A 144,179-nucleotide genomic window follows, 5' to 3' on the forward strand; every position below is an offset into this window, starting at 1 on the left:
AGGCCATCTGACTGCCTCAGTCTTCTTTTTTCTCATGTTTGTGCAGCCAGTGAAGAGTGCAGATCCAAAGGAAACACAAAATAAGGTTGGCATGAAACCCCTGAAAACAGAGTCTTTCTCAGTAGTGTAGAACACGAGTATAAAGTTGGCGTCAGATTCAGATTCGGATCTGAGGCCATCTGATACTCAATATAACATTCATAAGATAATGCTACCTGCATCTGAATCTGAATCTGCCAACTTATACTCGTTCGATCGATTAATTACTCAAATTGGTCATTAATATTCATCGGATTATTACCAAAACCTAATCAGTTCTGGCCATTACCCTATGGAACATATCTATGAAATTTCGTTTGAATTGATGCAGCCGTTTTTTCGGAAATCGTGATACAGACACACACAGACACACAGACTTCATCGGTATATTATAACCTTCCTTACAGAAGGTAAAAACTGTGCAAAATATAAATTATAATGGTTGACATAGTCAAAAAATAGTGCCAATTGCGTTGTCGTACAACTGTACAATTTTAAAACATAGCAATGTAATGTCGCGTGTTTCACATACTTTGACTTTTATTTATCTGATGTTTTATTATTTGCTAACAAGAAGCATTACGATACCGTCTTGACGCGTTGACAGCATCCCGAGGACGGCATATTTTAGCCCAATCATACTCGCGTCACCTTTTGAACGGCGCATTTAACAACAAAGTAAACATATTTCATCTCAAATAAATATACTATCTATTAGAATACCAATGGGAAACTTCAAGACGGTATATCAGGACATGCAGTGCCACAATATATTTGTTGGTCCCATAATACACTAATTGATTCGATTTGCTCCGAGCATATGGAAGCACGCTCCGAGTCATTGCATCATGTAAATGGAACTGTCACCAACCTAATTTTGTTGTCTAGCAAAATACCAATAGTGAATGTGAGCATTTTGAATCACCTTTAAGTCGTCCACACACACACACACACACACACACACACACACACACGGTAGATAGACAGACGGCCATACATCATGCCTCCAGCACTACTGAACCTTATCAGTTCAGTTGTGCTACAAACTGTATTCAATTCAATTTTTTTTACCCAAATCACACACCGGTGGTACGTTCATTTTGATTTGAACATTTCCCAAGTAAGGTATTAATACACCCACCCAATCTGATTAAAATCTGATGTACATGTAGATGTCGGCTAATTGTCAATTGCTATTTTACCTTCGATATTTTGCCTGAATTGACCTTTTTGGAACATGTTTACATTTTTTAGCCTGAATGCTACGTAGAGGAGGCAATCAGGCAAAATAACGAAGGTAAAATAGCAATGAACGATTAGCCGACATCTACATGGGATTTTAATCAGATTGTACACCCACCAAATATCATGACAGTGGTTTTTGACTTTAAGTTGTTTACACACACACACACACAGAGACAGACAGACTGACAGATAGATAGACACCAAAAATATGGTAGGTCAGGCCCATTGAATAGCTTTTTCATTTTATCCAGCCTACTGAGCCATTCTCAATCTACAATTTACAAACTCCAAAGAAAGTTCCCACCAAATTTCAGGGCAATCTGTGCAACAGTTTTGGAGTTTAAAATTTTTGACCCAAAACGCATGTCTGATGCGTTCAATTTCATTTGAACAATTTTCCATCTATAAATAAGTCCTTTATATTCCCACCAACTTGAAGGCAATCGGTTTTTGACTTTAAGTCGTTTACATACACACACATTTTACAAGTCTATAGCACTACTTAACCTCAGTTCAGTTGTGCTAAAAAAAAAAGAGAACCAGGTTGACTGTCATGCATATTCATTATCCATGTACACTGTGTTTTTCTTGACTTCAAAGGAATGTAGGAACAGTATAGCAGATGATGTACATTACATCCTGCAACATTTAATATATCAAGCATCAGACCATACATTTATAAACTTACATTACTAAGCCCCCCCCCCCCCCCCAAAAAAAAGAAAGAAGAATTGCACATCACTTAATAAATACCCCCACATCGGTCTTTTTTTCATATTTGTTCAGTCCATGCAGTCTACAGATCTGTGGGGAAACATGAAAATAACCTTCCCTACTTCAGTGAAGATAACTGCGCGCAGAGCCAATCATGAACAAGCAAATGACATCTGCCCCACATACACACTTGCTCTAAAGTACTCAATAAAAAGAACAGTAACTGCCATGAAGTGTAGATTGAGTGACAGACTCGTTGAGAATTAACAACAAAAACGGCACGTTGTCACACCATTTTAGACAAACTGATCTGACCAGAAAGAATTCTTCTTTTTCCCCTGGCCTAAGCATATGATCAAAATAAATCTGTGTACATTTTGATTAGATTTAAATGATCTTTTACATGTTGTTATTTTTTCAACAAAAGTAGAAATTTTGGTGATATGAGGGGTATGGTTATGTTGAATGGAATCTATAGCAGCTGTAGATATCAACTATAATCAGCACACAATTTTCTAGATACATTGTTATGCTATGTCATTTAAAAAATTGAACCTTGAATCAATCGTTATTCTTAGACTGCAGACACATGAGTGATCCCAGTTGTAATACCTGAGAGACACCTTTGTGTGACATTGGGATAATTTGTACTCCATAATTTGCTGATTCTGAGATTAGCAATGTTTCATTTCATGTTTGATATATTGGTGGCTTAGAGATCCCTAAACAACTTGAGTATAGTATGAAGGTTAAATTCCATCGCATTATTTTTTACTCATTAAAGCCCCCCCCCCCCCCCCCCCAGTCATTGAAGATATAGCTAAGCCTAGCATAAGGCCCAAGAGTTGTTGTTTGGAATTGTAATAAATTATAATTAAGTTACTGTTAATAGTGGGTGCACAGTGAAGAATTCAATACACTTTAACCTCAAATTGAAGTACAACTGTTACACAATATCACAATTTGTAAATGACATCATATATTTACCTTGTGCAAAGTCAGTAGTCATCCTGATGCCTTCTGAATTCTTACTTTTCTCACCATTAGATGTTGTAATGTTGTCATCTTTTGGAAGATCATAATCATTCGTGGACATGCTCAACGTTGGTCCTTTTGATTGCTGTTTGCAGAATGAAATAATAATAATAATAATAATAAGTGCACGTGGTGATATGTATTCCTAAAAAGTAGTGCCAATGACACTGTAGCACAACTGGTACAGTACAATGTTGATGTAAAATTTCAGACTGAGAGGGTTTGATTGGTAGGATAACATTCTGTCTTGGCTAGTTGACTCATACCCATTGCTGGTGTTATCTTTGTAGAAAAAAGAGACTCTTGATAATGCTATGCATTTTTGCATTTATATACAAATGGCAAGTACCCTTCATTATTGTTATCTTAGCAAAGGCCACTTTTTTTTTGCTTTTGCTTTTGCTGCACAGCTTTTAAGGGGAAAATACTGTCACACTAGTGTTACACTTAGTGCAGTTATATTTAATTTTCATAACGGTACTTACATTTTAAAACTAAATTACATCACAAGGCCATGTCTGATAATTTTGATTGAGAATTAAACCACCATAAAATCCGACTTGTCGATCTTAGCATAAACTTGACCTCATCACAGGTGATGAACGAAAATTATGTGATTACATAATTTGCATAGGCATCGGATACCATGATGGAGAATAAAGTGCAATGAAATGTACGTTGCTGTACTTGTAAAATTCAATTCAAAATTGTAGAAAGACATATGGATTGTCTTAATTGTGTGATTAATATATAATCTCATGAAATCAATATTATTAGTTACATCATAAATTGCTCCTCACATAATTTATCCACAGAGTACAAATACTCACCTGCAGCTCATATTTGTATTAGTTCGCAGAATCATACATGTACTTGGGGCACAATACTAACATTGATTTCTTGAGATTTACAAATATACGATGTATATCTACAGCTATACCATTTGCTCCTGTGTGTCGATCTCTAATAATTACCTTTTTAGTCCCAACAGCACCAGGATTTATCTGCAGACATTGTGGGTTTTGTGTGAATACCAGATCACTGTCCAAATCTTCACTATCACTGACATCATCATTCTGCTTGTCATCCATCCAACGATGGTCTAGTTCTTCCTTTGCTGCCATGATATCCACAGGTCCACCATAGGTCAGAAGATGGTTCAAGTAGGAGTGCATATTTTCTGCACGGCCCAACTTTTGCTCCAGTAAATCAATGTGTGCATCAATTTGTTTACGTTTGGGGGAATAGATAACGCCAACATCTTCTAATAACCTGGCTTCATGTTTCTTCACCTCTTCATACATTTGTTGAATTGTTGCTTTTATATCTTGCTCTGCATATGATTTGTTTTTCTCAAGATTCTCAACAACAATACTGGCAGCAGCCTTTGCCTGTTTTAAATCAGCTAGCTTGTGTGCAACTTTTTCTGAATATTCTTTCATCGCTGGTGTATATTTCTTCACTGCTTGTTCAATGGATATCAAATCATGATGTGTCTGTTTGTGTTCAACAATGGCACATTTTATACATGTTGGAACTTGACAAGTGTCACAGTAGAATTCCAACTGTGCAGTAGGATGAATACTGCAGAACCGAGGTTGAAGTAGACTGAACTGTTGTGAAACTTTATCATTATACTCGCTGACTGTCATTAGTTTGTGGTCTTTGAGTAATCTCATTTTTCTATGTAATTGGCTACAATCTTCACATGTGAACTCTCCACACTCCCTGCACCAGTATCTTGCTTCATTGTCACAAACTATACATTTACATGTTTCAGTATCTGAACCAGTTACCCCATGCACCAACTCCAGTAAATAGTTGATGAAGTGATTATTGCTTATACTAGGTACACCTTCAGGGGTCAGAGGGCAAGGCTGTTTGCATGTAGGACATACAAGATTTCCCTTCTTTGTTTTCACCCATTCTGTTAGGCACGGATCACAAAATGAGTGAAAACATGGTAGAATTTTTGGTGATTTGAAACGGTCCATACATATAGAACATAGAAGTATATTTTCATCAATTACAGTTAATAGTTTCTCCTTAGCATCGAGGCCAGTACCAGAACCAGTGTTGAAAGCTGCCATATTTTTTGACTTGGTGCTTCCTGTTGAAAATTGGACAAAACAATGTTGTATAAATCATTTCAAACTGAAGGCCTGGGGTGAATTGAAGAGAAAAGTGTGTAACACAGGATAATAAATAATTTGACATACATTGTTTTAACTTGCATCTCTCTGGCGCATGTTAGGCCTACATTCAATTATTACATTTTCTACAGTTAGGGCAACATCAAATTCAAACTACTTATATTGCAAATGTACAGGCACTTCTTTCCCAAGATAAGTATCAGATATATTTCTATCCGAATACAAGAAACTTATTGTTTTACTTTGCAAAACCGTAAGAAATAAAACGTAAAACGAAAAAAAATTTCAGTCACACAATACAATGTATAATATACATATATAAGAAACAACAAAAACATATTGTAATTAAAAACAAAGCTACAATTATTGCAGCTAGGTGTTTGTTAGCCTTCACTGTCTGATCGTTGAGATCATTCCCTTATTGAATTGGGAGCAAGTAGTGAACTGTCACATTGTGTCAATAAACATTCGGTAAGCCAAATTGTTCAAGATTTCTGTAAATTTGTGCTTGTCAGGTTATTTCTCCATTGTTTTTCAGAAGTGTCTATCACATTTAAAGTTTAAGTGTTAAATATGAGGTGAAAGTATAAATAAACAATATAAAGTAGTAACCTTTGCATTCAATACACACAGAATCTGTACACACACATATAATCCTTACTGAAAATCATTAATTATTCAAATGACTCATTAAAACTAAAAACTAAATTCACAAACTTTACTCGGGACATGTGCCCCATGTTATGTTTGAAGTATGTGCCAAATTATATTGAATTTGACACATATATTCTTAAGATATAGCCTAATTAATGAAAATAATTAATTATGCAAATGAATCACTAACGCTACAAGCTACATTATCAAACTTTATATGGCACATGGACTGACTTTGTTACCATCAATGAATGTACTAAATTATATTGAATTTGAAATCTGCATTCTTAAGATATAGTCTAATTACTGAAAATCATTAATAATGCAAATGACTCATTCAAACCTTAAGCATTACATCAATAAGCCTCATGAGATATGTGCACCCAGGTATCGTGAATGCAAGTACCAAATTATATAGAACTTGAAGATTGCACTCTTAAGCCGTAATTGGTGTTATGGATCCAAACCAAATTTATTATGTAACCTGGAGCCACACCTTGCACTGCCTTAAAAATGAGTAAAATTATCTTAAACTCTACCCTACATGATCTACTTCTTTGACTTCATCATTACGTGACCAATTGTGACATAGTCAAAGTTTACTCTAGCTAGTTGTTGTCTGGTACCAAAGAGAATGACCTCTGTTTTGTTCTAATTTAATTTCAGGTTGTGATTCAACATCCAGTTTTGAATGTCTGCAATAAACTTCTCAAAAGACTTGTCAGCGTCAGTCTGATCATCTGTTCGAGGTCTAAACACCTTCAATAGCTGTGTGTCATCAGCATAGCCGTCAGAAATGATCATGTGATTATCTATTACACTAAAAAGTGAACTAGAATAAGCTGTGAAAAGCACTGGCCCAAGTCAGGATCCTTGCAGAATGCTACACTTGAGACCAGTACTTTCAGACATATTACCTGCAATAGGAACTGTCTGTGATCGATCAGTTAAATATGACTTAAAGCCATTTGAGTGCTGTAATTTATATGCCAATAAATGTGACATAAGCCATTTGTGTTTTGTCTACCAAAGTCATTCTCCATTTTCCTAAGTAAAGTGTCATGATCAACTGTGTCAAAAGCAGCACTGTGACTGACCTCATGTAAAACAAACAATATATAACTTGTTGATGACCCATACATTGAAGAATGTTAGACATTATCATAATCCTACAAAGTGCAGTTTCAGTACTATGAAATTGTCTATAAGCTGACTGATTAGCTGGTAAGGGGCATTATTGAAAACCATTCATTATGCAAATTGCTCATTGATATTCATGGAAGGTTTACCAATACCTAATCAGTTCTAGCCATTACCCTAAAAATATGTGCACCGAATTTCATTTTAATTGAGCCAGCTGTTTTTGAGATTGAACGATGACCGACACACACACAAACAAGACTTTCCATCCCTAATGTATAATCTTCTTTACAGAAGGTAGAAAGCACCAATGGTGTTGTAGTACAACTGTATTTGGCTGTTGCTATGATTGTGGTCCTGTTACTAGGCATATCTGGATACATTTTTTGAAGCTTTATTTACTTACCCATCCCTGTTATCTTTATAATATGCATTATCATTCACTGTTGCTCAGGGCATGGTCATGGTTGCTAGGGCCAATTGTGTCAATATGTTTTCAACAATAACTGCAGAATAACACCTCCAGAATGTCCCTACCAAGTTTCAACTCCATTCACCATGCAGTTTCAAGATTATAAGTTTTTGACCAAAATTGACATTTCTGACCTAATTTGCATATCACTGATGGATCATCACGTTGTGAAAACAGATTCGTTCACACATGCCCAGATGCATCCCCCATTAAATTTCAGCACAATCTGCTCAGCAGTTTTAGAATTAGAGTTTTTTGACCAAAAAGACACATTTTAGACCTAATTTGCATATCACTCATGCGATCATGTCATGAACAATTCTTAATCTAAACACCACTGACAACATTTCCCTCAAATTTCAACCAAACCTGCTCAGTAGTTTTGGAATTAAAGATTTTTTACCAAAAAGACACATTTTCATACCCAATTTGCATATCACCAATGGGCTCATCGTGTCATGAACAATTCATAATCTAAATACCCCTAAGAATGTTCCAGACTGATCTGCCCAGTAGATTTGTAGTTTAAGTTTTATGACCAAAAATCACATTTTTTTTTACCCAAATCCCATTTTCATTCGAACAATTTCCCAACTTGACACCCAAGGTAATATACACACCAAATATCATGGCAATCGGTCCAGCAGTTGTTTACACAAACACTGCACACACACACACACACACATCCAGACAGACAGACAGACAGATCTCCACTTTGTCATGCCTATAGCACTACTGAATCTAAGAAGTTCAGTTGTGCTATACAATATACTAGTAAATTCGTTTTGCAACTGGGGAAAAACCTGCCAGATAAAGAGTGACAGTGCATCAAAGTGCTTCATTAACGAAAGTCAATTGCAACACAATTGTGTCACAAGAAAAAGTTCACTCCATACCAATAATATAACATGAACAATACCCCAGGACAATACAGGGTCATGTTATTCGACGATTACTATTTGATGAACACTGCAAAAAAGTAACACCCATCATTGCTGCTTAGACAATTTCCTTAGCTAGGGTCTTTTTAAATAAGAGCGAACTGACATTGTTCAGTGATTTTGTAACATTTCCGCGTACGGCGCCGGCTGTGTTGTTACATACGGTAACTTTGCGATCGCTGATAGTAGTAAGTAGTGATCTGAAAACCGATACCATAAAATTAGCATTGAATCAAAGCTTTAGTATCACCTGATCTTTCGTACGAATTATTGAGCATGATAATATGACAGTTTCGTAGAAAACAGCGAGGATCGCGGGACAAGTCAATATCTGTCCGAAAACTGCGACAGTGAGTGTACCCATAGACACTGTCTATGGCACAGTCGCTTGTAAACTGTTATTCGATCCTTTCCTAAATGGTTTTATTGTTGTCTATGACGGTCCTAATACAGAACAATGACGTTATTATAGGGATTGGCAATATTCTTATAAAATCGGTGGAAATGACATCGCTACCGATTTTATAAGAATATCGCCAATCCCTATAATAACGTCATTGTTCTGTATTAGGACCGTCATAGACAACAATAAAACCATTTAGGAAAGGAATAACAGTTTACAAGCGACTGTGTTGTGTGTGTGACTGTGGAAATGACATCGCTACCGATTTTATAAGAATATCGCCAATCCCTATAATAACGTCATTGTTCTGTATTAGGACCGTCATAGACAAGAATAAAACCATTTAGGAAAGGAATAACAGTTTACAAGCGACTCTGGTCTATGGTGTACCATACCATTCTCCAAAAATTAAAACATCATACATAATTGGGAATAGAACTATCAAACAACCGCTCATGGGCCCAACACATTCATCAAACCGTAAACAAAGCAAAGGGTGTACTTGGCGGGCCTACTCTCAGACCATATATGAATCTTTGGAACTGTTCCAGAAACACAAAGGAAATAGAAATTATTAGAATACCAAAACACTTGTTAGACCCCGACTCGAAACCTGTATTGTAGTCCGGGATCCATAACGCATGTACCATTGCAGTCGCTGTCCTCACCGGCCTTCCATAGTAATGACTATATAAAATACAGAAATGAACTTTAAATCACTAAATTCAACCTACGTCAAGTGTCTCTCTAACGTTAGCTCGAGCCGCAAAACGGACGACGTACATGTAAGTCAGGCAATGCAAGCCAACAGATTAGCTCAACATTGCACATGCGCACAACCTTGTTATCGTAGCATGTCTAGTTATCGTATGTATCTGGTGCTATTAATCTCGGCCCAGGCACGGCGACTTCAGATCAGTCAAAGAGAAGGTGAAATGTCATCGTCTTTCGGCTTTATTCAGCAACCATCTGTTTTAAAATTTAATTTTATGTATATGATGTATATGTATAACTTTGCAAAGTCATACATGTACTTGAACTTTGATGAAACTATTTCAAAACAAGACAGATAAGACTTAGTATTATAGTATATCTCTGGTATAATTCACATCCAAGGGCATTTGTGTATAAGTTATTTCTTCGATCAGAGTCAATTCTTGGTAGGCCTTTCGTGTATAGATTTTTAACATCCGTAAGGAAGGTTATATATTAGGGATGAAAAGCTTTAAAACGTATGTGAAAAGCTTAAAAACGCGCGCGCGCGAGCGAGCGTGCGTCCGTGTCTGTCTGTCTGTCTGTCTGTCTGTCTGTCTGTCTGTTTGTTTGCCTGCCTGTCTGTCTGTCTGTCTCACCGTTTTCTAAAAAGCAGTTGGCTTATTTCAAACGAAATTTGGTACATATTCTTTAGGGTAATGGCTAGAACTGATTAGGTATTATTAAACATGAATGTTAATGAGTGACTTACATAATTAATGTTTTTTGGTAATTAGGCCATATCTTAAGAATGCATGCACTTTTCAAATTCAATTTATTTTGTATTTTGGTATATATATATTTGTGATACTGAAACACATCTGTCCTGAAAATATTTTTGATGTAGCTTTTAGTTTTGAATTATTTTGATGTAGCTTCTAGTTTTGATAAGTTATTTGCATATATATGTTTTTGGTTATTAGATCATCACTATGCAAACTTATGAAAACTCTTGGTAGTATGTGACCTATGCTCATTTGAATATTGACCCAACGATCTTATTGCACTTTGGCTATTCAATACCATGATATATCAGACCACATCTGTGGGCAATCTTGCTCGAGAATTTGCCAAGATATATTCATACCATCTCTTCACTATTTTATTCTCAATCAAAATAAAAAATTCTTTCAATTTTGATACTGGGACGGTTGTTAAAGTCATGCAATAATCCCCTGCCGAAGAGCTTCATTCTAGTGTACGAATTCATGATTGTGGCCATATAATCATCGTGTGAAGATTACACGGAAGTGGAAGTTTCCATATGGCGTACAACCCCGCAAATCAAATTTCTATTTGACAAAATCATCAGAAAGGCAGGCGGGGTATTTGGTAACAACAGAATAACATTCAACATATACCAGAGACACATTATGGACAGACTGGGGACAATATATATTAGCTGATGACACCTATCTTCTAAGTTCTAAGGCCAGAACTTGACAGTCAATGAATTGATAGAACTAGAAGTGGCAGACACAGACTTCCACGCACCAGATTGCAACATGCTATAAGCAATCATTCATCCTAGCAGCAATTAAATTACAGACAGACAGACGTCTATTTTGTATTGTAATTATATATCGTATTGCTTGTCCAACCCTGTTGTTACTTCTATCATATACACCATGATTTCGCTGTTGTTATGGGCATGGTCTTGTTGCTAGGCATATTTTTTATTCACCTTTCGGATTTTTATCCACTTGTCTAACCATCGATAGCCCTATTGTTATCTGTGATATCAACCATCATTCAGCTGTTGCTATGGGCATGGCCGTGTTGCTAGCATATTTGCATACATTTATCGAATGTTTATTCACTTGTCAATTAATTCCTGTTGTTATCTTTGAAATATGTCATCTTTGCTCTTTATATGTGATTTTTTGAACCAAATTAAACTTCAGGAGAAGTCGCTTATTTACCAAGTGCACAGCTGCAAAAACTCATGCAGCTTTGCCACAATAAAATACATGTCATAGCTAGATATTATATATGCATTGTAATTGTTTCAATTCTGGTATTTTAAGACCATATTCAAGTAAGACATTTAACATTATGTCTATGGTTTGATATTTTATGCCTCTATAATATGGCCTCCTAGATGGTCATATTATTGAAAAAATGTTTTCCATCTTTGGAGTTGTCTCCTCCTAACCAGTAACTCTCATGGAGATGTCTTTCTTCCAAATTAGGAGGGAAGTACGTGGCTGGCTAAGTAACTCCATGTTTAGATTAGAGCACATTATGAAACATCATCCTAGTATGCATGCGAAATCCACATCCTTTATATCTCATTTGGACTGTTATTGTCGTTGGTTATCACTGTTATTTTAATGTACTATTGTAACATATAATTTCATCTCTCCAGTGGTATAGGTGGCAGAGGGGTGGATACAATATGGAGTTTCATTTGGCGAGCCTTAATTTTTTTAGAGGAGCTACAAACTTTGTTTAACCATGAGTTGTATTTCCAAACTGTAGAATTGATGGCAAGAAATCGATTGTCATACGGACAAACTGCAAAGGGATAAAATCAAAACTGAATAAAGTACTCATTGTCACAAACCACGGCCTCTTTTACGGCACTGTCGAAACGTGCTATAAGATTTCGAAGTGTAGTGGAAGAAGTAGCAGCTCTGGTTTGCGAGAATGAAAGTATTATGTCAACCCAACTTGAAATGTTTTACCATCCTTATATATGTTTCATTTTTACACCCTTTTTAAATACATTAAAAAATAGACCCATCTACCCAATGTGATGGGCTAGGTTACCCATTGAACAGCTTTTAAAAAAAAAATTTCTTGCCTTTAGTGAACTTTGCTACCTACTATGTATAATAGAAACTGGAAGTAGACTGATGAGATGTGGTGATTCGTATTGTCCGCAATACAAAGTACATAATGCACATTAATCTCTTCATATTGAAGACTAGAGCAATTTAGAAATGGCGAAAATCACAATCCAAACATAAGTACCCTCTCTTCATACTTGCGATAGCAAGGTACAGCTAAGTGCAGTTATCAAATTTCAGTTGAGCAGAGATCGCCAATATATTGAAAAATCATTTTGTTTGCTATGGGCTGAAAAACAACTTTTTTTTGTTGCCAACAGGATCACAAGAAAAAAAATTGTTGATTTTTACCAGCGCACTTTCACTTGCAACAATGACTGTAAGGAATGTGCTAAAGCTCTTGATATATAGAATCAGGAACACACTATTAAGTTACATCAGGCGAACTGCGTGCTGGATACTGTGACAACCGGATTATAGCCGTTGCGGGTGGACACACTCCAGACATTCATAACGAAATAAGGGTGGGTATGTGTCTGAATTGGAAGAGCCCTACTGCAAGTGTTAACCAATCACGTATGACATCCGGAGAGCAGTGCGAAAATGATAATTTCAAATGGCATCATTCAAAACAATAGGGTGTCCATATTTGGACAATACGCGCACATAGCTTAAACTGGTTTAAATCGAGTGTGGGCAAAAGTTGGTATGTAGAATTTAGCTTAATTACTGAAAATCATTTATTATACAAATGAGTCTTTAAAACTAAAAGCTTCATTATCAAACTTAATTATGGCACAAGGACTTTGCTATCATCAAACTTAATTATGGCACATGGACTTTGCTATCATCAAACTTTATATGGCACATGGACTTTGCTATCCTCAAACTTAATTATGGCACATGGACTTTGCTATCATCAAACTTAATTATGGCACATGGACTTTGCTATCATCAAACTTAATATGGCACATGGACTTTGCTATCATCAAACTCAATTATGGCACATGGACTTTGCTATCATCAAACTTGATATGGCACATGGACTTTGCTATCATCAAACTTAATTATGGCACATGGACTTTGCTATCATCAAACTTTATATGGCACATGGACTTTGCTATCATCAAACTTAATTATGGCACATGGACTTTGCTATCATCAAACTTTATATGGCACATGGACTTTGCTATCATCAAACTTAATTATGGCACATGGACTTTGCTATCATCAAACTTTATATGGCACATGGACTTTCTTTCATTAAACTTTATATGGCACATGGACTTTGCCATCATCAAACTTAATTATGGCACATGGACTTTGCCATCATCAAACTTAATTATGGCACATGGACTTTGCTATCATCAAACTTAATTGTGGCACATGGACTTTGCTATCATCAAACTTAATTATGGCACATGGACTTTGCTATCATCAAACTTAATTATGGGATATGGACTTTGCTATCATCAAACTTAATTATGGCACATGGACTTTGCTATCATCAAACTTAATTATGGGACATGGACTTTGCTATCATCAAACTTAATTATGGGACATGGACTTTGCTATCATCAAACTTAATATGGCACATGGACTTTGCTATCATCAAACTTAATATGGCACATGGACTTTGCTATCATCATTGTACATATCAATTATGTAATGACTCATCAAAACTAAAAGTTACACCACCAAGCTTTTCAAGACATGTACCCTTTGTTTTGTTTGAAGTATGTACCAAATTATATTCAATTTGAAGCTTGCATTTGTAAGATATAGTTTAGTTACTGAAAATCATGAAGTATGCATATAAGTCTTTAAAACTACAAGCTATACTATCAAACTTTATATGACACATGCACTTTGTTATCATCAATGTACCAAATTATATATGCATTTTTACCTCCCGTAAGGGTACGGGAGGTATTAAAAGGGGAATGTCTGTTTGTCTGTCTGTCTGTCTGTCTGTGTCATCATTTTCTAAAAATCGGTTGGCTCAATTGTAATGAAATTTGGAATAGATAATCTTTAGGGTAATGGCTAGACCTGATTAGGTTTTGAGCCAGATCTGTTTATGTTTAATTAGAGAAATTTGCATATTAATGAAATCAACTAATTATGCAATATTTTAAGACTGCATACTTCAATTTCAATATAATTTAGTATATTCGTTAAACATAATAACATACATTTGTCCTATAAAAGTCGTTGATGTACCTTACAGCGTTAATGAATAATTTGCATAATTAATTATTTTTGGTAATTAGGCTATATCTTAAGAATGCATACTTCAAATTCAACATAATTTAGAACATACGTTAACCATAAGGAAACACATATGTCCTATCAAGTTTGTTGATGTACCTTACAGTGTTGATGAATAATTTGCATAATTAATGATTTTCGGTAATTAAGCTATATCTTAAGACTGCATACTTCAATTTCAATACAATTTAGTACATATGTTAACCATAACAAAGCGGATATGTCCTATAACATTTTTGATATAGCTTAGTGTTGATGAAAAATTTGCATAATTAATGATTTTAGGTAATTAGGCTATATCTTACGACTGTATACTTCAATTTCAATACAATTCAGTACATACATTAACCATAACAAATTGTGTATGTCCTATAATGTTAGTTGATGTACCTTACAGTGTTATTGAATAATTTGCAAAATTAATGATTTTCGGTAATTAGGCTATATCTTAAGACTGCATACTTCAATTTCAATACAGTTTAGTACATACGTTAACCATTACAAAGTGGATATGTCCTATAAAACTTTTGATATAGCTTACACTTTTAATGAAAAAGTTGCATAATTAATGATTTTAGGTAACTAGGTTGTATCTTAAAAATTCTAGCTTCAAATTTCGTATAATATGATACATATATCAACCATAATAATACGCATGAAGTTTGTTGCTACAACTTTTACCATTAATGAGTATTTTGAATAATAATGAACGATATTCAGTAATTAAGCAGTATCATACACTCTTACATACATTAACCTAAGAAAGCACGCTTGTCCTGTTACCATTGTTTTTTTAATTTAATGAGGTATTTGCATAATTAGTGATTCCCTTACGGGAGGCATTCAGTTTAAATCTGGTTAAAATACTAGTATAGCCTAATTACTGAAAGCCATCAATTATGCAAATTGCCAAGCATAGAATATTTAACAAACCTAATCACTACTAGCCATTACCATAAAGAGCATTTGCACCAAATTTCGTTTGAATTGAGCAAGCCATTTTTTTTAGCAAACTATGACACAGACAAACTTTTCATCCAATAACATTCCTTTACAGAAGGTAACAAAACATGCAGGATTTTTTCAATCATTTATTTAATAATTTGCAAAACACATTACCTCAATCACTGTCATATCAGGCAGCATCACTAGATTGTGCTTGGATCAAGATTGAAATATGGGATTGATAAAGATCAAGTTATTTTACTTTGTGAAAATAAGATAATTATATTTTAACACATTTTTTTACTCAATTACATAGCACTACTTAGGTAGACCCACTCTTGGTGATTAATGAAGGTCTATATAAACATCTTCGTACTTGAAAAATCATGCAGAACTACATATACTTTTGAAATCGAAAGTATATTGCATATTTGGAAATAGTATGTGATCACTGTGGTGTTCCCTTATGGTAGTCACATGCATATCAAATCAACTGCAGTTACAGCATACAGTAATGACTAAGTACCTGTATATAGAGTTCATAACATTGGACCTTGTAATTGGTTAATTATTATAATATTCATTAATGTTACTTCTAAGAAAGAAAATTCTGTAGTTCCAGTTACCCTCAATTTAAGAATAGGTGGGGTAGGTAGATTTTTTATTTTATTTTATTTTATTGTATTTTTTTTCTTTGTTAGTGTCTAGTTCACGTTTTCCATTGTTTTCCAAATGGTTCTCTGTGTTGTTCATTTAATCCTATCAGATGTAAAGGCATTACAGATTGGAAGAACAGTTTTTGAGTGTCTTTTTAAGTTGATGGCAGTTTCTGCATCCACGTTTTCTCGTGAGACTTCACAAAGGTTAGGGTCAGCAGTGAGAAGCTAGGTGGGGTCGAGTAACTGGAACCAAACAATTATTTTGTTATGCCTTATCGAGCTTTGAAGTGTGTCAATCTTTATTAACTAATGAAGATATTGAAGCAACATACCATGAGCTAGGGAATTTCACACAGATTTGCTAATTAGTGAAAACAGCTATAATTGATAATCACAAACCAGGTTGAACAGTTCTACAGACATGTATATCTAAGTGCTGAAGTAAAGGTAGTCAAACTGCATATATAAACATGGTAATGATTAATCTGACTTAAACCTAAGGGGCCTCGTCACTTCACATGATGTGTAGCAACAGAACTCTTAGATCTTCAACCACTCTTGATGATGGCAAGATTTGAAAATATATATTAATCAAATCTGCACTTTTTTTTTTGAAAATGGGTAGAATATGGCAATTTTGAATGTTTTGACTTGCATTTAAAGTACCACTGACTAAATAAAGTAGATGAACATTGTCATGACATTTATAATGACCACAATATAAATTCCATATTATTTGCTCAAACTCCTATAACTTGGCTTGTGTGGAATAATACACACAGAGCCTTGTGTCTAAATATGATATACTATGGAAATCGTACATTTCAAAGTGGATCTAAATATCTACTTAATATTCAAAGTAAAGGTATCTTTTTTCAAAAGTAATCTTGTAATAAGCACTATATAAATTCATCTGTCTACATGTACTTGAAATAAAACAAACAATACATATGCAACAGCTGTTCCCTCACACACAAATATAAACACAAAAAAGATGGTTCTGAGTAAAAGGAAATTGTGCAATATATAATTACATATGATATGAAACTCTAATTACCATTGATCCAAATAAAACATTTCAAATATTATGTAAATATTAAATGCAAATAATCCAGGTATGCCATATTGTATGGGGTTTTGTTTTTTGTTTTTACTGTTTTTAAATTATTTTTTTTTTACTTTTATTTTTTTTTAAAGTTACACTTCATAATTTCTTCATTTATGTACTAAGACTTTCCTTCAACTCAGTTGTAATAACTATAGTACAGTTCTAGCATATCTTTCACCTTGACTTCATCAGTTATACAACATACAAACTAGTCTGACTAGTGAAAAAAATTGTACATATCAATAAAAACTGAGACATGATAAAAAAAAAGAAACTTAACATTTGAAACTGTTATCAAACACGATGATGAATTTTCCACTGTTATAATTGTCATTTTTTGATGAGAATATATTGATATGAAATACAGGACCTATTGTATATTTGTTTCATCTACATAATGAAACAACAAAGTCCACCACCTTAATAAAATGTCTTGTTTAATTTTTAAAAAACTTATTTTATTGATTTGACAAATTAACATAATTGTTATTATGTATAAGTACTGTTATATGATGTAAACAGTACAGCTTAAATTATGTACAATCCCTTATATCTCAACTTGCTGAAAACAAGTCTTTGAATAAATCTTTGTTGTAGATTAACTTGTACAGATATAACCCAACAGTCTCAATTCTTATATTTAGAGGGTTGGATTTATTTTACACCTTTAGCAGCCAACTCTTCTTTAACCCTTCTGAGGTAGTCTGGATCTGGATAACCAAACCTAGGTGGGCAAACAGAAGAATTGCAAAGATGAACCCCTCTCTTACTTTAAAAATTGTATGCAAATCATTGTTTGATCACACACAGGCCATGGTCATCAACATCACATCCTATTACTATTTATATTGCATGTAAATACGATTAGTTCTAACACTTCCTTCTTCATTATGTATAACTGTCAACGCGTAATGATTGCTAGCGAAGATGCAGGTTTATTTCTCAACGTTAAGAAAACAAAGATCATGGCAAGCATTAATGATGATGAGCCAGTACTGATAACAGTGGGAGGACAAGTGATTGACGTTGTACAAGATTTCAACTTCTTGGGCAGCTATATCACAAAGGTGGTAGTGCGAAGGAGGCGAAACGAAGGTTGACAATTGCCAGACAAGCAGGCATAGATCTGTTGAAAATCTGGAAATCGTACCGCCAAACAAACTAAGATATGACTCATGAATGCACTCGTCTTCAGTATTGCACTGTATGGGAGAATACAGACTTTGACGCAGGATGCGAAAATGAAAATTACAAGTTTCCTGCTTTGGTGCTTGAGGCATATGCTAAAGATCAAATGGCAACTAACATCTAGCATCAGTGTGTTGGAGACAGTCCATAAACCGAAAAGCTTAGTTAACATCATACTGAAGAAGAAACTTGAGTATTTTGGGCATATTGCAAAAAAAGATGGGGTAAATCTAGAGAAGCAGTACATGGAAGGACATGTTGCTGGTCGTGCTGGCAGAGGAAGGCCGAAGGCTAGGTGGATGAAATGAAGAAGTCTGCATGAGCTGACGGTGACTTGCTTTTAGTGATACTTGGAGGGAATTCATTTCTCGGACCACCAAGGGGTGGCTGACATCCTAATGGTCTACAGAAGAAAAAGTGTACAATGGACATCATTCACACACACTACAGACTACACTATCGGCATAATATCGTAGTTATATTTTTTCTTTAACAACATTAGAGAGGAATCTACACAACTTGAAATCTCTTCAAAATCTCCTCACACCTAAACCACCTAAAGAGCAATCTCAAAGTTAAGTTTCAGCTTGTATGTTGTCATATTAGTAATATCCACCTTGTTACATAATTATACTTCAAAGACATAATTAAGTTTTTAACGACTGTGACAATAATGAGAATTATCGCTACTTTCTGACAAAGCCTATTAGTGTTATTTCAATACATGTACTTACTTTGTAGGACCACCAAATTCACTTGTTTTATGATGAATATCATTCCAGGTTATCATGTCTGATAAACCTGTCGTACTTGATGTACCAATAGTGAAAGTAAGTCGACGGTTAAAAGCAATCTTCAGTAGTCGTAGCACTTCTTGACCTTCAGCATTGTTAGGTAGATATGCAATTCTTGTTGTCCCAGTATATTTCTGTCCTGGATTTGAGTGCTCTTTCTGATCATTGGAAAAAAAAATAAAACTGATTAACAATTACCAACGTTTAAAAAAAAATACTACCAATGAAAATACTGGGAATGTGTACAACTGAAATCCAACATCTGAACAGCACATGGAGTGAGAGAAACACACTACAAACATGCAAACATCCCTATACAGGATACTGGAACATCTTGAATTTTGGCAAAGTGTTTACGTTACATTATACAGCCATACCTCTTGAACTTGCACTGTAAACGACAGACTGTTTTGATGGAACATCACTTTCTTGGAAACTTGACAATCACTGATGTGATCACCTTCATTTGAAAAATTTACCAAGTAAAGTCCCTACCAAATACTAAGACAATCGGTCTGCCATTTTTGTTACTTTAAGTGGTTCACATAGTACACACACACACACACAAAACACACAAAAAAACACACAAAAAACCCCACATATTTCACCATACCTGTATAGCACTACAAGTACGAAACCTCAGTTCACTTGTGCTAAAAACTATATCCATAATCAACATAATTGTTTGAAGATCTGTGTGAAATCATGCTATATTTCATCTGGACTTTTGTGATAGCATTTACAAACCAGGTTTGGACTGAGCTCTTGGGCTGGTTTTTTGGGCTGGTCTGGGATCTTGAAAATTGAAATAGCATCATGATCAACAAAAGGCCTTTCCCAATAAAAAAGTGAACACTTCCTAATTTGACCCCAGTTTATGCCTTGGTGTTTTGAAGAATTAGTAGACAGTAACACCCTTACTAAGTTACTTTTTATCAATTTAATTCTATTTCATTTTTCAAGAGCCCAGCCCAGTCAAATTGCCAGCCCAATAGCTTAGTCTAATAACCCAGCCCAGCAGACCAGTCAAGCTGGGTTTTTAGTATATGCCTTTTCGTGACCTACCTAACCAAAACCAGAGAACTTCACAACATTTTAAGTCATTAACTGTTTGTTGTAAAACATACTTAAGACAAATTATTTAATTACTCGGCCAACATCAGACGTCTTAATATATCATGTTGATATTAAAGAAATTTGTTGTCAGCTCATCATGCTATTGACATGTCTGTTACACTGCGTATGGAAGTACTATGATCAATACACATTATAACTTTTGTTCTTCCATTTTGGAGGGTTGTGAAGAAATTGCCTTTTTGGAAATTTGATGCAAAATCTACCCTTGCAGAGGTGAATATTAGCTTACCCCTTGTTTTCCTGAAGGGAAGTCATACGTTATTTGTATATTACCACATCCAGGATAACCTGGGAGAGAACTGTATTGGTTGACATAAGATTTCATTTTTCCCTCTGGCATGTTGCCCTTGATTATTCCAAAAGGCACCTTACATATTGGGCAACTAGCACCAGAGAGCTTCTCTGCCTGGTCAATACATTCCTTGCAGAAAGAATGTTTACATGGCAATGTTTTGGGATTCTTCTTTTTATCCATACAAATAGCACACTCATTGTCTTTAGAATCATTATCCTGATTCAGAGAATGTGATGTGATCTTTCCAGGCTGTTTTGGTGTAGCACCTGGATCTCTACCATGAGAGGAACGAGAAATGCCTGTCCTGTCTATTCCTTCTGAAGCAACAGTTGAGAACAGCTTGACCTTATCCTGTATGTGACCCTTTCCTGCATTGCCTGACATCATAGATGGATCTTGGGAACCACTATGTGATGCAACACCACTTACATTCAGAGCACCATCTACTGAGCTTTCCTTCCAATGAAATCTTGATCTATTTCCTGTCATGTCACCTTTTTTGTATGGTACCCCAAGCTCTTTCAGGTATGCCTCAAACACTCTGATGTATGTCTCTACAGTCACACTATCGACATCAACAAAATGTATTTCCTTCATTGTCTCTTTCCTATGTTTGTCATCAAATAGATAACCAAAGATGGCTTCCTTCATCACTTCTGCACAGACTTGTTTTGGTACACCATAAAGACCTGTAGACAGAATCAAATTACGACTGTCATTAATAATAGATTACCATTTTATACTGAACATGATTAGCATCTAGAGATGTGGTCTAGACATCAAATAACTGTGTTAAGAATAATATACTATTAAAGTCTGGTATTTGACAGTTAATTGATGTTGTCTGTCGCAATCATTTAGGCTGACCATATCTGTATACAGTCAGTCACCTGCAGAAGACAATGTCGCCCACACTGAATGTTTATATCTTCCGTGGCTGTAAAGAAATGAAGGGAGTTTCCAAAATAACAGGGTGACAGAAATTTAAGGCATACATGTGTATTTATCATGTCACTCTTAGCTCTGCCAAAGTGCAGTAATGCAGACACAGTGTAGCAGATCGTGTACTTGTATTGTGAAAAGAAAAGTTTAATGTCAACTAGATCATACTAAGTTATTATTGTACAAGGGAGTTTCCAAAATAACAGAACTTTCAGGTTTTTACACAAAATCATTGCCTCAGGGTAACAGAAATTTGAGGCATACATGTGTATTTATAATGTCACTCTTAGCTCTGACAAAGTACAGTAGTGCAGACACAATCCAGTAGATCATGTACTTATATTCTGCCAACAAAACATGTCAAGTAGACCATACTAAAGCTTACCAATATACAACGTAAACAAAACTACATTCAGTCTCTGCACTTCAGTGAATGATTCATGTAAGTTTATTAAACTGTCATTGATATCGTATCATACAGATTTGAATGATAAATTGTACAAATATACAGATTCAGAGGCAAATCAATGACTGAATCTCTTTATTTTCTCCCTCTTAAGGTTGTCGCACAGGCTGGGCTACTACAACTTGATATATTTTGTTTCACAATCTTTAACTTTTTCGCATTGTTAAATTTGTCACAAATTTTAAATATTGGTGTAATTGCAAAATCACTTGCTAACTCTTATGTGTATAATGTTGTCAACTGGTCACAACTTTGGGGTGTACTTTCCCCAGGGGTGTGGCCTAGTGATTATTAAATATAAAACACACTAGGAATACAAAATATGGTGTAATAATTACCTGTACCAATAGCTGGAATAGCAATGGATTTCAGAGCCAAACCTTTAGCAACAACCATGAGATTATAGAAGCAGTCATACAATGCTTTCTTCACCTGTCTTTCATTCCAATCACTCCATCTAGGACCAACAACATGCAGTACCCAAACACAAGGTAGACTTCCTGCCTTAGTGTACACCACTTCTGACAACTTCAGTGATCTTTTCATGGCCTTGAGTATATCATTACTTTCTCGTTGTATGCTGTATCCTCCTGCTCTCACGATAGCCCCAGCTATGCCTCCACCATGATCTAGTTTGTCATTTGCAGCATTTGAAATGGCATCCACTCTTTCTTTTGTTATATCTCCTCTACAAACAACCACTTTCTTGCCTTGAATTTCAAACTCCAAAAACCTGGCAGCATTCTCACTATGTTGGTCGTCTGAAACACTCTTACTTCTTTGAAGACCTTGTGATTGGCTTTGCTTTTTGCCACCATGACGGCTTGTTTGTAAAGTCACACCAAGGCATTTACAAAATACTTCCACAGCAGCCCTAACATCATCTGATTCCCCCATTACTCTAAACTGTTTGGGTTCTACTTCCTTAATGAAGATCTTATTGTATTGTTTATGAACTTCACTCCTAGCCTGACTAATGTCATGTGATAAAATAGCCTTTGAACTGAAATCTACATCTTTCGACTGCAATTTTGAGTGTAAACCTTGTACAAATGTAACAAAGCTCTCATACACAGTATCCAAATCTTGTTGCTCACAGCTACCTAAACCCATGGCTGGTGAAATTAGAATATCACTGCAACCTTTCCTTTCAAACTTTATCTTATGTTTATTCTCATCTCTTGCAAGTCTCTCACTATGGACATGGAAAATATAGGCAAGCATATCTTCCCCAACAGTTGCTTGTCTAGTGACATCTTTGGTAGTTTCATGGAAAGATTTGGAATCCGGGTCTATTTGGCCTCTGCCTACACTAGCTAGTTGTGGAACAGTTGTTGTACTGCTTACATGGATTGCTGGAGGGGCAACTGCTGAAGATGAAGACAAATCCACTTGGCTAACTGCAGCACCTGAGAGATGATATGTCATTGACCTTCCACTTGCTTCAGGACTTCTTTGGGGTCTAATGACTACAGTAGAGTAGACTACTTGAACAGCCCTATCTAACAGGATTTCATCCTGACTTACTAGTGTATATTTCCTTGATGACACTGTGTAAACAATGTTCTCCTCATATATGACAAGTAGTTTTTCTACATTATTCTTGTCTTCACGACAAAACTTTGACACATTACTGAAATCAACAGACCTTACTTTCACCAAAGGTTTTACTACTTCAACCAACAATTCAAATTTTTCTTTTGCTTTCCTTACTGCCTCTGCTGATGATCCAATACAAAGAACTGCTCCCTCGTCATCTGCTACTAACTCAATGCCTATGTTATATCTATTTCTAATCTCATCAATCTCAACTTTATACATTCTATGAACAAACAACAGAGTATGATAATCTTCATTGATTGACAGTTTTTCAATGATATCAAGTTTGCCATTTTCACCTGGATCTTCCAAAGCTAACTCTTCTTTCTCTGCATCAGGTACTACTGCAAGATCATCACCATCATGTTTCAAGGTACTTTTATCTGGCTCTGCTATTACTGGTTTCATCTTCAGTTGTGGAGGGTCAGTTCCAATCTCATGCCAAAACTCTACTGCAGCCTTTCTCAAAATGTGATCATCCTCACCAAGTAACGAGTACATTCCTTTCTCAGTTTTATAATAGGTTAACTTCTTTGCTCCAGCATACTGCGCTATAATGTCTTGGGCTTTCACCAGTTTTTCTTTACCATACCTAAGCCATTTGCTTTCATCAATGGTAAATGTGATGTACTTTAAATGACTCTTCTTATCTTTGATAAAGTTTTGAAACTTTTCATGTGCCTCTCTAGCCACTTCCTCTGGATGTCCTGGCTCTGGTGTTAAGTACACTTTCCTTTGGTCTGGTTCTGCTCCCCATTCAGGCTTTACTTTACAATCTTTACTGAGTTTGCTGATTTCAACTGAATGTATAATGAATAAATGATTCAGAATACAGTGGTTCTCTTCGATGAAAATGTTTTCTGTAGAACTTGTAGGTTCGCTCTGCTGTTTGGTTGCTCCATCTCTTTCATGTTGTGCGATTATATTACTTTCTGGTGGTTGTGTATCTGCATCTTTCTCATGGGTATTGTCGAAAGCTTTGAGTTTTTCAGGATGTGATTCATGTTTGGTGGTTTTTCTTGGTTTTGGAATAGGTGCTTCTTTATTCTGTCCTATTCCTGTGACTTTCGGTGAGAAAGCTCTTTCTTTAACACTTGCAGCCCCAGATGCTGTATGTTTATCATTCTCTTGTTTGTTGTTTCCTTTGTCATACATGCTATCTTTATTTCTAATTTTTGTCTGACTTGAAACGTCAGTGTTTTTTGTAGCAGGTTTACTCTCTGTGCTTCTAGATTTGTATCCCCTAGACTTCACATTCTTATTCCCAAACTTGTTCTGCCTCTCATCATCAAAGTCTTCATCTTGTGAGACTGGCTTCTCTTCTTTATCCTTGCCTACACCATCTCTTACTTTATCTACAGGACCTGAACTATCACCTAAAAATTCAATATCTGAACTGATGGCTGCTGTGGAATGCTTTGCATCAGCCTGGCCTGACTGCAGTGACACTAACATTTCATTCATATTTATGATTTGCTGGAGATTTCCTTTGACTCTGATTTTGTTACTCTCTACTACCTTGTATTGTTGTGCATGGTCATCTAATATAGGCTTCACCTTATCCAGTGTAAGCTGTAATTCATCTAACTGCAATATTCCCACTACATCTAGCAGCATCTGTAAATTTTAGGGAACATATGAAATTAGTACACCACATGTCTACATTGTTTTTTAAATGCAAATCAAGTGGTTTATACAAATTAGCAAATATTGCTAGTTGTTCCTAATATTTCCGATTATACTTCTGTACAGTTTACATTCTGATTGTTGACTCACAGACCTGTAGCTATTTCATGACTTTAGCCATTCTTGTCATTTCTAAATCTAATTGTTTAGCTGTAATCTGGGGTAGAGGATGGTAAATAAAGGATTTTATGGAGTAAATGTTCTCCAAACCTAGGAGTCTGTAATGTGGGAGTGATATGACAAATTAGATATGACATAAATCTGACATTTAATTGCAAGTTATCCAATGCTTGGATGCAGAATACTGATGGTTACCAGATATCATAAAATGTCTTCTACTCATTGTCAACCAGGCATGCTGTTATGAAGGAAATAATCTTCTCAAACAAAAAATAGTAGCACTATTTGTCTTACATATAAAGCATTGTATTAAAACACAAATGTTCAACCTCTTTAACTTTGTAATTTGCTATTGACATACAGTATTAAGGTATGTTTTCTCAAAGTATAATAGGGTTGTCAAGTGGAGTAAATACATTACAAACCACAAATATTACAAATTCTTCAAGATCACTTACATATTTGTTGGTGGTCATATCTTCACCCTTATCAACTACTTCTACTAAGTTGTCAATAACTTTCATCAACTGAAATAGGTGTCCTTTGATAAGCACCACAGTATCTTTAAGTTCATATGTTGTTCCAGCATCCTTCAAAACTTTCTCCAGATCTGTTTTATCCAATTTTAACTCATCAAGGGGTAATGTGGATGTAAAGCTGTCAAATACATCCTGAAAAACAGAATTAACATGATTTTCATGTTGTATTCATGACTAAATTCTTTTTACATATTACATAATTATCTAAGTAAGCACATTATACAACATGTGTTATTCTGATTATTTTTGAAAACAACACTCATCTAGGGAACCTGATCTGCTTGGATGCTAACAAGCATTTCCATCAGTTCAAGAAACTAGAAGTTGAAATTAATGGCAACAAGCCTGCTACACTCAAAGACAATGTTGCTGTAATTTTGAATGTAAAATAAACTGACAGAGTAATTTCGTGACATCAGCTAGAGTAAGAATGGTTTTGCATTGTTTACAAATAAATAAAAAGTGTCAGTGGCATGGTTCTGTTTATGTGCTTTTTAAAAAAAGTGTTTATCCACAAGCTGATTCCACCCTGTTGTTATCTATGCAATGTACACTGTCAGTTTTGTAACACCTTTGAGCACAGACTGGGAAAGCACTTTGCAAAACCTACCATTACTATTATTATATTCATTATTTTTTTGCTGTTGCTAAGGGTAGAAGCTAAAGTTGCTGGGTAACTATATGTCAATTTTTGTGTAAGTTTATACACTTGCCTAAATATACGTATTGATATTTTTACAATACACATGTAGATCATCATTTCTCTGTTGCTATGAGTGTGGTCTTGTCAGTATTACATTTTTGAATGTTTATTCACTTGCCTGTCCAATCATACTGGCAATAATACTGGCATTTGGCTGCTGCTAAGGGGGTGCGGTCATTGTTGGGCCAGTTGTATCAATATTTCTTGAAGAAATCAACAGAATAACATTCTAAAAACATCCCCATGAAATTTCAGCTTTATCCACCATGTATATGTATAGTTTTTGAGCTTTAATTTTTTGACCAAAAACTATCATTCTAGACCTAATTGGCATATCTCTGATAGGATCATCATGTCAGTTTTTTGGTTTGGGTGAAAAAGTGTCATTTTTGGTTAAAAAATATATATATAATATATCTTTGTACATGTATACAGCCAGCTATCTGTAATTTATCTCACCTTGTTTAACATTTCATTAATAGCAATTTTCTCTCCATGAAGTTTGCCAGCAATCTTCTCTGCCTCCAAATGTTTATACTTAAGTGTAGAGAGTTTCCTGTTCAGAGTTTGGTTTTCATCTTGTAGAATTTTAACTTGAGCTTTAGCATCCTCAGTTTCTTGCTGTTGTTCTTTTAGCTGCAAAGAAAAATAGCAATCAATGGATGACTTGTTTACAAATATACAAATGAAAAAGATGATAGAATGCTAATCATGGGGGGGGGGGGGGGGGGGTGTCAACCTGTTTTTGAAATTGGCAGATGGGGGGGTTCATTGTGTTTTGGATTGTGATGGAAGTAAAAATCCTTTTCTACAATGGCATATAGCCTTGTCTGAAATGTGATAGATGTAAATATTTGTTCTTGTCCCTGTTTCTTACATGATATATATAATATTACTTAAATATCAGTTTGACCCAAAACCCACATCTCTGACGCAATCATTTTCATTTGAACAATTTCCCAACTAGACACCGGAAGTAACATGACGACCAAATATCAAAGCAATCCGTCCAGCAGTTTTTGACTTTAAAGGTGATTCAAAATGCTCACATTCACTATCACTAATTTGCTAGACGACATGTTTGTGAAACGCATTCTGGTTTTAAAACTTTTAAAAAGCGTCTGCAAACACCTTAAAATGACCTTTTTTCAGTCAGTTCCCTTCGGATTTACTACGAGAGTTTTCGGGTATTTCCGGTCCCACCTAGACCACAGGATTTTATGACGTCATAAGGAGTACACGTTAGCACTAAGACTATGATGAGTGTAGTCACTAGGTGAATAAAACTCAACAGCATTGTGAAAAAATACATTGCTGGTGGTTGTAATAGACATCAGTAAACAAAAACTACAGTCTACATGTCTTATTAACCAACATTTGCCGATATTTACTCACACTTTCTGACTAACTGTCAGTGTCTGTGGGTATAAAAGCTAAAATATTATCTCCCCATATTATGGCAAAATAAATCAAAACGGCTAGACTCGATATACATAAACACTTGTAATGTCGGTCGCGTGTTTCAATCTATTTATCTGATTTTGCATGGCGTCGACAGCATATTTTAGCCGACTATTAAACTCGACTATACTTGCTGATATCGCCTTTTGAACGGCGCATTTAGCAACAAAGTAAACATATTTATCTCGAATAAATATACACAAAATACTAGCTATTAGATTATTACCCATATTATCAGCAATAAAATTGTAAAGAATTGAGGGAATTTCGTGAGTTTAGTGTTGTCATTTACATGACTTTAGCAACTCGTCTGGAAGAAAACTTGTATGGCTTCCCTTGTTGCGATATCACTTAATACAACAAGCCTATTTAATATTCATTAGAAGAATTTTGTAACGAATCATGGTATTCGAAGTATACAGTTTAGGAAACCAACAAATCAAATATCGCGATGTGTTCATGATATTAAATATGATTGGACAATATTGACGTCGGCCATCAAGGTCATGACCCCAGCACATGGTTATGAAAGAAAGCCTGCAACTAGATACTTAGCCACGTCTGGTCCAATTTCTCAGGGTTTGTTTTGAAGTTAGAGACGTTATTTCTGTACGACTTGAAGAATTTTACAATATATCTAATTGATAAATATTGATTATATCAACACGCAGATAAATCAACCCGACATGAATGTGCTCTCCCAATTCCATAAGTACATACACTGCTTCAGCTTTGATCGGCGGAACTATCCTAGTATAAGCTTACTGCCGCAGCCGCGGTAATTGCACAAAACTTGACAACACTACCCACCTACCGATATATAATAACCACCTGTATACCGTGATAAAAACAAGCAATAATTCGAGTCGATGAGACCTACTTCTGTTCAGTCTGATCCGAATGCGAGTTTCTGAGGTTTTACATGGGTCTCAGACTCGGACTAGAGTATTGCGCCCTAGACAGCCCTGGCCGAAAATAATAGATGTAAACTTGTGTTCACAAGCCAAACATGTGAAAATGCAAGACCACAATGACAACTGTGAAACATTCACAGGTCACTCTCATTTTATATATGGAAAACAAAATTAGGTCGGTCACAGTTCCATTTACATGATGCAATGACTCGGAGCGTGCTTCCATATGCTCGGAGCACATTGAATCAATTAGTGTATTATGGGACCAACAAATATATTGTGGCACATGTCCCGATACGCCTTCTTGAAGTTTCCCATTGGTATTCTAATAGCTAGTATATTTATTCGAGATAAAATATGTTTACATGTACTTTGTTGTTAAATGAGCCGTTCAAAAGGTGACGCGTGTATGATTGGGCTAAAATATGCCGCCCCTGGCCCGGGGATGCCGTCAACACGTCACGGCGGTATGGTAATGCTTCTTGTCGGCAAATAATAAAAAATCAGATAAATAAAAGTCAATGAATGTGAAACATGCGACATCACAAGTGTTTATGTACATCTAGTCTAGCCGGTTTGATTTATTTTGCCATAATATGGGGAGATAATATCTTACCATTTATACCCACAGACACTGACAATTAGTAAGAATGTGTGTAAATATCGGTAAATGTTGGTAATGATAAGACATGTAGACTGTAGTTTTTGTTTACTGATGTCTATTACAACCACCAGCAATGTATTTTTCACAATGCTGTTGAGTTTTATTCACCTAGTGACTACCCTTGTCATAGCCTTAGTGCTAACCAGTACTCCTTATGACGTCATAAAATCCTGTGGTCTAGGTGGGACCGGAAATACCCAAAAACTCTCGAAGTAAATCCGAAGGGAACTGACTGAAAAAAGGTCATTTTAAGGTGTTTGCAGACGCTTTTTAAAAGTTTTTAAACCAGAATGCGTTTCACAAACATGTCGTCTAGCAAATTAGCGATAGTCAATGTGAGCATTTTGAATCATCTTTAAGTTGTTTACATACACTCACACACACACACACACACACACACATCCACAAACACAGACAGACAGACAGACAGACAGACCCTTTCCATGCCTATAGCATTACTGAACCTTATCAGTTCAGTTGTGCTAAAAAGGAGCTGTGCACAACTACATGAATCTAAGCTGTCAATCAGAAAGTCAGAATTATAATCTCGTAAGACTAACCTTGTCTACTGTTTCACTGTAAGCTTTTATCTCTTCCTCAAGTTTGTTGGTTGCCATTTTTGTCTCCCTCTTCAGAGTTTTGTTTTCATCTTGTAGAGTTTTTACTTGAGCTTTAACATCCTCAGTTTCTTTCTGTTGTTCCAATAGCTACAAAGGAAATAACAACAAATCAAGGGTAAAGTTTTATCATGGCAAATGAAAGATGGCAAAATGTACTACATGTAAAGCACATTGATGTTTGCCAAACACAGTTCTAGCATATATTGCTGTGAGAAGTCATTTTCTGGTAATAATGGTGAGCCTTTATACTAGAAAATATAGCACTAATGGCATTATGGCAAACAATTTTTATTACACCTGATCTGCTGGCTCACCAAGTCAGGATTGTAGCACTTGAACGGCTTATAGGGGAAAACCGTCATACATACTAAATGTATATTATGCCATATCATTTGGCTGTTGCTATGGGCATGGTCTTGTTGCTAGGCATATTTGCATCTACCTTTTGGATGTATATCCACTTGTCTATTTAACCAACCCTGTTTTTATCTTGGTGATATACACCATCATTTGGCTGTTACTATGTGTGTGGTCCAGTTGCTAGGTATATTTGCATACATTTTTTGAATGTTTATTCACATGTCTATTAAGTTTGTATTGTCTACAATTAAATTGTGTGTATGATTATTGATAAACTGTTTTCTTGTTGAAATTCAGGTGGTAACTTCAAACAAATCTGAAGTGACATACATACTTCATGTTCTGTTCCTGTTCTCTTTCCAATCGCAGTTGCTCCTCCAGTACTTTTAAGAAATAATTGATCAACCTCCTCCTTCTTGGGCACATACTTCTCAACTTTAACATTTTCGTTGAATATAGTGTGTTTCATTTTAACCACTGTTTTGACAACTAAAACCAAAATTACAGGATTATTGTATTACTATTGGTAAGACAGGCTGTCAAACATTGACTTTTACAATGTAACAGTAAACTTAGCAAGAACTACTTATTTATGAACTAGATCATCTTCTTTCCCTTAGTTAAACATACTTGTTGTAAATTTCAAAATTTTGTTAAAATACATTTATTTACAAATGACATATGAGCAACATGATGGATATATGACCAGTGGATGATATTATTGATAAACAAGTAAGTCACAGACCCCTATTTCACTTCTATGTGAAAATTTTGACATTATTCAAAGCCCAATCACGCTGTGAAAATATTACGCCAGATGTTAAATTTAAATATTAATACAGTACATAAAGTTAAAAGTAGGCCAATCGAAGACACATTGTTATTCCTCGCACAGACAGGGCACTGACACCAGTGAGCTCCAAAATGGCTTCAACCTCACCTGGCCATGCAGACCTTGCAAGTGTCAAAGTAATAATATGCATCACTATACCAAAGAAAAATACATCTCTGCAGCCCAGAAGACCACAGCCACTGAAATATCGACACATCACGTCCAAACAGTCTATTATTCATTGTCACCCAGGAGAGAAGGACCCCGTCAGCCCAGCCAGCCACTGTAACTACACCCGATCATCCACCTGTTTTTCCAGACCATGGAATAAGTGCCCACGTCGATGCCGCACATTTGAAATGGTATAAAACATGTTTGACAGTCCGCTGAGAGGGACTGATGAGAAAAAAATGGAGGCATTTAACAGTCTACTGAGGGGACTGATTAGAAATGAGGAGGCGTTTAACAGTCCGCTGAGGGAGCAAACAAGGAAAAACCGAGTCAAAGGGTTTAGTCTGCTGAGGGACAGACAGAGGGAGAGAAAAAATAATAATAGGAATGCACTACTACATGAGAACTCAATAAGGCATGTGTTTACATGTAATAGTGCATCGAAGGAAATTTGTGACTGAGTGCGGGTAAAGAAGCCCATTTCTGCTGAATAGTGTGCTCGTGTGTATGCATTGTGTGTAATAAAAGGCTTTAGCTTTATTATTTTGAGAAAGTTTGAGGAACTGAAATATCTGTCAGAATCATTTCATGACTAAATTTTTGTAACATAAAGAAGTGACAAAGGAATTCACGCCAACTATTTGAGTCACAAGCGAGAACAAAAAGATATTGTTGAGACAATATGTAAATATAGAAGAGCAGTCCCCTCTCAGTTTGTGATTACCTAAGAGGTACAACAGAAATGACTAATTAGTAATGCCAGGAGGAATAGGCTGTTTAAGGTCTGGTGCAAATATGTACACCTTTTGGAAGACAATGAAAAGAAGAATCAATTTGTAATTAGTGTGAGTTATCTGCACACAAGTTATTATTTTACTTATGTGTCATTTAGACAGGAGGTAGGGGCTTCCTCTATGCCCTTACCTTTATTGCTGCCTGCTTTTTGCATGGTCCTGTCTCGGGGTGCCAATTTAAAGAACTTCGGAGTCATTTTAAAGAAATGTGGTGTTTAAAAGAAGTGCAAACTTTATACAAACAAGCAATAATACTGAGAAACTTTGTGCACCCGAGTGCATCAGAGGGCACTCTTAGACAATTGAACAAAGGCATCATACAAACAAAACAAATTGTTCACACAAGCTTATGGAAACAATATTAGTGCAGTGCCAGGAGGAATGGGCTGATTAAAGTAGGGTGTAAATATGTACACCCAGAAGATAGTTACGCCCAAACTCGAGATGTAATTAGCATGAGAGCACTGCATTACAGTATTCTTTTACTTGTGTATCCTTAGACAAGCTTGGGCCTCCTCCTCTTACTATTTGTCTGTGTGATATCCACGAAATGGCTATTCTCCACTATTCTCAACAATTTCTCCCCTCTTTTCCACCACTATTATAAAATAATTCTCCTTTCTTTATATTGTATACTATTACTGAAATGGAAGATTCTTAATGTATATTTTTGATGATCAAAGACATCAGTTGCCCAGTGAATATTTACCTAACAGCAATCCTTTGTTTAGTTATGGGTAATTTGTTATCATCAAGGGCAAGCATTCAACATTATTCTGTTATTTCGAAACATGTCAGATTTCAGTTTTGAATGCTGTATGAAAAGGCAGTAAATTATTAGACATATTATTCTTCATATACATGATAATCAAATATTAACTTACCATCAGGGTTACAGAAAGTGACCTTTGCAGACAGGGTAGATGGGCTTTCACAACAAATCTCAACCTTATTCACATCACCCCCTCCATTGCAGCGTCGTTGAAAGTGGATAGTCAGCTTATCAATGAGTGTAACAAAAATTTCTTGTGTTAAGGGAATACCCGTTACAACAATGGAACCATCCTTTTCACCTGTGATATAATCCTCATCTGTTACATTGGAGGATGCTCCATCAGCATATCCATTATCCCCTTTACCGCGTTTACCTTCAGAAGATGTGTCAGACATATTGCAATTGTCGAAATTTCTGCAGAATGACTGCTAAAATGCAAAAATGACAATTGATTGAAATGAATATACATATAAATATGGTATTGTAGTAAATGAAACCATTTCCATAAATAATGAATGAATATCCAAATCAATTACTAGTTACATTTAGTGAAAAGTAAGTTGTAAGCGGATGGCACAACATCATCATCCTCTATTCCTTAAAACTGCTCTGAAGCAGAAAGCGGGCATTATCTTGCTTGACAATATAATACCACTTCATGTATCAACAATTTAAATAGTCATTACTACATTTTCTTTTGTGTGGAAACCAATTTATATATATAACGTCATCATGTAGTTTCATCATTTGAAAGAAATTTTTTTTTGCTCTTACACAATTTTACATACATTCATAACATAAAGGAAAATAGCTGAAATGTATAGAATTGAAGATATTAAAATAGCGCTAATGGCAAAGTAGCACAACTGTAAAATATATGATATTAAAAAGAAACAAATGTTTATCCACATGCTAATCTACTAGTATTTTGTTACCCATGCAATATGCACAATTATTTGACTGTTGCTACGGGCATAGTTTTGTTGCTAGGCACCTTTGCAAATATTTTTGAATGTTCATTTACTTGCAAGTCCAACAAAGTCCTTATCTTTGTAAATGATAAATGCATTTAGCTATTGTCATAGGTGTGGTGTTGTTGCTAGGCATATTTGCATATTTTTAAAAAATGTTTATTCATTTAGATATCCATTCCTGTTGTTACACTTTTGCAATATCCAACACCATTTGCCTGTGAACTTGTTGTGGGCATGGTCTTGTTGCTAGGCAGATATGTATGTTTTGTCTTGAACAACATTCTAACTAGGGACTGAAATCATAGTTTCATCCCCTATCAAATATCAAAATAATCTTGCCTTTGGTTTTTGACTTAAGTCACCCACAGATAGGCAGGCAGACAGATAGACAGACAAGACACTCTATCACATCTTGCATGAATGAATATAGTTTAGCTGTGCTAAATAACAATGTGTTCAAGCAATCTCAAACATGTTAATCTTGGTGCCATTAAGAAATATGTGAGAAATACCCTATGGTGTCATTCAGACCTAGGTGTGAATTACTTTGATGTACATGCTAAAGTTATGGTCCTACATGTATGTAAATTGTAAGTAGGACACAATCCATGTGCAATGTCGACATCGAAGCAAACTGAATCTTTACAACAACAATAACAATGTTAGAAAGCGATGTAGAACAACTGGTTTATGTTGAAAATATACAAATATAATGATATGTAACTGTTCCCCCTGTTTTGAAAGTTCTGTGAATTCAGTGTACTTAGGCAATCATTTTCCAAAGTAAGGAGTGCATGTTTTTCAAAGGCATGACTTATCAAATTGTGTCACTTGCACTTCATGCTGGTGACAGGTGCCAGTCACTAGACACTAAATTAAACTGCATGTGCCCACATTTGAAAATTTAGCAAATGATTTAAAATTCATATCTTTAATGACTAACGATAATAATATTATTAATGTTGCACAATATATAAGCATATGTTCAGTTATGAGACAGCAATACCTACTCTTATAACTCATTTAACGCATTAGTATGTTTTAATTTCATAATTGATTATTCCTATTGTTATTTTTTACTTTTTATTTCTTAATGTATACTATAAATTTCTTTTCTTTTACTTATTTCGTCTGTGCTTTGTTTGTAACCTTGAGTAATTCCTCTGGGAATTATTATGTGCTCGAATATACCCTACCTCCATCATGGGTAGCGTACTATAAATACAGAGCAATTGGATTACAATGTGTGACGAAAACAATTGTGATGAATACATGAACATGATGAAACCAAATGCGACATAACAGATAAACTACTAGAAGTTCGAATGGCGTAGTCTAGTATATCATGGATATATTATTGAGTATATGCACTAACAGCTAGGGACCGACTTGACTTCAAGTTTCACTTTGACTGTTAAACCATGATTAAGTACATGGTAAAGTGAAAGTCCGGTCGGTTAACAGCACTGTATTACTGTATTCGTTTGCCCAAGATAAGCTTAGGTAGACATTACAAGGGGACTTCTGAGCTGACAAATTATGATGAAGTCGTTTTCAAAACGTTAGTGTTGTCAATAAGTGCCGCCATGTTATCGCTCTGCAGCTTTGTAGGTCTAAACCTTACTTCTCTTTCGAAAAATACGCAGTGTAGCATTAGTAAACGCAGCGCCAAATATTTTCAGTGTGCAACGCTACACCTATTTGACGACAATATTTAGTGCACGTGCACTTACACGTCACGTATGACTTACCGACTCAGTCTGCCTTTTGAAACCTATGAATCCACCAATTGTTTGGACAAACGTTTAGATATATGATCGAACGACAATCCGTTTGTGCACGCACACCACCGTGAAGATGGTGGACCTCTTCGGTGCTTGCGAACAGTTCCGGGAATTCCCATGACGTCATGACCTTCTACCAATCAAAAAACCGAAAGGCAGTGACGTCAGGTCTGGTACCGGGGATTCCCCTTCTTATGACTTCTTTTGACCAATCAGAATGAAAGCAAGCTAGGCATCAGTTTTTGATCACCAACCCAGAATTTTGGCATTACATAGAGGAAAATCCTAACATTTTACGGCATTTAAACACAGGCGTAATTTAACACTGTACCTATATGTTATCTTAACATCTCCTGTATCTTTATTTTTTTTTGCAGCCACAATTTTTTCTATCCCCCCCCCCCCCCCATTCAGATCAGGTTCTTGCCGTGATATAAATGACATACTGTGATAATGGCATCTTCGTATCTTCTAGCTGCAATAATTGTACCGTTAGTTTTCGAATTTGACGTTTTTGTTTTTTAGCTTTTCATTGTTCCGGGGTTTCCTCTCAAAACTAGTCACAACAATTTTTGTGTCATTTTATTTATTTTTCAATTTTTTTTTTATTTGGAGGCTTTTGTTTTTCTAGCTTTTTTTGATCGTTCTAAAGTTTGCACTTAAATCACAGGACACTCAGGCTTAGTTAGTTATGTTTACGGAAAAAACAAACAAACAAACAAACAATAAATAAATAAATACTGACAAGCATCAACAAGAGAGTAATTACAAATCATTATCAACAAGAATTAATCTGTTTTCCTATAATATGCGAAATGGCCACAATTGTACATATCCCACAAGGGATGTGACTGATCCCTACGAAATGCGAGTAGTATATTTCCAAGTCGTGAAATTATTGCCAATTCGACATCTGATCAGTAAAAATCCATTTTTCTAGAACAATCATCCTTAGAACTCGCATAATGATATTTGCCAGGTGCAATTGACGTCATAGTCAACGGGAAGGCAGTAATTCCGACGATTTCTAAGCCTTCCATCTTGCATTGAAAAATCTTGTCAGATGAAATTTGGCAAATGTAATAGGTAAGCGACTGCTCCTCTGGGTTAAATTTGGTTAAAATCATGAGCAAAATATTTTGTGACCCCTTTCCAATCAAAATTTCCAAGGGTCTTCCCTTCTCACCACCAATTTTTTTGTGCCCCCATTTTCTCAATCCCCCCCCCCCCCTGACCCCTCGCAAATTCTGTTTGTTCCCTATTTAAAGGTTGTTTCATGAATTTTCCCATGATATAAATTTTACTCTACATAGCACTTATTACAGACAAGGCAGTTCACATCTAGGACAGTACAACATACATGTAGTTATACTTCTCCAGTTCACATCTAGAGTTTTGTTCAACCAATCAAGTAGAAAGCATTTGATAAATTGTACACACATTTCAAAACATTTCATTTGCCTTTTTTGCACAATTTGTACAACATAAAGATAGAGGGTAATTTGTAGGCTACTTTTCCTCTAAGAGTAACACACTTTGAGATTACAGCCAATCTTGGAAACGGCTTTTATATATTGTCTAGTAAGATAACCAAAATGCACATGTATTTTAGAAGGAGCCCTTGTGGAAGGTTTTGAGGTATCTAAAAAAAATACAATACGTGGATGATAAAGTCAGAACAGACAAGTCACATTGTTCACTTTATTAACAATATAAAGATATTCTTTGGTACCAACTTTCAATTTGGTATATCTGTGAAATTCAAAGTAAGGGGATATTTTTTTTTAGCCAAGTTGCACAAGAGTATATGATATGTATATGTTCAACAAAAATTCATTTGTACAAATATTGGTTTCGCTTCAGATTTCACCATTCAACTGCAGTCACCTCATTCTTTCATTTTTTTAAACATTCAACAAGTCACTGGTATATGACGTTTTTGAAATCATGTAATTAATGAAATGTGTTATTGAGTATTTTCGTTCGACCAAAGTTCACACTAAAATCTTTTGGAATAATGTACTATGTCCCCATCAAATATACAGCTGTTGCCTGATATTTTACTTAGCTATAAGTTATGTCACACACACACACACACACACACACACACACACACAGTGACACACTTGTAGAACCCACTTCAACACCACTGATCCAAAGATTAGTTGTTAAAACTCTGCAGTGTGAATAAATTTATATCTCAGAGAACATTAGTTGTCTGAATTATTTTACAAATTTCAGTTGCATGATAGCATTCTCTTATCTCTTACTTCACAGAATATATCTAACATATCCAAAAATAGCAAAGCAAATGAAACAAAACTCTATCTTCAATCACAATCCTGCTGTGTTCAGCAATAAAATTGCTCTTATCTAGTGAGCAAAACAACAATCTCAACTTGCCAAAAGATCGACTTTGATCAGTTCAATATGTATGTTATGGACAGCCCTTCTGGCAAACACTCCCTGTTTTAGCTGTAAATGTGTATGTTATGGACAGCCCTTCTGGCAAACACCCCCTGTTTTAGCTGTACGGTAAATAAGAGAAGCAAATATGAGCACCCACAGCATAACACAGGGAGAACAACATACTTGAATTAATGAAGTAAGCAATTCAAATTTGGTCCTACTTGCATTCTTCATTGGGTTTTTATCAGGTTGTTAAAAGAAGATGGTGAGATATATAACTGTTCATGACAAAAGGATCATGATGGGAAATACACAGTTTCAAGAAAAAATAAGAATGTGGACTGTTTCCATCCGATAGGAAGGATTTCCTCAACAGCTGCTATAAACACACTTAGTACCTTCATAACAAACCACACAATTCTATTGTTTGGATCAAGACATTTTATTAACGCATCAAAACCTTGCCATAAGTTAAAATATCAAGATTTAGTCAATCCGACATCAGTTTTCACAATCTATTGCCAAATGTTAGCTTGTTTTCTTAATATACACCACAGTATACCCATGTTATAATGTTGACATAAAAACAGTACTATACTGGATAAATAAAATTAACATATATGTATCAATTTAACATTTTGTAAATAAAGCTTACAAGCATCATTCAATCATAAGGTAAACATATAATCAAAGTATAGACAAGATATATAGTAGTTTCTTTTGGAGCCACTTTCTCTTATGAATTAAGAAGAATTGCCAATTTAAGGAATTTTCAAACTTTTTGCTGCTTGATAGTCTATCTGTAATGGTTTGTTTTGCTTTCTACATTATCGTAACAAGTTTACTATCTCTGCTGAAGTAATTGAAAGTAAATACATGACTGACTTGGTAATCAGAAAAAAAATATTTCTTAATTTCTTTGCTCATTTTCCCCCAACTTTGGTGAAAATAGTTAATTTACTGAAAGTTTTAAAGCAATAATGATGACATATTTTTACGCATTTGTAACTATAGCAACATATTTTTACACTTACAATGCTTGCCCATATTGTCTGCATGATACAATTGACTTCTGGAAAAGCAGTACTGAACTATAAATTAGTATACTATCTGGACTGGATTGGTATCATTTGCTCTAAAACATCATGGTGACAATACTAAACTTACAAGTCTTTGACAATGGCAGCCACATTTAGTTTGCTGTATAACTTAAAGAAAACATTACATGGAAGCACACATATACACACTTTTGAGTGTTCTTGTTCTCGTGCCAAATTTAGATACATTGTCAAACTGACCTGGTTGATCCTGTGTTAGTTTGAAAATTTACATGTAACAGCTAGACCTGGACACGTCCTTACATGGTATTAACATATAAAGGCCACATCATTAATTTGATGCCATGTTTCAAAGGTCTTGAGAACTGAGCACACAATGGCATTGTTTTAATTTGTTGCAAAGTGTACAGACCTTTATCAACATTGTACATGTATATCTTGAACTTTAGACAAAACAGGTAATCTAATGAATTCTTTACTACCAGATTTGTGTATAATTAGACAGAAAGACAAGACAGATCATAATTTAGTAAACACTTCACCAAGTTTGTGTATAATTTTACCAGGCAGCACAGATCCAAACAGGAAAGAATTGTCAAAGTTCGTGGAGGGCATGCACCCTTTCATATATATTTTGCTTTTTTATGCATCAAAACTAAAGAAATGAAAAACATCACTAATAATTATTAATAATTTAAAAATTATCAATCCATCTAAAGGCCTTCATCTTGATTTTGGCATTGTTTAAAAATAAAACTGAAAGGGCAGCTTTTTGTAGCCTAATAACAAAACAAGAAAAATATAATAATGAAGAATCAGCAATTTGATCTAATTTCTTTTCTAAAAGTTAAATCCAAACTTAAGTCTTAATTTTGATTAGATGATGTACCTTAATTGTCATCAATTCACTCTTTTCAGTATACTTAGGAGCATTCGTTAGATTATTTAAATTAAATAATTAGCATATTCCACAAGTCACTGTGGTTTCTGGCATTTAAAAAAAATCATGCAATCAATAGAATATACAATCTCTTTCAAATATACAACACATTCTGCAGCATTATGTAATCCAGTTTAACTTTGACTATATCACGCATGTCACATAAAAATTGTTATAATATACCACCTTACGTTGCTATGCCTACAACTCAAAAACAATGACAATTATATTTCTTAAGTTCTACAATAAATAATACACTGTTACACCAAAAATCACAATATCTACTCAATGAAGACTTGAAAACAACAAATTAACACATGTTGTGAAACAAAACGGTCAAACATAAACTCCAAACTTCAATTACTGGTAATTCTCGTATGATCAGTAAATGGGTGGGTCGGACATTTTTCTCTGGTACATGATCTCATTCCTTATAAATCTGACAACTTTCGGTGAAAACACTACATCACTTCAAAAAATTTACATCAAAATTTTCTACAAATTCTCTTCATGTCACACTTTTGTTGTGTAAAGTAAAACCGTAATGGACTTATATTTGATTGTGTTTGATTATTCTATGTCTAGATACTACCTGTGGCATCGAATCTTTTCTTCACCACCATACCAGGAGAGATCTTGAGATTTGATGCCACGGTTAGCACTAGACTAGATTGTTCTACTTTGTGGCATGCATTGACCATACAGTTAGTCAGAACATGTACACTGAACTATAATATACAGATTCACAAACAAATCTGTTATTTAAACAACATGGCCTAAAAATGAAGGTCTTGATAAAATCCTGTACCTTAACATTAACTTAATTACTGTCTTAACTTATACACACTCCTTAAATATACTGTAAATTTAAACTTATCTTTAGCCATTTTTTTAGGACCTGCTTCAAGCTAGATTCATTTCTCATTGAATGTCTTAACTAGATCTTTTTAGAAGTTGAGAATACTCAGTCCCAGCTGAGTGTGTTTAGTTTGTTCACATTTGATCCATAAAACAATTAATGCACAACAAATGCGATCTTTAAAATCTCTTAAATAAGAGATTAAAATACAGATTAAAACTAAAATTGCTTGACACCTTAAATTGACTATAGTCTAAACTGAGTACCTCTTAAGCTGATTTATGTGTGTGAATTAAATATTGTGCATGACATGTGGAATCAAAAGCAATGTGGTATTTGTGGTAGGAATAATACATTGTTCCTCATTTCCAAACATTTTTCCAGGTGGTTCACTGCACTAATATTCTAATTTTCTATTAATTTAGTCTTTGAGTCCATTTCAGATGACAAGTGCATCATGCTTTCACACAATTCTTCACAAACTTTGAACAGATTGAATGGATATCAACTCTACATGGTTCTGTAGCTTAATTGTAAGATACAACATTTGTGTCATGCTATCAGCTACCACTCACATGCTTTAGAAGCCTGATAGGGCTGAACAACATGATACATCTTACAGTCAACATGGTTCTGTTGCTTTGGGAAAATGTTTGGAAATGAAGAAAACTTTATGACACAGAGATTGGTGTTATCACTGCAATGACATTTAGCCTGTGTTAGTACAGGTCAACCTCTCTCTTGAGTTGCTGTTGTCTCCACAGCGGTAGATCGCTGAACTCTTCAAAACTCATTAGAAATGCAGATAAGAAATCTTCTCGTGACAGATGAAGCTTTAGGGTAAGACGTAATGAATAAAAAAAATGTAAATAAATGAATGAAACAATAAATATACAAATTATCAACTCAAATCTGAAACTTCTCAGATCCCACCAATTTTTAACAACATGTCCCCAGAACCTGCATACTGGTCACAGTAAATATTGCATTTCTCTATAGTGGTGTTCAAAGCAAGAACATTGAAAACAACTAAAAAAACATTAACATCTAGAATTTTTTTTCACAAACAATGAGAAAGAGGACAGAAAGAAGAAAGATGGTATAAAATAATAAGAAGAAAAGATGAAGTGATAAGAGGAAATTAAATTGACATGTAGAAAATAGGATGGAGATTATCAAGAGAACGGTGTCGACGCTGTAAATGAGAGAAGAGAGCAGAGAGTAAGACACAACAGGTGAACAAACATTAAATTGTGAGGCCAAGGAAAGTTGTTTTAGTAGTTTCAATAAGATGTGAAGTTAACGTAAGTACATGTATGCATGTGTGTGTGTGTGTGTGTGTGTGTTGATGCATGTATGTACAGTATGTATGTATGGATGGATGGATGGATGGGTGTGTGTGTGTGTGTGTGTGTGTGTGTGTGTGTGTTGATGCATGTATGTACAGTATGTATGTATGGATGGATGGATGGATGGATGGATGGGTGTGTATGTGTGTGTGTGTGTGTGTGTGTGTGTGTGTGTGTGTGTGTGTAAGCAAGAACACATTGAACACTTAGAGCTTTGACAGCATTAGTGTAGCAACAGGCACAAAAGCTGATAATTTCTAACAAACTGTTGTACAGTTTAATCTTCCATAACACTTTATACTTTTATGATACATCATATATTCTTGATCATCCCTGATCTTTCAGACAAAAGTGAATAAAATGCACAAGACATTTCACTACTTTATCCAACTGTAATTCAAACTAAACATAACTTAGTGATGGTAATTACATGAGCTCATCATGTAAATTCCCTTACAAGCACTCAATGTCCTTTTAGTGTAAAAATAACACACACACTCAATTCTTTCTGTGATGGCTTCGGCTTCTTGTGATAAGAATCTTTATTCACCATCAATTCCAGGAAATTACATTTGTTTAAAGTTATTTCTCACCTCTAAATGAGCTCTGTCTACATCCTTAGGTAGTCTATAGTTTGTTGTATACAACGACTCTATGGGATAAACCTGTAGGGTAAGGCAAATCAAATGAAGTTAAACTCATCATCAGACATTATACATCAAAGCGGTGTTCATTGTCAAGCATTCCAAATTCTAAATATCACTTCCTCGGGTTGTTATTGCTTGTGTTATCAATACATACCTGATGATAAACTCATAATGTTGTTGAATGGGACAAAATGAAATGAAAACACTACTCATGTAGTGATAATTGCCTACTATTTGCTTCCACTTTTATTAGTTCATCGTGTATACAGACAACTCTCATTTTCAATAAAAACAATGATGGAAAATGTAACATTTTGTCTTGAGACTAAATGTCATTACTTTTACATATTTTTGATTCGATGTAAACTCTGTAGGGCTATTAATGAGAACATGGACAAATGGAAGCTGTTACAAACAGGGAAAGTAAACAAATGAATTGGATTAATAACATGATGCTGGAACAGCAGAGACTTGTATTTAATACACAAGTGTGATAAGAACAGTTTTATAACAACTTAGTGAATTTCCAGTTCCCCTGACACTGCACGTACACATAAAGCAACTATGAAACTGTTCTTATCAAGTCATGGTGTGTAATACAAGTCTCTGCTGTTCCAACATCATGCTCTGCCAAGTGTAATTAATCCAATTCATTTGACTACTAGCTTTCCCTGTTTGTAACAGATTCTGTTCATCATTGGTCTGATGTCAGCAGTTGTACTTATTATATTTCACTCATGATGATTTAGTTTGTTTGTTTAGTTAGTTTAGCTTGCATTTTGTTGGTAATACATAATTTGTCCTTTAATTTATAAGGATGGTGGTAGTTTATTAATAGTTGATAAGTTTACTGTTTGTTTTACATATCTTGTACTACTCCAGTCCTGAGGACATTCCCTGTTCTTAGACTAAACTTATTCCTCACTGTAGACTTCCTTTCCCATTTGATACATACCGGTATTACTTTGTCAGTTGCTGACATATCCGGCATAGATATGCCTTTCCTAGCCATGTTTGGTATGGAATCACGTTTGCTGAAATCCGGCTGTGAATATGTCAATCCTTTATTCATCTGGTTCTTTTCTTCCTGTGAAATAGATGTTTATGACATCATCAGTCATGATCCATCTTTTCATGTTACACACACACTGATTGGTTGATTCCTGAATCAGCTAAATGCATTCTGATTGGTTGTTTCATCAAATCAATCCTGAATGGTTGGTTCATCAGCTTACTGAGCACTGATTGGTTTATTTTTCTCAGAAGTTGTTGATTGGTTGATTTGTTAATTTTGAAAAACTGTTTTCGAATTTTATTTTGAAATTAGTATATTTGAAATAAACAATAAATGTTAACCTGTAATTATCAATAATGAACACTTATTTAATTAATTTTTTTTCTACAATACAATAATTAACTGAGAAACATCGATTTCACAACTTAGTTTAAATCATGATTTGCAAGCGATAAATTAATGAATATGATCAACAATTTGATAATTTTAGAATTTGATGGAAATCATGTTAATATATTTGTTCACACTTGAAATGACATGAATTAGCATATGTTAATGTGAGAAACATTGTGATTTAGGGTTTTTACAACGGCTGATTAATACATGTGAATTGATGTGATTTTATGAAGACAAAAAACACTGATTTCAAGTCACGAAAGAACTGTGAAAAGAAAGATGATTGTCAGTAAAAGATGGTGATCAACAGAGTAAGTGCTAGCAAGTGTACGTCATTGTACGTATAAGCAACAGCAACATGTACAACACCAAGCAGTCTATCTTCTCTGATGTCATGTGGGTAGTAATAACTATCTTAATTGTTAACAGGTGGACTGTTACTGCTAACTTGACTTGAACTTCTCTGTGATATTACTTTTGATGAGTTTGCATGGTAACAGAGAGGGAGAAATGCAGTAAAGGTTGTGTGTAGGTTGGCATCTAGTTTTCTTGAAATTGTAACAAGGTTTCTATATGTATTGTAAGGTACATTTTACCTAAAGGTTAACCAATGCATAAACTTATATTTCATAGCCATTTAATAGACATTTAATAAGTTTACTTAATTTCAAGAATTTGACACAGCATTTAAATGTACTCTGATAAATGAAGCCAAAAAAAGTCTTACACAAAATGTCAATACATTTAGAAGTATTAGATGTCTTTGGAATGACTTATTTAACAGAAGTTTAAATGAATGTGAGACTAAATACATATTGTTGTTGTTAGAGTGTTAGGGAATGTTTTCTACAAATTCGTACTTTCAAAGATTTAATAAATTCTTGGTCCAAATAAAGGTAAATTTTAAACTTCTTTGATTGAAAAAAAAAGGACCAGAACAATTTTGAACATTCAAGGTGATGGAACAACTATAGAATTTGACTCTGCTAAATCAAATTTTCTCTCTTCACATGGGAAATGCTGACAGGTGAAACTAAAGGTCATTTGCATAAAACCCTGGGTTTAATTTAGAACAATTATGGTGACTACGAGCTGTGTGTAATCTTAACATTCCTTGTATAAAGTCCACCAGTTAACAATATGTACATGTAATTTGTTACCTGATAAGGCGGTACTAAACTATCAAATAATAGAACTAGGGCAATCATGTGATTCGGCCGAACAATGCATTTCATGTCTCACAGCCTAGACACCAAAGCATGCCACAAGTAAACACCCACACAAAGTACAGTTCACTAGAGCGCCATAACCTTACATTAACCTTTGCAGAAACTTGCACAATATCTAGTGTATTTTTCTCCTATAAGCATTATTCTGAATAATATTTCTGTTTTTCCCACTTTGTTTTTGGTTCACAACTGATACAAATTCTTTTCAGGAAATACCAAATTGTTAATAATGTTTTTCTGCATTTGATACCACATTGTGACTGTCATTTCTTATATTCAGATTCTGTTACCAAAATTGCACTGTTGATTTTTTTTTATAGACAAAGTGAAAATGTATGATATTGATTGATTTTGATTGATAAATGGGGAAATTGGTGTGACGGACTTTATACTAATCTGTTGCTTTGATTTATTTCAGCTTGACTTTTGAAGCCGTGGTGGTGTTGTGAAGTGTGCTAATGTCAATATGCATGCCACTTTTAAATATCTAATATGGCCGCCACACTAGCTAAGCTGCTGACTGGACTATCGCTATGGTAACAAGCCATGAAGCAACTAATCAAGTCTCCTTTCAAAACTACAAACCTTGGTTGATTGAATGTTTTCAAGTGACTATAATTTCCACACACAACAGCAATACGACAAAAGAAAAGAAAATATGCCATGTTAATGGGACAGCTTGATTCTGAATGATTAACAGACACACACTCAACAAAAATGAAAGATTATATACCATGGTGTTAAATATAATGTGGGAAATTATAGATTTCTTAGAATAAAGGAAGAAGGGTATTTTCAGTGAAAAAAAAGTAAAGGAAAGACACTTTTTGGGAATTGAGATGGGTTGTTTACGGAAAGAAAAGTTTTTGGAAGTGTTAATATCACTAAAGATTTGGTTGAAAAGAAATGAATAAAAATTCAACTGAACGCAAGCAAAGTTTATTATTACACACAGAGCATGAACAAATCTTTTTGACAGCCTTGCAGCATGATCTCAAGCAAAACACTTTTAAGAAACCTTTTAGCTGATTTTACACGGCACATACAAATGATATGTACTCTATTCACATTTTAAGCTCACAAATTCAAATCTTTTTTCAGCACTGCAGCACAAAATGTTACAGTTTGCCTTTTGGGTATGAAAACTATAATAGTATGGAATACTCATACACTCTTTATGAAGACTTACAAATGGATTGTTTGATATCTCTCATAAAATTTATGGTATTCTATGTCGCTTTTGTTGAAATAAATCAAATTTTAGGACCTTCCAAATACCATTAGCTGTACTTGAATTTCAGTTTAACACTCCATAAAGTAATTCAGATAAGTTGATATATTATTCAACAAAACTTTACATGCTTCTTTCCCAAAGACTTTAAGTGAACAGTTCTTAGTTTTTGAAGTCTTTGAGATTTATTATTAAATATTTTTGATCAGGAATCTTAGTAACTCTTAATGTTATGGAGAAATCACAGAATTCATGTCAGCTGGTTATACAGATGATAGCAGCTAACCACACTGATTTTTTTTTTTAATAGATTTTATGACAGCAGTGGTCAGGAAACATATTTTAGAGAACATTGTCATTTTCTTTTTGCTAATTTGTAGCTTATTTTCTTCCCGTCATTATAGTCATACCATATGAATTGGTTGTAAAATTTGCACTACAAATGTTCACGAAAAGAAACTCAATTCCACACTTTTAAAGTTCTCAAACCTGCATATTTCACAGAGCAAACACTGATTTTGGAATGATTTATCGCAAGGTATGATGGGATAAAGGCACTGAATTTTCAGAATTTTGTTATTTAAAGAAAACACACAACACAAGAAAAATGGATGAAAATGAATGATTGTACCTCTACATTGGAAACCTTGGCTACAGCAAGTTGGGGCTGCATTCATGAAATAAAAAGAAAAGAAATAAAACTGTGGAATACTGATGTCGAGGAGAATCCTACAGGCCACATGCAATGTTTTATGCTACAAACTAAGTGAAGCCTATCTTAATGAGATGAACTCTTTTCTACTAAGAATAGCATGGTTTCAAGTTTCAAGATGATCGGCAATGAAATTTTACACAAATGCCTCAAAATTTCCATTTTTTTCAGCTAAAGTTCAGCAAAGATACTAACTTCATTTAATATTACTGTTGCTGTTTATGGTAAAAATGGCTTGATACACTACACAATTGAGAGTTTTTAGTGAATTTAAAATATTTTACTGTGCATGCAGACTAGACTACATGGCTTATCACAAATGGAATTTATTGACAATTCTATTAATTTATATCAAAGGTTGTTGCAATGTAAACATCAAACTAATCGAATTGTGTCTGTATTTCATTTGCCAGACTGGACCTTTGAACACATTACCAAGTTGGTGTTGGTAAACGCCATCTTAAATTCTAAAAACACACTGCTCTGAAGCAAGAAAATGGTAAGAAATCCAATGTAATGTTCACACTATTTCACAAGTATGATAAATTTTTTCATAATTTATTATGTAATTGTTACAAATTACAACAATTTTTAATATTTCTGACTATGTTCATAGTATGTACGATTTATACCAGACTATTCAAAATTTCAGATAATGATTTGCTTTTCAATTGTTATCACAGAAATTTACAAATAAAGAGCTCACAGACATGGTGTTTCAAATTAACTCTAACACCCTGAGTCAGTAAGATTATACACTAAATTTTGTCATATTTATTTTCAGAGGTTATAATATTTAGATATATATCTATATGTATGAAACAATTACATTTCCACATCCAATTTGGTATTTAAGGTGTATTGGTTTCCACACAGCTGAATCAATAAACTTTCCAAAACTTTTATATAATTGTTTCATATTTCCAGTAAATACATCAGATGCTATTTATTAATAAATAAAGTAAATGCCTACTCCTTTGTTTAGCTTTTCTATAAAGTTTCACTTTTTGAATAAAATAATTACAAAGAATTATTTTGGGAGAGTATCAGAAAACAATTTTTTATAACCTTATTACAACCATGGGTAAAAATAAGGCGGGGCTAATAACAAAAATAAGAATTTCTATTAAATTAATATTTCTTAATCTTGGCCATAATATTTCATGTTTTACCTTTCGTTCTGGTCCAAGATGTGGCAGAGACCTTCCTCTAGCAATTCTTGCCTGCCTCAATTCTTTCTCTGACATGTTACTCTTCCGTTGTTCATATGAATCGGGAGACATGGCATACTTGTTGTTGTAGTCAGAATTGTATGCAGAATCTGGAATATAGAAAATTGTGAAAATTTGTAAGACTTTTGATAAATGTCTAATGTCATCAAAACTTGCCTGCCAGTGTGAGATGATGACATATTTGTTGCACTTACAAGAATCAGTGTTACCACAGGGGATTACAAGCATGTAATTGACTGATTGTACGATCTATCAATTACATGCTTGCTGTCCCCTGTGTTGTTACATAACTTGACTTACCTGGATCATCATGGTAACTTCTAGCTCTAGGTTTGGGATGAAAACTATCAAAGTTAGCATCATTGTCGTTGAAATCAAACGACTTGCTGTAGTAATTACCCATGGAACCACCCTGGAAAAAAGAGAAATGAAAAAGTGAATTATGGACGTTTTTACACAGTAATTTGAAATTTTTAAGGTCGACACAACTATTTGAGTCGGGATTCACTCTCATATGTAACCCAGAGACTTGGCTATCAGGTTTGTCAAATCAACTAGACAACCAAGTCTTTGCCGGGTTATGTATGACACATGAAACTGGGCAACAATGTGAAATTTCACTGATATCACTTGTTGTTGTCATTGTTGTTGTCGTCGCTGCCATCGCTGTCGTTGTCGTCGTCGTCGTCGTTGTCGTTGTCGTTGTCGTCGTCGTCGTCGTCGTCATCATCATCATCATCATCATCATCGCCATTGTTGTTGTTGTTTAATTTTGTTTTGTTTTGTTAAGTATGAATAATAGATATACTGTGTTGTACAATATAGAGTATCACAACTGCATTACCACTGAATAAAGTTCTGAGTACTACAAGGCAAAACTAAAACATATATATTCTTTTTTTCAGACACCAAAAGCTTTGGTCATTTCTACAAATTTCACATCATTATCACAAATTGTTTGAATCATTTCATTTTTTTCATATGTACTTTTGAATATACTGCTATTTGGTGGACTTTGGGCAAAGTAATTGACATAGAAATTATGGTGGTGTACTATCGTTACTAGATTATTATAATTCTATTTATCATTACAGCCATATTTACATCTCATATGTTAAAGCACTCCTTTAATATACTTATCATTAAACTATGGGAGGGGATACAAACACAAACCCCCCTCCCACCCCCGATATGCTTGTGGCAAAAATTAACTTCAATATCCATGTTAACCAAAGGTATAACCTACATGTTCTTGTTTCAGTATCAACATTTTGGTCACAATATATAGTCACGTTAATACATAATAAAATCCAAACACAAATTCAGCCATGACATGGTACACTGATTCAGATATATGACACTGATAATCCAGCCTTCGGTTTACTAAGATAGACAGCAAACTAAATTTATTGTTTTTCAATGTGGTAGATTACACAAGTGGGTGATAGCAGTTCCTCTGTTGAGCATTCTAATCTCCCTGTGATCAACATAGTGTAAACATTGGAAGTCCCAAAACATTACACTGCAAGTTTATGAAACTTGAACTCCCTACTGAGACTGTAATTAAACCAACATCCATTCAATAGCTTTAATGACAGTTGTATCAACATGTTGTGACAATAGATTTAGTTTGTGTCTATCTTAGAAAACAAGGCTCAATTACTAGAGTAATAGTTTGTGTCTATCTTAGAAAATTGAAGGCTCAATTACCAGAATAATACTCCTGATAACCATATGTACTTAATATATATTAAAGATCCTATGATTTTTTCCTGACATAACCCTTGGTGTACATTTTATGAAATTGGGGGTTGATACCACCAATACATACAAGCGAAACATGTCGCATTTTTGTTTTTAGAAATCATTTGTGTGCATTGCAGGCATGGTGAATTTCCAAAGTTTTCTTCCCTTTGGATCTTGAAAAAATTAAGAAATGCTTTCATAAAAAATTGGGAGATATTTGAAGGTTTAAATCAACCTCAGATTTTTCCAACAAAAATATATTGTATACAGAACATGCCGCAAAATGCCAGCATCTTTGTTCTTTTACAATGACTGGTTGCACTGAGATAGTAGAGCACAGACAGAAACAAGCTGATAATAATGTATGTACAGTGCTTTGCAGCGAGCTCACAATAGATTTACTGTTCTATAAATAGAGTCTAGTTCTATGGAATCATGAGTCAGCCTACACTGACGTACATTACTCAGAACCACATATTTAGTTTCACTTTCTCCTTTGCAACAACAGTAGTGATGGCAGTCTCCCAAATTACACCAACACAGCTATAGCCATATAATTCAGGAACAATTTTTGAAATAACATACAGCTTCACCTTCTCTGGTGTAATTGGTTCCCCACTGTCCCCTAGATGTATGATAATGTAAGTACACATCACTGTGACACCAGTGTTTACAAATATTCTGTTAATAAAAGAGACCATAGCAGCAGAGTGAATTGTGCTGGGGGTCATCAGAATTCAAAAAGGTCAAGGCTCTACTACCTTCTAGCAACAACCCACATACACATACTGACATAGTGTGGTATTTATACAAGGTCATGAACTCTGAATTTACTTTCACTTCATTTGGTCAACATTTAACCATTTACACTTTTTAATTTTCAAGATATTTCTGCCCACATATGAAATGCTTAATTTTATGTTTACAGAATCTGTTTTGCAAACATATTATCTAGAAACCTAACAGTGATGGATAATAGCTTGGCTTGGTGTGTTCTTTCTCTTTTAATTCCTAGAAATCTAACCGTGTTATTTGAATATTTAACTTCATTGCTATCTTTATACTGACATGCAATATTTGGTAGAAAGACACTAAAATTGTGACAAATAAATTATGTCCACATAAACCTAAATTCTTAGCAGTTAAATTTTTATGGATTCTTATTTTACTTGAAACATAATATGCATCTGTAATTTTCTGGTAAAATCTGCAAGACAATTTGTACTTTCACTTTGATCACTTCATATTTCATTATGTGATCATTTTATATTATGTACATATATCCTACATGTGGGTTTGGAAAATTCTGAGACCCAAACAAAATGGAGTAAACTGACATTTTGATGACAATTAGGATTTTAGAGTACAGTGGTGAGGTGATATAATTATACATAATACTGTATGTTACAATTACTGGCTATATATTCTGACAAATTGTTTTGACTCGGAAATTAAGGTTAACACTGTGTACTATGAGCTTGCAAAATGTTTATATTGATACAGGAAAAAGTGAAATTCTTTTGAAAACTATATTTGCTGTAGTATTTGGATTAATTGTAATTTCATCATTTTTTTAGGGGGGGGGGGTGACAAACAACTGAATCATACATGTTCTTGTTTTCCGTATATACACATAAGCTAAAGCACTTGTTCATCTGCATTATCTGTACTGCAATCAATACCTGATAAAATTTGATCACAAAATCTGGTAATTACTGAAGTGTGGTGATGGACATACACAGCCTATAGACTTAGGTTTCTAAGTATTCTATAAGGAAGTTGGCATTGATCCAGACAATTTCTTAGCATGGCTGAATTAAGTCAGCCTTCAAAATGGAGTTCTTTGTTGAAAACACAAACAAGCAAAATTTGGTGATTAAATTTGTTTATAAACTAATCTTGACTAAGAATTATCATGCAGTTTCCTTTTCAGGTTAAGTTAGATCAAACTTCGACACTAAAAGTAAAAGGAAAGTTGCAGAAGGCTGAGTCTAGCTAAATCTATGTCAAAGTTCAGTGAAGCCTTGAGGGTAAGTCGGATGTTTCAATCCTGTAGTAGTACTTTATGCTTACAGGTGTCTGATTCTTGTTTGTCATGGGGTCAAAGTTCAAAATCCATAAATCTATGATCAATGTTCCTCTCCTCCACCTATTGATTATATCTGTAAATTCCCATTGTTTTTTTTTTTTTAAATCAAAGTTCCTCCCTTCAATATACACTTAGCATAGTTTGAATACCATGTGTTATAGAATTGTGATACATCTGGGCTCCAAATATAGCATGTAATTTACAATGTACTCTGTAATCAGTCATCTCATATAAAGCTGCTGGCTGGCACTAACATCGCCATGGTGACCCATTTTATATCACCTTAGCCTGTCAGGTAGCGGTGGAGCATATAAGTATCATCATAATCAAACAATATTGGAAGTTACAGATTTGGAGTTTGATACCTAATGTGTGTCTAGTTTTCACGTACATGGTAATGTGTTATAACCCTACCTACTTTCATTTCATCCCTCCCATATCTTTACAATTTTCTGAAAATTGCTGGAACTGAAGTAAGATCTCCTGTTTTCACCTGTACATTGTTTCTTTTCTGTGCAAATTAATTAAAGCTACATACACCCTACCCAGTCATGTGTATTTTGGTTCCTGGAAGATTTGTGTCAAATTTCCTCTTTGTAGCAACATAAATTTTCATTTCATTGAAACCCATTGTGAAGAGTGAAAGTGATTGTACTGTCACAGTGAAACCTGCAGACAATTGACTCAAACAATTTTTCATCAAAAGTTTCAGTATGACTAATTTAAAGCAGACATGCCTCTAGTATTCAAATTCTTATGACCCTGAAAGATGATTACTAGTATATCATATTTTCCTATGTCTCCTAATTGACAATGCAGAAATACGGGCAAGCCAGTTCAGTAAAGCACGCCCTCAGGAGTCACACTTGACCTAACTCTTGTTTTTACGAAATTGACCAACGACACATAGCTACATCATTATGTCACCAAAAAAGTACAGTAACTAATTCTAAGCATCTGTGTGTGTGTATATATATATATATATATATATCATATTTTGTTGTTTTGGCATAGTGTACTTATCTTTGATCTTTTATTTTTGGCAAATTCACAGAATTTCTTCAATTGATTACTTACTGAATTATTATAATAACCATGTAAGCCTGAAACACCCCAATCATAAACCAAGTAATTTTTACCCCTAGACAAATAATATACATGTGTACAGATATCAGTAAATTTGCACTACACTTATCACATTTTGACAGTAGACTTCGTGACTACAGTGCTACACTCTGAAATAAAGCCTTTATATGATATATAGATAAATAAATAAATAAATAGATAAATTGCACTTTGTGAACTTATGGGCCTTATTAAATTGCTATAGTGATGAGTCAACCTGTGCACAAACCAACAAAAGTTGAGTCATATTACATATTTTTACATGTATAGAATGTCCCCCCCCCCCCCCCCCCAACAGTACCCTTGTGGATAGAAATAGGACTCAACTCTTTATGACAGAGAGTGGGGAACATAGGTCATAAATATACCAGGTGAGCATGAGAGAGTTACCATAAGCACCCACAAGAGGTGAAAGGTCACCACAGATAAGAATTCACCACAAGATTAGTGTCACCAGCATTTATCATTGTTTCAATGTACATATTGATTCAAACAGAATTTTGTGAAAATATTTGAGTTTGGCAGAAAAATTATGTTGGCCATTCAACAAATAGTCTTAGATAAGAATTGCAGATTACTTTATGCAAACATGAGAAAGTTTTACGGAACAAAAAAATGTGCCAACCTATGTAGAAAATGTTTTAATAATGTTTTTTCCCCTTTTGTTAAAAGAAATAATATCAGGAATTGTGAATATAATTCATTGGATGTAATTTTGATATGCTTAATTTTTTTGTTGCTCAGACAGTTGGTCGTTATTGTTGGTTTTTCTGTCAAAATTTGTACCTTTCATTTCGATTCACAGATACCTTTTTGAAATTATCTCTATGATAAACTGTCCGTGTGATTGTCTTTAAATGATGAGAATGAGTTGTTTGTAATTTCTGAAAGGTCAGCAATGCATGTGCTACACTGGCTTTCATCATTTATGACAGTTCTTAGAATTAGAATTTTTTGACTTTCTGGTGACATTAAGAGGAAAATAAACAGAATCTGGTGACATTAATAAGAAAATAAAAAGAACACCAAGAGACCAATGAAACCAAGGAGGAAAAGAGTAGAAGGGTGAAAAAAAGGAAAGTTTATTGAAAAACTAAAATGTAGTAGAAAACCAGGAAAGCAGAAATGAATGATGACAAACATTTATAAAATATGACAAGATGAACTGGCATGCACTGTACAGAAAAAACAAAGAGAAAATTCTGTTTGCATAGACCCATGATGCTTTGTGGATAGGGCAGAAGGGTTGGATGGCACCAAAAATGAATCTTAAAAATTTCAGGAAGATTTGCTGCATCAAGACATATGAAAGGTTGTGTTGCCATGGTTACCAAGCAAAGCATCATGGGATATGAATAAACAGATCACAGGTTCACTAAATTCAAACAATAGTGGGAAATATGGTTTGAAGTACATAAAATGATGACACCTATATACCAACATTCCATTCACTAAAAAAAAAAATCAACATGCTAATGAAGGAAACTAGCAAAATTTACAAAACATAACATGTTTACTCAAAACCAAGGGTAAACCAGGTAGGGTTTGTATGTTGAACATATGTACAATAACAATGGCTGCACAGGGAAATCGGTATACATAATCAGATGTGATGATCAAAAAAAGGTTGTCACAAAATAAAGTGACTGCAGCTATTGAATCTACATGAAAATATTGTTTAATATGGATACTCTAACTTCACAAAATTGAAAAAATGAAATCCCGTTTGACAATATGCAGAGTGTGTTGCTATGTCCTGGTAAACTGAAAGGCTCATCTTTGCTGTTATGTCTACAGCGGTGTAGAGTGCCCACATTGACGAATATTTCATTCTAATCTCTAGATTTCCAAGCCAAGTTGGTGATGTTCACATGACTCTTAAAGTGACATGTAGCTCCGTCACAATTGGGCATGGTACTATTGCTTTGTACTTGACATTGTCAGATACACTGATGACACAATATTGGTACTGTACATATCCATGGCAACCCTACCCATAATACCCTCGATACAACCTTATTCCCAGGAAAAGACAATCAGTAAGAAAAGAAGCTATGATGGAGAAAGCCCTCTAGAGTTGACACAGAGTATAGCTAGATGAATGAAAAGATTTTTCAATATTCTAATAATGTGTAGAATCAATGTAAATACTTCTGCTAAAAATAGTAACATCCCTTAAAAATAACACTGCATTAACATATCCAATAACATGCGGCTTACAAAATAACCCTTATATAGTTTTTCAAACCAATTTTGTGTTCGTGTCAGAACCAATGTTAAAATGAGTTTAAGTATGGTAGATTTTGAATCTACAATACAATGGTATCGGTAAACAGTAATGACTGCAGTTCAAACTTACCATTTTACTAATACTATGAAAAACTATTTATGAATAATTAACTGTATTTGTCATGTAGTATTTAAAAACTTGTAAAAACTCATGCTATCAGTAAGTCTTTTTTTATGTATATTTCATCCCCGGGGTAATATTCAGTACAAACACTGCATAGTTACTGGAAAGCTACACAACAGAAGGGTGTAAATGACCACACATTGTGTCAGATTAAACTTCTGTTCAAAACACAAAATTGAAAATTGTTACCTGAAATTTTCAATTGGACATCAATCTTTGTCAACAGATTGACCCATTATTCACAACACATGATCTTGCTGACATGTGAACCTAACAAGGGGTCATAGATGCCTGGAAGTTTGCATCAAGTTCTGTCTCTATTCATTGATGACAAAGACTACACGAGACTGAAGTGTGTTGTTGAAAATTTCAACCAACAATTTTCAAGTTTGTGTTTGTTTAATTTTAAAACTATGGTTTACTATTAAACACAGATGAATTTGTATTTGAAAATTACCACAATGTACTAGCAGTGACATATGTTAATTTCTAATATGTTTTACTGGGTTTAATTAAAGGCACTTTTCATTTCTGGTTTTTAGCTTTATTGTAAATATTATTTATAGCTATAGTAATAGTAAACAGTACTTTGATGAGAAACAAGAAATTGATGTAATGAAAACTAGCATTAAAGTTATACCATAAACTGACGTACCAATTGTAGTTCATTTTTTTGGTAAAATTAGCATATAATACTTGATGTAATTCATGTCCAGGAATTATATCATAACACCGATTTTTATATTAATTCAAAATATTTCAAATCTTTTGGAATAAGAAAAAAAACTGCAAATCATCCATTAACAATTAATATAAATCTAGGGGTCTCACTTAAGTACACATCAATTTCACCATGGTTTTCTAGAGTTCACTCCGGGGACTGCTATATTGCGTATATTTAATTTCTCTGGGAAAACCAGAAAACTAACTTTTTGACCCCTTTACGACCTGGACGTTGAACTAGATCTACATGTTGGAGTTTCAAATCAAAAACTTTGGCAAATTATTTTTATGGGCATTATGGACAACATAATCAGTTGAATATTATGGGGCAAAATTTTGAATAAATATTATTGTAAACATACTGTGCCGTTATATTTTGGAAACACAAATCACACAGTGATAATTGTTAACCTTAATTTCACACTTGTTCAGTCCATTGTTTTAGTAATACAATACCACTCATGCATGTAATAGTTTATATAGTCCTCAATTTTTTAGTTCATTCTTTTCTTCAATCTAGATAAAGTCAATATTCCAACCAAACACACAAAAATAAACATTACTATAACATTGTGTAGTTTCAGTAGACAACATTAACAAAATTTGAATTCAAAGAAAAGTTTGCAAGCATTCACAAATGTATGAAGAGTCAAACAAAATTAAGTAAAAGTTATGTTTGGGGTCTTCTATTTTAGTCATATCCATAATTTGTCTTATTTTTATTTTGCTTTTTCAAGTCCCCCTAGTTCCTCAATTTAGAGATTATGCTCAGAAACGAAAACAAAATAAACTGAGAGGTAAGAAGAGAAACGCTATCTAGTTTAACTAGAGAACAGCGCCCTCATACAACATAACATAACTAAGTATTTTTGCTTCTCTTTCATAACCTACTGTTCAATATGTGTCAATCAAAAAGTTCTCACATTTTTCGAAAAAATTTCGATTTTGCCTATCATTTTAGATAAAAGATATTATATCAGATATTATTTCAGAACACGCTTACGTCAAATCCTGACAATTTCAACAGATTTCTACAAAATGCAAATTTTAGGAACAAATGTCAACAAAGTTGTTACAATAAGACAACTGACAAAATATTCTTTTTTTGACACTTATGTCAATGTCTGACCAGCAGCATCATTGACTGATTCTGCAAATCACGTGACATTTTTCACCTAGATATTTATCAGAATATTGGACTTTAAACGTACAAATACTTTTCTAGACTTCATGGCTTCAGCCAGTCTATAATCAGTATCAATGACTGTCGTATATCTTGATGGTGTTGACCACAAATGACATCAAGACAGAGTGTGTAACACTTCACAGATTGTATCGAATCGATACCTTTGAAATGACAGGTTGAAAGAAAATGGTCTTCTCATGTATTAAACACATACTCAATTTGACTAAAAACAGGATGGCGTTTATTATAGGTGGATTTTTTTCCCAAAGGTGTCTACAATGAATATGACTGTAAAACAACATTGTCCTGTCGTCTGCAGCATCAATGTTGTGTAAACACAAAATGAAAGCCAAACTAATGAAAACTAAATTAGAAACAAACCAACGTGATCAACACTATTCAGTTTTTGATAAAATTTGATGTACAGTTTAACCAAAACTTTACATCAGTCAGACAGCATCAACATTATTATAATAGACAACATAGCGAAGTATAGTATATTTTTCATTGCGTAAGCATGAAGAGGGACTATTTAGGACCAAACAGCCACAAATTTGAAAAACATATCTAGCCATATTTCACAAGAAATTTAGTTCAAGCTATTGTAGATAACTTGCTCGAAGTCATTATCTTTGACTAAAACTTTGTTTATCTGTACTTCATTAATATGGACTAGTTACTTCAAGTCTATATTTTCTCTCTGAAGATGGTAAAGTTTTTGTTGTATAGTTTGATGTATCATCGTCATCGCTCACCATAAAACTTTCATCTCCTCGGGGTGGAGTCATGCCAGGAGGCAATGTAGCTGCTTTACGGCGGCGTACATCCGGATACCAGGGTGCTGTAAATTGTAACACTGTTAGTAGACATGAATATAGTACAACATAACAGTATCTCGCTAAACAACGTTGCAAATCCCAAACTTTTTGTTAGTTATAATGCAAAATAAGAGAATAAACTCCAAATAAATGAAAATGAAACTCAAGTTTGAATCAATATAACAGCGCAGCAAGACAGTATTTTTTGTGTACTGCTCAAACAAATATTATGAATATAAAATAAAACATTCAAAAAAAAAATCTTAAGTATAATCTAGAACATTTAGTACAGTATTAGTTTTCAGCTTTTTTTTTTAAATTTATAAAATTGTTAATTTTTATCAGTAAGGCTATCGCACTGAAAGCCACTGCATGGAGCAGTCTTGTGTTTTCCATATACTCACAATCGAAGTTAAAGACTGAAGTAAGTCTTGGCCCTTGGGGTGAAAGGTCAGATGCAGGTGCATGCAGGTCATGAAAAAAATATGTCATGCATGGGTTGACATGGTTACAATATGCAAATAAGAAAAAACACAAAGAATATTATGGAATGTTTAAGTTTTTGCATTGCAATGATATGGAAATTAACCGTTAACACAAGTTGAAACTTTTACATCCCTCCATTTATACAACATGGAAGAATTCCGTATTAAATTTCCAGGATTTAAAGGATTGCTGAGTATGGACAATATAAAGGAAACCTTGCTTCCTCACAAATGTAATGGAATGTTCTGGAAGTCTAATAAAGGGGGTTAAAGGTTATTCTTTTCTAGCTGAGAGAAAAGATGATTTAGTATGTTTGTTTGTTACTCTTCTCACCAATAAATTGACAGTGGATAATGCTAATGACTTTTTTCAAATGTTGGACTTGATTCGTGTTTGAGGGGAGGGGGGCTGAAATGGGGGATGGTATATTATGCAAATATTTGTGTTAGTCGAGATGTTAATTTTGCATTCCTTTGTAATATTAATGCTTTTTTTTACAGAAACTATAAAAATGGCAACATAATTTACAACATATGCATAACTTATCGTAAATTATCATAAATTATCATACATGAAAGCTTAAATCTAAATACGGAAAGTGTCATCTAGACTGAAAATAAATATTTGACACTTTTTTCTAGTAAGAGTTTTCGATCAAACATAAAAATACTGACAGGCTTATTAAGTGGCACATGCATTCTGTCATCTGCAAAAGCCTAGTGTTTTTGGTGACAGTAATGAGGAAACACATTTGATACAAATTACCTTTCATGAAGCAATATCTTTAAATCTCCTTCCGAAACCAGAAATGCCACAATTTAAGTTGAATTAAACTTCAGTCATTTTTCTCTCAAATGTTTTTGAAACTTTTGTACAAAACACTAAAATGTTTGTTATCCCTGTATTCCTATAATACTGTACTTAGTTAGATAACTTTTCCATATACTTACAAACTACACTATCTATTACAGATGTTCATAAAATCTACAATAAATGTATCAATTTATGGTTGCCATGGTAATTAACTTTTCCATGGATTTTGGACTACACTGTAATTGCCTTATCTACAACAGCTGTTCATAATATCTACAAGAAATGTAGCATCAATTTTATTGTTGCCATGGTAACTACTCTAAAATCACTACAGCTTCATCAAGGTCAACCCACCTGCTGACTTTGGTTCGTACAGAGGGACTAGATGATGTCAGGTGATTTGATAGTTGATGAGATGAGAGAGAGATAAAAAAAAGAGAAAAACAATGCAACATTTATGAGTTACAAATAGATCACCAGTGTATCCACACAGATATATTAACTCTATCACTAGATACATAGATCATCCCTCCAGCGTCTTCCTCTGAACTTTGCCCTTTGACCTCACGGCTGACCGTCACCATGGAAATGATGCATTATGAGACATAAAAGTTCTGTGCAATAAGACAAGCAAACAATGTGAGCTTATATAAATGTATATACCTAACAGCATAGCATATTGCAAGCACAGGATGTACACTTTCAGAGTGAAAACACCAGACAATATTCACTTTTTATACATAGAAATACAAGAAGTTGTTCCAAAGGCAAGTTATTGCTGATATCTGTTGGCTCTCCCAGTGTCTCTTGTTTTAAGTTTAAAAGTAAGAATCATTATTGCAGTACTTTTGGCAGAACTCCTTTCACAAATCATGCTAAATATCAACATTTTTCTGTTTAAAAAAAGTTCATTTAAAAAAAAAAAATTCGCTGTCAAAACATTTATTTAAAATATTGTTTGTCTTACAATGTAATTAGTTTAAATAAAATCAACATTTGATAAAAACAACTGCTGTTCAATGAAATGAGAACATTTTGGCAAAAATAGTTTAGAGTAAGGCCAAAAAAAAAATTGTTTCTGGTCATGACACATTGTCTAAAATTGTGCGACTATGCAATTTTTTTTCTTCTCAACAAACCTGTCACTCAATCTACTATTTATGACAGTTACTGTTCTTTTTATTTAGTACTTTAGAGCAAGTGTGTATGTGGGGCAGATATCATTTGCTTGTTGAAGATTGGCTTTGCAGTTGTCTTCACTGAAGTAGGGAGAATTATTTTTGTGTTTCTCCCGGATTTGTAGACTGCATGGGCTGGACAGACATAGAAAAAACAAGAGGGCATTTAAGTGATGCAAGTGCTGACCAGAAACAGTTTTTTTTTTTTTTGCCTAACGTTTAACATTTGTGAAAGGGTTGAAAATAGAGAGAACTGCTTCAAGAACTTGATAGGCTGCAGTGTCTGGAGTCCTTTATCTAATAGGTTGGCTGTTTGCGCCTTCTTCACCCAGCAAAGTAGTACAAGTAAGCTACATTATAATGCCTCATCCCAAAGGCAGCCAGCTCCCCCAAATACATGCTGCAATATTATCGGACTACCAATATTGCAAATTTCTTGTCCTTTTGAAATTGTTACTGCAGCATGTACACTAAAAACCAGTGCATGCATTGCTGCAGCTAAACTACAGTACATCTGTACCATCATTAAAATTCAAATATCCTTGCTGTAAAAAAATATACATTGAAAGTGGCCCTTCCATTTTTACTGTGTATTTGAAAAGGAGGAAAATAAGAATTTAGTGGTTGAATTCATTCATTCATTAAAACAAACTGAATGGAATTAAAGCAGTCATACCTAATTCTATGTTTCTCATGACGCAATCAATCCTATATTTTTTCCACTCTGGCAATATATATATATTTTTTTTAATGTTGCCCTCTGTGGCAGGATTACAAAAATATCACCAACATCACTGATTGTCTAATAGTGACCCCATGAGCATGTATCATTCATTGCCGAGATTTAGTAACTTTAATAAAACAAAATTGGGTCAAAGTTTCCTTGATTTTAATTGTTATTTGTAAGTTACTCACAGGCCATAAAGTCTGATTATGAAATGAAAGTATCATCATCATGTACACATGCTTCACTTTTTTCATATTTTTAACCAACCGACCAACCCATCACTTTCAAGGTTTTATGATGAGAAACAATAGAATTGAGTACAGACACCCTAATACAGCACTAGTACAGAACAGTTATAGATAACTGTACAACACGTATCATCAACAGTTTCAAACATTATCATAAACTTGATGTTCATCGAGTCATTTGAATCAACGATCATCCATACAAATGCCACAAATGATGCGACTTTCACATCAAATACAGGAACACACTCAACATTTCAAATAAATACAAATAAATTCATCAACTGAGTAACATTTGTATTTGGTTATCACTGTGTTTTGTTAAGAAAGGTTTACATATGGGACTAGTCATAAAAATTATATGGTAAAATATGGTAAAGTAGTACTGCTAATTTTGACTACTGAATTCTGAACATGACCTTTGACCTTAACTGAGCAAAAATATGAACTTGAAGACACCTACCTGCATACATTGATGTATCGTATCTAGTCTTTATATGTGGCTCATGGTCAGCTGACGGAGCACGGGAGGCATTTCGTGGATCCATATGTTCTGCTTTTTGCTTCTCCTCGACCAATTTCTCTTTGAGAATCTCCTTCCCAAGGGGCGATTTCACTTTATCTACTTCTTTCTCGACTTTCTTCTTAAAACGGTCTTCGTTGTCCCCGTCCACATCGGTCATGGACTTGGCTTTGATTCTACCAATGCTGATGGGTGCTGGCGGGGCAGGCCAGTCCTCTCTCTCTATTTTTGGTACTTGGTTTGGTGGTGGTTTGGTACCACCAGGAAATCGCGACATCTTGACCAGCTCGTTAGACATTTCTTTGTCTATGTGGCCTGTGGGCCTTTTTTTGAAGATCTCATAGTAAGACACTAGAAACACAAACAAACAAACAAAGTAAAACAGTGATACTTGACAATATTACAAACATAGACAAGACTGGAAATGATGTTGGTTTTACAGCTCCATTACTACAGAGTGTATACTTGCAAGCAAACTGGATACAAATTTGTATATTTTGATAATTTTTTTAAATATTTGATAACATTTTGAGCTGTACTGCAAGTTATTGTATTATGACTGTCATAATTTCTTGTCATAATTTTGTTCACAGTTCCCACCTTGCAATCATGTTCAATATATCACAAGAGGGTGCCCCGGAGGCTAAAATCACATGGCAGTACAAGAGTCAGTCAACACACAATGTTGCTAAAGACAGCTGTGTGTTCCTTACAATTACTTGATATCAATCAAACTTAGCTGATGTATTTTGAATGGTTGAGAATGCTACCAACTTTGGCAGCAAAACACCAAGAATTTTTTTTTTCTTCAAAGGAGGCCATATCACTCAACTGTCAGGGCCCAGTCTTAATTCTGTATCTGAACAGCACCCCTAGTTGCCAAACTATCAAATCTTTTGTATTTCTTATATAAACTGGCATATGGTGTACAAAGCCTTCAATTTTACAGGTATTTTTGTAGCTTGAGATCTAGCTCCATAAAAAGTACAAGCCTGCTGTATGTGCAAAGCCTAATGCAATGCAACTAAACTGCTGTAAGCAGAAGGCAGTCTAACTACAAGACTGTGAGTGCAAAGAAGGCTGTAAGGCATGTCAAGCTACAACCTGGTCAAGTCAATTCATGTCATGTAAAATCTAAGTGCAATCCTACATGCATATAGCTTTGAGCACACACACACACACACACACAATGTAGAAAGCTTTACAATGGACATTTAGACTACCGGTACATCTAAATGTGCATAGAGGCATTACACCAAGGTTCATCTGACATTGCAAATGCAATATGTGTCACACATTTTCAACTTTAGCAAATATAATTGAAATATATAAATATGGAGGCCAAACTTCAGAGAAAGCTAATTATCGATGTTATTACTGAGATGAACCTCTTTTATAAATGCATATACATGTACATACATAAAATTGAAGCTATTAAAAGGAGTTCTACAGCTTGTCATTTCTCTGTTTACAAATTTAAGGACAATCGCACAATATCACACAAGTTCAATAAACAACATTCGTTCCTTTGGAGGGTGGGGTCGTGGCTTCAATGCAACTGCTGAACTTAATTTTCGCACTTCAAATCAAATTTTGAAAACTTTCATACCTTCAATGATAACATGTTCTGTATTTACTACTGAGATTCTGATAAGTTGATTACAATTTACTGCTAATGTGATACAGTGCTGGGTTTCTAGTGTGTTTACCATGTTTTTACATTGAATAGATCGTAGGGGTGTGACTGCTACAATTTTCACCATGGTTTACATCATATGTAAATTTGTCAATGTCGCACTTGTGGATGTTCATTTAGGGGGAGGGAGAGGGGGTTTCAGTCTATGAACAAAGTTTGCTTATTGAGCCTGTGTGAAGTTACACAATTGTCCCTTAATGAGTTTTGTTTTCCTAGGGTGTAGTCATCATGTGTGACTTAGTTTGGTGATGGTAATTTACAACTATGACACACATTTCACATGTGACATCAGATGAACCGAGTTGTACATTTCACTGCATCAACAGCTTGCTAGTTAGTCTGAATTAGATGTCTCATTCCCTGTTGGAATGTACGCAGATCATTGCCATGGCAACAGGTAAGAACCTGCAGATTAGTACCACACCAAAGCTTGCTTTTTAAGCAAAAAGCATTTATTTTATTAATAATTATTTGTTGTCTTAGGAAGCAATAGAAAATCAAACATTTGATCAATACTGATCGAATCACAAAAACCAAGCACTCTAGACTGAGTTTTATACCTGGTCGACCTTTGGGTGGCGTTGTCTTTAATATCGGTGTGTCACTGAAGGAAAATTCTTTTTCTGTTGTGAGCATGAGTCAAAAAAGAAATAAGATAAATTAATAAACTATGATTAAAAGAAAATCACCAGGTAAATAAATCAGATTAAAGTAAATATAAATAAACTGTTATGAAAAGTTAATTATAACAAATCTGAAAGAATGCTAAATACGGTTGAAATAATTAAAAACTTAAAAGTTGGTAGAGGAAAGAAATTGAGGATGAACTAAGAAGGATCAAAGTTATTCATAATTTGTGATGTATAACACAGCTGTTAAATTGTTGCTATGGTTACATAAAGGTCAAAGTTTAGTTGCTTAAAACTTCAGGCACCAAACACACTAATTCATCACCTTTGTACTTACGTTCATGTAAAATCTCACAAACTGATCTGGGATGTGGAAATATTCCAGATGAAGAACACAACAAACCTCACACACTCGCTACAAACTCAGACTTTATAGTTACACTGCAATCAATCTTTATTTTATGTCTGATCAGAAAAGATGCGAAGTCAATAACCAAAACATCGGAACTATTTACCATTCAATCAAAATGTCAAATTCATGATTGAGTTATGTGTACAATTGATGCTTTCTCGTTAGTTTCATGTCTATTTCAATTTGAATCAATTCAATTGTTATTTTTAACTAAATCTACTATTTACTCATAATGACATTCATTTTCACTTGTCACAATGCAACATTTGATAAATTTAAAAAAAGAAGAACTTTGACATTGCATTAAATTTTAAAATGAATTATTATCTCTGTATTATACAGATTCCAGGGCACAACATACTGATAGGAGGGAACATGCATTCTTATATTATTTTAACATGCTGGATTCACAGTGGACAAAAAAAGAAAAAAGACATTCAATGGAACATAACATTACCAGAGTAGATGTAGTCTGGCTTGGAAAAGACATACATTAAAACATACGATGCACAGAAGTAGAGAGATAAGCAGAAAAAGAGAAGGAAAAAATAAAAATAATAATCAATTAATATAAAGCAATATATTTATCACTTTAAGATAGAATACTGGCTTTAACCTTACCCCTTAACTTTGTGAATAAAAGAATGCCAGCAAATGCTTTCTAACATTTACATTATCCTCATATACATTGCACACCCACTAAGCCCATTTCATATACATATTCAGTGGGTATGACATTTTCATACCTACTGAGCCCATTTCATACCCATTTCATATTGACAGCGCCCACTTCATTCCCTTTGAGTTCATTTCATATGCATTTCACAGCCATTGAGCCCATTTCATACCCACTGGGCCCACTCTATACCCATATCATACACACTGGGCCCATTTCATATGCATTTCACAGCCATTGAACCCATTTCATACCCACTGTGCCAACTCCATATCCATATCATATACACTGGGCCAACTTCATATGCATTTCATAGCCATTGAGCCCATTTCATACCCACTATGCCAACTGCATACCCATATCATACGCACTGGGCCAACTTCATATGCATTTCATACCCACTGAGCCCATTTCCAAAACACTGAACCAATCATACCCACTATCAAAATGTACAATACATGTACAACCCAGCAACCTTAGCATATACTCATTAAACCCGTAATAATACCATATAATATATTCAGAGTTGTCCATGCATATAGACTAATTGGCAAGCATAAAAAGTAAGCAAGGTATATCAGACAAAGATAGAAAAGATGTCACAACATGCATGGAATAGCAGTTATGAATTAATATAAATCTCAAACAAATGGAAAAGTACACAAACTTGCCAAACTTGTTGACAAGTAATCTACTTCTTATTGCTGCATTCATTTCATTTTTACAGAACATTTTCACGCCAGGATAAGACTTCTTTTATCAGTATGGGGAGAGAGTTGTTGTTAGTACTCAATTCTTGCACTCAATCGAATCCAAAGGGTCTCATTTCCCTGTTTGTTACATTCAAACACTTACCCTATACCCTACTGTAGCATAACATTCCCATGATTCCCTGCTATACACGACCTTACCTGGTCTATGAAAGTTCTGTGTCTTGGGAGGTTCTGGTGAAGTGGGTGTACGTGGGTAGACATATCCACCAGCATATTTTGGTGAAAGATAGGTTTGATTGATGTTAGGAGTCGACGGACTTCCTGATTTACATTCCGGTGAAGACACAGACAGATAACTGGGGCTGGTGTCAGATGTGGACAGTCTTGGTGTGGATTTATACTGTCAAAATAGGTTTATTAAATATTAGATATTTTGATTATTTAGTTTCTGTGGACTCAATTATGATAATCACAGTATTAGGAGACCCATCACCAAACTTCATTGTTTTTTTAAATAGCTGTTACAACTGTCTGCCATCTGCAAACTACAATCTTTTTCAATGAACTGTTACATTAGTTTTCACCAACAAATTTCATAACATATATAATGTGATAGATTTACATGTCATTTACTGCATAGACTTCACAAATTTGCTGCAAGTTCACAATCATGTTTTTGCTTCACAATCATGCAATAAGATTTCTCCGCAACACTTGGGAAATTGGGCAACCTTTTTCTGCAACTCTTGTAAATTCGACAAGCTTAGAATTGACACTATAAATATAAGAAATCTACTTCAGAATATTCAGATTGATGTATAAGGTATTCCATGCTGTATTTGTTTGTTTGTGAAAGCTGTAGTGTTATTTCCGTTTTTGTTTTTTTGTTTCGTGAATATTTTTTGCCAAATAAAATCAAATAAAATCAAATAATTTGAAGGCAAAATTTTGATGTTTATACAACAAGAGTGTACTCTGTAGACTGGTGTTTCATACGTCACAAAAGTTGTATGAGAAGTGTTGGTGTTTGTAGTCAAAATATTCTTAGATTTCAATTAGTTCAGTAGGAAGAAAGTAACAAACCATTGAAAACAATACAACAAAAATCTATAAATCAAATAGAAAAACATTTGATAATTGCATCTGATGAAATATTTAACTGTAAACTTGGTTATATTTGCCAAGTGATTCTGTTGATAGAAAATGTAAGTCTAAATTTTGTTACTTTTAGTAACCATTTTTGGATCATTTTTATAAATCTCATTAAGTTGATGCAAGATAGGTTGTGTGTATAACATAAACCTGAAATATTTTTTTTTCATAATTAATAAAATTATAATATCATAAATGTGTAATTTCAATTTTGGGTGACTGCATATTTTTTCAGGAACCAAGTAACATAGTCTAAAACAGAAAATTGTATTTTCAAAATCAGGTATGCTATCACACACTCATGACATGTGTTGTCATGTGCTGATTTGAGCTGAAGAGTGTAATTTACAACATCAAAATCAAAACGTGGAATCCGATGTAATTACAACAGCATAACTATCACTCTAACATATTCACTACTTCCGCAACCTTAACACCCCTATAAAATCCATAATAGATAAACCTCTAATGGGAAAACAATAGGGTTATTCCAAAAGATGATAGTTTTGAGGGGTTTACACACATCCATTCCTACTATACCAACCTTTCGGCTATGTCTGCTGTAGTCAAACTGTTTAGCGTTCTCTTTGATAGAGGTGGGTGAAAATGTAAAGTACTGTAAAGAGGATGGTAATAATAACAATCATAATATGAGTTAGTTAGTTTATGGCATATGGGTTGTTATGGCAACTGTTGTCATGCACGCAGTGGGGGTCATGTTGGGTGTGTAAGTATGTATGGTAGTGTTACTGGACTTTTTTTATGTGTTATTGTTTGTGTCAGTTTTTCAAATTCAAGGGATCATTTCTGTTGTTTTTGTACTTTTTTGCAAGAAATTAAATTCTGAAAAATATCATATTCCTTAGATTTCAAGCACTGAATAAAAATCTCCAATTATACTGTTCTTGCCTCCTGAGGGCTCCCTTTCAATTTTTTTGTCTTAAAAAAGTTCTACAGAATTTTTCCAAATAACAATTTGCACTTAAAGTTATCATCACAGCTTTTTTGATAAGGTTTTTGATTTTGTGAAATCAAGATCAAAAAATTTTATGCAAAATTATCTGCCATTTTGTTTTGAATTACATATTTGACCATGACATTGCTTCAGATGTGTTGTGTGTACTTGATGGTTTGTGAATTTGATGTTTTGAGTGACATGAAGATAATGTTTGTTGTTTTGATGTCGTGGGCGATAAATATTTATGATTTTCAACGTGACACAGAAGCAAAATAATGACAGTTTCAACAATTCATGGGAATATTGTTGCTACACATATAGTCTGTACGATATCCTGTGTTGGAGCGCCCTCATTGGCCTTACCCCTCTCAGGGGAAGGCTGATGAGAGGGCCCTCCTTGGCCCAATAATTACCCCTCCGAAGAGCAGGCAGATGAAGGCTAAAACGACACAAGATATCTTACAGTCTTACACATGTAGTTTTTCAAGACATTATCAAGGGGTAAATATGGTGTGGTGATACATTCAGAAAATGTGACTGTACATGTAGTGTATCTGTGCTAATATATGTTACAGAGGCGCAACTGATATATGTAACATACTCTAAAATAAAATACATGCATACAATTGATAATTTCTGACCCTCATGTCCATAATAACAATTCTAGTGACAGTAGATGAAGTACCTTATGAGAAAAGTGTACAAAATGCAAGAAAAAGTGCCATTCTTTTTACAACTAGTTTATTTTCAATGTGTAGAGCACTATACCAATAGCCACCACTAGAGGGCACCATCTACAGAAATTTTTGTCACAGATGGATTGTTGACTACAGACGTGACATGAGAATCAAATAATGGAAATAAAAATTGTACTTTATTGCTAGTATTTGTTGTTTGTGTTTCGCTTTACATGCATTATGTACGAATTAAAAACATGCTCAGTGGTAGGGAAAGAAAGTTTAAGGATGACAGAGTTCATGTAATGGGGTAAGAAAGAATGGAACCAACCAGAACTTGCAAACTATCATGCTACCAAACCCCAAATGACCTCATTTACTGATTTAAATATATGACAATCTGCTACTTGAAGATGCAGTTAATTTATAACACTACAAGGTATCTATCATATTACACAAATAGTGCATGTTTTTTTCTTCTTCAAAATTTTATATTTGAAATTTCAGAATTACAGTGTTGGCATATCAGCATCATTTCAGTAGGGTATAGTTTACACTACGCATACTTCAACTTGATTTCTAGTATTTTTAGATATGAATTCCTATCCACTACCATTAAAATCTACAGTAAGTAATTTTTTAAAAGTATTTTTTTAAATAGTTATTTTCATATCATTATTAGTAACCTTAAAGTTATCAATAAGTAAGATTAGGCATTCGTACAGAAGCTGAGTACTTTTGTGGGAAGAAATATCCAGTTTATATCTGGTTTACCAGAGATTTAGCTACAACAAAGTACATACGTTAATGTACTGATTTTCATCAAAACCTGGGTTTTACCTTTGGATCGACTCCATTCAAGGCGTTTCTACAATCCGGGTGCCATATTGTTGATCCTGTCAGGACGAAAAAGTAATAAATAACATATAAATGCAAGTAGTATTTCAACAGTTTTCAAATGTCAACTTAAACATCAATAACACAAGAATTACAAGTACAAAAAAAAATCTTTACTTTACTGACATTACTTTCCAATAATTGTCCAACAATGTTTGTCATCAAATATTGTGTTGATAAACGCATGTTAACCTTCAGACTATCAAATAAGTTTAACCTTAGACCACAAGTAACTAATTCTTTTTACAAGTAGAATGTTTTTTTTTTTATGTATTGAGCATTATACTAATAGCTACCACCAGAGGGCGCTATTCACTGTAAAGGCTACAGCAACTCTAACATTGACTCTGGTTGTTTTACAGGCATGATGGTCCGAGGTTGAACTTTCCTACATGAGCTCCATACCATATTCAGTACTGGGCATGTTGACAGTTCTTTTGACGTATGGACAGGATACAAGCTCCACAAATGTATCAAATCTGTGGTATGCAAGTTTGTAGGCTGTCAAATTTTTGACAAACTGGGTGTATGAACACAATTTTAGTAAGTAGAACAAGCAGATGAGTATAATATTCAGCCTTAAAATATTAAAGAAGTATCAAGTTTCATATTGTGTTGCTAATGATGTATATGTACACTACAAAACACCTGGTGGTGATAAAATGCATTATGATTTTGATTAGGCAAGGAATCCTGACAACAATAGACTGTAAGATACATCGTGTTATTCAGCCCTAACAGGCTTCTAAATGACTGGTAGCTGATAGCGTACTGTGACTGTCGTATCTTACAAAATAGTGTGATAGTTATGTTGTGGCTTTTATTGTAACATTTGACAAATTACAAAGTGATATTATATTGTGTTAAAACACAAGTCAAACCATTCAATTTACCGTAATTTTGCCAAATGTTTTTAAAAAGTTATGCTTGTGGAGGTTTTTTATTATTTCCTAATATTTTTCTTCATGCAGCCATAAAATACTTGTGACGTAAAGGCTTCTTCAATTCTCATTCTCGACTTCAAGTGAAGTTACAAGGCCCCCTTATGTCACTCATGGATTCCTTGGCTGAATGAAGACAACAATTGGAGAATAATATCTAAATATATACTGAGATGATATCTATAACATTTATTTTGGGAATAAGTGAATATTATCCTAATGTACCTTGCAACAGCATCTCATCACCCTCTCTGAAGGTATAACCACATCGCCCACACTTCGAACAAGATGGATGATAGTGCTTCTCTCCCGCCTACAAAAAGAAAAAGAAACCACAACATGTAATATAATTCACAGAAGTATTGAACAGAATGGTTTGTGGTGGTAGCAACAAACTTGTGAAATTTAGTTCAGCTTGACTCAAAAAGTTTGTTTGTGTCACTACTCTGTTGTTTTCAGTATTATGTGCAACAGAGTTTCCTCCCAAGTGTATGGAAGACTGTATAAAGACACCCATGGAAACTTTAGTTCAGTTTTGTTCAACAGTGTGGTGTGTTGTGGGAATGAATTACATGTATGTGTAACCACTTTGTTGTAATTTAAGATATCACAGTCACAGAGCTTCCCTAATCAGTGTGTGGAACAGTGTGCTTTCTAAGACATTTTGATGTGCCACTGACGCACCAAAGTTTGGTGTTCCCATATCTCTTACTATGTGGTGACCAGTGTGCCCTCTAAGCCAATTTGGCACACCAGTGACACACACAATTTCACAAGAAATGCCAGTTTTTAACATTTTGACTCACAACAATAAAACACCCAGGAAAGTGTCAGTTTGGATAAGAACCAATGAAGTTTATGGATGGTGGGAACAAATATGTTCTCTATGCTTTGAGAATATGGTGCGTGACAGAGCTTCCATAACCTTTCTATGGAAAATAAACAAAAACACCCATGAAAGATTCAACCCAGTCAAAAAAACAGGATGGGAAAAATAACTAAACCAAGAAAGTAATTTTGGGTTTGGCTGTCTGCCCAAAGAGTTACTAAGTTGATGTGTGGTTAGTATGGGAAAGTTTTCATAGAAGTATAAGCTTGGAATAATGGCTGTCCCTATGCAACCTAACTGTAGCAGTAGATAGCAAAGTCTCATTCCAGGTGGAACAAAATTCTAGTTTTCACAGAAGAAAAAAAAATGTAAAAAAACCCCCAAATTACTGTAACAGTAAATTTCGAGTTTCATAATTCCATTATTTTGAAATTATGTTTCTTGACTCGATATAATGACTGATTTTGAAGAAAGATTAATTTTTACTTTAAATTGAATATAACCTTGGAATAATGATTGTCCCTATGCAACCTAACTGTAGCAGTAGATATAAAAGTCTAATTCAAGGTGGAACAAAATTCTAGTTTTCACAGAAGAAAACATTTTTAAAAAAACGACAAAAAAGCACAGTAAATTTCAAATTCCATTATTTTGAAATTATGTTTCTTGACTTGATATAATGCCTGATTTTGGAGAAAGATTCATTCTTTACCTTAAATTTAACGTTCTTGTCAATAAAAGTCAGAATGTTCTTCTTATGGACCTTTATTATACAATGTACAAATATGTCTAGATGCTGTAGCTGACCGGAATACCTTAATATATATATTTATAGTACAGTATGTAACATCTGTGCATGTTACATTTATATAGCTACATATTTCAACACATTTCATAAGTAAATACCACCACAGCATATGTTACATTGGAAAAAATATGATGCAAACACAAGTATAATATTTTTGAATTGGTAAATTTGACTTGCTTTTGATGACTATTTTTGAAAAATTTGGTCATCACCTATAAAGGGTAAAAATTGCTTTATACACATACTTTTAAAAATTATGGGAAGATATTTTCAACTGTATATGTCTCTTTAATACAGGCTGTAATAGGTGATACTATTGGCTCTGGGTGAATGACCTGAAACTTTGTGAAAGTGGCAACAAGTCATATTAAATTCACACAATTTTGAGATAGAAAATTCAGTAACTCTACATGTTCACCTATTTATTCATTAAAGTTCCTAAAAGGTTAATATTACAAACACAAACTTGAAATTTATTACCAGCAATTTGTGGGCAGTCAATTTTCAAGTTTGTTGGGAATTTTAGTACTGGTAACTGTACTTACATGTTTACAAATTTGTTTACGAATTCTTCAAGGTTAGTATTTAGTGAAATTTTTGTTTTAAATGCAAACTTGAAAGTTATTTGCCAGAAATGTGTGGGCAGTCAATTTTCAAATTTGTATTTGGTTCACTGTAACGCAATAATTACCAACACATACAAATTATGGGCTGAAAACTGAATTTGGCAAATGCCTTAAAGTTTAGTGTCAACCGAAACTCTGACATTAGGACAGGATATTGAAATGATGTATATCTGGTTTTTTTTTTATGTCTTGACAGTGGGCTTATTGTTACGCAAACACATTTTGTTGAACAAATGTGGAGGACATCGGTTTTATAGCTTTACCACCATGTGATGTGAAACTTCAAAGAGATCTATGGCTGTCATTTGATATGTCCAGCATTCCAATGGTCCGTGACTCGGAATCAGTACACAAGATGTCTCCATGCGACTCATTCTCCCATCAAGATTGATTTATCACAGCGACACAGTATGACAACCTCAAATGATCCGTACAAACCATTCACAGACGCAAATAGCATGTTTTTGTAAGCCCCTACATATGTCATATTTCATACAAAAATATGTTTTTGTAATTTCCATATTGTGGCATCTTACACCAATAATTGTTTATATAGAACCAACAAAATGGCACCTTAAGTAGACCGGTTATTTTCTTTGCAATCATTCCCCATAGATAAAGTTTATTTGTTGATAATTATGTCTATTATTGGTGGTATGATATTTGTATAAGTTATTTGGAGTTACACCCTGATTAGCTATGTGTCAACATGCCAACTACTCGTCAATTTATTCACAGGAATGATATTTGATATGCAACACTTTATGATGTCTAGATTCAATATTTTCAAAATCCTAGACTTAACTTGAAGACATTCTTTTGTGCTTTTATCATTATTGTGTCACAGACTGTGAAAATATTGTCAAAACTTTTCGGGAAAACCTTAAAAAATTCATACCAAACTCAGCTGAAAAGTTTGTAGACAAGTCTCAAATTCTGTAAAACATTTTTCTTAAATGAAAATATTTGTATATGCACTGTGATAAGAAATGTTACAGTTGACAACTGTACATATGTAAAAGTGCAAACAAACAGAACTGAGTAGATCTAAAACCCAATACATTATTTTAATTTCTTCACAATTTCTGAAAACACTCAACGTTTGACACTGAAAGTGAATAAGACTACTAGTGATAACTAGTGTTCACTTTGGTCTTAGGGAGCCATCATTATTTTTGGCCTGAGAGGGGGAGGAGGGAAGAATTGCCAGTAAAACCCCAAAATATTGAGTAACCTCGCTGCCTCACTTGAGAAATTTGGATAACCCACTACATGGGAATGTTGAGTGACCCCTTTATTATCTGTATACGTATCTGTATGCATGTGAGTTCTATACTTCAGTAAATTTGCACTTGTCAGTTTTGTTACGACCTGTCTCTGACTCGTAGTGACAAGGTCCCTTACGTCACTTGTATTTTTCAAGGCTGAATAGGGAATAACGTCAGCTATTAAATATTTAGTAATGCAATGAAACAGTAAGTAAAGTATACAGTATTATTGGCATCTATACCATTCTGAGACTATTTTTATAGTTCCTCTCTTTAAATCATAAATACCATACATCAAGTCATAATTACACTTTTAAAAATATAATCTGGCTACTGAAAAGTCAGTCCTGGTAATAAATAAAATAATTATAGTAAGCTAAATAAAAACATCTGAACAGAAGACAAATTAATGTCTGTAAAAAATTCATACCAGTGTCCGATATTTTTCGTTACCATCTTTTCACTTTTGTCCAGAATTGGATTATAATTACACCAAAAAAAGAAAGAATTGTTTCTAGTGCAGGACAAAGACTGACACAAGAGTATAAGTGATGCTCGCGCTGATCAAATTGGTTGCTTTATTGTAACTTTGATAAGTGCAGTGCATTGAAATGCCATCCTGCATGTCCAACTCTTAGTTTATTGATTTATAGTTAGTTGTGGCGGCGGATACACAATTGATAAATCATAAATTAGTCATTTTTCAGTATCAAAGTGAGTTTATACTGTATGTTAACAGCTGTACAACAAATTTATAACATTTACCAATAAATAATGTGATTAGGAGTGCAAAAGTAACAAGTAATATAGTCCCTATCAATCAGTACAATTCTTGACATTTTGAATAACAATTCTTTGACAAAAAGGCACAGGCAAGATAAATGTGGGTTACTACCCAATGAATACCCACATGTATACTGAAAAATAAAATATATTTCTAATTTACTGTATTGTGAAAAATAAAATCTCCCCATCATCCCCCCCCCTCCCCCCAAAAAACAACAACCCCGAAACAAACCTATTACTTGTTTTGATGATGTGGAAATATCAGATTTCATATTTTTCACTTGATCTTCCCTGGACTGAGTGCATGTGACAAATAATCACATGACATAATGGGTCATTGAATTATCAGTATCACATTATAACAATCCATCAGTCTGTGAGGTAAAAGTGGGACTCTAAGGTCAAAGGTCGAGATATATCATATATTGGCATCAAAGTGAAATGGAGACAGGAAGTGACATTACTTTCGTGAAGAAGAATCAGTGTGGGATTTCAAACAACAACTGATGAATATCACTAACTAATAACATATACAATGTTGTACCCTGCGACCAAACATAAAACTTATTACAAAATATCTCTTTGACTAAAATTTGTTCTACAGTAAATTTACGAATTGAATATTTCAACAAAATTAGCGTGGCAAATTTTGCATGGCAATACTTTTTATAAAATGTTAACTTATTTCTCTATTAGTGTCATTTCAACTGAACGAATGAGGAATGCAACATGTAACACTTGGAAAAAGTTGTAGTTGTCAACATTTACAGAGTTCACGACCTGAGACACTATTTGGTACACGTAACCACTGATATGCCTTTTAACTTTCTGACCTAGATTTCAATATCACATGGTGTTAAAAGTACAACTTCATTAATCTGGTCGATGGATATCACACCTGATCAAGTCTCTGTCATCTCTCAACATCTGGTGTTCTCCATGCATGAAAATTGAATGTCGCCTCATTTCCGAAACATATTTTGTCTATTCCTAATTTTTTCTGTACACATTCCACGGACATATGAGTTTCTTATCTTTGCGACTATGTCTTAACTCATAGCACTGTTTTGACAGTCAAGGCCCAGTTCAGATTAGGATTATGTAAAGTTACAGAAAAAGTTAATCCTCAGCAAATGAATGATCCTCTCTAATCCTTTCTGCTCAAATGATAAAATTAAACAGTATATGCAAGAAGCTGGGACTGAATAATGGGCCTTTTGTGACTCAAAAATTTCTTATCACAATATTTTTACTGAAAAATAAGTGCATTTGACAATTACAGGTTGACATTTTTAAACAACTAATCTTCGATGATACATCCTTGAACCTGGCAGTGAATCATAGGCCTTTACAAGACTCCCAGATTTCTATTAACATACAAATGTCTATACTGAAAAGGCTCTCCATTTGACAAATTCAGACATTCTTAAAAGCAAAATTCACACACACACAAAAATCCTTGATGGAATATCGTTCAACCTGGAATTGAATCATTGAATCATTTTCTAAGACTCAAAATTTCTGATCAAAATTTCTTAGCAGAAAAGTATAAGCATATGGCAAATTCTGACATCTGAACAATATTTTGCAAATCAAAACAAAATCTATGCTGAAATATCCTTGATGTATGTATAATTAATGAGATACGATGGGAATTCTCCCAGTTAGAAATGTTAGAATCAGACAGGGTGATGGATCTGTGTGATATCATTCACCCACAGGCCTGTCAATTCTGAAACTAATCTCCCTTCTAAATTCCAACACACTCTCCATAGACTTCTAGATAAATGTCATCTCAAGTATGTATACACCATAGGGTTACTTCCTTCTCACAACGTTATCTCATTTCAATTTGATTCTTTTTCAAAAATTGTGAAAATTATATCATGTTTCTCATATAACAAGACAATCTATGCTCATATTGAATTCTATCAAAACATTTTTTCAAGTCAATATCTGTATATTTTCATAGCCTTGTGAAGGCTGTATGGCATTTCAGAAGATTCTCCATCTTTTTATAAAAAAAAAGAATACTTAAAAGTCAGGTATCCAAAGAAGATTGTCCTAGAACTGAATGTTGCAGAATTGTGACAGTTTATGATCCGAATGAAGGGTTCATCACAAAATGTCAGCTTTTTACAAACTCTCTTTAACAGAACATTTTATCTTACCAAGTTTCAGATAATAGTTGTTTTCAACAAGACATGATTGCATACTATTTTTAGTGTCTGTCTTGTGCTGTTGAAGGATAACGTGAGCAATTGACAAAATCTATCCATGTGCTTACAACTATTTCAAAACTAAACACAGAAGATTTTACCAAAATTTTCCACTGTATGTCCGTAGGTAGGATCTGTTCCCTTTATACACTATTTAACCTACGCTATAACTAAAATGTCAAATGAGAAATCAAATGATTTTTGTCCCTTTATATTTTGCCAGACTTTTTTTTCTGTTGAAAAATCTATATAGCTAAATGAAATTCTTAATGGTATGAATTTCTCAAACTAGACTTGTATAAGACTTGATGTACATATAGATTGAAACACTTTGCTCAAAATAACAATCTGAAGCTTACACTTGTTGGTGTCAATACCCGTACAAACATCTCAGACTGTGTTGTTTGTCTCAGTTAACACATAACATTATCCAGCAGAGCTTGCCCTGCCAAGAATCCTACCAATCAAAATAATACTCTGCTACACTAGCATTTTTTGTTTGATGGTGGTAGGTAAAATATTTTAAAAGCTCCCACAGCTGTTAACTCTAAACTCTCCAAAAATAACTGTTTAAATGCACAGTGAAACTTTCTCATTTTTGACTATTTTCCAAAATTGAGAGTTTACTTAAAGTTCAAACACTTATTACTTCTAAGCATATTAATACTAGTAGGTGTTTGAATGTTTGTATATCACAGCATAGCTTTTTGACACTTGGCTAGAAGTAGAACCACAAATCATAGAGGGAAAGTACATTAGGCAAGCTCGGTGCTAACACAGGGTCAGCATGGTTTTAACTGGGTTGGCCTTAGTTAACACATTACCAGCATGTGTTAGCAACAGGATGGGTTAATGCTTGCATCAGGGCTATGTTAATACTAGACTAGTACTAATACAGGGCTGGCATTGTACATGGTACCTCATCAGTATGTCTTAGCAACTGGAAGGGTTAATGCCTGTACAAGTCCAGCTACATGTTGTATATTAACACCAGACTAGCTTAGTGCTAACACAGGGCTGGCATTAGTACCTCACCAGTATGTCTTTGCAAACTGGAGGGTTAATGCCACAGTACAAGCCAAACTATATTAACATTGAGCTATCCCAGTGATCAGGCAACCATCTGTCTAACAAACTGGAAAGCGATTCTTGAACTGTACAGTAACAAGTCTTTTGCAATAAATATTCAATATTTCACTTTCAAAAATACAGAACTTAAACTTTTGTAAATAAGGTTTGAAATTGTTTGTGTTTTGAATTTGTTTGTGTTTCGGTAAGTTATATTTTAAGTTTCCTCAGAATAACAGTTCTTTTAAAAAAGTGTGATGCAGTAGTACACCTCTAAATTCATACAACTGAATTATGCTGTCTGACTGCAGACATATACAATTGAGTGTCTCATCAATTTTACAATGTTTCGGGACAAAGACCAAAACATACTTAGCCTGTGACATTTCTGTGACAATGTTTGACTAAAACGAGCAGTCATCTCTTTAAACTTTACAGTCCCAGCTGTTTCATATCAAAACTGATTAATCCTTTCACCCTTTCCTCTAATAAACAGATCCAAACTATTATTACCTAACCCCAGGCATATTCCAAAATAGAGGTAAAATGGGGGTGAAAGATTAAAGGTGATCATGGTATCATTTTACTATTAAAGTTGGGATGTCATGGGGGTAGGGTCAATGGACACTGTAAGTGTGAGAAATAACTATATTCAGGCACTAACTTGTAAGACTTTGCCAACAAATGGACACTGTGTGAGTGCAAGAGAATAACTATATTCAGGCATTAACCTGTAAGACTTTGCCAAAGAATGAACACTGTGAGTGCAAGAGAATAAGTGTATTCAGGCATTAACCTGTAAGACTTTGCCAAAAAATGGACACTGTGTGAGTGCTAGAGAATAAGTGTATTTAGGAACTGACCTGTAAGACTTTGCCGGTAATAAAACCATCACAAGTAGCACACTTGATTCCAAACAGAGACTGATAATCACGTTCACAGTATGGCACACCATCTCTGCAATCAAATCACAAAGTTTAACAGTGTCAGAAAGGCTTGTAATTTTTCACATCAACTAAATTTCAACGACTTTTCAGGCCGTTTTTTTTATCTAGTAGCACACCCCATTTTTGTTGTCCATATTGCCAGCAGACTGTCGTCTGATTTGTTAGAACATAAAGCAAGTATAAACGAAAACTACTAAGACATAGAGTTTAAGTGGGAAAAAAGGCACTCATTCCCGGAATAAAAACAAAAACAGATGACAATAAATGAAGGAATTTGAGGTAGATAAATAAAACATTTACATAAGATTTTAATCAGATTGGTATGTCTATAGCTACCGGAACTTTTAATATTTTACAACTTATGATTTCATTAATTTTATTTCCCCACAGTTTCAAAGAGAATATTAAATTTTGCAGGCTGTCAGGAGTGGATTGAAATTCCAAGAATTTAGAGGTCTTCAAGGCAATGTATGAACTTTCCTGTCAGTATACATGATATGCGATGCAGCCATCTTTTATTTCTCCTTTTGAAAAGTAGATTTGACCACTGAACCCTAACTAAAAATATCTGTTAAAAAAACATCATTATTGGTACACAAATATAACACTGACTCAAAATCACGTTTTCCTGCATCATTTTTTTTATAGATATTAACTATCGTAATTAATGTACAGAAATCCTGTTATACTATATGCTGATATTAAATATCACTTCTCATTTCATATCTTGTTTATTTCATACGCATCATTACATCTTTTTCAAATTCTCAGTATTCCCTTACAGTAACAGCTAAATTTGGGTTAAATTACTCAAGGTTTCAATTGTATCTGACATCAGCAAAAAACGTCTAAATTATACATGAAGGCTGAACTAGCTGCAACTAGAACGATTTTTGAAACTGTTATGTTACATATATACCATGTGAATGACTTACTCATAATATTGTATACACCCAGAACAGTACTGAATCACCTGTGGGTAAATATATTTGTGAAGTTGTACACATAATGCACAAGAGATTCAATCAAAACTCCCAATGTGATTACGATTCCAAATTGTTGCTGTACTATGTCTGGATACAATCAACCCCTAATCAACATGTACGATATTTTTGTCTAATAATTGCTATGTCAGCAATTTTCAGTGAATGCCTTGTTGGTTATCTGGTAAAAAAAATGATATTTGAGTCACAGCTAGGACTGCTTGAAGATTTGAAGCTTAGATTGAGAAATATACAGTCATATACAACATGAGTTTGTCTACATCAAGACAATACGATGATTATCTTACAAGGAAATTCAAACCAACACCTGAACTAGTAAAAGTGTATTGTTTGTACAAACCTTCCCATATACTCTCCAACAAGTACTTGTTTACACTTGTTACATTTGAAGCACCAAATATGCCATTGTTTATCAAGAGCCAATAACTGTTGACCATCCGATATCTCTTTATTGCACCCTGCACAGGCTGAAATAAATAACAACACACAAATGTGTTATATACAACCGATATTGCCTAATATACCAAAATTTTAAATTTAATTTCTTTATCTATTCACAACTTTGAAATACAGAATGATATAAAGCTGTTCTCTATCTATTGCATGGGAAACCCAAATATGAAACGCAAATATAATCTGAATATGAATATGAATCTGATTCCAATAAATGAAAAATACAGTAACTGTACAATTTGAAATATTTACTTTCTCTTGTGATTGCGTTAAAAAAATGAAAATGTATTGTGCTGATGCAAATTACAAATCTCAAATCTGGTTGAAGCGAGGATTTGTGTTCTGTTTATATACTATATTTCATATTTTCTGTGATTCCTTATCATTTCTCTTTATCATCATTCATCAGGGCATCTTTTCCAATAATGTCTTAAATCCATTGTAAAGAGAATGCAAAGAACATAAGACATCAAATACAGCTTAATAAAACAAATCAAGCTGTCTCTGTGATCAGATCGAAAGCAGACCATTTGAATATAGTACCCAAGAAAGACGGGCTACGGTAGTATAACTTTAAGTGGGTAGGGCAACCAAGAGTTGCTAACTGTGAGGTGATTATGTCTTGCATAGGTAAATAAACTTGAATAAAAAATGACCGGGACATCACTAAATCATGAGACTTCATAAACACGATGTTCATCAGATACATTTTTAGCCACCTGAAGAAGACCTTAAAATATTACATTTTAAATAAATGACAAGCCTGTATGATTTAGTGGTGGCTAGTATAACTTTCGCATATATATATTACGCTGACTTCACAAAACTGATTTGAAAGTAAAATACTTTTAAAGTAATAGTCATGGTATATTACTGTGAACTATGTTAACTCACAGCTTGGCATCATTGGGGAAGGATTAAATGCTAAATCAGCTATACATGTAATTGATCAGTTTCTGGGGTAACACAGAACTCAAACCCCGATCCAATTCTCAGAGTTGAATATCCCTTTTAATTGATTTCATGAAACATAATTCCTGTGTGACAGTTCAATTTTTAGCTCATAACCGGAGGGTAAAATACAATATTTAGTCTACGTGTCCATACCTTTCATTTCAATATGTTGAGGCATTCCTTAGCTGATAATTTGAGAATCAGTAAATACCACTTGGCTATACATACTCTTACATCTTATGTCATTTCTTAAACCTCTATAAGCATATTTTAGTTGCTTGCCTGACTCAATTAACTGTTTTGCTTGGTCTCAATTTGTAGTTTTGACTTTGACAATGTACTCGTTGATTTATGGTTAGAGATATATTGTTAATCCATGAGGTTACAGTTTCTCTCGTATACTTATATGTTATTTCCCAATATTTTTCTTTGTTCAGCCAAGGAAAATATGAGAGACCTAAGGGGCCTTCACCACTACGAGTTGCTAGACTCGTAGTGACAACTCTTACATGTAGGTCATGAGAACTTCTGGCTGAATAAAGAAAAATATGATACTAAATTTGTTTTCTGGTATTGTTAGAACAGTTGATTGCCTAGTATAAATTCCTCGACATTTTGTGATACGTACATAAAGTACATCATCAGATCGTTTGGTATATCATAACACCAGGTTTGAGTTCAGTCAATCGCAAGTCATGGTTAAAGTATGCTTCAGTAAGTAGAATACGAGTGACTTTTAAATACACACTGTATAAATGCCTCCCCAACACAGTATAAACTCACCTTGTGCCCCTTTAAGGATATATTATGTATGTTAACATACCTGGTGCAGAAGGCGGTGGACTTTTTGTTCTATTCTTAGGGGTGTAGCAATTTTCACACAACACTTCATGGCCGTTGAAAGTGACTCTGTTTCCTGGAGGGAACGGTTTCCTGTCAAATCAAACAAACAAACACAAAGTTTTTCAACAAACTGTATCAAATTTATGTCAAATCCAAAGCAATTGTCAAAATTTGTTTCCAAACCTAGCACTGAAATGACATGCATGAATATTCATGAGTTAGTAAATGATTGACAAGTCACATGATCAGCTTCCATGATGAGGCTCTACAAACAAAATGGAGATGACACAATGAGAGATTTCGTAGCAATTGAATCAGTACCATTTTAAGGCCTAAAATATAAAATTGTGTGGTTCCGATTATGCTCAATTTTAGAATAGGTGGGGTTGGTAGATTTTTTAAATTCAATTTTTTTTTTTTTATTTGTGTTTAGTTCAGGCAGTTGTGGTTTCCATTGTTTTCCATATGGTCTCTGTGTTATTGGTTTCTTCTCATCAGATGTACACCCATTACTGATCAGAAGAATAGTTTTATATTGTCCTTTTAAGTTGATGTCAGTTTCCACATCCACTATTTCTGACAAGACTTTACAATTTTCACAATTTTATTATTTTTTTGTTGAATACGTAAAAAAAAAAAGTTTAGGGTCGGCAGTGAAAAACTAGGTGGGGTTGAGTAACCGGAACCAAACAATTTTTTTTAGGCCTAAGCTGAAATGGAAAAGAAATGACTGTCAGTGGGATATTGAAATGCTATGGGATGCAAAAATATGAATTTATGAAATTAATACAAAAGGTGAAATTCCATTGCAGTGTAGGAATGAAACATTACGCCAGTGGACTGGAATTTACAGCTAACAAAAGTTGCGACTCCTAGCAGCAAAATGAGAGTCACAAACATGTACGGATTAATATTAAACACATGAATGGGATTGCAAAAACAGATGTCAACATTTCATATTACGCTGTGGAGAATGTAACATGGTCAATATGCCATGGATATGTTCTACATGGGGGTAAAAAAAAGCAGAAAAAAAAGGATTTAGTGACAAATTACATGAAGATATGATATTAGGTAATGCCCAGTAATGGTAAATGCATGTAAATGAGAAATCTGTTTTATCAATCATGACATACTATAAACTCAAAACAGCTATATCGGATAAATGAACGATGACATTTTGTGTTTTATAATGCATGGTACATGTTTTACAAAGTCTGTTATATCAATCAAAGCATTCTCATGACTTCTAATCACATCAAAAGTCCTCAAAGCTAAGTATATAACTAGAATATTTTCAAGGATATTTTGTCTCCAGGCGAATGCCACTCTGGAAAAGAACTTTTATAAACTTCTGGACTTTCATTTCATGATTTCACATCCACGTAAATTTTGCTCAAATGCCAAGAAACACCAAATTGAAACTCTTCTTTGCCTCTTTTGACCACTGCCTCAAGGGGCTTACCAGATATGAATGTGTATTAGATGAGTAATGAATATTCATGAATATTTATCAGAAGGTCATAACCACTTGGGAATCATGAATATTTTTTGTGATTTTTTGAGAGTGTCTCCTAAAAGTTCCCAAAACACAACAAATGTATCACTGATCAGTAAAGGACAGATTTTTCTTATATACATCACAATAAACTTATTATTTCTTACATATTTTTGATTCAATGATTTATAAGTCAACTAACTACTTCTTTGGTTTGCATTAGTCACAATAATAAATAACCTGCCAGTACTATTAATATATAATAAAATAATATTTCAAATAAACTACATTTCCTCTCATGAATGCAATTGTTTCACATTTTTGGGGCAGAATTAAATAGCCACATTATCTGTTATGCATTGGTCATGATTTCTGATAAGATACATGTATGGCATCCATACAGAGCCAATACAAATTGAGAAAACTCAGTGCGAAGCATTGTTGGTTGTAGAAGTTGGATATTTACCTACATGATTAATGGTTATGTGATATTATTTTATTCCATCACATTTTACAGTTTTTATTGACAACATGCATTATGGGAGATTAATTGACTTACTTCAAGTTCAAAGGTCACATATTTCACAGTACATGTTGGGGGTTTAGGGAGGAGAGTTTACATTGTCTTGTCAACAAGATCTTGTCAACAGGAAGTGGGTCAAAAAATGCATCATGGGAGATTAATTGAACTTAAAGGACTAGGTTCAAAGGTCAGATATTTTGCAGTATATGTTGGGTTTAGGGAGGAGGCACGTTTTACAAGGTCTTGTCAACTCATTTGAAATGAAAAAAAACATGCATGTAACCAACCTACACTTGGTGCACCATTTAATACAATTTATACATAGACATTTATAACCATCGTAAGCCACTTTGTCACCAGACTTGAAAGCCATCCTGTCATGGGGAAATAATTAAAGCAGCATGCAACAATAACACATTATTATGGCACACAAAGAATTTTACTGTAAATTAATAAAAAAACTGCAAAGAAAAACAAACATGCATACTACTACATGTACTACATGCAGACTTGGTCACTGCTAGAGGCAGCACACAAATAGTGCTCTAAAGTAAAACATTCAACATGCTGTAGAATTATCTGAAATTACACAATTTGTTCAGAGAGACAGTATTAATAATTAAGTGGTTGAAGGTTTTATAAATGATTAGTACTCTATAAATTCTACTACAGTTCAAGTTTAATCAAAATTCACAGCAAATATAAATCATAAAATGATAAATAAATAAATCATAAATAAATATTACATAAATAATATTAAACATACAAAAAAAATTAAATAAATACATATTAAATAAATAAATATTAAACAAACAAATAAATAAATATGTGGTCCAATAACATGCCTTATCTTATAAACAAGTTCAGATTTTGGAAGGTAGGTATAAATGTTCGCATTCAATATATTCTTGACAATCAAAAATAGACATAAAATTTTACTTTTCAAGTTTAATGGAAGAAAAGTGACAATGTTATTCTGAAAAGTTACTAGGGAGCAGGTAATGTTACCATGGTTACAATGATGTCATACTATTCCATAAATGATTTTACAAAAGTTTGTGTTTTGAGTTCATCTTACAAACTTTTTCATAAAATGCCAAAAACATGATGGGATTCCGATTACCATGGAAACATTTGATAGGGTTGTTATTGAACCACTGATATTTTTCTTTTGGCCTTGCAGACATAGTTGTTCAGAAAAACTTGAATACTCAGGGACTGGTCATCATGCAATGTAGGGCCAAGGTAAGTATGTACAAAGTCTAGTCTAAGCACTCTTCTAAGGGAGATATGCTTGTATGCATCGTTAATTAAGATTTACTGGTTTTATGACAGTGAGCACTGGAGGACTGTGTACAATGTGACGTGAACACACACATTCCAGTGGTAGTCATGACACTGAGCAATATCCAACCATCAATCACAAAGTCATTTTCTAATCTTTCAGTGAAAGTGTTGTCAATTTCAAAGTGATGTAGTGAACACACGAAGTGAAACATACATCAGACTTCAAATATAAGCAATACAGATACAGTAAATTAGTGAGGCAAAAGACAAGAAATGCAATATGTATCCAATATTGTGCTTGTGTACATTTGTGTATTGTTTCTTCTATTCAACAGTCTGAATAAACTAAAAGTAAATATTCTGTATTTAAATATTAAATGAACAATGTATGTACCAGGTATATCATCCCACTAGAGACTATTGGAACATACATGTAATCCTTGCCTACCATACAGAAACTAATGGATCATACATGTTTTGTTTCCCTACCATACGTACGTACATACGTACGTACGTACGTACGTACATAAATACATACATACATACATACATACATACATAAATACATACATACATACGTACGTACATAAATACATACATACATACATACATACATACATACATACATACATATATACATACATACATTCATATATGTACATACATACATACATACATACATACATACATACATACATACATACATACATACATACATACATACATACACACATACATACATGTACATACAGATGAATGCCTTCAATTACATTGAATTAAAGTTACTGGTTTAGAACTAAGAATTTGATACATACTAGTCATTGCCAGGAACATTTATCCTTTTTTCAATCTTAATTATAACTGACACGCAAGGCATAAATTAAAGTAATCTGATTCGCCATTCTTTGACTTCAGCGAGTTTCATCTGATTCTATTGAGTTTCATATGGTGACTGTAAGATGTAGGGGACAAATTCCAGTCCCAGTTTAACTTTATAAACACTTTGACCAGAGTTCAGGACATACTGTATATACAAAACATATTGTATGCTTATTTTTTGTAAAATTCTACAATCAAATACATGATACATCCTGATAAGCAATTTGTGTTAAATAAAATCTTTGCAAGTAATCAAATTTTCACCTGAAATTTAATGATGGTGTTTACATTCAAGTGATAACTGTATCACTAACACTATGGGTGCATCGCAATGCATTGTGGGTGTTATTGTGAAATCGAGAGTCAGTGTTTTTTCTGATAAGATAAATCATCTGTAAATTGATACAAGAACTTTCCTATATTGTATAAAACTGTTGAATAAACCTCTGACTTGTACCACAGGGCATTAAATACACAGGTTCAAAGTTCGGTCTTTTCACCATTGCGCAGATTTAACCAGAGTTCTGACGATTTGTAATAATTTTCAATGAAACTTCCTGGCTTTACAAAGTGTATCTCCTTTTATATTTGTCATTATAACAAAAATTCAATTGATGGCTGACAGGGTAGCTAGTAAAGAATTGCCTTTTATGTACTGTAATCCTAGAAATTTTGGCTAAATTTAAGACTATATTTCACTTAGTTTGCTGGACAACAAAAATGCAAAAAATAAGTAGTGACTAAATTATGCCTTTGTTTGTACATGAACACACTCTGTACCAGTTTGGTAATTAGTAAAAATTAGTCTTTGAAAACTAGCTGAAGATTCTAAAATCGCAAAGTTTTCTAGCAATGAAAATATCTAGGTTTACTGTATGTGTATGACCATATACTGATGTCATACTCAGCATTCACCAAGTATACAGATTTTTTGTAAAGCCTGTTTTTGTGTCAGTCTAGGGCAAGCAAAAATGGTAACAAAATAATATTAAACTCTACAGAAATTTGTTACCAATTTTGTACATCAGTCGAATCACCATCCTTACATTTAGCAAGCCTGACTTCCAGCACACATCCATCTGTATTATTATACCAAGCAAGAACTGTAGAGAAAAGTGTGTTCTAAACAAACTACCAACTGCCTACAATGTAGATAGATGTCCAAAGTCTTTGCAGATCCAGTCTATAAATGTATAGAGTGTAGTATGTGCTGATGATAGTTAGTATTTGTCATATACATGTATGTACAATTTCATGTGTTTTCAACTCATGACAATTCAACTCACATCAAATTTTCTTGTAACATTTCATAACTTTCACTTACCCACACTGAGAGCAGACAAAGCAATGTTGATGATATGTATTGCCTAGAGCTGTCACAACTTCACCTTCCACAAACTCTCCACACGCCTTACATTTAGTACCGAACAGATCTTGGTAGTCACTGGCACAGTAATACTGGCCATCCTTGACAAAGAATCCACCATGGGCTAGTGTCGTGTTACAAACTGAAAGAAAAAGAGAGAATAAAGACTGATTAATTTTGATAGTGCAGACTTACAAACTGAAAGAAAATAGAGAATAAAGTACAATTAATTTGACAGTACATTTGACCGGACTTTGCTGTGGATTCTGAAACAGCTGTTGTCCTCAGAATGAGAAAGGACAATTGCCTTATTACGGGAGTGTTATAATCATCTGACATGAGTGCCACACAAAATTTGAGTGAAATTTTGAGTGACTGAGTCTTACAGGTACTATTTTGAAAATCAGAATACACTGGACTTTTACCAATATCTACTGATGGAGCACTGATTAGTAATAATTGTTCATACCATAAAACATCAAATTATTATGAAGAGAAAACAAATATATCAGTATCATGCACCATTTTCTGTTTCACCATCAACATCCGACACACAGCTGGACGACAAAATTTAGACTTGAAAAATTTTGACAACTTCAGACCCATTTGTAATATGATACTTGGACAAATATTGTAAACATTACTTTATGGTCTATTAAGCCACAAATCTTTCAACTATCACATCAAATTTCACTGGCTTCATCATGATCATTTTGGGGTACTGTCATCAGCTTTGATAAAGTCATAGCGACACATCACTTCAGTCAGTACAGAATCAATACGAATGGGAATCATCTATGAACATGTATGCCAACTTTTGATCACTTATTATCACATTCCGACCAGTCTGTTCACTTTCCCACTGGAATCTACTCCGAAATTTGCACAACAACACATTGCTTACGTTGTGTGGTCATATCACCCACTTTCCTCCAGGACAATTATTCCGTACACAAAATAGCGATATTTTCCTAACAAATCCACAGCGTAAGTAACTTCTCATCTAGCGGCTGCTGCACTGAGATTGATTCTTCCCGATCTCTCTCTCTCTCTCTCTACGTAAGCAGAATGAAACTCCCTCCACCCATGCTATCACTTTACTTGGCAGGTTATAGGTTAATATAAATATATGTGGTACACTATCTACGTACTGGTATGTGTGCACAGTTGTAGCATGAATCATGGGCAGATTCCATGTCAGCAGAGGTAACCAGGGTTAAATGCTGCCTAGCCACATCATAATAATAACAATATGCAAAATTGTAAACATATCCTCATCTATTCCTATAATCCAAAATTTATGATTTTCATATTTTTTTTTACATAATTCCATCACCCTGATAATCTTTACATCAAAGCAAATGAATAATCATAACATACTTGACTTTTCAATCCAGTTTTTACACCAATATTTTAAAAATATCCATAAATTTCATTTTTCGTGTTATTAACGGAAACATGTGTTAATTACATAACACTAGAGATGCAGTCAATGACATTTAATTGCTTCATTATATCCTATTATTTTCATGACCTCTGAACTCTATTTTTAACAATAAATGACCTTTCAACCCAGTGTATGGTGCTTCAGTTTTTTTTCATAATCATTTAAGCTGTATGGATTACAACGTAAACATCATGTCACAGCCTACATGCAGTTTCAAATTCTTTTGTTATATTTGGAGACCAGTTACAGTATAAAAGTAGATAAATAAAACTCAAGCCATTTATAAAAACACAATCACTTTCTATTTTTTGAGTTTACACAGTTAAAATTTATATTGTTTAACCAAGTATTTGCAGAATGGTTTCAAATTTGATCAATTCATAAATACCATATGTGTTAACTTTCTGTTTTTTATTTACACAATTAAAATTTTCATTATGTATATTTCTTGTAATGACACATCAGTTTCAACTATGGAAAGTGTGTCAAGGCATCAAAATTCTGCCTGAAACCCAAATGTAATCTACTTGATCAACAAATTAAGCAGTTGATAAATCAAAATTGAAATGGGAAATAAAAAGAATTTTATCAGGAAAAAATAACTAGTTTTAAATAATTTTTGAAACCTTAGTTGTTTGCTGTTATATCTATTCAGGGTATTGTGTTGACAAACAGGAGTTATCACTATTTGCACATAACCCTAATGCTGGCATAATATTCATGGTTATTAACAATAGACCTGTTGCCAGTTTCAAGACGTACGGCAGCATGCCTCTCTATACAGTGCCATGTATTCTATATGGGGGGTGGGGGGGGGGGGGGGGTGTTTGCATGTACTACTCAGAAGGATGCATGGTTGTCATTTGACCGTACCCTGGGTTTACCAGTAAAATCCTTCTCTATCATTGACGGTATTTTGTCTTTATTCTATAAAATTGCTTACAATTAAAAGCACTCAGCGTGTTTTTGCATCATTTCACTATGAAAACATTATTTTAAGTGTAACATCATAAGCAACATAGCGGCATATAATGTATCTTGGAACCAGAAAATTGGAATTTTGCCATTTCCTTCATGTTCAAACTCATACATGTAGTCACACTTATTCATAATAAATTTGTACATGCCTGACCAAGAACATTGTGACTAACAATTTTTTTGCGTAATTTAACAGGACTGGGAATGGTAAAACAAAGATAACTTAATTTTTTTTTCAATTTATTATTCTGAAAATTTGTGTCACCATACCATGACTGATGATGTTTATCCTTCCTGTCACTTTCTAGAATTTATTTGTAAAATGATAGCTGCAATGTCTGGCTCATTTCCAGACAAAGACGAGGAAAATCTAATTTTTCGAAACCAAAACGATATTACTAAACATCACTATTAAAGCATCACATGACAGAATTGGATGAAATGTGAACTGATAACAAATGCCTACATTAAAGGTACAGTTACCAAACAGAGGAGTAATGTTTGTTTGTTTGTTTACAGGTCAAGGGTCAAACTACATTATTGCTCCGATTTACATTATTTTGTAGGTTTATATATGTCCAAGATAAACCTGATGTAAGCTTCAACCAAAACATATTTCTGTAGTGATTTGTTTATCCAGACTCTATCTATCTATCTATCTATCTATCTATCTATCTATCTATCTATCTATCTATCTAGCTATCTATCTATCTATCTATCTAGCTATCTATCTATCTATCATCATTTTCTTGTTAATAATAACATCTGAAACATCTTCGACATATCATTCACGTTCTGCTCTATGGAGCATGATATACACAAATGTCATTGACAAGATAGCTGGCAGCAAGACATGTACCAGACTATTCAAGATAGTGCACTTGAGTGATTACCACAAAACCACAAACTAATAAATTAATTTTCTAACTACCTACTGCAATTAGTCACACAGCTTGAACCCTAGACAATGCCCTCTATTGTTGATATTTAGAAATCTTATAAACCAGTGGTTTTTTTACAGATGGATAAGTACACATGTAGGTTGATGCTAATAGTTCCCACACTACCCAAACCACTGTTGTAATACCACAGACCAATTATATTCTTCATTGCTGTGAGACGAATTGTTCATCAGGGGTGTACTACAATGGGCTATTTTTGGCAAAAAGTTGGGATTTACCTCCAAGTAATCTTTTGATATGTGAAGAGAAATTTTCATTACTGAAAACTACATCATTTATATAAATTGTAGAACAGTCCCTGCTAAATAATTTTTAATACAATTTCTTCATTGAACTAAAAGCTGTTGTTTATAGTTTTTGTCTATATTTTTGTGAAAAGTTCTTTCTCACAGAGCAGACATAGAAATATCACATTACAGGTATTTCACTAACAATTTACATAATTTTAAGTCATTGCAGATTTACTCCTGCCAATAGGTGGCGCTGTTCAACATTATGCAGTTGTGATGAAAATTTTGAGGAATTTAACATGCAAACATTGGATATGAATATCTCTGTACAATTATCAATGAACAGATAAGTACTGTCACAAGCAATAGTTTATATGCAAATCCTTGGATACCATGCCACACTATACATGTACCCAGTACTATTACTACTAGCAATCATCAACTACTATATTCTGCATTGTCGTAAAGCACAGCCTCTTTTACAGCACCGTCCAAGATGCACTGTTGATCACAGTGAACTAAGTAGTTGATGATCAGTGTTAGACACATGGACGACATGCTATAGACTATACCATGTACGTTTTGAAACAGTAGGTTGTAGATAGACTCTCTCATAGTCCTTGGAGCATCGCAGGGCTGTTTTGTATGTACCAATATCTACTGCATAATATCCTTGTACTGTTGGCCCTAATCAACTACATCACATAGGGCTAATCATTTGTTGGTGTGTTACTGCAATGCTCCATGTTATTGCGATGCCTTGGGGCATCGCAGTAACACATCAAGAAATGATTAGCCCTATGTAGTCGATGAGGGCCCACAGTACAAGGATATTCTAGTACAGATATGTGGTACAATGTAGATATCAGTGCATTCAAAACAGCTAATAGTGATGCTCCCGAGGACTGTGAGTGAGTCTAGGTCATAATTGGTTGAATCTTCATAATGTCATTATACTCATGAATATTTGAATCTAAAATAATGCTTTGTCCATCGCATGTAACCAGAGCTTAATATTTCGCAGTGTCGTGGCAGTAATATCAGCTCTGGTTGGTGAGAATGATTTCAAAATCCACTCCCATACTGTACTCATTTGAATATGTAAATTATATTCCAAAGTGATGAAAGAGCCTTGTACATTGACATGCTTGCTACTAGAACTTAGAAGCCATTTTCACACATTCAAAAAGTATGGTAAATTCTAGTTACAGTGTTATGAATATAAACACAATTAATTGTAATATAGAATAATATTACATTCTGAATAAAACATGTCCACTACATCAGTGTGGCTTAAAACTCAATTGTATGGTTGCAGATCACAAATTCACAGACTTTATATATATATTAAGGAAGTGGTTTTGTCTCCTGTCCCCCCCCCCAGATCTTTTGAATAAGGAGCAATGCATACAGTAGTAACACACCTACCCTGCTTTGTTTATGTATTTTCTTAATCCCATAGAGTCAAGTTTACTGTGTACAGATAAAGTCAATAAACTTACATAATGACTTTATTTTAATCCAATGAAAACACAGTTAAGTCAATAATGACTCCTTGCTAAGCTATCAAAGACACATCTATCAAGGACTAGGTCATCATGATGTATAACTATGTGATATTATCAGTGTTTTTGTTAAGGTAGTAAGTAGGTAAAATCTACCTGTGTTCCACAGTTATATTATCAGAGTTCCCTACCAATCTTTTTCTTAAGGGTGATATGTAGGTAAAATCTACAAGTTCCATAGTAGTTATTTCACCAGGGAACCTACCTGTGTTTTTTTAAAGGGTGATAAGTAGGTAAAATCTACGGTACCTGAGTTCCCTAGTTATTTCAAATTACTGGGGTTCCTCACCAAATTTATGGTATATTGTATGGGAAATTATGCCATTCCCCATTTCTGTTACCTTGGTTCCCAGCCCCTCACAAAAACACTGTGTATGCACATAAAGATATATGTAAATATGTAATATACAGTTTTATACACATACATACAGTGGTATGCTAAATCATGGCAGACTTTGAGTTTACTGTTTTCCCTTTTCTTTGGCAAGACAGACAGAAGAAATACATGATGGTTGTCTTCCGATAATGACACATCACATACTTCTACAGTTTTCAGGTCAACGACTTTGAAAGAAAGTAGAAGGAAAGATTTTGCATGACTTTGAAGTCAGTAGAAACACTAGCCAGGCGTTCAAAGAGTGTCCACTGTTTTGTAAACATTGCAAAAAATCAGGTTCTACAAAACAAACATATCCAAAAGCAGAGTTTGACAAACAAAATGGGGAGTTTTGTTTAAACTCAGCAGTTGTGTTCCTTTGGTTTGGAACAGGTTTCCAGTATTGTGGGATAAGGGTTTCCACAACTGGGAGTGGTATGTACATGTACTCATATGGTGAACTATACTTAAACTTTACATCTATACAATCATATACATGTATGTGGTGGTAATCTAGTGATACTAAATCTTACATAAAGTAAATACTTAGTAAATACTTACACCTCCCAATCAGGCAGAAGAACCTCATCTTGACAATATATACAGAAACCTTGACAGAGACAGTAGGATAGACTTGTCCTGGCTATAGGGCTATAGCCTCACAATGCTAGTCAAAAGTTATGTATCTACCAGTATCCTTATCAGCCCTGATACATAAATACCTGAGTGTATATATTGGGTGCATTCACCATGTGGGGCTTATTATGTCATCAAATGAGGATATAATAGCACCAAGAATGTATTGGGAAGAAATGATAGATGGATATTTCAGTGTCTAATGGGGCACATCGACTCACTTGGAGGGATATTAACAAAGATTTACACCTGTGAAATACCAGTGAAATTGACGAGTTGGTTAAAACTCTCTGGCCTGCATCCCCCTCTGACAATATAGCTAGGACAATACAACAAACAATCCTTTGTACATATGACACTTGAGGCCAAACCCTTCCAGTAGTTATCCTTGACATCCCCACAAAAGTATGGAATAGTCCAGTTTGTTGATAATATCTTTTAAGGATGGGCACCAGACAGGTTCTTAAATTCAAGTGATTTAGACCTAACTTCTGTCAGTTCGTAATTCGTGAGGTTATTTTTTTCACTGACAGATATGTAAGTAATTGCTAAAATCTGTTAACGGGAGGGAAATTATGACTGTTTAAATTTACAAGTTAACCACAGGCAATCATATATATATATCATTTCCACTTCACTTCCAGTAAACCACTCTGCCTTGAAAAGTAACATCCTCGTAAATTATCTCGACACTGCAATGAACACATCATTATCTCGTATTATCAGACAGTGAAAGTCAAAACTTTCATTGCTAGACAGTCATCATTGCTAACAGTGTTATGTGTGCTGTACATTAAAGAAATATAATAAATTTTGCCTTAGTACACATTCACAAAATAAAAGCTTTACTATATTATAATTTTTTGGAATAATTTTAGTGGCTGAAATTTTTTTTTGCAACAGCTAGAGGGTATAATCACAGGCTAAGGCATATCACTGTACTGAGGATGATTGCAGCATAATGTAGTAAAATTTGTGTGGTCTCTGTGAGATGTTATATTTAGAGGAATTTATAAACTGCAGCATACAGTTGTACTTCAAATTGTCTCAATCCTGATGACCTCATAAATGATAAAGGCATGATTCTTATGCTATACTTAGGTTAACAAACACTGTACCTCACACAGCTAGAGAATTGTAATTCATCTGAAACGAGCTATTCATTGGAAGAGAGAGTTAGACCTTATTGTCTGTATTATTTATTGTCTGTCACCATTGCACATTGACAGTTCAATTTGTCTGTGCTTCAGACTATGATGACTGACTTCAATGTACTGAAGTTAAACAGCAAAGAACATTGCACACTTTTAGCTGATGTCCTTCCATAACACCCCAGGAAGGGTGGGGGTTGGGGTGAGGGGGGGTTCTCCCACAGTAAGGTATACAGGTTGATGTGTCACTTTTTCACACAAAAAACCGTAAATACACATGGGCCAACTTTTTATCTGAAAATTCCCTAATCGTGGGATTGATAACATGGGAAATGTCTTCATGCTTTATTCATGCTTTAGAAATACCTTCACAAAATCAGAATGAAGTTAACTGACCAGAGAAGGTAACTGACCAGATATGTATGACTGGAAATCCCTAACAATGGGTCTGTTCTGGATTGTATAGGGGATAATGATTTGAACTACATGTAATTGGGCTATATACCCTCACCTGAAATTGCAAATATGAGGAGTTCCCCTCCCATTAACAAACTTAATACCATATACCCTGAACAATATTTCACCAACTACAGATAAACAAACTTGTGTACATGTAGCTGTATACATGATACACCACATCAAATGTTATACATCAAATGATACATGTAAGGCAGCAGTCATATTTTTAAATGAAAAATATACACGGCTGCTTGGAGGTCAAAATATGGTCAAAACACTCACCTTTACAGAAGAAACATTTCACATGAAAATGTTGATCCTGGACTCTCAAGACTTCCCCAGTACATGGTTTGTTACATTTGGTACATAGCACCTTCTTAGAATCTTTCTTGGAATCTCTCTTAGACTCCTTCTTGGTTTCTTTCTTCTGTTCTTTCTTAGTTTCTTTCTTCAACTCTTTTTTGGACTCCTTAATCAATTCCTTCTCCAATTCTGGTTTTTCAACTTCTATCTTTGACAGTACTTCAATGTCCTTGTTTTCTTTCTTGAGAACCTTTCCTTTCCTTTCCCTTGATTCCTTGTCTTTCCTTGATTCCTTATCTTTCCTCGATTCCTTATCTTTCCTTGACTCTTTGTCTCTTTTAGATTCTTTGTCTTTTTTAGATTTGCTTCCTGTAAAAATATATAAAAAGAAATTCACACTTAGATCATTGTAAATTCCTACACATGGCGGTATTATCTTGATAAATATTGTTTGATATCAATATTATGCCCCAGGGAGAAGTTCACTGAACAGCGCCCTCTAGTGGTGACAATGGAAGGAGAATAAAATGTTGAGATATTAAATTACTAATCTTGCACTATATTTCTTCGTAGAACAACAGAAGAGTTTGATTCATATATCACAAACAATAATCATGAAATAGTTGGTTTATAACTGTAGACACATTTTTGTAGACTCAACCCATCTCTACTCTATCTGTACTTGTTTTTTTCAGACGCACAAAACTTGTACTAGATTGAGATATATTTGTAAACGATCGAGCATGTTGCCATTTTCCAAAAGGGGCTCAATTGAGCACTTCCACAAACAGTTTAACTTTCAGTTTGTCATTTTCCAGAAAGTTCTCTATTGCACAGTTTCACACTCAGTTTGTCATTTTCCACAAAGTGCTTTATTGCGGCGCAGTTTCACACTCAGTTTGCCATTTTCCACAAAGTGCTTGATCAAGCACTTTCACCTGCACTTTGCCAATTTTGGGAGCCCATAACATACCTGGTACTTCTTAGTATGAGAAGAACTGTTTCACTCAAATATCACAATTGTTTAAAATTGACTATTCCAAAGTGACTATATTTCACTGTCCAACTGTTTCAATGTACTACATATCTGTATGGTAACGCCCATTTAAAGTAGCATGGTCACTGCAATTAGTGTCAACCATTGATCTCTCCAAGTCTTTCCATTTATGCCTATAGCTATTCTGTGTTGTTTGTGATATACTCAATCCTTTCACTTTGCCGCTTTATACTTTTGTGGCGAATTACATCTGTTTCCTCACACTCAGAAAAGGACAGCATGCAACCATGCATTTGAGTTGTTGAGTATGTTATTTGTACTTCTGTGTTTTATCTCCTTAAAAAGTAGTTTACAGTTAGTGAAAAGTTGCAACAATCTTTCTACTCTAGCCCTAAGCACTGTGTCTTTGTGGAGATCAAAATCTATCAATTTCATACCTCTGAAACTATCTAAGCTCCGACAGTCAGAAAATACTTTCTCCTCCCTCCAACCTATAGTACATGTTGTACATTTGTATCTCTTTCAGTGTGCGTGGAGATCTCCAACCAACGATATCCCTACTTCAACCTTTTCTGCACTTTTTAAGGGTGAGTCACTTCTGTCACCCAACTTCTCGCAAATCCCTTTGAAGTTGTGAAGAGTTTGTGACAATCTCCTCACTCTGGCCTACTTGATATATTTGATAACTGGGAACGGCCACTTGAGTGCCCCTACTAGAACTAGGGTGACTGAATTACTTCCCCACAAAGCACAGAATGTGATAGACTATACATGTATACTAAACCACCTAAAGCACACCATGCAGTTAATAACAGAGGTGTTGAAGCTTTGCTGTCATGAAGTCCTTTCTCATTGATGTATTTTTCCTAAATTTATAGTCGTACATAGATCAGAACACTGCAAACATGCAACACATAGCTGACACACGTGGCATACTCTACTGTGGAGGTATTTGAAGAATCTAATTTAAAGGGGATATCATTCCAGAAACACAACTCTTATAACAATTTACTTTCTAGTTCCATTTTAGTCATATATTCACCTACATGTATATCTATTCATTGCTGGAGGCTACAATGAATCCCCTGAGCATGACCAGACTACCATGTACATTTTCAGGGTAAAACCTAATACTCACTTTGTGAATATTTGTTCTTCTGGCTTTGCCAATTTCACATCCCTTTGTGTTCGTTTCATCAATTCATGTACTTTTTACTTCTATTCTTAATGTTTTTTATTTCAACACTTTGGCTCAAGAAGTATATCGAGTTTAAATAAAATTTAATAATAACAAAATAATAAGACACACCATTTTGTACTTGACTTTGTGTTTATGCAAGGTTTTAGAACAGCAGCAGTAATCTGATCAAGAAACTATTTTATTGACACATTTTTAATGTACAATAATAATATCTTTAGTGTCTTCTTTTGTACATAAACCATTTTATTTTATTTTTTATTACTTCTAAAGTTTCAAACTTTGTATATTTGTTAAATTATTTTCTCTTTCTGGTGGAACAACTTTCACTTCTATTCATTTTATCATGGAAGTTGAATTATGAATATCAATTGCTGTTAATAAGTGTTATCAAAATTACCATTTTCATAGTGTGATAAGTAGTATACTTCTATAATATACCTTGCAAGCCACTTTTATGTGTATACACCAATGAAAAGTAAGAAAATTTCTTACTTGTCTGCATGCATGTACACACCAGTAAAGCAATGTCAACGAGACTTTTTTCACAGTCTACTGCCCTCAACGTGTCGACCGACACCTTACTTGTTGTTTATTACTGTAGACATCATAAATTGCATACATTCATAGCATATTGGAATGTATGTTACACAGTGATCCATAACGTCACCTCAGGTCAAGGTCAAATCACTATCTATAGAAATCCTATCAAATTACAGGTATTCTCACAGACTATCTAATAATGGAAATTAATGAATCTCTATTTTTTGATCGCCTTACATACGATTCAGGAAGGGTATATTAATAGAGGTGTAATTTGCCATATTTAACACATTATTGATGGCATTACTGTCAAATTTGACAATTAAATAGACTCCCGTAGATTTCCAGTGAAATAATAGTGTGATGTCGTCCGAGGACAGCTGACAATGTCATGAGTGATTTCTATCAAAACATATGCACCTGTCACACAGTATTTGTGTAAACTTGATGGGCTAGTATATGGTAATAACTGACATCCTTCACATCGCTGGCATTGCAAGTGTACCTTCAATAAACATGTTTACTTCACCAGACTTTTAAAATTTTAGGTGAAAGTTTCTAAGTCATGGGTGTATTTGAAACATATTAAAGTTTTGATATTTGAAGTTATTGGAATAATTATGCTGGTCACACTACAAATTTCAAATTTCAAAACAGCAAACTTAGGGCTCATTATTAGTTTGTTTGCCTCCATATTTTCACTTTTTTTCTTTCTCATTTCTAGTATTTACACATTTTTCCTAATCCTTAGCTGCCACTATCTTGAATCACTGACATAAGTCTGACCTTGGGTTATCAAAGTAATTCAACTTTGTATATTCCATTCTGTTGATTTTGTTGACTTACCAATATTGTAAACCACACACACACACACATACATATACATACACACACACACACACACATACATATACATACACACACACACACATATACATACACATACACACACACACATACATATACATACACACACACACACACATACATACATACATACATACATACATACATACATACATACATTCATACATACATACATACACACGCACACACATACACACATACATACAAATGTACATGCATACATACATACACACATACACATACACATACATACATACATACATACATACATACATACATACATGCACGTGCGCACACACACGCACAAACACACACATATACAAGAGGTATTCATATTTTAATGCTTCAACAGAAATATGGAAATATGTGCTCTGGCTTTCGAGAATATTGTCTTACTGAACTAATCTAATGTAATCTAATATGCACATTATAAAGACAATTTTTGCTCACAGAATACCGTTAGTATTTACTTTGTAACTTAGAATCAAAATATCAGAATACGGAATATGATTCAGAATTAAGTACCACAGTCTAAAATAGTTCACTCTGGCCGTTTTATGAAGTATGGAATCATTATTATATTACCCAGTTCTTTTATTTACCAAATGACACTGCATGATTACTTTAAGAAAATGGCATTTGAATTTTGTTTGTTTGTTTGTTCAATAATTATGTAGTTTAGCATTAACTTAATTTAAATAAAATGTATTAAATGTATTGAAAACATCAACCGATACATGTATCAAAGAACTGATGTTGTTACTAATATAATGCTAGAAATGGTGGCTGGATTATGGATTTATTGATTCAATGTGCATAAATACAAGGTTACTGATATATTAAATTGTACACTGTATATATAAACATCACATACATTTGTAATCTATATGTGCGTCTCTACATTATATGTATAAGACATGTAATATGTCCTGGTAATTCATACAGACATATCACCTGTGCTACATTATAACATATGTACAATTTTGTACATATTTTTTGAAAGTAATTATATCATGAAAAAATATAAAATCTACGAAATTTAAGATCATATTACAAATTTCAAGATTCATATATCAATATTCAAGGTTTCTCAATTTTTACTGAATCACTGTTTTACCTTGCCTCATATTTGGATTGGTGGAATTTTGCCAATGTTTTCTTAAAGTCCTGATTATACCAAATTACAATTGAAGACAACAAGAGAATGAACCCATGGAATTACAATCTGCAGAGATGGGATGCTGAAATGTGCTCAAATAAACTGGGAAGGTTATGTTCAAAACTGAGCACTTTGTCTGTTGTTTTTACTACTAAAAACATATCTTTGCATTGATACACTATATCTATGTGTGTCACACCCATGCATACATTGTACTAGATACTGTGATAATAATAAATCTAAAGGATGATGTCATACCAGTGTCATATCATAATTTATGATTCTATTGTATATTAATAATCATGAAGTACATACATGTACCTGTAGAAAATATCAAAACAGTTTGACAACTACATGTACTGCGTGAACTAAATCCTATGTAGTGTACGATACAAATGTCTTAAAACTGTGCTAGCTATAACTGGGGTGTTATTTTTTCAAAACAATTTGACATCAATACTGTGTGTGGACTAAATCCCAGACTGTGTATGATATGTGTGTGTGATACAGACTTCTTAAAACTGTGCTTGCTGTAACAACTGGGGTATTAGTTTTTCGATCAAACAACTAACATTAGTTTCACTGAAAAGTGTTAATTTACCAATATTACATCCTCTACATAATTGTACAATACTTGGTATAAGAGGTTGATTTGATCCATATGTTGTTGTACAGTAACAGGTTGAAAACATCATGTTAATTAGGGGCAATGGTTTTGAAAATCAATTTGATTGGACTTATTATACCACTGTATGTGGACAGCAGCAAAATACGTTTTAAAGCCACAGGTGATTCAATACTGTTCATGGTGTATGAAAATACGAGTAAGTCAATATGTCTAAGAAAAAAGTTCCAGATACAGCTACATGTACATGTTGTGCATCTTTAATATGTTTAATGATAGAGAGCACCAGACTGTCTAAAAATTGTAAGCACTGGCCCTCAAGCAGATAATGTTTACATGTATGTGACCCAAACAATGCAGGTCAGATTGTGTTTATTATAGGTGATGACACAGACTGTAGAATGATTTATTATAGATTGATGTCTAGTGGGCTTATAGGACTGGTTTTATTTATAAAACACCCAACACCCCTCATGTTTGTGCTCTGGGTGGTAAAAATATTAACCAGCTTTTTAAACTAAGCAAACGAAGAGGGAGCATTGTTTATCAAAATGCCATCATTTGATTGATTTTATAGAAAATAACAATTGAGATTAATTTGCCACTGCAGTGAGCCTTTAATAAATATACAGTGATGCTTGTTTGCGGGGCAGATAAAGGAAAATGAATTTGTTGTACTGCATGTTGTAACTGCAAAATTTAACAATTTATTCATGAAATTATACATGGGTTCTCCTGCCACTTGAATTTTCAATTTTACCTTCATCTCCATAGTTAGTCTAGTTCCTATACAGTATCGTTACTATTTACATCTCCACTCACACTATGTTGGCATCCAGACTACTCCAAAGTAGAAAGTATGGAATATGATTTTGAAGGATACCTTGACTACCCTAGTAATGTATACATATAGTACATGTACATGACACTCCATATACCTTGGATGTTGTAGGTTACACTAGTGGGTGGTGGTGCCTCTATTGTGCAGTTTACATGTACATATAATGCACCCTGTAATCAAGATAGAGTGTGTGGCCACTTGAGATAAACTAGCTATCAGAAATGCCACCTTACTGAGAGTATAATTCAACCCTCTTTCATGCAATAGTCTATACTACCAACATGTCACAGTCTAGTTCCTATACAGTATTATTATAATTTACACCTCCACGTAAGTTAGAAATCATGTCGGCATCCAAACTACATCATGTCATAACAATATAGTTTGTATCAATCTTAAAGCCGCAACCTTGAATGCCACTATAGTACATGTACATGTATGAACTTACAGTTACATGTACATTTTAGTAATGTTACAAATGAAATTTTCAAAGTAGACAATTTGATTCAAATTTCAAGATATTATAATTTATGTGGTATATGAACTGTTCACGGTTTTTTACCACTCTGTGTAGGAACACTGTAGTTTACATTCAATATTCACTCAACGTGATGACTACATTCTTGAATTCCGGTATAAGAACACGTAATTCAACATTTACATTACATGTAATTCCCCTTTATCTTATGGTAAAATTTTTTACACTTGATAGCATCACATTCACCAATTTTCTTTGCTGAATATTACATCTGATAATATGCAAATGCAGAATCGGTTGTTTTGCATGACATACATATACATCTCAATATACATGTGTGATGTAAGCATGCGGTCATGCATGACCATATAAGGTACATTGTATACACTAACACATGTATTCACGATAAAATTACAACAAAGTGACACATGCAAATTGTTTTGACAATGAATTAAAAATGGACCCATAAACATATTTTTACACAAACATAATGAGATATCATTCCCAATATTTTTCAAATTAAACAGAGGAAAATACAAGTGGTCTAAGAGGTCCTTGTCACTATGAGTCACAATTTTATTGTGGTTTGAATCCTACTTGAAAAATCAATGTGAAACAACATTGACAAAAGTCTGTGTTTGTAACTCAATAAATTGCAAAAAGGTACACACCATATAAAAATGTATAAAAAGCTGTATTGTATGTACAGCAACACAAATTGTATACATATATTAATATTTTGTAATTTATTGAGTTATACACAAGGACTTTGCATACTGTATAATTGTTTCACATTGATTTTTCAAGTAGGATGCCATGATAAAACAGTTTTATAAATAAAAAAATCCAAAATAAATACCCAATCCTCATCAATATGGCCACTTTTAAAATTAAGTATATGTACATATGTGAAAATATGGAAAATGTAGAATAAGACCAGCAAGGATGTTGATGTGTATTATTAATACAGCGGTACTTATGTCTATTAAACCTACTGTTTGCCGAATACATTGTTATTACAATGTGAATACATTGTACAATGTACCAGTACATAACCCCCATCACCCCTCTCCTCTCTACAAACACACACACAATATGGCCGACATGCATGTCTTTTTCACTATAAAAGTGACGATAAGCATGATCATCATGTCCGTATATTAAAATATGTTTCTACAAAAATAATCATAATTGTCAATGTCTGGTCACATTTTAAAATGACGCACTAAATTATCATAATGTGATTCACAGTACATCATCTTACATTTATCAGTTTATCTCAAGTTAATAAGATGCAAATGTTATCATATGTTGAATTAGTACCTCTAGTTTTGTTCAATTTCGTTATTTTCAAAATATAAGATAGAGTTCATTCCTTTGGTGTATTGTCTTACAGTAAGCTTATACAAAGTTTCATCTTGACAATAATTAATGACATTTTCTTAGCTATGTTTAATAATCTTTAAGCATTGCCATACAAAACATAAATTTTGATTTCTTCTTTCAAAAAACTAGAGAGTAGACAGGTACGAAAGTCTGTTATTTCCTGGTTCGATATACAATGTATACGTTATTATACCTGTAGGCACGTAATCATAATGTTAAGTGTTCTTTTCAATTTGATGACAGAGAAGTAGAGCAGTCTTATAACAGACTTTCGTACCTGTCTAGAGTAGACAGGTACGAAAGTCTGTTATTTCCTGGTTCGATATACAATGTATACGTTATTATACCTGTAGGCACGTAATCATAATGTTAAGTGTTCTTTTCAATTTGATGACAGAGAAGTAGAGCAGTCTTATACCCGGAAGGTGTAATCTATAGCTGTATTAGTGACTTGCAATGATTTTGTAGTCATTCATGGGGACATAGGGAAGGAAATGTCATCATTGAAATCATACAAATATACGTGTAAGCCTTGCAGGAAATACTTCATCAGTCTGCCTGTCATGTAATGCTGCCTTACTGTAAATAAACCGCAGGATTCCTATACAAATAGCTTGTAACTTGAATGCAATTATAGCAAAGATGAGGAAGCCACTACATTGTACATGTGTGTTCTTTGATCTGTGAAAACACAGTTCGTTTGGATAACAACAACAAGCACTTCTGACTTCACAACTAGAAGCCTGATAGTGATAACAGAGAAGGGGGAAATACATGTATGACAAATCAGCTTACATGTATAATTATACAACCTGTTTCATGTTAGTGTTCACTGACTCTGTTTGATACAACCAAAGGTAGAAACCAATAAGAAACTGCACATTCAACTCTTTAAGATGGCAGATTGCAAATTCTTGCTACATATTGTCTAAATGAAATAAAACATGTACTGCAGCTAGACACAGACACATACAAATTGTAGGTACAAATGTTTTGATGTCTGCATGGTGGCACATTACAATAACTCATTGCATTTAGACATACATGTAATGTTGCAAAAAACTGTATTCATTCAATCTTGCTATCTTAAAGTGTAGCATGCGCAGTTTTGTTATTGGTTCTGTGTGGTTGTTTCAAATACGAGATAATGAACACAAACATGAAATGAGCAATACATGTATTTACATGTAGATATCATTATTTTGGTACGGAAATCCGTAAAATGACAGGGAAAACTGAGATTCAATGGAATGACCTGTATGTACTTAACTGCCCTTGGCAAGAACATTGCAACATATGATTGATAGGAAATGTCAAATTGAATCTTACAATAAATTATTCTGAATATTGAAATAAATGGCACACTTACTTGTTGTATTATGTTAGAATATGAATTATTGGAAATGTCAATTTGAATCATAAAACTAATCTCTAACATTTGAAGAAAAAAAAAATCTTATTTCAAATTTTATCTTATTATCTTACCCTTGCTGTAGGTGAAGTCGTTGTCACTGCTATTCCAAAAAGATGAAGGCAATTCAATGTTTTGGAAATCTCTCCGAAATCGGACTCTATGGCGGAACATGGTCTATGGTATCTTTCAATATTTCTAATGATTTTGAGACCACTTCCAGTTTCGTTGTTACACTAAAGTTTCCAAACATACACAGTTGTATACATGTGATTAAGGGTCATTAAATGCAATGTTCTTGTCTGAAGAGTTCTGCCACCAAGTTTCATTGAGACGTCACGTTTGAATACATTCAATGTAAAGCTTGGGAAAGTCAAAACGGTTCCTGTGTTATCTTATAAACTGTTGTCATCACTTCCCAAATCATAGCTGTATACGCTGTACAAGTGTACGGTAAACTTGGAAGTTAAGAAACAGGGTGATGACCTCAAATGTGACGGCGATGAACAAAAAGTACAGGTTTGTTGTGGTATGGAATGATGTCACAGGGTTTCGATTTGTCCTGAAATCTCTAGATTACAACCGCTATGTGTTGTGTGCTGATCCAAAATGTAGGAAGACAACTTGAGCATCTACAAGTATGTATGCGTAGTTCTTAAAACACATAATTTCCCAGGAATTCAAACATTACACATATAAATCTCCACAGCATAATTTGAAATGACTGGAAGGAAATGATGGCGAGTTGCGTTTGATGAATGCTTGTTAATCAACAGAATAACAACATGAACAGTTTCCACTTGCACATGAACTTCCAATATATTATTCTTTGCAGAAGAATTTGCATGATTCAGTTTAAACTGAGTTGTGACACTCAGGCTTACAGTTTTGCATGAATTCCAGAATCCAGTTTAACGCAGTCAGTTCAGTTGGAAAAGCTACCGTAACCGTAACGATGACAGAAGAGATGGTAATACCTGACAATCTCTGTAGACAGGTTGATGCAACAAATGACTTTTAACTATATATCCAGTTGAGTTCACATCACTAATTCACAAGCTAACTGTACGGAATCCAAAACTGAAATGGACTGTCTAATTCCTCGTTTTCGATCTCATCACTGAGCTTTTGAGCTGATATTACAATGTATGTGATACAACTCACAGAAACCAAACTGTTGTAAAGCTGAAATCATAAATCCACGACTGTACGATACGAGTCGCTGCAACCGAATGAACATCATGACCTTGAGTTCTTGACGCTTGCTGATCTGTGCATGCTGTATATTATCGATCCGGTATTGGCTAATGACAAATGGAAAACTACAACTTTCATGCCTTGATTTCTAAAGAGATGTTCTATGTTATCTCATAAAATCTGACCATGTACATTGTGTACTGTATACTCAGCGGAATACTAAAAACACAGTTCTGGAATACTCAATCAATCACGTCAAAAATCAACACTACATTTACATTCAACTTTACACTATCTACCTAATCCTATAGGATGGATTGTTTATTTTGATCTCAAAGTTATAAATCTCAAAACCATAAAATTATATTTTTTTCCATCATCTGTCAAAATATTGAAGGTTTGTGCGTCAGATATTGAAGCGTTGATGACGGATTGTTTTTGTATTCACACAAATGATGTTCATCATGACATTATTCTGAAGCTTAACACACATTTTCGGCAAGTTGATGACACAAATTTTTTTTGCTTTAAAAGCGCAGTAAGCCGGTTTACATATTTTATTAATCATTTTCACCCAGATGATATAAAACCTCAACAAAACTCTTGGACTAAACTATTTTTATTATAATGTTAAATGTTGGTACTTCAATATCCTGATGTTGATAGTACACAAAGGCATACAAGTATTGGGGTTTCCTTGACAATCTGGTTTAGACATGCATGTACACATACCTATAATATTTCCATATACCAGGTTTGAATTCCGCCAATAGCAAGTAATCTGACTATGCCTCCTAAGTAGAACACTACGAATATATGTACATGTACCTTTAAATATGCAGCAAAACTTTGTGCCCCCCTCCTCCCCCTCACAAAAAAAAGTATGATCTCAGCTTAGTTATACCAGAGTTCTTGAACAGCATCCTGACAGACAAATGACACGATGCGGTCAAAGGTCAAATGCACATGTCAATCAAAGTCTCACGTTTTAAGTATACGATAATATTGCAGGGAAATCCATGATAAAAGTGTTGGCATCTCCAAAATACATCAACTTCTTTCCTACTTATAATGAAGTACACCTTGAAATCAGTCTAAACCTGAGACATGGAAATCACAATTAAGAAGTGCCCACATTTAAGACTTGTAATGTGTATGTAGTAAAGGAGATAATGGTCCTCTGTAGACTGAATAGGCCATCAATTATTGATTTTCTGCATGTACCTGGGATAACTAGAGGAATCTTAAGTAGACAAGGCACTTCTCTCAGGTACATAAATCGTCATTTCTTGGAGTCTTGTTAGTGTATATAAGGCTGATTGGTTTGATATGCAGACAAGTAGTCATCACCATGGAAACGAATAGATTAGTTTAACTGAATAAATGAACTGTTGGTCAAAACATCATTCATAATTCATATGGAGTTCAGATGTGACTAGAATTGTAATTTTTTGTACTGTTAGTGACTGTTATTTTTTAGAACCTTTTCTGTTTTTTGTTGTTCTCCAATGTCATCATTTTTTTGTTTGTTTTTAGTTTGGGGAGGGATATGTCGGTCCTGTAGGGGCTTACTTAATGAATAAATCAATAAGTAAACTAGTAAACAAATTCATTTCTTTCCAGTTTTACTTACATACCTCATGATAAACAGGTCATCCTAACAACTGTTCCTCAATACGAATCATTTAATGAAGCTAAATTTTGGCAAGGGACAGTCTGTCAGTCAGAGAGATGGAGCTTTAAGTATTACACACATATTTATGTTTAAAATAATACATGTTTGAATCATGGCTGGTTTGATAACATGTTTTTTAAAGACTTTTTGGATAACTGTGATATTTTTTTATTAGTACATGTACATATAAGTACTACAGGTGCAGTGTTTTTTTCCGGCTTTGTACAATATGTTAAGAATTCATAAAAAACAAATATTGCTTTTAGTTCTGACAACATGTATAATGACAGAAATTACCATGTCATCACGTTTTTTCTACATGATTTGGTAAACAATTTTTATTGCCATGTGTTTTATTTATGAGATGTTTGGAAAAGTTGCTGGTCTGTAGATAAGACAGAACAGTGAAAACTGGTGAGTTTTAACTAAAACTATCATTGTGATACGTTGATGTAAGCTTTTGGATGGGTGTTGGTTTAATTGTTCTCACAGTAGGGTGGCATTTCTGATGATTTACATAATCTTGCAGTTATGATTTTTGGGGACTTCCACATTAAAGGGATGGTCCAATGAAATGACATAGCAATTTCTATTGATAAAATAACTGTGTGACAAGTGATTTATACCATTTGTTGAACTCAATTATCTTTGGTATAGCTTAAAAATCGGTTTGTAGCTTCCGAAATAACGAGGCCATACATGTAAATACTAGTATAGCACCCGCCAATGTTCACTTCAAGAAATTGTGACGTCACCTCATCCTATCAATGAGGGGAAGTATATAGGAGTGAAAAAGTAATAAGTAGAACAGTCCTGATAAATAAATTCAATCCTGATATATACATATATACATTGTATACAATGTATATCATGGCATTCACAACCTGATGATACACATATCTATTTTTGTAATTGATTTTCAAGAGTGGTTGACCTTTTCCTAAAATAACATATAATTGAAGGACAATAACACAATAATACAAGGCTCATGTGGTGAAGTTCAACAATAACTATTAACGTCATCATGGCCAGCTACAACATACATACATGTATGCGGTCTATCACAAAGAATATTATGTTAATTTCAATTGGCAGTGACTAGTAATTAATAATTCAATATTTTATATTAAAAACACTTTCATTGAATGAAAAAACATGCCCATGAAAATGGAAAAAATTGATTTGACATTATATAATCGTAGAATTCAAAATGTAATTAACATTAACTGAAAGGTTTGGCACCTTCCAAGTCAGTTTTCAGCAACAATAACCAAATTAATATCATATTCATATGTTTCCATGTCTCTAAAAAGTTACTATAACTACGAGTACTAATTTATTCATGATTAGTAGTTTACATTTATTTCAATTTTTGTTCTCATCAATTTTTTTTTTAAATTTTACCTGAGGCCTTTCAAGTACTTAACCAGATATATACATACATTTATGCATCATTTTTGTATAAAGGAAGAATTCTGTACAAAATCTCCTTTGGTTATAGTTAAAATGAATGAGTGGGTGTGTATTCATAAAGGTCTGGAGAGCTCTGTATTGAAGTATACATGTATATCACGTTGCATACATATTAGTGTTTGCGTCCCTGGCTGTGTTTTGTCAACATGTGGTAACCCTCTATACACACAATTTTCATTCTCATACATCCCTTTTTCTGATCCATTATGAATAGCTCTCTGTGATGATTCATACCAAGTCTCAATTGCATGGCCTGCCAGTGCACGTACATCATACATGTACATGCACAATACTGCATGCATATCAGAATAGTAACACATACCCATGTATTCTATGATTTGCAAATTTCACTACAAGTTTAGAAATTTTATTCTAAATCGTAAATGTAGCGTAACAGCTGCTAACTAAATTATATATACAATATATTCAAAATATTTCATATATGATTACACATATAAATATGGCACATATAAAATATTTCATATCTCTCAAAACTAATTATTCTAAATATAGTAACAGCTAGCAGCTAAACTACATCCAAAATATATGAAATATTTCATTTATGGTATACATAATATATTCAATATACATAACGATATGCATGTATATATAATGTATATAATATTGTACATATAAAATATTTAATATATCTCAAAACAAATGTTGTTTTGAAAGATGCATTTCTCCAAATGTTTTCCTACAAATAGCTTTCACTTCCTGAAAACAGTAGCTTTTGAGGTTATTAATACTGCTGCCATTGTGCTGTTTAGAATTCATAAAATGTTTAACAGTTCAATTAAATTTCTAAAAGCATGTCAATGTACCATATGGAGAAGCTTATATTCTTTATGCTGTTTATAACTTCATATCAGGGGTAGCAAGCAGCTAGAATACTGGGGACCGAGCCTTAACTTGCAGTTTTGTTTACAACAAATAAACATGTCAAAAGCACTGAAATATATCAACATTATACACCTTCATTATAAATATAAGTTCACAATACTAGTAAGTACAGCCTAGCTTGTATACATATATATATTCCATCAAAGTTTATTGAAATATACATTTATTAATAAATTCTCTCTAATACATATTATAATGTTAGGGATGATCACACAATGGCATACAAGCTCAATAAAAAACTTTGTTTGTTTGTTTGGGGGAAAGGGTCTGACATCAAGGCAATTGCTGAGCTTCATTTTCACACTTTTAACCAAGTTTAGAAAACTTCATAACAGGTTCTGCACTTACTGAGATGTTGATAAGTTGAATAAAATTTAATGCTAATGTGATATACATTGTTGGGTTTCAGCTAATATTTTAATGTGTTTTATACTGTAAAGTTTTTACACTAAATTGATCGTAATGATGTGACTCAGACTGCTGCAATTTTCATCATGGAGATATATACAATGTATAAACATATTGGTGTAGCATTTGTGGATGTTCATTTATGGGGAGGGGGTTTGGCTTAAATTAACGAAGTCTGTTACATGTAGTACAGTACATATTTGAAGATAATTTCATTGATTATTTAGGCTATGGGGGGGGGGGTGTAACAGAGAGACCATTTGCACATGGGTAAGAGAACTGATATTTGTGTATAGGAAGAATTTATTTAAAAAGTGTTGATGCTAACATTTTGTAGAATACAAATGTACACATGTAGGTATCCTGAGTTGTTCATATATATTGCATGTACATTTATGGATATACATGCCTGTATGTTTTGGGTGTTGATTTTATGTCTTTGTTGTTGGTGTGTTCATTTGTTGTAAACTAAACCACTAACATTAAACCTGGGTCCTCTGTGGTCAGAGTGGTGATAAAAAAGTTGACATTTAATTCCTAGCAAAGTTTTATGTTATAATAAATCAATGATGGAGTGTGTTTGCACCCAAGAAAGACATACATTCCTCATAAATAAAACATGTCATCTTATGGTGTACATGTAAGTTACTGAAAGTTGGGCACATGAATTGGGTAACACCCCTCTGATATGTTGTCAAACTTTGTGTATGTAGATATTGATACTTACATGTATACCATGCACAAGCCAAGTTGAACAAACAAATATGGAATTTATACTCTGTTCATTCTACGTCATGACAATATGTGTCTATGTCACGACAATGCCTGTCTACATCACTGGTTCTGCTGTGTTCGAAATATGTCAAAACATTCAAAATTGCATTACTTTCCCCACTTTTCTTTGATATTACTGGTGCTGGTATAATTCTCCAATATTTTTTTTTCATTCAGCTGGAAAATACTTGTGACCTAAGGGTTGTTACTACAAGTTGATAGACGAGAAGTGACAAAGTCCCCTTAGCTCATTCGTATTTTCCTTGCCTGAATGGAGAAAAATATTGGGGAATAACATCTGAATATACTTTTTATGACTACATCGTAATTTTCATACAGTTACATTTTTGTACATATACATTCGACATTCTCAGTATTTCTAGTTGCAGATGCTGACAAACAGACTACACATGTTGAACCTCAGTTGAATCCTTGATGAAGTTCATAGAAATACTTGTGCACTCAACTTAGAAATAGTTTTGGTCATTCTGAGATGATCAAATATCAAACCAAGTGTAGCCTTACAAGTACATTTAGGACAGATAACCTTGATGGTGAGACTTGTCTTACCCTTCTAATAAAATCATGAATGTATTATACACAAGATCAAATTTTATATATACAATGTATCCATGACTCTTTTTCAATAAACACTTTAGACTTGACCCTATACTCCTAGCCTAGAGATGTGTTCTGGTGTCAATTATAAACACAAGTCATCCTTCAAACCATAGCTTGACATGGTGAGACCACCTCAAGACTCTGGGCTAGTTATAACTAACATACATGTCCCCATGACACAGCATTGTTGTGCAAATACATTAATGCTTCATCCTGGAGGTGGGGAGTACATGTAGGAGTGGAAGGGAAGGGAAGGGGGGGGGGGGATCGAGGGGGCTTGACAACCAACCACCAGGTTTGAGACTTACAGGAAATGCAGAATTGGGTAACTATTTTTCATGATAGTGTAAGAACTATTCTTAGACTAGTTTACCAGAGTAATTACAAATGTATATATGGACTTCAGAATAGGATAGTATGAGAGTCAGGCTCTGAATAAAGCAAGGGTTAATCCTGAAACGTCAGCTATTTCTCAACTTATTTTTAGATTGATGGCATCCATCAAGACGTTTTTAGGAGAGTATTAAGGCTATAACGACCATACATTTAACTTTGATACTAAGCCAATGTTCAACTTTTGTGTGAAATGCAGATTTGCTGTATTTCATATAATATAATGAATCTCCAATAAAAAAAATGATTAAACTCAGCAATAAATTGTTCAAATTGTTGCAATCACTGAGTTTTTTATTGCTGGTGATACACCATCATTAAAGAGGACACTAGAAATATGATCTGCTTCTATGCTTAGCTGGTATGTGATTGTACCAAACTTGCGTATATACATTCATGAAATGTGTCATACTGGTGGTCTGTAAGGTCTACACAGAGGGTAAGAAAAGTAGGGATATGTACGTCCTACATCAAAAATGTGTTATACACTCTAAATTACTATACAGTTTGTAGATAGCTATGAGCCATGAACCCTGTCTGCTTCAAGATCTATGGTCTGTAAAGGTCACCACAGTGGAGGAAGTAGAACCTAGATCCCCACACTATATCACACTGGACTGATTGCGTCTTTGTAGCGAGAAACCCCCTAGGCTAAATTGTGACACCTGTACAATACACATTTTGTACCTGTCTATCAATGTACTGGATCAATGATCAGTTGATGATATAAACAACCCACTCTTTACCTGCTGTAACAGCAATCAAGATTTCGGCTAACTAAGACACTAACTAAAATTATTGTTATTTGAAATAATTAGATTACATAAATGGGTGATAGCAGTACCTCTGTTGTGTGGATACATGTACATGTACAATTACCCTGTGTAATCAAGATAGTGTAAATAATGGAAGTCCATAAAATGAACACTGCAAGAAAGTCATGAAAGTCATCAGAAACACCACCCTGCTGTGAGTACAATATTGAATATCCATTCAATAGCTTATATCAACATGTCACTACAATAACTTGTGTTTGTGTCCATCTTAATATGCCAAAACCTCAACTGCCACTGTTGTACCCAATGTCCAGTAAGAAATGGACCTGGCAATTAATCAAATCCCACTTATAGTACAGTAAATAAAATAGGAGAAATTTTGTCACCAGTTAAAAAACCCAAATATTTTGCTTTACTTTTATTTTTTACATGTACCTAACGTCTAATATATATTTTCACATTAAAAATTGTGTTAAATACAGTGAGTTGTAGCAACTGTTTTGTCACCATATTCTACAACACAATACTGAACATGCGTGCATATATTGATTTGTCAACGTGTCCTCATTTTTACTCACTCCATACATTACATGCAGTTCCAACCACTCTCACAATCCACAAGTTCAGATATTGTTCATGTAAATTGCACTTCCAATGACATCCTCAGCAATTTTGCTCTCAACAATAAGTCAATGACAAAATTTGAGAAGTAGAATTTATAAATATGTTTTACTAAATATAATAATAAACTTGACAATGGATGTCCTTCTCACATTCATACATACATTGTATCAAGGGTATAATCAAAACAAAATATGGAAAAAAATGTATATGTTTTGAAATTTTTTATAATAAAGTTGACAATGGTCGAAGGTCAACAAGCAATAAAAAGCATAGTCTGTCCTCTGCCTTTTCTTGCCTTTATATTTTCTGTTTGATGGTCGCCAGGTTGTCAACCATTTTTGGACATTTTTAATCTTGTCTGTATAAGTTGCACAATTATGATTATGGGTATTTTGGTGTCCTGTTTTTCATGTCCATATGTTTAAATTCTATAACTTCAGTGGGGAAAAACACAATGTTCATTCCATGTGTGATTCCTTATATTTTGAGGATAAATAATACAAAATAGCTGAATCATAAAATTCTGTTTTGAAATATGTAATAATAATATTAACAATAGTGGGTCATTTGTATGATTTCTAAATCCTAGCAAACACTTTCCAATGATCATCAACCTGAAATGAAGAGTTTGTGATGTGATTTTCAATTTCAGATCAAGTGCAATATTTTCAGAAACATTCAAAAATTTGTATGTTTACCTTCAGATGCTGATGAAGATGAAGATAACCGAATGGGGAGTAATTTCCGTCGTTTCCCCATGGTTGTTGTTTTTCTTACATCAGCTAGACACCACCCAGCCTACATGTATTCTGTCTATATAAATCCACCACACCACTTGCACACTCACTGTTACTGTAGTCGACCTCTCACTTCTGGAGCTACATACGATTCTATTCTATCAAGGCCTGGTATTGGGGCCATACTACTGTTACGAGTGGGTGGGATGGGTGAGTGCCTCTCACTTTCAGGCTTTCAAACTTTATCACGTCACTTGCCAAAGAATTTGGAATACACATGCTAGCCTACCCAGCTAAAAATGGTTCGGCTCGGCTATTTCATTTGTCCTCTCACAAACTCACACAAAACTATTCTGTCCCACTTCACTATCTGAGGATGGGACTTGAAATGAGTTCGGCCATATAACCAGTATGTATCTATTATATTGGTGTGGTAGATTTGCATAATGTACATGTGTCTGTGTATTCTTGTATGACAGTAGTGTTCTCAATATAGAAGTGACAGTCATGCTGGATGCTGGTAGCAAAGTATTGCCACAGTTCACACAACCCTGCCTATCCAAGCTACTAAACCTATAGAACAAAAAGTCACACAGCAGTGAGTCACTTGTTTATTTGTTGTTGTTGTTTTTTTTTTACATCTATTTGTATGGGTTGATAGCTGTTTACCAGTCACTGTGTCGCCATTGGAGTCAAAGGGAGGGATTAAATTCACACACAACATGTTGCTGCAGTTATATTGTTGAAATTATATACTACTGCATTCCTTGGGAAAGATGTACATTTATATTGGATAGACCACTGCTGGGAGATAACCAACTTCCGTTCAAGTGTCCAATAATACATGCACTCCCTACTGTATGGGTATATGCTGACTATGACCAGGGAAGGGGGTGGGGGTGGGGGTGGGGGTGGGGGTAGGGGGTTATTCCATTATTCAAACCAATATTCTTTTCCAAATTCTGAACTGTAGCAAAATTATATCCACAATCAAAACAAAAATTAATTTGAGTTGTGGTTTTCACATAATTTTTGGTGACAAATATATTGCATGGTGGTTATTGCACTCAATTACAACAAAATCACAATGTCCTTGTCTTGTAGACTCTGCACATAATAGCACAATACTAGTCTAAGATCAGATTAAACAACAACAACAACAACAACAACAACAACAATAACAACAACAACAATTACTGACTACATACATGTACACAACACAAACTGAAGAAAAATTACCCTCTATTCCTTTCTCATATTATATAAGTTTTATAGATATCAATATAATATTGTTTCTATGAATGCCACTGAGTCACTGTTTTCATGGCACAGAGATTTGGCTATTTGACTTGAAAGTCAATACTGTCAAGCCAGTATGTCGAGTCAGATAGTCGACTTACAAACAAAATGTAGGCTACCGTTTTCATTCCTGGGACAACAATTTATGTTTTAAAGAGCTTAAACTCTCTTGTTTCGATCTGGGTTTTAAAACCATACCACTAACACTGCAGCATCATAAGCATATGTACTGTAATGTATGACCCTTCGTACGGGGACAAGTCATGTGACAGCTGTGACCTTTCACTGAGCTGGGTCATCGGGGCGCTGGCTACCTATTCATAGGGGAAAGCAGTACCTTTTAATATCTACTGATTGCCTACAAACACAATTATTCATTTGTATCTTGGGTATGTTTCTCTCTCTGCTTTCTTTTCTTTTAATCTGCACTACATAGTAGTGATATGCATAATGTGTACAGATGCAGATACAATATACTGAAATAGACAGTGTCTGAATCATAATTATTCTACTAACTGTAAACACATGCTAATTAATTTATGCACTTTATCAATTTCAATGTTACAACAATTTAAAATTGACCTCCACTTAAATGAAAATATAGATGTGTGAGTAATTAATACACATACATGTACATAACAAGATATTTTTGTCTTAATATGCAACATATTGTTATCTGGAGTGTACTAGCACATCTGACATCTGGTGAAGTACTTAACAGGGGCAATAGTGTACTTTTTGGTTGTTTACTTTGCAGTTTTGTTGTTATTTTTGTAATCTACAGCTGTTTAGGTACATATGGTTGGATGAAGGGTTCTAATAACATCACAGAATACAGGTATACATCACAGTATAGCCTAGTAGTCTCTTGTTACCTACCGACGATAGACGCTCACCGCTGGGGGGGGGGGGGGCTCTACCTACAAGACCTCCCAAGTAAGAGTTTGGGGAAACAAGATTCAAATTCGCGCACGCAGGAAGTAGCTTCTAGAGCAGTCCAACCTCACAGGCTAAACGATTTGGGTACTTTTGCAATAAGTTATCCAATACTTCACATCCAACCTTGCAGGCTAAATGATTTGGGTACTTTTGCAACAAGTTATCACTTCCCAAGCGAGTGATACATTTTAATTACAACAAACAGGCCTCATACATTGTACGCCCATTTTTTTTGACTTGGAAGAAATGTAGTGTGACTTCCAGAGCAGGGGTAGTTGAAACATGGTTTCCCCAGACTCTCATTGGGGTGATCTCGAAAAAGAGCCCCAAGCAGTGAGAGTCTGGGTAATCAAGACGAAGTATAGCCAGGACTCTGTCGGAGCCCCAAGCAGTGAGAGTCTGGGTAATCAAGACTAAGTAGAACTTACAAGAGCCCCAAGCAGTGAGAGTCTGGGTAATCAAGACTAAGTAGAACTTAGAAGAGCCCCAAGCAGTGAGAGTCTGGGTAATCAAGACTAAGTAAAGCCAGGACTCCACTCCATCGACTCATATTCTGCATGTATGCATACACCTGCAATCACATCACTAAAAAAATCAAATTTTTGCATCAAAATGAGACTGCATAATGTTTTGAAATATTATTACTACTTAACTATGGGAATGTGGTAGTTAATATAACTATATTCTATCATTTTTTTAAAATGGTTCAGTGTTTTTGTTAAGGGCAATAAGCAGGTAAAATCTACTTGAGTTCCCCTGTCATTTTACAGGGGTTCTCCACTATCATAACGGTATAATGTATGGGAAACTATGCCAGTTTTACCATATTTCCCGTTTCTGTTAGTGTTACCGGGGGGTTCCCCAATCTTAGCAAAAATACCACTGATTTCCACCGGTCGGCTTAAAAGAGCATAATTTAAGGTAGTCTAGATATGGTGGTCAGAGTGCAGTCTACTTGCCCTGTGGACTATACTGATGATTTTAAGTCATGGCCAAGGATGCCTATGTACATGCAAAGGGATAAATTTCTGAAGCTTCATATATTTGGTATGATATTGACAGCTGGGAAATATGGCCATATTCTGAAATCAAAAAGATAACAGATTCATGGTTTGGCCACTAGGAGTGCTGTTTGCAAGATGCTTTGTAGCTGGAATAAAGGGCCAGAATAGCTTAGTAGTGAAGCATAACGACGACATACACAAATTTACAACCTTTTCTGTGTTGTTCTCACAATACTATTTCATTATTAGCGACTACCAATAATCAAAACATACCTAACCACTGTAGTGTAGAGGCATTGGGTTTGAATACAGACTATGAAGATCTCATTACCCTCGTAAAGAGATATTCAGACTCCAACCCAGTGGATGGCCTTTAACTAAGCAGTGGCCTTTAAACTTAACTAACCACTGCTGTGATGCTGTGATGCTCTTTAAAGTTTTAAGAATACATGTAGGGCGTTTTTTTCCACACATTTTCTTCTCAGCTTCTTGCAAATCAAATTTAAGCCCTCACTTCCCCATATTTTGGTTGTTCCTTTTGATTACCTTAACATTACAACTGGCATAACTTTGGTAACTGGAATGTGCTGTTTGTGTATACAGGTCTATTGTAAACAAGACATTTTTTCTGACATACTCAATTTTATTTTTCCAGCAATCGGACACATGATAGGTGCATACAATTCAATTTATTCATTACTACTGTACAGGGGTAATTACTTCTGGGGTAGGTAAACAGTGCCACCAATGGCAGTACCAAGAAATCTACATGAATACATGCCATGGCTTTAGGTGAAAATATCTTTTTACAAAACCGTAGCACTGACATTTTGCAGTTAATGCCTGGAAATGAGGAACTGAATTTGCTATATCAATTGGATTCACGTGAATTTATGCCATTACTTCTACAATACAAACTAAGAAAATTCAATAATGAGCTAACACTCGAAACTTCAATATCGTAATGCGCCAAAACTTACATACAATTGTGTGCCAAATATTCCTGCAATTTTGTTTTAGGTTATTTTTGGCAGTTTTTAAACATTCCTGATTATAAAAGTAAGTCAATATTCAAATTCCCACTTGTCCTCATTTATTATCAAGACAGTCTGGCATTTGCTACTGTCACATTTTTTGAACAGCGCCCTCAAGTGGTGAATATCAAGAATTCATGAGTATCAAAACACCTGCTCAGCTCATTCATAAATTTCACCACAAAGAATGCCAAATAAGGTGAAAAGTTGTCTGGTCCCTGAACTCTAACTTCTTATTAGGAATTAAAAACAAGCAATCTAATTCAATTTCTGTCAACCTAGGGCACATGACCAAAATGGCTAGAATAGCATTGCGTCTGGCTGGTTTAACCAGCTTGATGTATAACAGTATATGTTGGCCCAACTGGTTTCTTGTTAACAAAAATGCAATCAGTGGAAGTAATGTTATTATTGTGTCCATTTCAGACACACTAATGACTACACATTCATTTCACAAACTTGATAATTTACGTACATTTCACAAGTAATGAATAGTTAATTCACTTCATGTACCGGTCATTCTGTTAACAAGACTCCAGAACAAAGAAACTGTACTGCAAGACTAGACATGACCAGTACATGGCTTTTAATACATACATGTACTTAGTGGTCCACCAAGGATAGGGATTGCAATAACTTTTAATTTCACAAAGAATGAAACTGACATGTGTACATTTAAGAAGTAATGAATGGTCATTTCACTTCATTTGTTACAGTAATGAGACAAAGAACAGAGAAAAGCCAAGATTAGACAAGACCAGAGAATGACTCTGTTTTCATACGTGTGAGCGTATCATGTGATCGAATGCTTCAATCCAAATTAAATTTGAAAGGTTCACTTTTCAAACAATTACCTGTTTTTTCACATGTTTTTGATTTTCAAATCTTGTAAAAATCAATTCTACTGGTGTTGTATTTAGCAACAATTTGTTTTCTGGCTTAAAACCTTTGGCACTGGTGCTCTCAATAACTTGAATAAGTTCCCAAAACTAAAATATCTTATGCATGTAGGAAACAGCTAGTCCAACAAGTAAATGCATATAGTGTGTTTCCAGTGAATCAATTTTTTTTAAAGTACGTGTCCCTGTACATATAATGATATTTCTTACAATTTATTTCAAAATGTCAATATTGTTAATAGATATTAATAATATCTAATGATATGTACATGTGGTACTGTAGATTACGTGGTGGGAATACATTTGCCATCGCTGCCCTGATTGTGACAACATCCTCTAAATCACAATATTAAAGTACATGAAATAGTGATAAAATTATATTTTTGAATACTGAATCATTCTCAGAAGATATTTCTAACCGTATGGGTTGAAAATACAGTTAAACTGTTAAGCCCAGCCCAACAAAGAATCTAAGCTATTCATTTGCAAAATATCACAACTATTTTTTGTACCGTCATGTACATTATGTATTTGACATACATACAATTTATTATTAAAGGTGTGTAATATCAGCAAAAATAATTGTTAAAAAATAGTTCCATTTTAAAAGTAATCACATACTTTTTAATAATTAATTCATTGAAAATATGGATACATTTGTAATACATTGTCCGACATGTTGTGTACGATATTTTCATGAATTTATCGATCTCCCAAAGATCACAGAGGTACATCTGTGGGATTACCGGTTTAGACAGTGTAGCATATGAAGTCAACCTATAACACATAGCAGTGGTCCACCAAAAATAGAGATATCAATAATAGTAAATTTCCAAATGAACAAAACTGACACGTGTCTAGACACATGCTGGTCACTCCTGTATGTTCCCCTGTGTGTTCATCAGCATTGATTAAAACACAGCCTGGTATGTTTGGTATGCAAACTGCATTGGTGGGATTTTATCAAGGGTACAATTTGTACTCATGCACTAGATTCATCACAGACAAATTAATAACCCATTGAGCTGATTTATTAAAATAGAGCACGCCCTAATTATGACCTTTGACATAAAGGTCATTCAAGGTCAACATATTATTGATTTATAACTACTGATTTGCTCGTTTCATAAAAATCAGAAGAGTTGTTATGTCAGCAGAATTCGACATGACTGATAGCATGTGGAGGAGGTTGGGAATGAAGGCATTACAGACTTCTGTGAATTGTGTTCAGAATTCATAAATAGGCATAAAAAGTATGAAGATTGATGTGTGTATTCATGATTATGTACATTGTATATCTTTCTTCTATTAACTTCATAACGTTTTCCCAAAGTTTCACGACAGCACAGAACAATAAACATATCCTGGACCAATTTCTCCCATGAATGACACAAATTTTGCCAAAAAAAACCTTACATTTGTATGCATCAATATCGAAGTGCAGTGAAATTTTATATATTTGTAATCTTAGTGATTGATTGATTTGTTAATTTAATAGTGTTCAAATGATTTTTATCATTCAGATAGAAAGTAATATTGATTTCCAAATATATATGGTCACAACAGAAAGTAGTCAGAGGATGATGCGGGTTCCAGTGGACATGTATCGTCAGTGAATATTTACATGGAGAGAGTTGCCCACCCAAATTTACATAAACACACTGGAACCCGCATCATCCTCTGACTACTTTCTGTTGTGACCATATATATTTGGAAATCAACAGTTCAAGCCTGGACAAGTGACTACTGTATTTACATACCTACTTTGTAGATAATACTGTTTACTGTCTGGAAAGTTTTGTTGTCTCTACGGATTGGTTAGTCAATAACCACTTGATGACTGCTGAAATGGACTTTCCCCACAAATCCACTAAGACAACATCACGATGACTTGATGAGTTCATTTGCATAAGCTACGTAACTGTATACAGTGCATAACAATGTAAAAAGCCTGGCTTACCAACTCTGTGTACGTGTCATTATTGTAGATGTACTGACATACCTTTAATGTACCTGAACCTGTTTAGTCTGTCAAGGGAATCTGTGGCTAAGAAACTGATTTTTAGCTTGAAAATACACGCAGAGATATAAACTTGATATATACCTATGGCCCTGCATACAATTGTCTGCCATTTGTTTTCAATGTTTTTGTTGAGGCTGGTAAGTAGGTAAAATCTACCTGAGTTCCCCTGTCATTTTACCATGGTTCCTCACCAAAATTATAGTATAATATTGGAAACTATGCCAGTTTATATTCCCTCTTTCTGTTACCAGGGTTCCCCAACTTTAGCAAACTCACTAACTTTTACTTGCTAAAATAATAATGGACATAATATATGAAAATGAACTCATCACTCTGATTTCGGTGAAAATATTGACACCTCAAGGTTTTGAAGTATACATTGTACTTCTGTGCATGGACATGTTACAAGAAACCAGTTACAAAGTGAAACACCGACAGCCATACAATAAATATCATGACTTCCAGACAACCCTATCAACTTCCACACTTTCAAACTGACAGCAGCAGCCTATGAGTAAGTTACATGTAACATCAATTTCCAAACAGCTGTTATTGGGAATGTTTTTGGATATTCCACAACGAGTTTACTCTGGCAGTAATTATACACAATAAAAATGACTGTGCATATCAATTATTATGACCATGGTGCTTCACAGTGCAAAGTAAAATGTAGGTGACAGCGCATTTCTGTTTTACTTGGCTTCCAAAGTATTTTAATAAACAGCAAAGGAATGCACAGGCTCAGCATGTGTATGTAACCTGACAATGTCTCCACTTATATAAAACTTTACACAGCACGATATTGCTAACTGCTTACTACGTGTACCAATAGGCTGCAAGTCCTTGCTAAGTTACTGTTAATGTTGCTACATTGTACAGAGTCATGATGGTCACATGATTACTAGATGGTTACCATGGTGACCACAGCGTCATATCTTGCCTGCTGCTATTTTAGTCCCTACTACTAGTATCATTTCTGATGGGTTAACCTATAAATACATGTGGGGGCAATAAACTATAATTAATACATGTATGCTTATATTTTATAATACCAAATTGTACCAATAGGTACCTGGCAGGATGTACAATGTATTTGTTGTTTAACCACCCGATTTACTCTAACATGCTCTGTTATACATGTACATGAAAGAAAGAACTGTATTCTCCTAAATGGGTTTAACCAAAAAATTATACGAGTTTGTACCATTATGGGTCTACCATGGTATGCTAGGAGTCATTGTACTACTTATTGTAAAGTATGTTGTAAAATAAAGAACACATTATGGGAAAACACTACATGATTATATTAACATGTGAATTATTACATGGAATCAAATGATGTATGTACATGTATCATGGAATGTCAAATGCTCTCGGAAGTGGGGGGGGGGGGGGCATGAAAGTGTTCTCACAGTCAAAACATTTCTTCGAAACAAATCCCAAATTTGTTATTAGTAAGTATGAATCAAGAGTCCATGAGCATTCATTTTCACAAAACAATAATAATTTGTTGCACTATTAATACAAAATATATGCACATAGGTTTTCTGATGTGGCTTTTGGTCGGGGATTCAATACCATGATTTATTATAAATCATTTCATTTTCTCCGAAGACCAACTTAGCATTTGATAATACATCCTAACAATCTATCTCATGCTACTTCCAAGGACAAAAACATATTCAACTGCTAATTATACCATACACGATTTAGAACAAAAAATATGGAATATATTCTCTGATCTGGCCATTCTACATCACAACAACGCACGTCTATGTCACAACAATGCATGTCTACATTACTGGTTCTGCTGTGCTTGAAATTACCATTACTTTCCCTAATTTTCTTTCATTGTCGCTGGTATAATTATGTTATTCTCCAATATTTTTCTTCAATTCAGACGGAAAATACTCATGACTTATGGGGTGTTACTACTCGTCTATCGACTCTTAATGACAATAAAGCACCCTCAGGGCACACATACATTTTGTATTTTCCTTGGCTGAACGAAAAAAAATATTGGGGAATAATATCTAATTATTTTCATTTCTGAGAATCCACATTTAATTAGTATAGTCTGAACGAGAGTAATATTTCAATTCAGGAACAAGTTTTGTCGTGGTAACAAGAGATGAATTAATACATCTCAGTATGATATTACTCAGTGTGAAATTAATTAAATGACACATACCATTTACATTTTTTTTAATTATCATTATTATTATACAGGATACAGCCTACGTATTCCACATATCTGCATACAGACTCCACTTACGCCCAAATATTCTAAACTTTGTAAAATTTGCCTGCTTTCCCTGGGTATTTCATTGGCAATGCAAACATATGTTTACAATATCATACACTGTTACATAAAAGTGTGCACTCTTAACTGCTTCAATTACCCTCCACAAAACCGATGAATTATTTTTTTGTTTACATATAACTGGTTTGCATGTCAGCTATTTTGGCTTGAAGTCTATCTACATGTATTTGTTTTCATCTAAAGTTACCATGGTAATAGCTACCTTTACAAAACCTTATCTTAACAATCAAGCTAACCTATGCGGGAATAAGGTGAATGAACGGCTGCCTCATGTTTCCATGGTAACAGCTTTCATCTGTGACAAATGGCTGGCCATTAATGAACAAAATGATGTGCATGTCCTTCAGGTATTACTGAGCTTTTATAGTTTATATAATATAGGTTTCATTAGCAACTTGTGACCTCTCTGTGACCTGGTGACCTTTCTGTGACCTTGTCATCCTGGAAATCTTCTAACTTTCAATGTCCCTGTGTTTACCTAATATAAAAGATTGTAGTTTACAATACCAGTTACGTCCATAGAGTCTCCATGGGTTACACACACACCCCCGAGATTATTAGAAATATAACAACACTTTGACATTTACAAAGACACCCCAACAAATATCTTTGACAAGTCATGAGAATTATTTAACACAGACAATTCTGAAGACACATAATGATGTCATCTCTAGTCAATACACACTGTACACATAATAATCACTCTTATACTGAATAGATTGCAAACAATGGCTTAACTGAGTCTGATTTTCCAATAAAATAAACTAGCATACATGTATAGAAAATGAGTGGGCCTAAAGTTTGCCAAGACAGAAAGCGTGAGGGACTCTTGCGATATGTGCACACATACATGTAAGTTACACTGTACATTTTGGGGGTTGGGAAGGGTGTCACACACATATGCAAATGTTAATTTCACCATAGACATCTATAATTTCATACTTCAATGTCACTTGTTACATGTTAATGAGTTTTCTAGAGATTCCAAACAAATTTTGTTGATCAGACTGATGGATTTCAGAAGTATGAAAGAAGGAAAATGTTCATCAGTCACTTCTATGTACATGCAGTTTTTTCCGCCACATAGAATAAAAATCTTAAAGCTTATACATGTACATATACATGTATGAAACTAAGCTGAGTGAGGCCCATGGGATTTTTATCTCAATACTGTATACGTCCAAATGATGGTACATCTACACCTGCACATAGTACATTATACATATGTCACACATTATGTGTATCCCAATATGAATTTCTGGAGATGAAGAGACAAAACCAATAACTGAGTTTGTGTGACATTTTACAAGCTGGGGATTATCTATATGGATGGCTTACTCAGCTCAGATAGCACATTGCAGATAAGATACAAGATACAATATTACAACAATATGGATGCAGCCATTACTACAGCATACGTTTTTACAAATTAGTTTCAATCCCTTGGGCTACTATTACATATAATTTATATGTACAGATACAAAATGTATGTAGTTGGGATGAAATTTCATAATTCAATATACACATATCAGTTACATATGTGTATGTGTATACCCTCCTGTATCACACACATAGATGTTATACATGTATTCAGACTTAGACAGCTTTGCAAGGAAGTCATTCACAATCGTAATGAGAACGCGAGAGTGAAAACTGACCAATGAGTGTGACCAATAACAGATTATTATTTGTGTCTGGCTTGCCCACAATTGATCATGCCAAGAAGCTTGTTGAGATGTGATGTCCCCATGTGCCAGCCTGATAGTTTTCAATCTTCTAGTTAAATATAATGTAACTGAACATTTAGTATTCCAACCTCATACTCCCATAAATCTATCACTTTATCTACATGTACTGATACCAATCCATTAAATTACAGTCCCACTAATTACATGTACATGTAAAGCTAGGCTTTGCTCCTTGGCCTTCATATCTACCGGTAATTTATACTAACTGGGTTTGTTTTCAATTTCAAAGTATGTTTTCTTTCCCTTTTTACAATATTGTTGGTTTGTATTGAGTCAATAATTTGAATACATTTGCTATCCATGCTATGTCATTCTAGCAGGACTGGGACCAGGGTTCTGCTGCATTATACAAGTACTGTATCATACAGAATGTCCATCCTAACAAAAACCATCATCTGCTGCAACAGCAGAAATCAGCACCACAACTACAACTGTCACCCCACCTCCTCCTCCTCCTCATTGTTGTCATTGTTGTCATCACCATGTACACCACCACCACTATCATCATCATCATCATCATCATCATCTTCTCATCAACTTCATCAGGGTTACACTTGTGCTTGCTCTGTTTTCTGCTGTATTTTTACTCACTATACATGTACAAAAGTATGTTCCTGAAAGTGTGGCCACAGAGAACATACATCTTGTAAGCACTCATTCAAATACACCACACTTGCGTGCGCGCACACACACACACACACACACACACACACACACACACACACACACACACACACACACACACACACACACACACACACACTGTGGCACACGTCTTGAAGTTCTGGCTATTCTAATTCTGTATTATTGTACATTTGTAACTTGATTAATATGACATATGACTAACATCCATATTTAGATAGAACATTGATCTGGTTAATTTACCTTAACTTTCATATACATGTACTGTTCATGAATATAATTCATTATCATTTGTATAGAGCGAGACCAGGGTTTCAATCCCAGGTCCTTCTTTAGTACTTGGCAAATAAATTTTTTCTAAAGCTCTATCATGTACATGTTTTTTAAAATATAAATTTTATACACAATCCAAACTGGCCCTTTAATTCAATCTTTTCTCTTGTCATCGAGAAATCACAGAGATGGAGATGCCTGGGTATATGCATAAAATAACAATTCATTTTACAGGAGCAAATTTGCTTATGAAAACATATTTCGGGCTGCTCCTTCAAATTTCATCATTCAGTGTTAAATTGTTAGAAAACGTGACTTCTATAACTGACTGTTTGATTTTAATAGATGTCCTCATAAAGAATAACACTGTCTCTTCATATTCCACACTAACAATCGTTGATTGCGATATTTGTCAATGTCTTCCATGTGTATCATCAAATATTGATGTATTTAACACCATCACACTATCTCCAGATCTCAAGAGATGTCTGTGAATTGCATACATTGTATGCTACAGATGGTGACAGAATACACTTGTTATCTCAAATCTCTCCATGGCAGGTTTATACTAATGAGTGAGAAATAGAAAAGGAAAGACAATGCCGACTGATATGGATAACAGAGACAGACAGAGAGACAGCCAGCCAGCCAGCCAGACAAGATAGACAGACAGACAGACAGACAGCCAGGCAGATAGACAGACAGACAGACAGACAGACAGACAGACAGACAGACAGACAGACAGACAGAAACAGCCAGACAGGTAGGTAGGTATATAGACAGACAGCCAGCCAGCCAGACAGATAGATAGACACAGACAGACAGACATACAGGCAGCCAGCCAGACACACAATGAGACAGCGACAGCCAGCCAGCTAGCCAGCCAGCCAGACAGACAGACAGACAGACAGACAGACAGGAAACACACAGTACAGCCAATCTTCCTTGTGGTACGAATTTTATCTATTTATTACACAGGTTTACTAATTACATGTACCAATTGCAAACTGTATAATTATTAGACTGTGACAATTCATGGCTACAAATTTTCAATCACATAGCCTATTAATTATGTGGAAATTAATCATATAATTATGTTTGAGCCAATATCTGTAATTCAAAATAAATGTACAAAGAAACTGCGTCATCAGGATTAAAGAAGTCATTTTACTACAATATACATAAAATATACATTGTATGATTTGGACTGACTTTTAGGAGAAAATATGGCCTAGACAGAAAATTATCATTTAATGAAATATAATATCAAGACATCAAGATTTGAGTGTCTTTTTTCCTGTATCCATAGCAAAATAATTTATCTATAATGTCTTTTTTTTACCAATTATTATCCAATATATTTTTTTTACAAGTACAATAATTTATAAGTGCTTCAAATTGTGAAAATGTCAGAAGTATATATCTTTTTGTTGAAATAATTGAGTCTATTATTAAATGGAATGAAAGCGTTTTTTTAGAGAATAGTTAAGATCAGTCTTGAAATCTATTCTACTCCACCCACGCAAAAATCATTTTTATATCAAAAACCTATTGCAGGTTTTCTTTGATATTACTGAATTATGTAGCCTCCTACTTCCGGTTGTTTCTTTAGAATGCACATATAATCACCCTTACCTAGGAAATTACTGTCTGTGTTAGCAGATGATGACAAAAGCTTTGCAGCTATTTAACGAGATGTGTGCAGTATTGAAATGAGGAAAGTGTTCTGAATTATTAGAGTGATGTCTTTGTACTCAAACTAAATAGATTTGTTAAAAAGCAATTAGTAAAGAAAGTGCAGATAATGTAGGTTTTTTAATAGCTTTTTAAAGAATGATTTTCAGTATTGGAATCTACTGATGACTGCATACACAGACCACTTTTTTTATTTCATATTTTAAAGTGCAGTGGCAATGTAAACAAAACACCCTTTTCAAAAAATATTTAGACCTGATATTCTTTTCATTTCTCATTATCTTTTATTTAATTTCATAAATTATACGATAGCCACGTCTTTCAAAATAAGGAATTTAATTTGATGATACTGTTCCTCTCCAGTCTTCTCTTTTCATGTCTAAATATTTTTGTTCTTTAAAGTAAATATTTGAATGACCTTATCTTCCTTATCTTTTGTTTTGGTACATCATCTTTAATAATTGCAAAATAAAATACCAAGAACTATATTCTAATTTTATCTCATTTTCTAATTCTAGATTGATTTTCTATTTTAAATTTACGAATTCTCACTTAAAACAAATGTATTGCTTTCCTTGGCTTGATAGGATTACATAATTTGCATAACAAATTTGTTATGCTAATTTGTATTGTTACATCATTTGCATAACAAAGGATATATTGTGCTAATTGACAAATACGCATTAAGACCAAAAACTGATGTACATGTACATTTATACTGTATGCACCGGAAAGATCTGAAACACTCAATCTGATAATATGTTGACCTGAAGGTTTAAATAGTGACCTTAAATGACCTTTCTGTGACCTTTTCATGTTAGGTTACAACAGATTACTTTGAATTGTCAATTTCAATGAGAACCACATCAGGGGTTTAGTTAAGAATTCTTATACATGAAATATCAAATCTAAAACTATACTGGTAAATATCAAATGTGAATCCTACAGTGAATGGCATGTGCTTTGGAATCGTAGTTCCTAAAACTTCCAGCAAGTGCAATCCTACAACAGTAGAACCAGAAGGTAAACCTCCTTGGTAGAACAAAATTAATTGACTCATTCTTTTCTGTCCTGGACAAATCTTTAGCTTTGCCAGACTACTGTTTTCACTCTCAAAGTTTAATTCTAAGTGGAGGGTTCTGGCCTTAATTAAAAGGCACAGTTATCTGATTTACTAAAGGATTTTTGATCAAGCAAAATCAAAATGAATGTATGTGGACCCCATTATAGACTCTTCAACTCAAAAAAAACCCAACCCCCATTTTAGAGTATAGGGCAGGAAAACACATCCCATAGGGTGGCACATAATGGTAGAGTACATGTAGTTCCTACTACCCCCCCCCCCTCCTATTAATAATGTTATATACCTCAAATAACTCTACTCTGTCATGCATAAACCAAACATTCTCTGGCCTACATGTAATCAAGTTAATTTTTCAAGTAAGTCAATTTGAATACAATAACACCATTAATTCTTCTAAGAAACTGACAAGTATCCTACTCAAGCAAGACCAATCAATAAATTATACTTATGCAAGTAAGAGATCTTCACTAGTACAAATGTAGTAGCCATGGGTCACCTCTCATCAAATAAAACTGAAACTTTGTGAAACTTTTTTGAAAATTTTTTCAAAACTGAGATTGAAATTCATGTTATGCATCACAGATTTGGATAATGCATTAAGACGTGAAAAACCAGGCTTAAAAAGTGTGGATGCTGAGAGCTAAAATCTTGAAGATTTTCTTGTGAGGGTTTGCCTGTATATTAAAATTAATGTAGTCTGGATGCCAACTCGGTCACTAAACCTGTGAATGGAGATGTAAATCGTAATGATTCAGTATAGGGACGACTAGACTAGCATAAATGCTGATTCATTTGAAGTTGGACCACTAAGATATGCAACGGAAAACATTCATAAATCATGCCATATTCAAGTGTATTACAACAACCGTCTATAGACATGTTGCACTTACAGTATGCTACCATACACACAGAATGTTTGCAATAAAGTCTGGCATATATTTTATTACCCTAGCTATTTTGACTACTAATGTATGTTACATGTGTATCCTTCACTTACATTTTTCATGTCAGCCTTCAGCCTATGGGTAAAGGTAATAATAAAGTGTCACTTCATTTTGCATTCTGTGTTTCCACTTTTTCTCAGATAAATACACATGCAAAAGTGTACTGAGAAAAATGTACACACACCTCTACAAAACTGTAAATGTACAAAACTGTAAACTTCTTTGTTTGCAAAGGCATTAAGTGTGTTTTATGTAGAACTTTGGACAATTAATCCTGCACTCACTAACCTTACGCATGTATAAAAATAGCTCAGAAAACAACACAGTTTAGATAAACTGTTTGGAAAAGAAGTAAAGTTATATTGACACAGTTCTCACAAGAAGGAAACACACATGTATGCAATGCACACATTACACTGTTGATTAATTCTACAGTCTCCAAGCAATGTAAGTGATTAGGTAGTAGTCTAGCCACTATCCAAGGCTTCACATCTTTCTCATATCTAACTCAATTAGGAGCTGAGCTGAAATTTCAAATTCAAACAAAGCTACCCACACAGTCATTAACACCATAATCAATCATATACTAAACTATATAGTTCTGTCTAACAGTGTTTATTGTAGGCAGTTAAATAATATCCTAATATGGTATATGTGTCAGATCAGGACATGCAATATACCATTTGCATACATTCTAACAGTTGCCCTGGCTTTACTCAATTTGCATGAACAAATTTTGGTTCATTAATATTTCTCATTGAGCTAGATGGGGTGAAGAGAGATCCTGAGATTTAAAGCCACAGATAGCCTCTAGACTACAGTGTGAAGGCTGTACATGTAACTCTGCAAAGAATATCGAAAAGAAAATATAAGGAATTCAGGATAAGTTCTTTTGATTCTGTTGTCAAGCTATGCATCATGGAAACGCAGATGTGAAAATTGTGTTTTTCCATAAATGAGGGATGGATATGTGTGGTTTTGCAAAAATCTTTTTTGAGATAGTCTGTATAATATGTGTCATTCTGTCCTAATCAGTCTTCTCTTCATGAATACTGACTTAAATATGGTGACATGACACATCACAAGTTACAGACTAGTCTGGAGAGAGTCAATACTGCCATCAATCTCACAGGGAGTTGAAATTTAGTTAATAAGTTTACATTCTTCAATACAGTATAGTGATAAAACTCATGAATAAAATAAATCACAAGTGAAAGGACATGATTGTCTTAGTCCCAAGGAAAGGCTAGGGATATCACTAAGATTTGGGAAATGATAATGTAGTGCTTTAAATGGAAGCTACTCTAGAGAGGTCATACATTGTACATGTACAGACTGACTGACTTGAGTTATGGATGATCATAATTAGTAGAATGTATACGTTTAATCATAAAATGATAAATCTAAAGATAATTACACATTCTAGTCATTAATCACACACACTACACAGCAACTGACATACACTGATACAGTGTACATATACATAGAGGTAAGCAGTGACATCATTGCAAGGACAACATTGACATTTTTACATGTATTTGCCTTCGTCATCACTGACCCAGGTGTTCATCCAAGGACCTACACCTAGACATTAATATTTAGCTGGACTAGCTGATGATACAATTGATTTTCAATTTGTATGAATATTGTCTTAAATTCTGCTGACATTTTTGAGAGCCAAAATAAATACTTGCCCCGGTACATGTAAATTTCATGTGTCACTGAATGGGTTGACTGATGTACATTTAGACCCTAACTGGTACATGAACAATGACTTCCAAATAAAGAAATGAGTTTGCTTGTCATACGATTTCCATCAGAAGGTTGTCTGACTACATGATTATACCATACCAGGACACTCATATTTCAAAAAATGTCACTCACACAAAAACTTTCTCTCATCACGCCATTTTATTAATTGTCTGAAAGATTACTCACCTGGTAAATTGCATAAATTTGGTCATTTGCATATAGCGATCATTGGCATATACATCATCATTTGTATACTATGTTACATGTACTTCTGATGTCAGTTTGTAATAAATTAATCAGAGAAACAAGCACACTATATTTAAGTCTGTCATATGGCCTTTATGTGAACTGTGTCTATTTGAGATGAACTGGTGTATTTAGGAAAACTTTTGTGGTTGACAGCAATTTCAAATGAAGCAGTACTAAACATATTCATAGTAAAGTTCATTGTCACAAGTTAGACATGACCCAATTCATGTCCATTCAAACTCTACAAGGTCAAATTCCACTCATGCTACTATTTTTAAAATGTAGTCAAAGAGTAACTTCTGAGTCATAAACTATGTACTCTGTGACCAAGTTTGCCTTCCAGTGCAATCCGGCTAAGTACATGTCCTCTAAAATGACTATGTTCCCCTAAACTAAATACAGACAACTATTAATCAAATGTTTAACGTAGTGGAAAACAGGTGAACCACACATCTAATGATTTACATTGACAACAGCCAAGTTGCACACTGACTTTTGACCTGACAGGCGCACAAGTCGTAAAAAGAACCTAAACCTTAATATCTACCTCACTGTCAATGTTTTGTTACAGCATATTGGGAAGGAGTTAACACCAACAACAGTGGTTTTTACTGTGCATTCACTGCACAATAATAAATGGTATGCCATACATGAATGCACTCACAATGACTTACTATAAGTATAGATTACCACTGCCCTGCTACTGTGCATCTACAGGTAGTTTTTTTTAACAGTTTGGGAACACCTACTTTAACTTCTGATACTTGTTGTGTATGTTGTGATTAGGTCAACATGATTATCACACCAAATTACAATGTTATCTTCTTCTGGGAATCATTGTGTTATCAGAAATACAATCTTTAAAAATATAAACTATATCTTATTCCAAACTTTTTGGGGGAATAATCTGATTTACATATCTCCCTAGTATTCCACTGAACATGCTATACACATGTACATGTACATCACCGGCAGTACAAACTATTTACATGTGCATGTATGAACCACGACATATCTGATACAACATGTCGCTTTTTAAAAAAAAAATTGGCAGCCATTTTGTGTACCTGAACATATAATTATTTTCAACTTTAAGTTTACTCGTGCTCACAAGTCTAAAGAAAACTATAAGAATTCCAGTTATAAAAAGTCCTTAAAATTATTACATTAACAGCCATAGCTTTAATCTCTTGATCCATATATCATAATTTATCCAGTTTTGTGACAAAAATATACACAATGAATTGTACAATCAGTTATCACCAGATTTGGCACAGCTTATGGAACACAAATGCTTACGTCATATTGTGCAGTTTTGCATGCAGATTGTGCGTCTCATCCTTTTTTCTCTTTTTTTTTTTAGGTACTGTTATCTCATAACATCAAAATTAGTTAAATTCTAGTATTAAGATAAAGTAACTTAATCATAAATTTGATACTTTTACATAACAATGATGACACGCAAAACATGATACCACCTGGACCAAGTCAACTTTGTGCATGTTTTCTTATGACCACATATATTTGTACCTGCAGCACCCCTGGATGAAAGAAGTTAAAGCCATGCAGGCCACCACTATCATATATCACTGATCTAAAACTAAGTTACCTTCTATTGGAACTCACAACACAGTGTTACCTGGTACATACATTGTCAACCACATATTAGTAAACATTGCACACACACTATATACTTTGTCTAGCAGACATCTATACACACTACACGCCTTGTGTTATTGCCATCCATGCATGTAACCCTGACGACTAAATGTGCATTAGCCCTGGATCAAAGCGGCTTTTAGTTACAACTCTATAGCTTCACCTGGGTATTACAATTACTTATGAGTCATTGTTGTGTAATAAGAACACTGAACTGCAAAGGTTTTAAGTCTACAGAAACAACAAATGGGGACAAGACACCTCCATTGTAAATCCTATATACCAGGTATTATGGAGGGGAACCACGACATTACAAACAGACTGTAGATGTATAGACACCCAAAAAACTAACATTTGCTGGCATGTAGACATGTTCATGTTAAGTACTTTGCATTTTTCATACTAGAGGTTAGACTTCAAAACATTACAGGCGCAATTGAATCTACAAAACTTTGGACTTGTTTTTCTCATTATTAATTATTACGTCAATGTTATGGGTAATTTTAGCGCCTTTCAAGTAACGTGAATATTGTAATACTATTTCCATTCGTGCAATGATTTGGTTTTCATTTTCTCTCAATATCTTTACGTTCTTGAGCATAACACAATGTTTTATTATCAATTTATGTGGTTCTGTGATTTCAATAATATTTCTGTGCACTATAAGGGCATACATGTATGATAAAATCTTTATGGCACAGATATGGGTTTTGCAGACCTCAGTAGTATGTATGGCTTTAACAGGCCCTCCTAAAGTCGGGTCCTTCTTACTGTACAACCTCTGTTCGCAAAACCCATATATCCAGGCCATAAAAATTACTATTAACTATCACCAAGGCTCCAATAATTCAGGAAAAATGGTTCATTTAAATTATTTTTTTTTGAGTAAAACAATTACAGAGTTGAATTGTTTACATATTTGTGTTAATGATAGATGTGAAATTCTTCTAGTCACTATAATAAAAACTTTAAGTGTTTACATGCACTGACAAGAATAACTTATTTGCAAGTCTTCTAAATGAAACTACAATTTCCCATTAAAACAAAAAAGATTTCTGACAGAAACTTTGAGAATAACTGTACTTGTAATAATTTCAATGTATCATAAAAAATATTTTGCAAACACCACAATATTTAGGTTGCCAGGCTGCTACAAAATATGCCATTTCATTTCATCATGCCAAAAATATTTGAGGAAAATATTTACTGGCAATAGATGTCTTTCAATCATTATGATTATGAAATGTACAAGGAATTTCCTTTTCTAAATTCTTTATGTGATGAAAACAATTGTATTCATTTTTGTGATAATTGTACACTTCAAAACAATTTGTTTTGATGTACCAGAAGTAGTGACTAGTGTGTGTCCTGTATAAAGTGAAACTGATCGATACTCTGTAATTTCTTGTGACATACCAAACTTTGGTGTTCCCCTATCCCGTACTATATTGCAATATTATTATGAAAGCTGCACTAGCTGCCTCTGGAACATGTTTTGAAATGATTTGATAGATATAATGACTATATATATAGTGACCTAAAAGGAAAATTTGATCTTGATCACTGTGACCCTAACACATGTATAGATGCTTTAGATAGCAGTACAATAGACCCATTGGCGGAGGATCTATGGCACACAAACCAACGACATGGACCACAGTAATATGTGCATGTCCATGGACCATATCAGATTCCAACCTGTTGCACCCAAATCCTTTACAATGGTTAATTTCCAGCTGGTAGATGTTATAGTTTCTTTTTGTTTACCTTGACAAAAACCCTGTAGAGCTAAAAAGTTTAAACAATAGGAAACAGCCCTTGTCTTAGCATTAGGTAATACACTGTATCAGCTAAAATACACAATGGAGAGAAACTCCCCACTGTCTGTCTATACATGCACTTTACATTCTCTGAATACTTCGCAGTACCTCTTTTTTTGTCGTTTTACTTACTATCTGTTAATGACATGCTGTTTGCACAAATAGGCATACAAACTGATGTTCATTGTACACATAGTGGTACCATCTAGTTTTACATATATATATATATATATTGACAAATGAATATCAATTTACCCAGATATGAGTTGAAGAGGTGAAAATTGGGCTTATGCAAATGAGTTATCTTGTCTGCATGTATACAGATGTAGCCGAGGAACATGGAAAAGACTGTCTGCATATATGCAGATATGGTGTTGGTTAAACCTCAGACCACTACTGGTCTGAGGTTAAACCTGACTTCAAGTGCATCAAAACGTATGACTTTTGACTACAAAGTCACACATACATAATGGATCAAGAATAAAATAAATAATAAATAATATTACTACATGTATGTACTGTATCTAGCAATTATTTGAATGACTACTTGTTCATCTCAAAGGGGTATGTATCTACCCTGGGTCATTGCATTAGTGTTATCTCAATAAGGATTACCTGTACATACGAATCATACTGTTTTGTTCTTGTCCAACTTTTTCTTTTGTTTGCTCTGCCAAACAACCAGTTTTCATACCTAGATCTTAATTGTAATCTGATATGGATATTATTTTGATGATTGCAAAATGAGTAAATGACAAATGTGACTGATATGTAGAAGCAACACTTGGGTATGAAAAGACAATACAATATTGTAGACATTCTAGTGGTCAACAGGTTTGATTTATCATACTAGTTGGATGAGTTTCAATTGTGGTCTCTGTGTGTGTGTGTCATAGATTGACTTTTAGCAGTAACTTGTAAGGACAGATCAGTGGGTTGAAACTAGCCTAGGGGTGGACACTAACGTAATAGCACTGGATAACAACGCTATGAGTCATAGGCAATAAATATTGTCACCCTCACTTTCACTATACTAAACACTGAGAATTTGTACACAAGAGCCAATATAAGTATGTAGCAGTGGTTCATGTGTATGTATGTGTGTATGTAGTTTTACATCTTAATTTTCTTTCTAGTAGGAGGTACTGTAAACCTGGAAATTTTGGTTAATGACTTATTTTTCACTTATTTCACTGGAAAACAAAAAAATGCAAAAATAAGTAGTGACTAAAATGCCTTCTTGTACATGAACACAATGTACCAGTCTGGTACAGTAGTCTTTGAGAACTAGCTGAAGACAGAAAAATCACAAACATTTTTGAGTAGTGAAAATATCTTGTAGTATTTTTCTTTTTTTGGCACAAAAATATACAAGTTGGGAAAAGCAACTCAAATTATATACTTGCAAAGTTCATAACATTTTTGTACAGTTTGTGGACTCTGGTCCAAACGTTACAATATCACATTGACTGTGTTAATCACATTCTGTACATCTAACAAGTACATGTAATGATGTATGTGATACAATAAAAATAAACTTATAAAATAGGGAACAAGTCTACAGATTTGACACAGATTAATCTCAAGACATAATGATTATACTGTCATACATAGGACACATACCTTTACACGGCATTGCTAAATACGATATATACGGTACAACTGGCACACTTGGATGAGTTCTATAATATGGGTAAGAGTCTACAGGTTCCACGATTTCAAGAAATATACTGACAATTCAGGGCACACACACTGCACTGCTAAATAAGATATTTACATATACGGTACCACTGGCACACTTGGATAGATTTAGTATGGGTAAATCTACAAGTTCCACTGATCTCAAGGAATACACTGATGGGACAGGGCACACACACACTGCACTGCTAAATAAGATATCATACGCCTACTATGCATATGTATTGGTGGACACACATGGATGGTTTTTAGCACTTTCTCATCAATAACAACATGAGCTTTGTCTACATGTACTCTTTCTGACCCTTTCAAAATAAGGACAGTTTAATAGTCAGAGTGTTATCAACTGTTGTTTTTATCTACCTGAGGATTGAAATTCAAGTTCTGATGAATAAAGTATGCACAAAGGAGACATGTAGAAGGGCAAGGCTTGTCAATGTTATACTATAGTGGATCTGATTAAAGTATTATAATATAATATAATATAATATAATATAATATAATATAATATAATATAATATATATTAAAATAAAAAGTGTGATAACTTTATGATTGATAAATCTTAATTTTTTCAAGAGTTTTCATGAGGGTGCATAAACTATCAAGAAGTGAGGTGAAGACAATGAGTGAGTAGCATACATGTACATCAGGTTAAAGTGTTATGCACCATTAGAGGTCTTGCTTGGCCTAATATGAGAGAAATAGATTAAATTAACGTAACAATACTTTTCATTGTTATGTTAATTTACCAACTATCTATTGTTGTTTTCAATGTTTGTGTGTACCCATAATGGTTTACCCTAATCTGGGTCCTTTGATCATTGGAATTACATACATGTACATTATGTTTGCAGCACAGGTACATGTACCATGTAGTCCTGCCTGCAAGATGGAGTAAGTCAGAATGCAATGCTGATAATCTCCTTTTTCCTTTCTCCCTTTGTTGGATATCATCAGAATCAAGTCCCATACATATTCATATTCATATTCATTTTATTGAAGAATTCTTTCTTAAAAAAAGAACAAGCCAAAACAAAGAAACATAAGTACTGTTAAATAAATACACGATTAAACTTTACATGTTACAAACAACCAACAGAAAGTCACATTACTTATAGCTGAGTGTAATGAAATAAAATACAAAAAGAGAACAAATATGTACTTCTTCCTTTGTAAGCAGGACTACAATGTAGGGGTCTTTAACAGTGGTAGTCTTACACCACACTGTCTTACCAGTGTGACATAAACTTTGATTGATAATGCACACAGGTGCCCCACATTTTTGAGAATCAAAAGTACGATATATATAATTTATGAGCTCAGCATAACAGTTTTTCTTACACTCTTCAAGCATGCATCATATGTCACGTACTGTGCATTTCCATCATCTCAACACAAGTGCACTTTACTTTCAATGAGTCCCTGTCAACAAGTCTCTAGCAAGTGAAACCAAACGTTAGCAATACTTTCATCATGTTTGTGTATGAGATGAAACTTGAAAGTAGGTCAATATTCAGATAGTGAATTTGGTCACTATTGACTGTGCTAATAGTCATATTGACATAGAACGATAAAATCTAAGTTGTGTATGTGGCTGATGCAACTGTCCTTCACATACCTGAACTACATGTAGTATAAAGCATTTAAGTGCCTCATGGTACAGTCAAGCATGGCACGTCAGCTTGGCTGTAACATTTGCGCCACGTGTCACTTTCAGCACACAGGTCAGCTACATTATAAATGTATGCTTAGCCATGAGACAGTATCAGGCTTGACAATGTCTTCAATCTCAGATATTTGAGCAACAACAGAATGTCAATTCTCTGCTAGGTTATTGATTAATTATTCCAATTTTCCAGATTTTACTCCACACGTATATAAAACCCAATATTTGGATCTCATGTTCTTGCAATAGTACTAGTTTATCATTAGCAGGGGATTTGATAGAATCACTCTTTGTTACATTACCTGCTGGTAAGTTAGTATTGGGACAGAGAAAATTGAGTGTATGAGGTACATTGCACATGTACAAATGTACATTTTACAGAATTGTATGTACAATGTAGTATTAAGTTCCAACCTCAAACTGGGACCACCAATTGGGACTCCCAGTTTGTCAAAACCCAATCTGAGACCATGCAGTCTCAATTCCATTCTAGGACCACAGACATCCCCTATAATTTGAAAAAATTGCCTGCTCAGTTTTTACATATATTTTCTTGGAAAAATATTTCAGTTCATGAAATTCTGGTCAAAGTTCTCACCCTGAACCTTTATAACTTTGACTAGAATATTTCCTGACCATAGTAATTATAGAAGATAAAATGCATGAATACAAACAAGCATGAACGTGACTACTTCTGGAAAGTTCCAATTTAGACATCACTTGTATGCTATGCTAATTTACAAGTACCCATGCATCAAAATAAAGGCTTCAATTTTTTTCTACCAACAATGACTCCATTCATTTAAATGCAAAAGTCACCTTTGTTTGAACTATAACAACAGACAAGCAACTAATTGGCTTTTCAAAGCAATTTCGATAATCAGTTTTACAGTTCAGCAAATTTCTGAACTGTCCGTCAACAGCAGGTACCGCTTGAGGTGAACCACCTTGTAAACCATAAAAAACACTATTCTAACTAATTCAAATATAAATAAGAAGGCAAACAAGTTAACATTCATCCCGCAAACAATACTCTGGCAGTCAAAGGCCCTACTGTTGTGGTTTCTATAGGGGCTACCACATTGTGCTTAATTGTGTTGTTATCGTTCGATATTTGTCAATCACAAAATGTCAAACTAAGATGAACTCTTCTTGAAATACAAAGGGTCTTGAAGAACTTCTGTGAGGGGGTATTGGTAATCCCAGGAGGCGAGAAAACCATAATACACAATGGTTGTATTAAAGGTCAACTTGAGGTCATCTGTTATTGTTATGCTGTTTATCACCCTCACGTCAGCGTTGCTCTCTTATGAAACATTCAACACGCACTAGTGTACCTCGCCACCTCCAGTATTATCCCACCCTTCCTGAACGGTCAGCAAACATCATTTTTTTAATAGTAACGCCTTTCCTTAATGTGTATCAAAACAGGACCCGAGAATCCTGTTGTATCTCTGAACCACTTTCAATGTTACTGTAAGTATACAGGTCAAATAAAAAGTGAAATAATAAAATTGCATCTTAATTTATTTGTAAGTGATTATGTACATTTTGGTATGCACTAATGAACATGGTGAATAAACAATGTGACAATGAGCAATGAGATTAAAATGTAAAAATTCATCTTTTGTTCAGACATGAAATGGACTGAATGAGGTGAGGACAATACACTTGACTCACTAATATTGAAAACTGAAGCAATACAATTTCTAAATTTGAGTTGAGACTTCAATACAAAGGAGACTGTCTAAAGGCGAGGATTATCTATACACATAAAAATGTACATAACTTGCTTGCTTATGTCATACTAGTTAGTACACATGTATCATGTAACAATGCTGTTTCACTTTGAAATTTGAGAATCTTTCTCTCTACTTTCTATTATAATACTCACATTTATTTGTTAAAGAAAATGTCATGAACAGAACAGAACAAAAAACAATAACACAAATACACTGAAGACTCCAACAGGACAGTCAAACCATATGCGACAAACAATAATACACATGGCAGCTGGTGGAATTTAATAGATATGAACAAACAGGTACAATGCATCTCTATTAGATTAGTGTGCAAATTTGACTTATTTAATTCACTTGATTGAAATGCTGCAGAACAGGACGCTTTTTTGTACAACTTGAATAATCTACAGTTTACAAATTAATACAAAGTACATATACACCAGCTGTGATGTGCATGTTGTATTGTGTGTAGTAAAATATGTTCATCCACATAATACATGTAGATATACATTTATTATGTACATCTATTAGGCAATGCAATAAATTTCTAAATTATAGATTATATACAGTGAAACAAAATTTACTGCTGCAATTACGAATTATAATCTTTCTTATCCAATCATCCAAGGATGAACATTTTTGCAAAACTTAACTACTTGCCATAAATCATGCTGTACAAGACATTATTACACCATTTCCACCCAAAACCTTGTAAAATTCTTCTCTCTTTGTAGACAAAGTCTGTGGGTTATTATGCATTCTAAGCTGTCTGTCACCATGGTTATTCTGTAGTGATGACATTATCAAATTAGATGTTTCTAAGTATCACTTTATACACAATTGTGGTTTCTATAGCAACGGTTTCACATCCCTATATCTTTCCGGTCTTTTGCCCCTATATACATTTCACTCAACTAAAGATACATTTGTAGATGGATATGAAAATGTCTCGACGTTCAATTTCCAGTTAAAGTCTTAAAATACACAATATAAACATATAAACAATATTTACTACCAGATTTTATAACATACAATGTACTCCTACATGTACACTGTAATTAAAAATTTACATCTCCCCAGGGAAGGGCGTCT

General features: G+C 34.1%; 3 protein-coding genes across 7 annotated transcripts; all 3 read right to left on the reverse strand.

Annotated features, from left to right (window-relative positions):
• Positions 1-15,732: 15,732 nt before the first annotated feature.
• Positions 15,733-25,251, reverse strand: LOC144446650 (uncharacterized). 2 transcript variants are annotated; one of them, XM_078136466.1, is made up of 4 exons: positions 22,485-25,251; positions 21,168-21,427; positions 19,247-19,464; positions 15,733-18,048 (listed from the first exon to the last, which is right to left on the reverse strand). In XM_078136466.1, the coding sequence occupies exons 1-4, from the start codon at positions 25,207-25,209 to the stop codon at positions 17,979-17,981; spliced, it is 3,273 nt and encodes a 1,090-aa protein (XP_077992592.1). In that variant the 5' UTR covers positions 25,210-25,251; the 3' UTR covers positions 15,733-17,978. The 2 variants fall into 2 exon arrangements, with proteins under 2 accessions (XP_077992592.1, XP_077992591.1); XM_078136465.1 differs by having other exon boundaries at positions 20,673-21,427.
• Positions 25,212-36,232, reverse strand: LOC144446219 (uncharacterized). The gene is made up of 8 exons (XM_078135970.1): positions 36,110-36,232; positions 33,494-33,812; positions 31,147-31,301; positions 30,393-30,539; positions 27,253-27,429; positions 26,010-26,222; positions 25,264-25,362; positions 25,212-25,232 (listed from the first exon to the last, which is right to left on the reverse strand). The coding sequence occupies exons 2-8, from the start codon at positions 33,777-33,779 to the stop codon at positions 25,212-25,214; spliced, it is 1,098 nt and encodes a 365-aa protein (XP_077992096.1). The 5' UTR covers positions 33,780-33,812; positions 36,110-36,232.
• A 2,749-nt stretch (positions 36,233-38,981) lies between these two features.
• On the reverse strand, positions 38,982-116,713 carry LOC144446960 (actin-binding LIM protein 1-like). 4 transcript variants are annotated; one of them, XM_078136820.1, is made up of 25 exons: positions 116,555-116,713; positions 97,487-97,876; positions 89,359-89,542; positions 86,156-86,242; positions 83,828-83,937; positions 81,938-82,064; positions 80,510-80,603; positions 72,268-72,355; positions 71,045-71,100; positions 69,114-69,185; positions 67,616-67,817; positions 67,381-67,395; positions 65,548-65,610; positions 63,232-63,642; positions 60,973-60,999; positions 59,724-59,756; positions 59,257-59,342; positions 49,520-49,631; positions 49,160-49,308; positions 47,907-47,942; positions 46,630-46,656; positions 44,369-44,491; positions 44,067-44,075; positions 43,351-43,422; positions 38,982-42,241 (listed from the first exon to the last, which is right to left on the reverse strand). In XM_078136820.1, the coding sequence occupies exons 1-25, from the start codon at positions 116,613-116,615 to the stop codon at positions 42,128-42,130; spliced, it is 2,748 nt and encodes a 915-aa protein (XP_077992946.1). In that variant the 5' UTR covers positions 116,616-116,713; the 3' UTR covers positions 38,982-42,127. The 4 variants fall into 4 exon arrangements, with proteins under 4 accessions (XP_077992946.1, XP_077992945.1, XP_077992949.1 ...); XM_078136819.1 differs by lacking the exons at positions 44,067-44,075; positions 59,724-59,756; positions 67,381-67,395; positions 86,156-86,242 and having other exon boundaries at positions 44,360-44,491; XM_078136823.1 differs by lacking the exons at positions 44,067-44,075; positions 59,724-59,756; positions 67,381-67,395; positions 69,114-69,185; positions 86,156-86,242 and having other exon boundaries at positions 44,360-44,491.
• Positions 116,714-144,179: the final 27,466 nt, after the last annotated feature.

This window comes from Glandiceps talaboti, chromosome 15 (genome assembly GCF_964340395.1).
Source record: "Glandiceps talaboti chromosome 15, keGlaTala1.1, whole genome shotgun sequence".
Taxonomy (NCBI): domain Eukaryota; kingdom Metazoa; phylum Hemichordata; class Enteropneusta; family Spengelidae; genus Glandiceps; species Glandiceps talaboti.

Coding starts and splice junctions, on each gene's coding strand:
- LOC144446960 (XM_078136820.1), bottom strand. CDS start 116,615: ATGGGGAAACGACGGAAATTACTCCCCATTCGGTTATCTTCATCTTCA. Junction 59,757..60,972: donor GTACGAACCAAAGTCAGCAG/GTGGGTTGACCT, acceptor TTTCACCCCAAG/GGCCAAGACTTACTTCAGTC. Junction 49,632..59,256: donor GAGGAGATGAAAGTTTTATG/GTGAGCGATGAC, acceptor TCTTTTTTCCAG/GGTGGTTCCATGGGTAATTA.
- LOC144446650 (XM_078136465.1), bottom strand. CDS start 25,209: ATGAATGAAATGTTAGTGTCACTGCAGTCAGGCCAGGCTGATGCAAAG. Junction 21,428..22,484: donor TATTCCAGCTATTGGTACAG/GTAATTATTACA, acceptor TTCTGTCTACAG/GTCTTTATGGTGTACCAAAA. Junction 18,049..19,246: donor GAATTTGGTGGTCCTACAAA/GTAAGTACATGT, acceptor TTGCCCACCTAG/GTTTGGTTATCCAGATCCAG.
- LOC144446219 (XM_078135970.1), bottom strand. CDS start 33,779: ATGTCTGACACATCTTCTGAAGGTAAACGCGGTAAAGGGGATAATGGA. Junction 30,540..31,146: donor GAACAGGAACAGAACATGAA/GTATGTATGTCA, acceptor TTTCCTTTGTAG/CTATTGGAACAACAGAAAGA. Junction 26,223..27,252: donor TTAATGAAATGTTAAACAAG/GTGAGATAAATT, acceptor TCTGTTTTTCAG/GATGTATTTGACAGCTTTAC.